Raw genomic sequence first — 143,856 nt, 5'->3', positions numbered from 1 at the left:
AGGAAGGCCGAAGAAACAAACACAGACAGAGATTTATCAGAGGGCATTCAGCATACTATGACATGCTTTTGCTGTTGTTTGCACACTTCCCCTACAGTCAGCTGACTTCAGTTCATAAACATCTGTAAAGACAACATGCTAACACAAAGCTGGCAGCAAAGTGGCCTGGACTCAGAATGATGTTCAAGCCTTATGTCCTCAGCCCGTCTGTCACATCATGATGAAAAAGCAGTGATGAGTCTGGCTGGCAGCATTGTAACATTGTGTCCTTCACTCCTACTCATACATATTTCTACAGTGGAAACATTTTCCTATTTTACCAACAAGCTGTTACTCTGAAAAACTAAAAGCCTTACCTCTTTGTTGTGATTTGTGTCAGTCTGTGGCCATGTAGGTTCTTTTTTTAATGTCAACTGTAATTCTGTGAAAGTGTATCTCGGGTCATGCTGATGAGTAACACTAAAGTGATGTAACAAGCGCTGCTTCAGTGAGCAGATGAGTGATGTCATGCATAAAGCTTTAATAAAAGAAATAAAGTGTCATACAGAAAGTTTTCGGGTAATGACAAAACACTGCTGACACAAAACAATCTGGATCTGCTCCCCCTTAACTTCAGGGCGAGGATGATTGTTGCGCTTACACTGTTTCTTTCTTCAAGTTCAGTCTCTGATCCAAGCTGAGGACATATCAACAGCACGTTGTGCTCTCAGCTAACCACAGAAACCACAGCAAACAAACCATGCCCAGGGCATTTAATGGCTTGTTTTCAGTCACTGCCAACACATCATTTCATTTATTTACCACATAAGTCTGAAACAAAAGTTGGCCAAAAACAAAAAACAGATTTTATTCCAAGCACTCGAGCTCAGCCTGTACTAGCAACCGATCAGAAACAGAGAAGCGTCTGTTTGTACCACCAGCTAACTTTCTAATTACTGACCAATTTGGCTCTGGCTAACAAACATGATGTGAAAAACAGTGAGAGAACAGTTTAATTTTGCTTACTTTCCTCAGTTGCTTGTGGAAAGTAAACATCACATCTACAGTGATGCAGAATCTAGACATGGGTAGAAAATCCTGCCTGAGGAAGCAGCTACGTTAGTGGCACCATTGCTGCCACATGTCCCTGAAAAGTTTAACGTCTGTGAAGAATTGAATAAAATTTCTCCACATCTTGTTACATTGACCTCAAAGGTTAGAGACTGTAATCACAATTTCAGTGATCTTTGTTCCGTTTCCAAAAATGTGTACCCTAAGTCTCCCGTCCATTCGTCCTTCTGGATCATTTTTGTATTCAAAGTGTTTGTTCTATAAAAGGTAAGATCTCCCTATATAGCCTTTAAGTTGAATCTACACTGTACTGCTGAAGATACTTCATTCAGACACACAGTCCTTACAGTCTCTGTGCGCACAAGGAGCTGGAGAAAAAGTTTAATATTTGTGCAAGCTTTGTTTTCCAGTTAAAAGATAACATTTTTTCCTTTTGTTCTCCTTAATTCAGAGCGGTGTATGAAATTTCTTATCGTCTGCTTTCAGTCCCTCTCAGTCTCTTCCAGTTATTTCCTTCTGAGCGCGAGGAAAATCCTGACCATGAATCAAACCCAGTGGGACGCCGGGTTCTTTCAACAATACATCTGGCTCATATCCCAATGTCGACTGACTGTATCACAATGAAAACATGATGCATTATTGATATTGGAAGGTGCAAAACCTCCAGAAAATCTCCATTATATTGTAAATAATGTGAGGGAAATGCCTCAAGAGTTTGAAGATCCGAGCTGCGCTCCACTCGCGTTCCACTGATAAAAGCGATTTGAATCCATGATCTAATATGCTGCCTGCGGGACAGATTGAATGTATGCATAAACAAAGTACAATAAACTAAACTGAGTGAGCTTCTCATCGTTTTAAATCATCTCAGTTTGCTTTTCGGTTTTCCTTTTTGTGGCAACAGGACAAAACTTTCTGAAAGCTAAACAAAGTCTCCTATAATTGGTCCTCCATCTGCCTGTCCTAATTTAATCAACCTAGGTTAATAAACACACACACAGGGAACAGAATATGGCTGTTTAATATTGACCAGCCATGTGGGAATCTGTGCTACATGATTATTATTTGTCACACAGCTCCCAGTAGCTGTGCGTGTGAGCATGGGCTGAACATCTCAGTTTAATACCAGTATGCATGAGCTCTTTGATTGAAATTATATTTTCAATGCTGAAATATGATTGTTGTTGTTATCCATTAATTTTCATATTTACAGTTTTAAAAAAACAAGAATAAAATGCAATAAAACACACAATTATTCTTGGATTAAGAAGCCGAATGTAATTACATTTATCAGCCAAAAGAAATGAATAAATTAGTTGAAGTGTTTAAATGTCATGCTGGGTTAATTGCTCACTCAGAGAAGTCTCCGTCCCAAATTTGAGTAAAAAAAAACGTATAATTTGTTTATCTTTAAAAAAGCTTTTGACAGATTTCTGGAATATTTGGACGTTTTCGTGACTGGTGGTCCTATAAACTTGTTGTTACGCTGTACACTGTTTTAGCTTTTGGAATTTTGCATTTAAAGCCCGGCAGCATCCACTTGGACACCCTTGGACACCTGTCATACAGCTGTTATGCAAATATTTGTTTGGAAAATCTTATATAAAATGCTTTATAGGCTGCATGTCACGGCGAGTGAGATGAGCCGTGTGGAAATAATAAAGGAGGATCCAATTGCAGGCAGTAGTGAAGGTGTGAAGGTGGTTTATTGAACACAAAATAAAAATAGACAAACGGCAAACGGAGAATGAACTAAAATATACTGGGAACAACGAACTACTGAACACGAACCTGAACATGAAGGAAGATAGACGATGGTATATGATGGTGACAGCAGAGAGAACACACGAATGGCACATGGTAGATATGCAGACAGACCAGCGACTACTACAGAAGAAGACACGACTTAAATACACTCAGAGAAACACAGGGAGATTACACACAGGTGGGAGTAATTAACGAGACGAGACAAGGGAGGTAAAGTGAACACACCCACATGAGACGCAGACCTTCACAATAAAACAGGAACAAGACATCACCACACAAAGACGCAGACCAGACACAGAACTAAACCCACACAAAACATTAGAACACAAACCCTGTGAACAAAACCCTAAACCAGAACCACAGTAATATAATCTATCGTAAATAATCAAAACACCAGAGAACCCCAAAACACTCCACAATGCAAAAATAAACCCAAAACATAATAAACTTAAAATGCTGGGTCAAACCGACCCAGAACCATGACACTGAGGGAATCTGGGTTTTTGTTTTTTGTTTTTTAAAAAAGAAAATAAAAAACCAAAATAAATAAATAAATAAAAATCGTGAGCACAGCTGTGTCTGTCTACACAGCCTACTGATTTTGATAAAGAGAGTTAAATGAAAATAAAGAGCCAATCTCCTCATGAATGACCAGAATGTAATATACTGGACATCAGTGCGTTTCTGTGAGCTTTGAGATTGGCGCATGTCTCATTATCACACCAGCTCAATCTCTCCTTCAAAGAGCCGTATTCATTTTGATTGCTTTGTATCGCTGGCTGTTGCTGCTCGTGCTGGAACAACATGCAGACTGCATGTTCATCTGCATTTATAGAGCAGTCAGTAGGTATGCCTTCTCTCCGCAAAGACCTGCAGTTTCCTGTCATTTTCTAAAGCCAGAAAACAGAGCCAAGAAGACGTGTGGAAGCCTGGTTTCCTCTCAGACTGCTGTAAGAATAATTTGCTGAAAGATTATTTTGGACATTTTGCCCACTGATGCTAAAACTACATCACTAATGGAGAATCTTTGTAATGAACAAACAGCAAAATAAATGCAGATCTTTTGAAGTATGGGGACACATTAGCATAAAAACTGTTTGGCTGAACTGGCCCAGACATTTTATAAAGTGACAGTGTGTAAAATCTCCAGTAGCGTTCTCACAGAACCTCAGTTCTGTTAGCAAAATGCTAAACTGTGCTGAGGGTGATGGCAGACTTCTGTTGTCACAAAGCAGCATCAGACAGATTGCTCTGCTCTCCAGCCATCTAATCTAACCTCCACACAGCTGATAGCATGAGTGTGTTTCTGGGGTTATCTGGTGGTCCCCATCACTAATGCTCACTTGATATGTCAAAAACACTTGACAGTTATCTTATCGAATGAGACTCTGCTCTCTTTGCCAAATATGTGAAGCTCACCACAGATAGAGGCTGAGCGGATAGCTTACATGAGAACCGGGGGTTAGAGTTCCTGCTGAGTGTTGACCAGAATCTAAATCCTGTATTTGTGAAACAGCAGATGTTTCATCTCCACGGCAGACGAAATGTCTCATTTGTAAAATTAACTTCATGAGTGTCTGCGACCTCCTAATGTGTACAGATAGTAACAAATGCTAAAATGGCTACATGTTACAAACGACCTTAAACTAAAGCATTAATCCTTATTTGATACAGGAGTTTTTGAGACCTCTCCATCATCAGCGTCATTTTAATATTTCCAAAAAACCTGATGCATGCAGTCAGGCACACGCAGTGCTACTGTGAGCAATAAATTGCGCAAAAATGCTGGACATGGAAAAATTGATGCAAATTAAAACTTATATATGCACATTTATACTCAATTTCTTAGTTTTTAAAGTCCGCTTTCAAAAAAATGTGAATTTTCCAGCACTTATTTCATGGTTCAGCCTTTTACAGTGTTAAAGCTAAAGGAGCGTGAGCTATGTTAGGATTTTCAGACAGTGTCCCAGGAGAAAAGGCTCTGAGAATGTTCGATTTTTTTAAGTATCTCGAATAGCCAACAAATGTAGTGGGTTTAGTGTATAAAGCTCCCGAACCTGAGCAGCTATTAAACTTCAGCTTAAACTCTGATAGAGCAGCAAAGCACCTAAAGACAACGCCTCGTGCCAAGACCGAGCACGACTGATCATCCTCCACATTGTGCCTAATGTTCTGGCCTATAAAATGCTCAAGTTTGTGTTTTTGCCTTTGAATAATCCTGTTGTTTTATCGCTCTTGTTTTTTATTGTTGAAAGGTACGTGTGAACTCTTCCATCTCTCTCTATAGTTCTATCTTCCACAAACATTGGTGCTAAAAAACACCCTCAACTTACACATTTGTCTGTTGTTTAACCTTAACACGAGACATTTTCAGCAAAAAATGTGTTTAGTCTATTGACTTAACCCCTTAAAGCCTGAAATATGATTTTTTATTTTTAATGGAAAGTTTGTTGAACCTTCTGACAAATGTGTTTAAAAAAATTGTTTCATTTTAATTTACATATATGAGTTTTAACTTGTATCGTATATGCTACATCTCTTTTTTTAACTGCCCAAAAATGTATTGTTCAATTTATTTGCAGGGAGAAAAAAATTGTAGAAGTTTATAAAAACTCGTAAAAACCTGCATGTGTCAAATATGATACACAGGGGTTAAAGGGTTCAACTCTGTGGGGGGATTTCACTGTAACATTAAAAATGATACAGTATAAATTATAATTATACTGCTATGGTATTGTGATGAGTTGAATACCACTGTTGTTGATGTTTCAGTAAAATGACTTGAATTTGTGGCGCTGTTTTTCTTGCTCTTATTTTTAAAACACTTGTTTTTTTGGTGTGTCTTGCTGCTGGGAAGCCAACTAAACCATCACCCTCTGTTCTCCTTGTATATTCAGCATCGCTCTAATAGGCCTGCTACTCGCTGTGTTCACACGCCTGCAACAATCAATGGCTGGCAGAGTGATTTGATCAATCAAATGCATCACCGATTATGGCTAATTTTAGTCCCGTATCTCCCAAGTCTCTGTGTCCCATTAACGTGATTATGGTGCTTATTAACAGAGTTAATAAGCTCATAAAAATCTCTACAGTACATTTGTAGCTACACTGAGGCATCCTACTATTACTGATAAGACCACTTCACTGTAGCACGCGTTAGTGCCAGGACTGTTGGCAGCGACAGCTCGAAAATAGCACAACACAAACACAAACACACACAATCCCTCTCACCCACTGCATGCTGGGATTGTGTCCAGCTTCCTCTGACCCTGAGCAGGATACGCAGATGTAGAAAATGTAAGTTTAGATGAAGAGAATGTACACACAGCACCTGCTCTGACATAGCGCAGTGCGGTTTTAGTGCACAATCACAAATGTCTTACATTTATTCCTCCAGCTGCTGAAATGACAGTCTTTCTGCATTCATTTGATCCTTTCTGTGCACATTTCATGTCCTGTGGGTGTCTTCAGTTCTTTATCTTCCTCCACACAAGTGCTTCATATGTGCCAACATTTCTAAGGAAGCTTTTTTAAATGTTTTGGGAACTGTGCAAGCTTAGAATAAAGATAATTAACTGCAATGATTGAAGAAGTATATACATATAAAAATATGTTATGAATTTCAACGCAGTGGGAAGCTGAGGGGATTCAATAATAATTCTCACCCACAAAAGAAGAGCTAGTCCCTTGATATGTTCCTTCTTGTGTATCCAGATGGAGGTTATTCTTAATAGATGCTATGAGTGCCATTGCACAGCATATTGTAATTGTGTGGTGCTTACATTATTATGTGTATCCACCATAAAGTTTAGCATGCTTTAATCTAAAGTAAACACAAGCAGGGGTTAAAGGGGGCAGAACGATTTGTAACAGGTTTCTGGCACCTTCATGTAATAAGTGCTTAAATCTGATTGGCTGGTTAGTGCATGTTACTGTTGACAGAGTTCATTTTTTGTGTGCTGCTGTCTGGCATTGCTGCCAGTATTGACATGGAGATATTTCACATCCTCAGGTCTGTTTACACCTTCAGTACATGCCTTTTTTCTTCTTATCCCCGTGATGGGTTCATGTTGTAGATGCAAAAAAGGTTGTGGCCTCCATCCTCAGTGTGTAGCGAGCCCTACAGAAGAGAAGTGAGCATAAATGGAACGAACATTATAGAGTGAAGCATGTTCTTACATCTTGTTTAATTCAGCTGGCTAAAGCAAAGCACAGTGAATATCACAGTGGCAGCAAAGGGCAGCTGATCACAGTTTGTACACAAATAAAAATCTACTGGAACTCGGATTATTCTGACTTATTTCTAATTAGAAAGTAAGTGATTGTTTTGCAGCACAGCTGTAATCCATAGTAGTTTTGCTCTTATAATAATCCCGTGCCTCCTGTGTTTCCTTTGTATCCTTGTTCTGCACACAGGTGACTGCTTTATGTTGAACATTAGATCCTCGTGTGGTTTTATGTCCCTTGCTGCCCTCATGGTTGTCTTGACTGAGTTGCCTTGTACGTTATTATCCCACTCTGTGGTTTGTTTTTTATGTGCTCTTTTTCACTCTTTGTTTCTTTGTTGGTTTCTCCGGATTTCTCTCTGGGGGTTTTTTTGTTTTTGTTTTTGTTTTTTGCAGTAACCTGTCAAACTTATAAACTTTATTGCCAGCATGACAAATTCTGCAAAAGCTTTTCTTACATTGCCTTGGTTACCATGGTTATGTATCCTTGGTTACCACAGTTAGCTGTGGTCATATTCCTTCTTTTCTGAAAACTTTAGAGACTCCTGTTGAACTCCATTAGACAATAAAAATGTGCTAACAGGTTACCCAGTGTGTTATAGTGTGATGCCTGACAAAACATCAGTACAGCGAACATCAAACATACTGCAGCATGCGAGAACACGAATGTCGGACACAGTCTGAGCAGATACAACCCGGCAGTTTTTAACCTACCTGTTTCCTTGTACAAAAATCTGTGTGATGTGATTTTACCCGAGCAGAACTTAAATCAAATGCATCTCCTGAAGTGAGAATGCATCTGAATCAGACTGTCACCTGTGGTGTACCTCGTTGGAGAAAGGGCAACTTCTGACAATCTCCCTACTTAATTCAGCTGACATTTCTCCGAGTTCATGTGGCAAAGCAGATTACGTGATGACGTGGAAGAGAACAGGCTGTGAAATACTGAGTAAAGGACACTGGAAGCAGGAGGCCAAGAGGCCACTCACTCCCCTTCTTTGAGCCCCTGTTCCACAATTGCAGTGAGATATCTTTATCTTGGACATATGTAGCCGGGTGGAAGTTCGATATTATGGGACATGCCACTGGATGGCACTGTTTTTCTTTTGGGGTACCTCTGAGAGCGGAAGGGATCATGGGGATCTACGGAGACATGCACGAGTGCTAGCTTGCATTGGTGTTATGTGGGTGTGCAATGCCTTTTTTCGCTGCGTGATCTGTTTTGAACGCAAAGTGTGCAACAGTTAAGGCACCAGGAGTAGCTGCCACCAACTTCGCCGTTCGTCTCAGAGGGATCCATATTCCGTTTTCTGCTGGATTAATGCACTGTATGTATTTGAGTTCACACTTGTATTATACTATCTCTGTGGGTAAGAGGGAAATGTACCGTGTTAACTGTTTAATCTTGGCTCTGTATCTATGCAGGAGAAGCCACTACAGTTATTTTTGCACTGCTAAGTTTTGTTTTATTTATGTTTGGGTTTATATCAGACACGAAATGACGCTAGATGTCCTTGAGTTCCAGATGCTGATAAAGTTGGGGAAATAACCTGCAGTAGCAGTGGGTTACCAGAGCACAAAGCTGTTACTGGATAGGAGCTGTCTGTAACAATTTTATTTCTTTATTTTTACAACCTTGTTATTTTCTTCTGAGCACTTACTTTATCATTCAGATTAAAAGAACCCCAAAGATAATCTGTGTTCTGGGCTGGTTAATTTAGCCAGGCTACACATAGAATGTATTTTCCAAGTTAAATACGACCTTATATCTCATTGGCTTTTTACTGAAATATCGCCAATCATAAGATGGTTTTGTAGTTTCTGTGATAAAAATAATTTGACAAATAAATAATCTTCACCCAAATCACTGTTTCCAAAAGCCTAAGAACTTTAAACTCAAGTGATACCCAAATTGTTCGGACTGGGCATTGCCACACCATACAACAGGAAGACTAACCTGCACCTTTGAAAATAGCATGCTCTACATCTCTCAGGCTCTCAGGCTCTTTCTCCGTCTGTCAGTATTTCTCATCCTGGAGACATTATAAAAGATCGCCTGCAGAACTTTTCAGTGAGCCCGAGAAACTTTTAGCTTGAAAAACTACAACTTCCACCACTTTTCTATTCAGGGGAGAATACATGCTCCGTGCAGACTAAGGAGAGCGTTAAACCAAACACTCCCAAATAATCTTTCGGCCCTGCTTCCCAGTATGAGCTCCCCTTTGAAGTGACTTTGAGTATACCTTGTTGCTTTGAGAAGTTCCCATTAGCAATTGAGAACAAAACCAATTTCCAACTGGTAATCACCTCTGAGGTTTTCACTCTGGTAGCACTCGCCTGCACACACACACACCCAGGTCTCATTACTCACACACAACACATAACACACCCCTGAGTTCTCATTCAGACCAACAGAATTAAAGGCTTCATAGATCACTGCCACCTGGATAATGAAGGGTAAAGACAAAGCATTTGAAAATCACAGCAATAAGAAACCAAATATTGGAGGAGGAAGGCAGTAGACATGGTGAAACTCACAAAAGTTTGCAAGATTCTGTAGCAAAGCCAGAGCTGCTCAGCTCGCTCAAGCCACAAAATTCACTTCCTTAGATAGATGAGAAGAAGATAGCATACATACAAATTATGTATTATGTTTTTATTTTAATAGAAGTAAACGTATAATTGTGTTTTCTGCTCTGAGAATCAATCAAAAAGATTCTTCCTCATTTAAAGGTCCATTGATGCTCCTCGTGGCTTCGTTCAGTCACTGACTCGTTTTTAAAGACGTCACTGGAACATTTAGCAAAAGTAAAACTGCAAAGCAAAGTGAACGAGGTACAACTCAATATACATGAAAGCTGTGTGCCTCCTTCAGCTACAGGTGTGTGTCTTTTGTGCTCTTTGGTGTTTATTGACCAGTGCTGGGGCTGAAATACAAGAGTCTGGTGTCCAGTCTAGTGTGCAGGAAAAGGTCAGTTTAAAATAAGGCTTCATATTATTTGGTGTGACAGAGACTGAAGCAAGTGTCTCACACAAAAAGCCTGTGGAGTTAGTAAGCCACTTTTTTCCATCATGACATTTTCAGAAACAATCTTTTACTGAGCTGAGCAACTCACGACGATACAGATCAGGTCTTATGTAATGTTTTATGTCCATTAGTGCAGTGGTCCCCAACCTTTTTTGCGCCACGGACCAGTTTATGCCCGACAATATTTTCATGGACCGGCATTTAAGGTGTCGCGGATAAATACAACAAAATAAAACTAGTACTGAAAAAAATAAAATTTATTCATAACACACGTGAAAAGACCCAGTAAAACCGAGTAAACGCTAAAAATAATAATAAAATAACGTTGAAAACCGATAAAAACCCTGAAAACTATACATTTCACACCTGAGCCTCAACTCTCGCGGCCCGGTACCAAACAACTCACGGACCGGTACCGGTCCGAGGCCCGGGGGTTGGGGACCGCTGCATTAGTCCATGAACTCATGTGTATATGCTCCTAGGTCTCTATAAGAAAATAGTTGTGACTGTAACAGATGTACGACACTCATTCAGTGCTCAGGTCGCGTCACATTAACCAAAAGGATTTCATGTGTGAGAGGCGCTTTTTTTATTACTGTATAAGTGCTTTTACATTTTCTGTGTTCAGGATATTCTTTCAGAAACATAGGTTGCCTTTGCTGAACCAAAAGCTTATTGCCTTACAAGTCACAATGTATATTACGTCTGATAAATGATTTAAAACTGTGGATTAATCCACGTTGCCTGGTGGGTGCAATGGACGGCTCAGTCATGACGTTTTGGAAAAATGAGTGCCAAGAATTGACCTTTGGAGGCTTCCTCTGGTCTAAAATATGTTGCGTGTTTAGTTATTTCCATGCACTCTGTGCTTCCATCTCTGTGTGAAAAACATGAAGTGAAGGCTCAAGGGGCCGGAGCATTAAGCCAAGGGAAGTCTGCTGCTAACGTGTGTCCACGCTGATCGCTTGCTGTCATTTCAGTAACTACTCATTTTCCTTTTCTTTGTCCTCTTCCTACGCCACCTCATCAGTCTGCCAGCAGCACATTTAGAAGTGACACTCATTAGAAATCACAGTCAGAGAAGTGGCATTGCTTCAAATGTTTTGAAAGAATAAAGATGCCTTAGTAGAAAAGAGCAATTTGGATGTACAGTTACTGTCACGAACTGCCGGGGCAGACCATGTGTAGTGAGGAGAGGACCCAAGAGCAGACAGAGGCAGGGAGACAAAACTGGACCTAACAAAAGGCGAGCCTGTATTTAGGGCTGAAAACTCACGGAAAAAAAACAAGTAACTGAGGGAAAACTATGACTTATTAGGACTTGACTGGGAAACCGTGACAAGGGGTAGGGGAGATAACAAAGACAACACAACACTGAACACAGCAAGACTGAGGACTAAATACACACATGAGGTGATCAGGGAAAGTGGAGACACATGAGGACACGGCTGACTAGAATGAAACATAATGACGTCTTGATGCATTCTCAATCATCCAGGAAAGTAAATCTCCAAAAGTTGATTCTGTTCATCTGGACGTAGCTTTTTGTGGGAGAAATGTTTCTGTAAATGTACTGTTTATAAGATTTGGGAAACCTGCAGTCAGCTGAGACTGAAGAAGTCACTCGGATGAGTGACGAAACGTTTCTCCCACAAAATGCTTCGTCCAGATGAACAGAATCAACCTTTGGAGAAACATAATGACAACATAGGGGAGAGTAAAACTAAATTGGGGCGACCGTGGCTCAGGGGGTTGGGAATTGCATCTGTAACCGGAAGGTCGCCGGTTCGATCCCTGGGCTCTCTGTCCTAGTCGTTGTGTCCTTGGGCAAGACACTTTACCCTACTTGCCTACTGGTGTTGGCCAGAGGGGCCGATGGCGCGATATGGCAGCCTCGCTTCTGTCAGTCTGCCCCAGGGCAGCTGTGGCTACAAACGGTAGCTTGCTTCCACCAGTGTGTGAATGTGAGAGTGAATGAATAGTGGTATTGTAAAGCGCTTTGGGTGCCTTGAAAAGCGCTATATAAATCCAATCCATTATTATTATTATTATTAAATGCAGTGAACAAAGAACACCAGACTCTTTCAAAATAAAACAGGAAACACAGAGACATATACATGAAACGAACTTGACAACAAGAGCCACACAGACATGACACATGACAGGTAGGCGCACGAACCAGGGAGACTGAGTACAGGGGGAGATGACAAAAGGAATTTAAGAAACAAAGGACTAAACAGCAACCTGGAAATTAACTAGATGAGCCAAACTGAAACTAGAGCACCAATGAATACAAAATGATCCATTAAAAACCCACATACTGGGTCACACGACCCAGTACCATGACAGTTTTAGCACATTTGAAGGCTTAAAGATTGTAAAAGGATTTTTTAAATGAAAATACTACAAAAAAATCTAAAACAATGAAATGCACATGCATAAACCCATTAAAAGAGTTAAAGGTCAGGGAATGACGGGGGAGGGGAGATGATTTGGGAGCTCTGAGGACGATCGATGGCAGTGCATTGTTTTCCTCTGTTTCAGTCAGCGTCAGGCAGGATGCAGGCGAGTGGTCAACCCAAACAGCATTATCTGTGTGTATACACAACAAATCTGTGCAGGACCTTTAGCCCAAACACTAGATAAATCCAAACATCCTTCCCAAGAACTTCAATGCAGTTGAAAGAGCGAGAGGAGGGGAGTATAGTGTAAGTGCTACTGCAGACTAATTTTTTTATCAGGACATTTGAAATGTGGCTGTGCACACAGCAGTTAATCACAGGCATAAGGTAAGGGTGTGCAATTGCACTGAAGAGGTGGACTTGGAGAAGATGGAAATTAAAGACCAGTGAGGTCACTTGAGATTTCACACATCTGAAGTAAAGAAGGCAAGATGTCCTAGCCTCCTATAAGCACCCTTCATTTCAGTCTGCAGGAGCAGAGAATGAGTATCCAAGCAGAAGATATTTTACAGAAATATACAGTTATATTTAATATTCATTGGTCTCAGTGTTTTCGAACGTATACAGATGAGTTTTCATCCATTATCCTCCTCATATCCCAGCTCCCATAAGGCGAAGGGCGCCAAGTCACCAATCTATCGCAGAGCAAAGTGTGAGACACACAACCACTTATGCAAACATTCATACTTTTGCATTTTAGAACACCAATTAACCTAACCCCATTTTCATTATTCCGGACCGTAAAAGGAAGCTAGAGCACCCAGAGAGACTCAAGGAGAACAGGCAAACACCACACACACTGGGTTTGAACCCAGGACCTTCTGTGGGGCGACAGTGGGACCAACTGACCACTGTACCACCACACAGATGATAGGCTTGGCTTCTGTCTTGTTTTTGAAGCTCCTCCAGCAGTATGCACTCCAACTACTCAGACAACCGCTTCCTGGCAATCGTGTTGTATTTTATTGAGCGTTAAGACTACAAGCTGAAAAAGGCTGATTCATAAAATCATGTGGAAATAGAAAAGCATCTCTTCTGTTCTGCTCATCTGTACGTTAAGCACATTCACATTCCAAAAAACGCACAAAAAATGGCCAAGAGTACAACACTGACCATGCTACTTTAAGATGCATTTAAGGCCTTTATCTTTAAGTAGAATCACGCATTATTTGAAAGAGCAAACATGTTTCCCTTAGAACAAAATAACCCAGACACCACATTCAAAGATGCTCTCCATGTCATTTCTAAAAGTGACTTATCCAGCTACATGGTTTAGCAGACGTCCAAGACATCAGCAGCTCTTTCATTTATCTCTCCGCACACACGAATGTAATGAAGCAGTCATAACACTCTTGCAGGCTTTTTGAATTTAAGAGTCGATATTCTCTTAAACTTTTAATGTGGTTTGTGAGACTCAGAGAAAAGCATCAACGGTAAACCATCACTGTTAGCAAGATTTAAGCAACTGACAGTAGCTTTTTATGGATTTAAATGATGTATGCTGTAGACCAGCGGTCCCCAATCCCCGGGCCACAGACCAGTGCCGGTCCATGATTCGTTTGGTAACGGGCCACGAGAGTTGAGGCTCGAGTCTGAAATTTATGGTTTTTATCAGTTTTAAAAATGTTTTTAACATTTTTATCATCAACTCGGTTTCCCTGGGTCTTTTCCCATGTGTTATAAATAATACTTCTTTTTGGTGCTACCGGTGCTGGTTTTATTTTGTTGGACATAAACCAGTCCGTGGCGCTAAAAAGGTTGGGGACCGCTGCTGTAGACAGTTATAAGCAGAAGAGGTTAAAAATAGAGAGGTATTTTAACTGATAGGCACTATTCTCCAACAAGTTAATTATAGTTAGGATTTCATCAACAACCCTGTTGGTTAAGATGAGATAAGATAAGATACCTTTATTAGTCCCACAAGGGGAAATTTCATGGATAGCTACTCTCTAATAGAGCTTCTAAAAGTGAAAAGGAAGACACATTTGTTTTAGATAAATGACTTACAAAGCAACAGGCTGGGTAGCAGAAAAAGACAGCTTTGCATCAAATGCCAAAGTTTCAAGTAAAGCATTTTATGAACCAGAATATTTCCAGGTTCAACTCAGAGGAAAGGACATTTAAAGATGGCGCCAGCACGAGTGAGAAGACGGTCCAAGCTTGTTGAGCGTTAAAATTTAAAAAGAACATTAAAATGAAGATAAAAGATAAACACGTGTGTCGCCAGCATGAGGTCGTCGACATTCGACCCTGAGACTGGAGAATCTGCGTCATGCCTCCAGACACCATCGCTCGTTTGGCAGGAGAGCAACACTCAGCCTCACAAACAGAAACTTGTTTATCTTGTCGTTTACTGTTGGCCATCAGCTGTATGTTTCCACTCCTGCTTCCTGTTCCCAACAACTAGATAAAAGGGATTTAAGGCTGAACCGTGTCCAAAAACAGCCTGCAGCTACTGAAATCTTTTATGATGTGAAGGCAACACCAGGGCAAGAAATGTCTCTTCATCTGTTTTCATGATGCTTTGTCAGAGCTGTGAGTTGAAACTGTGGTGACTTTTTTAAAATGAACGTTTTAGCATAGTGCAGCTGCTTTTGTTAGCTCACATAAACCAATCTGACTTAGTAAAAGCACATTTTTGATCATGCTGGGTGACGGGTTTGCACTCACCTAAATGTTGAAGTTTCAGTGTGTGTGGTCTCGTGAAGGCTCGCGGGCTGTGTTTCACTGTGTATTGTTTATCTTCACATTAAAATCTGAAGAGCTTTGAGAAGAGCTAAAAACTGCTGCACAACAGGAAACCAGACTCTTCTGAAGGCCTAATAAATCGTTCAGTTGGCATCGGAAAGTGGATTCTCCAAAGCGTGCAGTTCCTAAATCCCAGGACTGTCAGAATCGCAGCTGTTTAGAAGCAGCAGGATGATGAAACCATAAAAATGCGCTAACAAAATCACAGCGACGCTGCAGAAAAAATCTACCTTATTATAAGACAAGAGGATGGCGTTATATGCTTTTGTGACACATCTGTATTTGTCGCAGCCACAAAAAATGCATCAGATGCTGAGACTGCTAAACTGTTACCAGCAGAAATATACAGAAATCCATAATGTATAAAACTTACTTCTTATCCCATTGTTTACAGAAAAGTAACTCAAAATCAGCATAAACTGATTTGATTCCTTTAGCCTGACTTTGATGCCTGTGATCGAAGTCGATTAAAAGAACATTTCTGTTTATGAGCCATGAAAAACAAAAGCTGAAAATATAAGCCCCAATGTGGAAGTTCTCTCACCCCGATAAAATGAAAACAAGTGTTATCACTGAAACATTAGACAACTTTTTCTCACTGAAACCAACTTTTTGTCCGCTTAAAATAAAAAAGATAAGATGAGCTGGTAACACCAGAACTCTCTCAGTTTGAAACCTTTGAGTCTGCATCAGGTCTCTGTGTTAAAAAGAGCTGCAAGAGGAACTGACTTCACAAAGCTGGAAAAGGATGCAGGAACACTGGTGACCATCTAAATATAGGCTGAACATAGGAGGTATAGAGTGAGCCAACAATCAGGTGTAGCAGTGTCTGTCCTTCAGTGCACAAACTAGCTGTGAAAACAGGCAGACAGGAGCTCGGCACAAGAGTTAAGACGATAATGAAGGACATCCATGGATGGCGTCCAAGCAGATAACCTTTGACACTACGTGGTTCAGTTTTCCTAAAGAAAACAAAAAGAAGGCTGCAAACGATGGTGGAGGAAACTTTTTTTTCCACCAGAGGAGATCAGGATACATTCGTGTGCTTCGTGTTGCTGTGGACCAGAGAATGATCCATCTGGAACAAAGGCTCTATGTACTCCAACAGACCAAGATATTATTGACTAAATTAAACATTTGTTGTTTAATTTGAATTTTTTTCTTTATACTAACAGACTTATTAAATGTGACTCTTGAATCACCACCATCGTAATCCTCACATACTTACACATCTAAACACTCATACAGTTCTGACAAAGGAGGAAAAATGGGAAAAGTCTTGTCTTATCTTTGCTTCAGTGTTATTTCTTATCTGTTTTCACCCTATCACAGCCCTGAATTGGATGGATGGATAGATGCTCATCTATGTCTGTTGTTTCATAATTTAAAAAAGAAACAAAAATGAAAAAGTTGTGCTGAATAAGATAGAGACTGTGAGAGCGGATCACCACATATTGAAGGTGCCCTCATCACACTGGGAGAGCTTATGTTTTATCACAGGCATCCAGGAACAACAGCTGCTTCCAGGTCACTAAAGGGCGTAGGGTCGCCATCTATATAGAAGTACTTTGGTTGGTGTCCACATATTGCTATGAAGAGACCCATCCACCCACACATACGCACATATATAATAAGTCGATATTTATAAAAATGACAGCTGCAGATGTGGCTGAGAAGAAATGTCCATGTCACTACTGTGTCTTTGTTACCAGCACCAGACCTAAGCGAATCTGGACCGGCAGCAAGCGGCTCACAGGCTAGAGAGCACTGCGTAGCCAAGTATGAACACACTGTGGATTAATAGAGAGGAAACCGAAGCCCACACAGGGACTAATCCTCTTTGAAGGTCCCGTTTTAGTGAAATATTAAAAACATTTAATTATTAATCCTGCAACCTGTCATCCTCTCTTTAGTTCAAAAGACATTCAAATAAATCCCGTTCCTAATAGACAATGCCAGATATGAAACTGACACATAGCTTTTGTAGCTTCCTTTGCACTGTAAATCATCAGTGACAGGTTAATGAATGCCCCAGTGTCTCTCCACGTGCAGTCACACTGATTGAACTTCAACACGTACACAAAAGTTGTAGAAATGCCCTGAATTTTCTTTGCTGCAGTTTCATTTGAGATAGCTTGGAGGGACAGATTCACCTTCCACTGCTTCGCCCTGCGTGACACCCGATTGTATTTCGTCTTTCTGGTGCTGATGGCGGAGACACGGCAGAGACTTGGCAGCTATGCAGACTGATTCCCTGATGGGTGAAGGAGGGACATATGGCCAGTCAGTATTCCTGAAGGTCTTTTCTTTCATTCCCGACAGGCTGAACGTGCCTACCTGATCTCCTGTTGTTGTCATCACCTGTGTGTGTGTGTGTGTGTGTGTGTGTGTGTGTGTGTGTGTGTGTGTGTGTGTGTGTGTGTGTGTGTGTGTGTGTGTGTGTGTGTGTGTGTGTACTAATGTGAGCATCCCAAACTGTTTTGTGTGTTTAACACATAGCATGCATAGCTGACTGTCAAGGCATGCAGCCCTTACAACCTTTATAAGGGTACTAAATGATAAACTCACAGGAAGCTGCTGCTGCTGTCATGTTGATAATAACTGACAGTGACACCGATACACACACACAAAGAATTTTAAAGGGCTGTGAGCACTGGTGCATTTCTGAGAAGCAATGCCAAACCTACAACATCAATCAGCAAGGCTCAATGTGCTGTTTTATTTAAAACCAGCACCACTGTCTACTGCTACAAATTAGCCTTTTGTATTTATACCCATTGTTTTATTATGAATCCAGACCTAATCCCTGACTTCCATGGATGAAGACAGCATGGTGCGCTCTTACTCTATACGCACCTGAGAGATAAAAGCTTTCCAGTACAGGGAGATGGTTTTACTTTTGCAGCTGAGACTGCTTTATGCTGTAAAATGTGCAAAATGTAAAAGATGAACTGATGCTGCGTTCGGTTTGCCATTATTTCTAACAGGCTACTACACAAATGCTCTCCAACCCCACCCACTGTTTCAGTGAAGCGTTGTTAGGGCACTTTCACGCACTCAAAAAGGGATTAAGCATCATAAAAGGACCGTTTCACTTTATAATAGCTTCGGTTGCCTGGTAACACCTGTCTTTATTAGGCTTTTATTGGTGGATAATAGGCAGCACATGAAATAGCAGTTTGGTGTGTATTTTCTCCTCCACCGTATACAGAGGGTGGCCCGAAGCAACAACTCGGTCCAAGGTTTTTGACTCTGTGCAAGACCACTTGGTTCATGCAAAGCAGCTGAAGTCTGTTCATGAAACAGGAACCAGACTCTCAACTGTGTTTAACTGGGAGGACATATACCCTGATTCCAAAATACAAAAACATGTGAATCACTGAAGCAGCGTGTACACTTTCGTTAATTGCAAAAACACACATTCAGTGAACCCATTTATTACCCATATCTCCTTTAGAAAATCCTTAAATAGTCTGCACGTATTTTAGTCTTTAAACACATTCTTGATGACTTTAAACTTTATGACTGGTACTTTAGTTAACTTGAGTATAATGAATGAATTTTGTCAAAACAGCATTAAACTCCCTCATTTCTTCATGTTTTCCTGGAAAAATGGGAAAGAGTTGCTGTAATTTATTAAAACATGCAAAATACATGGAAACAGAAGGCAAAAACAGTTTGAACGTCAGCTTTATGGGAATAAAAAAATCTCATTTTGTTTAATCACAGCATGAAAACGGATTATAAATCCAGTTCTTGTGTAATCTGGCAAACCTCTGCCTTTTCTCCCTGTTTCCCCGACCTTAAGATTAAGATCTTTTTTTTATCTAATGTCTAATTTTTGATATTGTTCATAGATTGAACTAAAGAAATGGGAACAAATTATTTGTTTCTGTTACAGGGTGAAGAAAGAAAGTGCCCAAAAACCTGATGCTTTGCCAAGTTGTCTATTATGTGTAGACACAACTGGTTCATCCCACGATTCAATTCTGCTATGATGGGTCATCTGAGTTTAATCACCAGACAGCTTCATTAAATTCTGAATGAACTGGTTTGTATTTACTGTGCTTTCCATTAAACTCTATTTCTTGGACTTTGATTTGCTTAACACATCTGAACCACTGGCTTGGTGTTATTTCCTTGCCACAGCTCAGTGCTCTGTATTCCACTCCCTCCACATAGAGACTGGTCACATATGGATTATTGGTCCCTTTTTGCAGAGGTGTGGACTCGAGTCACATGACTTGGACTCGAGTCAGACTTGAGTCATTAATTTTATGACTTTAGACTTGACTTGAAAAAATCTTCTAAGACTTGTGACTTGACTTGGACTTTTACACCAATGACCTGGGACTTGAATTGGACTTGAACCGGTTTACTTGAAAAGACTTGATATTTCACCCCAAATATAAAATTTAACATACATATTATATAGAAAGTGTGCACCATTAATTCAATTCATTGATTCATTTATTCAAACCACACTCCGTACGTATGTGTGTGTGAGCTGTAGCACAGCCAATCAAATTAACCAGATTTTAAAAAAAAAAAAAACGCTCAAAAATGCTGCAAGGAGTTATTTTTTTCAGGTACATAAACTATGAAGTAGTCAACAAAAAACCGAAATGCAATATGCAAAACATGCAAGAAGAGAATCACAGACAGAGATGGAACAACTTCCAACTTTCTCCGACAGTTGAAGTTGCATAAAGAACGGTCGGTGGTGCTTCTCTTTTGCAACGATGAGATCATGACTTCATCTAACAAGCAAATGTTGTCCAGGCTACGTTGATGATGCCGTTTTTTTTAATGTGTATGATATTTTTGTCATGCGATTTTAAAGCCGGTCCTACAAGCGCATCCAAGAATAACATGCAGCTTATCTCAGAATTGTCGGTGAAAATTATCCTTGGAGCTAGGTTTAATTGAGCTGCATTTTATAGAGGTGCAATTTCACAATTTGTGTATATTTTCTAAGTTCACTATTTTGTCATGTGTTGAGAAAAACAGATTTAAAAATTACATGGTCTAATATTTACATTTAGCATAACTGCAACATTATTTTTTCGTTTTTTTGTTTTTTTTTAAAGACTCGAAAGGACTTGAAATTCAAAGTTTCAGACTTGTGACTTTACTCGGACTTTTACACCAATGACTTGAGACTCGACTCTGACTTGCCTGACATTACTTGAGACTTGACTTGAGACTTGCAAAACAATGACTTGGTCCCACCTCTGCCTTTTGATGGTATAGCTGGTAATAAAATGGTCAGGCGTATTTACAATGATGAGTCATGACTCGATCATGATTCATCGAGTCATGATGAGTATGAGTGTACATCCCTGTACCTCTGGTGGCAGGCTGCTGATGTAATTGTCTCTGCTTAGAGATGTCTTTTCCTTCATAGTAAAGTTTAAAGGTGATACATTTGCACTAGAGAGTGCTGCTAAGCCTGATTCTTGGGGTCATCTGTTTCTGCTTTTGTTGTTCCTAATATCACATATATCCCTAACTGCTCAATTATTATAGGATAGTAACATTGCATGTCACAATTACACTAGCACATGTAATTATCTCACATCATGTAGACTGGTTATCAGATAAAATAAGACCTCTCGCAACACCTCTGTGTCTTTGAGCGTACTCTTGTGGCAATACAATAAAAAAAACCAAGACACCATTCATGTGGTAAAAAGAAAGTCACCAGTGAACGCTGTTAAAAGTATCCATCAGGGTTTTTTCATCCTTTGGCTCTTTCTGCTTTTTATCCCACCTGCTCAGATGTTACATAACAAAGACCAAGGCAATAGCGCTGAGTTCTCTCCTCACGAAAACAACTCCTTTCAGCTTGAGGCAACAGCTTTATGTGGTGTGATGGGATTATTTTCTTAGGTTCAGCGTGACTCATCGCAATCTTTGTCCACACTTTTTTCAGTCACAGTTTCTTCTAGTCCAGTCTTCACAATGTCGTGATAAAAGTAATTCAAATTTCTTAGTGACAAGCTAATAGTACTACCACAGTAAGCTTGCCATTATTCTTTGCTTAGATTTGAACATATATGTGGTTAAAAGAACAAACAAAAACACTCCAGGAGATATATAAGCTGATGATGTAACAGGAAATCCTGCTGGGAGACAGTTCAGCAGGTTGCCTGGCACACTATGGGAGGACAACAAAAGCTGTGATATGAATATGAAACATGAAATACTTGTAAAATAAAATGCTGTGTGTGCATGTGAGGGTTATACATGCGTGAGTGCGTGATATGTATTTCAGTCATAGAGAGACTGTGTGTATTGCTTCACATGAGTAACTGTGTGTGCGTGTGTGTAAGTGCGAGAATGGGTGTAAACAGGAAGACAAAACTGGAGGGATCTCTGCTTTCAGAAAAAAGCTCCTTTGAATCCACTTTTGTACTCACAGCAGCAGGATGCAACACCCATAATACAACAAGGCACAAACGCGTCACCGGAAAAGTGAAACTCACTTCTGAGGCTACAAATACCTCAGAGATGCACTTAAACCGCTCTATAAATACATAAAACACTTCCTACTAACCAATTTCATGTCATACATAATTCTCTTAGTGGTCTCTTAGTTTCTTAGTTTCTAGGCCTCTGCACATGTGACAGGATTTCTATGAGGGAGGGAGGATGAACTGATTTTTTTTTCTTTTTTTTTGTGGTCAAAGGTCACATTAAACTAAACTTGTTCCTGCCTATAACTCAGTAACTGATACACACGATAAAACTGAGTTATGTTGACACAGACACAAAAATTCACTGTGACATCATGATGCTTTCTTAAAACATAAAAAACGACTTTTTGAAGATTATTCAACATCATAATTCTGGGGTCAAAAGGAAATATTGTGAAATGTAAACAAAGGCCATGTTTAAAATGTGGTGACTGTAAAGTCTCAAACCAGATCTGAACACCAAAGATGAAAGTTTAATAGGTTTATTGGGGATTTTGCAGATAATGGTCAATAGTTCAGGTGTAGTGAATTTTCTTTGGTATTTTTCAGAGTCGGGTGAACGATGTGGAGCAGGAGGGTCATTCCAAATTTTCAGTAAGCAGTCTACAAGAGAGGAGAGGAGGATAAATTATTTTCAAAAAAGAAAAGAAAGGGAGTAACAAAAACAAGAGCAGTAATCAGGAACACGTACAAATATCTGGTGCTGACTGAGTGGGACCTCCAGCTTTAAAATGACAGTATGTGAAATCTCACCACTAGTTGTCAGTAAATTTCATTTAGCTGAGTTCTGTTTTCTTAAAGTCAATGTATGACAAACAACTCTGGCCGCCATGAGTGGCTGTTAATATGCTGTTTCCTCGGCTGTTGTCCATGTCAGTTTATTCAGGAAGAGTCTGTGAAACTTTGTGAAAGGAGTCCGATATGAGTTGATGAGTCAGGAAAGTTCTCTTCTGTCCGATGACAACAATGCAGAGGGGAGTTGTTGACAATATCTTGAACTTTTTTCTTAATGCTAGCCTCCGTTAGCCTGCGTTAGTGAAAAAGGGATCAAACATAGCTGGACTCAGACATTTAGTGAATAGACTCTCATACAATGTGAGAATGTAATCAAATGTTTATCAGAGAGAAAGTGTGATTTTCATAGACTCTCACTACCTGATATAACATTATGTCTAATCTGCTGAAAATAAGTAATTGCAAAAATATCGGAAATAAAAAAGCACATTTATGCATGTTTGTGTAAAAGAGCCAAGACTTCAGTTTAGGAGATGAGGCTTAAGGTGAGGAGGAAGACTTTGATATTTTATTAAAATGCCAGACATGAAGACATGAAATGCAATTAGGCTGAATGGCTATGATCAATATGGCGGCTTCCACATACTGGAATCCACCTCTTTTGTATTTTAATAGATTAATTCTGTTCATGAGAATGCAGTTTTTGATCAGTTTTTTTAAAAGAAAAGCAAAATTAAAAAACTGATGAGAATAAAGCTCGCTGAATCAAACCAAATGGTTGCTCAAAAGTAAAAATATTCAACTTGGAAACTAATTTATTGTTTGACTGCTTCAACTACTGTGATACAAACAGTTGCAAATAGTGTGTAGTCAGTTGGTAAAAAGCCTAGCAAGGACATCCTGATGATTATATTCAAGAAGTACATCCAGCCAATGGTGAACTTATGTCAGCACAACTTTCATATTAGAAGCATTTTGCAAAAATAGACTTTAAGAAAAGATGGTTAGCCGTCAAAGATTAACATTCAATCTTTGCTACGTAACCATTAATGCAAGTGTCCGTCAGCAGTCTCTGCTGTGTTGTAATCATGACCCACTGTACATACGTGATGCTGGAGCTACAATTTGCATCAGCATTCAAACAGATATGCCACATCATTAGCTGCAAATGTTCCATCATCCCTTTTTTCACTGTATAAATACTCTTCAATCATACGTGTAAGCTATATAGTTTTTCTTCAGCCTTCAGAAATGTGTTCATCTTAAAGTCTTCCTGTAGCCTGCACTAAGAGGTTGTGGCTAATAATCCTAATTTCTCTTAAGTGACTTTCAAAGTGAAAATAATTTCCTTCAAGTAGATCAGAAATCCACATCTTCACTCAAGTGCTGAAGACAACAGGTGTTATATACAGTGTCTAGATTTAAATGATCCCTGGGCTTAGCTGCTGTACTTGCACCTGAATGAGTCTGCTTATGTTAAACTCATCCCAACCCTCTTCTATAGTTCAGCAGGATAACTGCAAAGTGATACCATTCTCAAGTCCAAATTACCAGTATGACCCACCACACAAACTGAGACTTTCAAATTAAAATGGATTGTTAAGAAGCATTGAATGCATCTTAAGGCAGATCTCTCCGGGTTTAATGAGTATGCCAAGCAGCTCATTTAAACATATATCAGCGTTGTGTCTATGGCCAAAAATGCAAAAGCTCCTCTTAATGAATGGACTTTATGTGATTCATATTGAATTTCTATGTCATCTGTGTCTGAGCCCTTAAAGTGGCATTTCTCTGAAGTCCTCCTGCTCACAATCTTTACCACTGTGGTCATGGCAAGTGGTCTGCAGACTGGACCTTTTATTCCATATGTATCTTCTTCTTTCTGTTGTACATTTTCCTCCCATGGCTCATTATTCCTTTTTCACTCCAGAAAAGCACTCCCCACTCTTTCAAAGTAATTTTTTTGTAACATTGGTCTAAAAATCCAGCTTAAAGGATAAAAAATATTATTGTCGTTCAGTCTAATGTCAAAAGTTAGGCTGTTTAGGGTGGTTAGGTTGTTTTCCACCAATCCACAGCCATACAGACCAGTTTAAATTTACTTAGGTTCCAAAGTTCAAGATCTCCTCTTTAAATAAGAATTTAAGCCTGTTTTGTCAATCTTGGACATACTGAGTTTCAAGTTAGAGGATTATTTATGATATTCTGTGCTGTATGACTGATGATCAGTAATGAGCAAACATGAACCCAAAAAATACAAAATCATACAAATACCATCAAAGAATTAAGAAACAAGCTTTTTTGCACTGTGTGGAAGATTGTGATGAATGAAATCAATGTAATGATGTTATTTCACACTCTAAATAAGTGGCCAGGTTCTATATCGTTGATTCATTTGTTTCATTTTGATTTTATGTTTTTTCTTATAGGACTTTTGTGAAAATCAGGCGATGTTTCAGGTTAGATTTCTTCAGAAGTATAGAAAGTTTGAGAGGGTTCATAACACGGTTTTCTGTACGGTATGGTGTATATGGTATAAATGAAGTGAATGTAAAAACTTACAAGCTGCCAATGGAGGGATACCAAACTGTGTTTCATTGTTCTGGTAACGGTGACAATAAAGAGCTATCTTAAATTTGGGTTTAGCTAAAAACCTAAATTTAGATTAGATCTGTTTCCCATCAGACATGATATACTGCAGGTTCTGATCAACCTTTGCATCCAATTCCTTACATTTGCATTAGTGTAGTTTTCTCACCAGTTAATTGATAAATCAGAACCAGAGAAGTAAAGTGTATTAAAACGAGTTTCTTACATGTCAGTGGGCTGAATCCCTGCACGAAGATTTGACACAAAGATGCTTGTCTGCCAGTAAATCCAATAGTGACTGGTTATGATGCATGCTGGTGCCCCTGCTATGTAAATACAGAGTCATGTGATGAGCCACTCATGCATATTTGCACTCAGAGGATACTGAAGGACTGCCCTGCAGCATGAATAAAAGCTTCCACCAGCAGGAAATGTATATGTGTCAGCTTAATGTTTGCTGTGAAGAAGTAAGGAGATGGATGCTTTTAAATCTGTCAGGGGAGAACTCAAGAAGATTTCTCTAAACTGGCAGGCAGTCAGCATAAGCCTGGATCCGTATCCCTTTTTGTTCAGTCTTATGTTTCTCATATTCTTAAAGAATCGATGCCCCAGTTTTTTTGTGCATTTTTGTACCAGGAATCATTCAAATTTCATCTCGCCTCTTTTCTCACCTGATCGTCTGCAGTCCTATAGATTTAGCTCCCCGCATCTAGTTTTGCTTCTAGTCCTAACAGGATGTTGGTTTTGCTCATGTGTATTGTAAAACATGGTAAAGAGCAGACATTCAAACCAAATCTTTTCCATCTGCACACGAGATCTGATCTGAAACAGAATAAATCCATTTTCTCCGGGTTACTGCAGAGCAGAGAGAGTCACAATATCAAAATGACTATTATGACTGCTTCTGCAGCATCTCGTCAGAGACAATATTGAAAAAATAACAGTGGAGCGGCAGGGAAATTAACAATAAAAGCTGTCATGCACACAGAAGCAGTTGAAGCCTCACAGGCTGGAGAGAAATGTTGCAAAGAGAGAGAAAAAAACTCAGAAACAAGTAGAAATAAAACTTTGGAATGAGTCCCTAGACTGTCTTAATGGTGTTTTTGGAGAGATGATGCAAGATGTTGCAAAGGTTTCACTATGTTCCAAGAGTCGCCCCAGCCTGCGCATCTGGACACGCACACTGTTGCAGAAAGGGCTTATCGCACAAGGCACCAGTTTATTTAGTAATACCATTTCAGATTGAGCCGTCTGTTCTAGCTAAGTATGTGCGTGTGTGTGTGTGTGTGTGTGTGTGTGTGTGTGTGTGTGTGTGTGTGTGTGTGTGTGTGTGTGTGTGTGTGTGTGAGAGAGAGAGAGAGAGAGAGAGAGAGAGAGACAGAATCCAGCTGCGTGAAGATCTAGCGAGCAATAGGGGAGTCAAACAGAGAAAGGCAAAGGGTCACTGTGGAATAGGAGAGGGGAGGAGGAAAAATATAAGAAAGGTGAAAGCAGGAAACAGGTTAATAAAGGGGTAGGAAAATGGGATGAAGAATGAGCACAGATGGTGAAATAAGAAGAAAAAAAAGGAACAGCAACAAAGAGGTTACGGGGAGACTCCAGCTGTCCTTTCCTTAATGCCTGGTGTCAGATCACGTTGTTCACAGTCAGGGGTTTGAGATGTTGTAAACATGACAAAGCAAAAGGGGAATGATGTTGTGGATGTAGCTGTGTGGGACTGTTAAAAGAGCAAGACAGGTTAAGTTTGTGAAAAAGTGGTGCAATTAGTTTTGAGTACATGGCCACAGATTGTCTCCCTTTTTCAGACTGTTGACCTGATGGAAACCATTTGGTAACACCAAGCATGATTTTTAACCGAGCATTTTTGTTTCTCCACCGCATTTTATTCATGTTTTAGTCTGAACTCTCTTACAACTGTAGCCCTAACAACCATTTGACAAGATTTTACCCTTGTTTTAATTTCTAAAGCCTGGTCTCCTATAGCCTATCAATGTGCTTATAACAAGATATATTCACTCTTTCTGCATTTAAGATGCCAGCTACAGATATAACTAGAGTTGAACTACTGTCCAGATAAGTTGTTTGAACTTAATGTTTAGCACATTTTACAACAAATGACTGCTAGAGGTCTGCGTTGCTTTCTGTTTATTCCTCGTTACAGTGGATAATGACTGCTTACTCAGCATGGGATTGATTACAGCTGATAACAGTCATTCAATGGGCTGATCGTTTCCTAAACAAGTGGCTAAGGCAGGGATTGTAGTCTGCTGCAGACATGGATGCAGTGACACAAAGTGTGCAGACATCCACAGAGAGCCTCGTGCTCACCATTCAATTATGAAATTCATGTCATTCGTGTCCACGTGTCCAGTAAACCTGCCATACCTGCAGATGCAGAAACAATAACACATATTTCTGAACATAATGAAGCTTTAATACTGAAGGCAACAAAATGTACAGGGCTTCTCATAGGAAGCAGGAATACATTTGAGTTAAATGAACAAATGATACTGCATCGACTCCTGACAAATCCTTCAGAAAAAATTTTGGTTTGAATTCAGCAAATAATCTTATCTTTTCCTTAAAGCATTACATAATCAAGTCACCACGTTCTTTGTTTTGAAACGTGACTTCTTATCTGTCAGTTGTAGGCTGCTGTCAAGGAAGGACAGAGAGGTCAACATGTATATGAAAACCTCAGTATTCAGGGCTGTCAGGTGTGTAGCTAGTTATCACATCTACATTACAAAATGCCAGAAAAGGCTCAAGTACGCTTTTTAATAGCTAGTGTAACAGGTTAAAATAACTCACATAAAGAAAAACTGAGTAGAAATGTGTTGGCATGGTAGTGGAGTAATGGAGGGGAGAGTGGGAAAAGACTGGAAGGATGTCCTGTTTAGGTCATGTGCCTCCGAGCTTTTTACTGTGGGAAAGTGTGTTTGCTGTGTGTGTGTGTGTGCGTGTGTGTGTGTGTGTGTGTGTGTATATATATTTATGTGTGTGGCCTGGTTTGGCTGTGAGAACTTACTTCTGATGGCCCACAGCTCTTTCAAGGATATTTTGGATGTCATGTTGCTAAGGAAGGGTTTATTTAACACAGAGTAGCTGTGTTAAATAAATATGAGACTATGCAGTGCCTTTGTAGATGCACAGCAGCACGTTTTCTGCATGTGTGCACAGTATCTGTGTTTTGTGAGGGTGAAGCAGAACCTCCCTCATGGGCCCCACACAGACATGCACAAGACCTTTATCATTAATTATAAAACCAAAACATATCACATGACCTCTGCAGTGATCAGTCACACTGTCTATGTTAGATGAAAAATAGAACTATTTTGTAAACATGACATGTGCGCTCTGGGACAGGACAACAGACAACAGAGAAAAAAACAGGAAAACAGTGGGAGCTGCTAAACACATGGAAATTTGTTTTCTCCATGCAGTATATTTCACACTTCTGGAACTGTGCACAAAAGCACAGTTATATAGTGATAGTGATTATTAAAAGCCAACATAAAATTCATAAATAACAAATAGGGAAAAAAAATACACATTGTTGTTTATAGTCACCCGATTCTTTCATGCAAATACTCTGAGTTAGGATATCAAGAGTTGTGCAAAATCATAAAAGAAGGGCAACACGGGTTAGTTCATTTAAAGAAAGCGAGAGAAAGAACCTCAAACGAATAAAAATGATGACAAAACCAATAAGTTAACATGGTATTTACAGTTCGAGACGCCTCATCTCACCACACTTTACAAACTTTTTAGCATTATCTCAGCTATTCAGTGAAGCTGCAGAGATTACTGTGAGTGTGTAATGAAGTTTCATCAGCTCCTTTCTGAAAAGTCCTACAATTATATGGCACCTCTTGATAATCCATAGAAATCAGCATTGTAAACCTGGGTAATCAAAATCTCAAACATCTCATAGGTTCATAAACTGCGGTTCTCTCCCTTGGGTCGAGAAAAAGTTTGACTTTGCCACTAACATTTTTTGTAATGAATTGGAAATGTGCACATTGGTTTAAACATCTCCAGGTTGACATTTAATGTCATTGATGTGATGATATTTGGACGAATCAGTTATTCTAGAGCATTATAGGCAAACTCTTACACTCTTATTTTCATGTATTCAGCTAACTAGCAACAAATTTTCTCAAGATACCATTTATATTTGGGATTTTGCTTCCCTGGTTCATCACTTTAGTTAGGTGCCTTTTTGTGCTTCAGTCATTCAAGCATAAAAAAGGTGGCTTAACAAACAAAAAGCACGTTTCTCTGAAATTGGTCAGGTTCAATGACAGAAATGAAAATGAGTGAAAAAGCAGCTGATGTCCAAAGGAAAGCTTTAAAAGACTTCAGAAACTTCCTATCCTAACTTCCTAAACAAGTTAGGAATTGATGCTTTTGTTAAACCTCTGAGTTTAAAGCTGAAAGTCTGCACTTCAGTCAATTGTTTATTCACTGTGGTGGTGTACAGACGCAAAACTGTGTCACTGTCTAACCTACAGTAAATCTTTTCCTTCTTTGGTAACCCCCAATGCAATGGACACCTGGCGAATGTCCATAGGTGGGAATGACAAAGTCACACCTGACTCATTCCTGCAGTTTGTAATATTGTTGCTGAAGTAAAGTCATCAGGTCAAAACAACCCTCAGGCCACCAGGACCAGGACATGTAGATCCATGATGACGCTTTAATGATGTGTTGCACATTCACCCTAGAAAGACGCAGCGTTGGTTGTGTGGTTGGTTGCCAACTCATATACTTGTGACGTGAGCAACACACTGACATAATAATTAGCCACTAACTGAGCGATATCTCCTCTGTTAAACACGTTTTTATGGATATCATTTGCAGTGTTGTCAATTTCTTTGGTAACATCAGCCAGAAACACACTCAATAGCACTTCTTTGGGGGTTATTTTTAGTCAAGAGTAGTTGATAGAAAAAAAAAATTGCCATAACACAATGCTAGAAATTGACATCAACCTTGAAAAGCCACAGTTGCTTTGTGCAATGCCAGCATTTCACCCATCACAACAGCGCACGTCTGCTTGGAAGCACGGCCCTCTCACACTTCCTACATTGCTTTTGGTCAAAATCACAGGGTCAACCCACTTCCCAGTATTCTTCTGTCAACTCTGGGAAAAAGCTTTAATATCCTTCCTGCCTCCAAGACGTTGGCTGTCGAGGCCCTGTGAAAAGGCAGTCTTAAGGGCAACAGCACCGCGTCGCATCCCTTCACCGCGGAGTGAACCATTGTCTCCTCTGTCTGTAAACTCTGATGTTTTCAGAGAACAAGAAACAAGAAATTGTTGCTTCATTTCCTGGACAGTTTCAGATGGAGTAAATATTGACAGATATATTGGAATTTGCTTGCCTCGGGTGGAGTCAACAACGATACCATGAGTGTTTTGTGGCCATTCTGTTAGTCGCAGCTAGTTTTCTGCATCACAGCCCTGCAAATAAAAGATTAGACTGAGTGTCGACAGCAATGTCAACATCACTGACCATTGCCCGGTGACAGCGATGACTGCATTGTTTGACTCTGAATTTATTTACATGATGCAGTGATAAGATTTGAAACCGCACGCCGGCTTTTCTTTGTATTGTTTCAGACGTTCGCTCATAGCAGACTGTCATGGATTCAGCTGTCTGGCTTTCTTCAATCAGTTGAGATAATATTGTTGTCTTAATAAAAGAATAATGGGTCATTTTTGATGCACGTACACTCTGCTTCAGTAAAATTTCTTTGGGAACAAAATCAATGCCATGGATGGAAGAAGAAAATCTCTCTGGAAAAATAACACAATTGTTTTTCTGCTCTAAATTTGTGGCATTACGCTGTAGATGCTCTGAAGGCCCCACTTGTACACTGAATACAAGAAAATTATTGTAAAGAGTAAGACATCCATGTTTATACTGCTTAAGGCTTGTTGGTGTCATGATTACTCACAGGGATGGTTAGAGGACAGCTAGCTTCTACCCTGCTACAAGGAGGCCACTTATAGTAACGTGAAAATGAAATTTCTCACAGGCCTCTATCCAGTCCCGAGAAAATCGAAGTACACCTTTATTGCTTCCACTGAAATTAAGTGCTGAACTTACACCTGAATGCTCGTAGAGGTGCTCACACTTGCTGATCATCAAACAGTGTGTTAACACTTCTTCCCAGGAGTGGACAACCACAACATTTCTGGAGAGTAAAGTGGAAATATTTGACCACTTTAGCAAAAACCAAACACATTATGTCAACACAAGCACCTACCACATGCCAACTCACGGCCAAGCACAGTGGTGTAGGGATGATGATTTGGGCACTTTGCAGTCATTGTGTCAACCATGAACTCTACAGTATACCAAAGTATTCTAGAGTCAAATATAAGGCTGTCTGTCTGGCAACTAAAGCTTGGCTCATGCAACAGGATAATGATCCCAACAGTGGCGGTCCTAGCCTGTTTGGCGCCCCGGGCGAACACTCCCTCTGGTGGAGTTTAGTCTGTTACTGTTACTGTTTTTACCATTTCTCTTTGGAGCAACTGTAACCCACATTATTTCCTTAGGGATTAATGAAGTATTCTGATTCTGATTCTGATTGTTTCAGGATGACCTGCCATTATCCAATGACACATCTGCTTACCTGTATCTTTTGCTCGTTTCTCCTCCTCTTCTTTTCTCTTTTTTCTAAACTGAGGACCTGATGGCTTTGAACTTTTCTTGTCCATCTTCCATTGGTTTTAATTTTGCACTGCAGTATGAACACAAATCCCCCAACTCGAGGATCACCACAACATAACCTAATAGACCTACACCTTAGTTCACAGATTCACTTTGTCTAAGGTTTATTTCTGGGATTTCACACAACCCAGGATTCAGATCATGAATACATAATGGACTTGGATTTACAATATTATGAATGAAATGTGCTCTATCATCAGAGACCCCAGTCACCCATCACATGGACTCTTCACCCTCCTGCCCTCTGGGAGGCGCTACAGGAGCCTCCGGACTAAGACCACCAGGTACCGGAACAGCTTCTTCCCCACAGCTGTCAGACTCCTGAACTCTGCCTCCTGACATCTGACCCACGTTAAACTCATGGACTGAACATACACACACACACAATGGACAACTGTACCCTCAAACACACAATAATAACATGGAGTGAACCACCACTCACAACCACTAGCACTTTATATAGCCTCTGTAGAAATTATCCACACCCTCACTTACCTTAACTGCACTACTGTATAGCTCTGTGTAAACAATCATTCTGTACATACGATAATTTTTAACCCTACAACTGTTTACAACTTGCATAGTTCCCATTTCTGTATAGCTGTATATCTCAGATTCCTGTAAAGTTATTTATTTCATATTCTGTATAGTTTTTCATATTTATATCCTGTTCATAGCCTGTACATAGCTTGTACTCACTACAGCCTGTACATACTTATAGTTATAGAATATTCACAACCTACTTCATACCGTGTACATTATAACATAATAGACCCATTTCTGTAATATACTCACATATCTATATTATTGCTAATATATATTGTAATATACCTATATCACTAAAGCACTTCTGGATGGATGCAAACTGCATTTCGTTGCCCTGTACCTGTGCATGTGCAATGACAATAAAGTTGAATTCTATTCTATTCTATTCTATTCTATCTGGAAGCAGCAGGTCTCTCCTCCCCTTTCGACGGGTTGTGTGTGAGATCATCAAACTGTAAATTATAAATTTTAAATTGTTATTGATCCCTTTACTCCTGGTCCTAAAGTGTATGTTTATTTTCTTACTCTTCTTATATATATTGTTTGTTTACTTGCACTGCTGTAACTGGAGCCTCGTCGTCTCGTCTCTCTACATACTGGACTGTATATAGCAGAGATGACAATAAAGTTTACTTTGACTTCAGCAGCGAGCAGGCGCACCAAGGGCTCTCGCGCTCACTTTTCGCATATAGAATTTCAAAAAAACATCGGTGCAAATTATAAGTCTGTATCATAATGTCTCGTGTTTTCGTGTTTGTTGTTTTGTTTTGTTTTTATTGTTTTATTTTGCGAGTTGGTTATTAGATGCTGCTCCAGCCAGCCAGAGAATCCCCCGCCGCCCCGCCCTCTCCTCCCTGTGCCGCAAGCAGCAGGCGCACCTCGCAAACGGAGGGCGTCCTTACTCCCAGCAAATGAGCGATAGCAAACCGATCGGTGCCTATGACATTCCCAATATGCGCTGGCTGATGTCGGGGCAGCATGAGTATGAGAATTTTTTTTTTTTTTTGCAGATGCCCATGAATCCGGCCCCCACCACGATGCCGCCCCGGGCAAATGCCCGTGTCGCCCGTATCAAAAACCGCTACTGGATCCCAAGCACAACGGCTGCAAAAGGATAAGAAGGTGTGACCGAGTCAAAGTTAAGTCAAGCTGACTGAAATGCTGTGGCGAGACCTTGAGAGAGCTGTGCATAAAAGAATGCACAGAAACCTCAATGAAGTGAAGCACAGTTGCAAAGAAGAGTGGGCCAAAATCCCTCTGCAACAATGTGTGAGACTGATAAAGTCAGAGAGAAAGTGATTACGTCATGTTATTGCTGTTAAAGATGGTTCTACAAAACACTGAATCACCGGGCAAACTTAGTTTTTAACAGGGCTGCATGAATTCAGAAATGCATGTTAAATTATCACCTTAATGGTAAGAAAATTTTAGTGTCATCTGGCTCTTCTGGTATGTGCATTACTTGCTGTGCGCAGTATGAAACAATATACATAATACGGTGCACTAATGGAAAGACGAGACGCATCATTGATGTATCATACAAACCAACAGTAGTGGAAAAATTAAGTCAATGCAGAAAACTTACATTCTATCTGAAGGCCATCAGATAGCAATAATTGTGGCTACTGAAATATTTACATTTCTATAGAAGTGTGTTGAAGAGCCAATGAGCATGAAGCAGAGCTTATCACGTTTTTTGTTTTGTTTTTTGCAACCAAAATGGTGACATAGGAAACGCTCATCTCAAGGCTTCAAAACAGATCTTCATTAACCAGTGGGTGGCCTCACAGCAGCTACACCCATACCCACCCTAAAAGACAGATGGATGGATCGTGTGGTTCATGTGTTTCGTCCATATGTTGTCATTTCAATCAGACAAAATTATATCACTTTTATTTTAAAAGTGTATTTGTTTTGCCAGTTGTAAATCTAAAATGTTTACAGTGGTAAAGCCGCTGCACACTGAAGTTAAGTGTGCGGCTTAATAAACTTGGCAAAAAACTTAATTTCATGCCTCTATGGTTTAGTGCACTTTGGATAGATCAGAGATTGGATGTGTCAGCAGCTTAGGGAATTCATGTCAGTTTTTCTGTGGTCTGTACTCCAGCTCGCTGCATACTAAAACACCAGTGTGTTCAAAATTAGGAACATCAAACTGGGACAGCATCCAAAGTTCCTACTTTTACTGGAGTTTGTATTTTTGACCTTGAAGTGTTCCTTTTATCCTAATTTCCAGCTCAATAATTTGATTCTTGGACTCTAATGAAATTGCATGATTCGCAGTTCAAAATTCTCCTTATTTTTCTTATGGCGTGCCTTGGTGCAGCCTCTCAGTTCATCCTCCAGTCATTTAAAGTCAATTTTCTTCTGATTGGCTGCTTCTCAGAGAGCGTAGATATAATCAGCAGGCAGTTGTCTTCTTATAGCTACACTATTTTTTCACTTAGATTATTTGTCTCTGTCACCCTACAGAGCAGAGAGTAGAAAGAATTGCCAGAAGCTGTGTCAGAAAGTCTGAAACCTGAGCTTTGGACTCACAGCCATTACTTGTACATATGCTGAGCTCATTATTTGAAACTGCATACACACATTCAGACACCTTTCAGATCATAGATGACACAAATATATATTTAAAAAAGACGCATTAAATAACGAAGGCAGGTTTTATTTGGAATCTGGCGCCACACAGACGAGCGGAGCAGCCTCTGCTCAGACTGATGCAACTAAAGATGGATTTATTTCACAGGAGAAAATGTATGTGGACCATGGGATCATTGACAGTGAGAGCGTGTGAAGGTAAAGGGATAAAGATTGTTAAAACAGTCAATTAAAAGAAACATTTAGAGGCAAACTAAAGAGGGAAGATTTAGTCGTGAGGCTGAGGCTTCTTAGAAATCGACCTAAATGTTTGCACTGGGTTTTGTTGTGTTAAAATCATTAATTATGCCTACACTTTGCACATCATATATTTAGGAAATAAAGACTTCAAAGACGGGCTTTTTTAGCAGTCAATAAACCGAAAGCAACATAAGTTCACCTGTTCCATCACAAATGTTTTTTAAAAAGATCACACAATAAATGATGAACCAGTTTTTTCAAGAGAAATTTGAAATTTAATGAAGGGAAGTTCTTGTTTCCACAGACAACAGCTTCAGTGAGACACAGTGTGTAGGTGCTGGCAAAGAGATGCCGCTTTAAAGACAAATAAAACAAGCAGCGTTTTGCTCGGTTTGACTCGAGGCTGGTGAGGACTGTCCAAAAATAGGCAGATGAAGCAGGTACATTAAATTAAACCCCTATCGAAAAGAATTCAGTTCGACGCATCGGGGTGTATGTTCACCAGAGTTGAGCAACGATGGAGAGGAGATGCACATACAGTAGAGAGCACAGGCAGAGAGCATGACTATACAATAAGAGGTCTCAGCGTCAGTCCATAGCTTGAGAACCCCTGTTTGTGAATAACAGCTGTATTTTAGTCAACAGTATCTGATAAGTTACACTGTTTTAAAACAGTCTTTTGGGGCTCAGCTACACACACAAGAAATTCAAGTCCCACAGTGTCACCTTCTCTTTGGGCAGTGTATCCTTTCCAGTGGTTAAAGTCCATTCAGATAGTCATCAACAAGCATAAACTTTGTATCTCTTGAAATGACAGTCTGGCCTTTTTCCTTTTTACCTCTTCCAACAAATCACACAGTATCATGTTAATATATTTAACAGCAATGTCCTTGGGGAGTCGTACATCCCACCAGTTCAGAGGTCAATCACTGACTTTGATGCTTGTTGAGTGCTTTGGCCTTCAAAAGTGATACAGTGCTGTAACAAGATCAAAAGTCTGTATCCATGAGGTTTAAGAATGCATCCAAGATTTGGTCATTTTTCCGCTGGTCAAATTACCCCATGACAAATAAACAAACAAAATCCTCTGCATCTCAGAGGAACAGTTCAACCTTTTTGGGAAATGCTTATTTACGTTCTTGTCAAGAATCAGATGTGTTGTCTTAGAATAAAAAAGTTACAGCCATCTACTGGTTAGCTTAGCATAAATACAGGAAACACTCCACACGGATCCGCACAAGAACTCTACGTACAAGGCCATGCATCACTCACTACCTCACACACTTCCTTAATCCAGGCAAACTCCAGTGTCAAAGTTGTGGTTTTATTAGGTTTAACTGAATGATATGGTGTTATGTATTAATCACTGGATTTTGTTTTCATCCATGTTTGAGCTACACTAAGGTAACCAGCATCCACCTGTACTCACCACGCAGACATGAGAGCGGTATTATCGTTCTCTGGAAGAAAGCAATAAAACGCATCCCCTTCAGCTTCTACTCGATATGGACACATTCAACATTGAACAGTTGAATAATAGACGAGCCAAAATGTGGGAAAAGTACATATAATATACAAAAATATTAAAGAAAACACTACTTTGCTCTACCATTGGTTCCTTCATTTCTACAACAAGTTGAGGTGGTTTGCAGTGCCACTTACAGGATAATTTGGCCAACAGAAACAGTCCTCTGTGCGCTCCTGCGTTGTGTACAGTATTTACTTAGTGAAGAGACTGGGACGTTAAATTCAGTCCATTACTCCCATCTCTTCCATAGTCGTGACCTAAGCCAGGATGTCACTCCGCTTGCTGCACCAGACCACCAGGCCAATCATGGCCAAGGTGAGGAAAACGGGGATGAGGATGAGGATGGTGAGGGTGTCGTCCGGGGGATCCAACCACACCGGCTGGTCTATGGTGCAGTTGGAAAAAAAGTGCTTGTGTATGTGGATGATGTAGCGCTCCACCAGCGGATTGGGCCAGTAGCAGTCGACGATCTGGGACTTTGTCTCTGTGCAGAGGGTGAAGAGGTGGTACTCACTGAGGAGAAAGACAGGAGAAGGAAATGTAAAAGAGGAGGAGAAAGTCATGACTCTTAGTTATAAGCATGAAAATATTAAAATACATAACACAGATGGCCTCCCTCCTTCCTATCATAGCTCAGAAGTACATTACTTATTCTACTGCTGTTACTCTTAGGAGCGCACCGGCATTTAAACCCTTCTGTGGTTTAGCTAGTAATAACCTTAGCATCAGCAATTTGGTATGTAATCCATCATAGTGATTGGGTACACGCTGCTCTTTCTGGCCCACTACCTTCTCTATTTCACCAGGAGCTTTTTAAAAACTCAGAGCTCTGCTTTGACGAATACATTGAGCCATTTCTAATCCCTCGTTCTCCGTCCTGCATTCTCTATCAAAGAGGTCCAGCTTCTTTTCTCATGACACACTGAGAGCTGCTCCTATCCTCAGCAGGTGAACATTAAACCGAGCGACAGTATTCCCACGCTCCCTGCTGATCCGAAACTGATTTGTCATGTTTCGATGATGTGGATCTGACACTCTATGTTATTAAAACTTACAGACTGGCTGGTAAAAAAGACTGTGCAATGGTTCATGAACCAAGCACTATTGTTGCAGTCGCTTCTCAAAATACTATACTAGCAACTGTGAGCTGTCATGTCATTAGCTACAGCAGTACTGCGAACAGTTTCATATTTTTGCTTCCTAATTGATGTCACTTTTATAATTATTTTCCAAAAAACTTTGTTCTGTCGTTTTGGCACCACTTCTGCTTTGTTCAGATTTATTTTTAAACTGTATAATGCATTAATTATGGCATCTTATGCAATATTAGCGTGGGACTTATATAGCCTGGGGAATCATTTGAAATAACTGCACAGGTCATCAGCGATCCTAATGACGAAACTGCACTGCCAGTTACCCACTATATTAAGCTCGTGCTTAATTGTGGTTTTAATATAGAATCAGAATCTTGATGATTTGAGGACAAGTTTTTGTTTTTCATCTGATTTTCTGAGGCCACCAAAGTGAATATATACTCTACACTGCATGTATGTTTAAAGTTGCGAGGCAGCTGAGCTTTCTTTTTCTTGATGTGCAGTCTTGTGAAAAACTCATCGCAGCCATGACAAAGTAGTTTGTAGAGCCACCTTTAGCAGAAAGAAAATGAAGTAAGAGTTCTCCACCGTGCTGACAGTCGGTATGAGGTGTTTGTGCTAATGTGTCTTCAGCTTGGTGTTCACCGACTGTGATGTTGGGCATTATAGTCAAACATCTCCACTTTGGTTTTGTCTGTCCAAAGAACATTCTTCCAGAAGTCTTGTAGTTTGTTCAAATACAGCTTTGCAAACCTAAGCTGTGCTGCCATGGTCTCTTTAGAGGGACTCCTGGCACCCTTTACAAATAAGCCATACTTTGTTCAGTCTTTTTCTGGTTGTGCTGTCATGAACTTTAACATTTAATATGCAGAGGACTGCAGTCTGAATTGTAGCTCTTGGGTTTTTTGCAATATCTCTGAACATTGCACAGTCTGACCTTTGGGTGAATTTGTTGAAACACTCAGTCCTGGGAAGATTGCACCATTGCCAAAACATCTGCTCTCATAGAGGTGCTCACACTTGCTAATGATCACCGAATCAAGTGTATTTGATTAGCACCGACTGGCTGCTGCTTACCCTCATAGTTCCTGTGGAATCATGTAGTCACGTAGTGTCCAATGAATGCTTAGTAGTGCATGTGCGTGTGTGAGTGCGAGTGCATGTGATTTGAGAACATTGAAAGTCCACTGACAAAAACCGAAACACATGAACATTAGTGCTGACAGTAAATCTCTGAAATACAAGGTAACATCAGCAACATTATGTCAAACTGCTACACAGATTTACCAGCCTGCCACAGGACAACAGCCAAGAGCAGGAACAAGGGCTCATTAATGTGCTATCTAACATTTAGACCGCTTCACCCTGCTGCCCTGTTTATAGCACATATAAGTTCGGTTCTGACGTCAAGCTGCAGCCATTGTTTTCTGAATGCCCTTTGCTTAAGTGCCACAAATCAAATAAGCCCTGCTGCCTGTGTGTTTACACTGTGTATAGATGCATATAGTGCGCTGCAAGCAGGGCAAGAAGGCACCACATGTCAGATAAGACGAGTGCCCTGTCAAATCTGAACTCAGCAGCAGTATATTATTGGAGGGCCATAAGCTCATATGTTATGTTTGAAAGTTACTAACTCTTTAGAAATATCTGCAGATGCAGTTATTGTGATTAGATTGATTGTGGTAAGATACTGGGAGTCATTAAGGCTTACGAAACTGATGCTTTTAAAATAAAATGTGTTTTACGCCACTGGCAGAAGAACCTGAGAACGTGATGGCAGAGAAAAGGCTTTGATGATTGGAGAAAACACAAAGGCAGAGAGTACAAGAGCTATTAGACAGAAGTGATCAAAATGCAGACTGAAACCGTAGGGAACAGCAGACTTTTGAAACTGTTCCCAGATGTAACGCACAGCAACATGTTTTTAAACTCTCATCCACATGGGATCATCGGTTACGAGGGTAGAAAAAAATAGTTTGATCTGATTCACAGCTGATGTCCCAATGATTGCATAACCATGGAGATGACTACACATAAATGTGAATACACAATATAACCAAACACACTCACGTGTGACGATACAGATAGTTGTATACCCACATGACAGTTTTGAGACTGCAGACAGATACTGAAAATTGCTGGTAGTTGGTACCAGTTGGAGTATTTTAATGCCGAGACATAAAGCTTCACTAACTGTGTTATTCTAATTCTTTCCCTGAGATATTGTTAAGCCCCGAGAAAAATCCAGGCCCATAAATCAATTTGAACGTTTAGCTCTGAAAGGCAATAGCTTGTAATTTGTTAAATAGTAAGGAGACTCCACATATTCACATTTCTAAATGTTGTTACAGGGTTTTTTAATATATTTAATAGTGTGTATTATTACACTCAAGACAAGGAAAGTGGGGGAAAATAGCTTCCAGTAAGTTTTAAACCATTGTAAGTTTTAAGATTTCCTGCTAACTACTTCCTCTTACTTTTTAAAACATCAGGTAGTCTCCCCAAAGCTACACAGGCTGCCAGTTGTTTGACAAAATAAAAGGTATCTCTTACATAATAATGCAATAATTATTGTAGCTTCTAAATGTCCAAAGTGAGCAAGAAGTGCAGCAGAGTACCTGCAAACTCTTCAATAAACATAGTTTGAGTCACACAGCTTTCCAGTTACTGGGCTTATACAGTTGCTTAGATTTCTGTCACACTTACATGTTTCAGATCATCAAATACATTTTAATATTAGTCAAAGAAAACCTGAGTAAATAGAAAAAAGCAATCCAAAAGCACCTGTCCCTGTGTGATCAACGGTGTGTGATTTTTTTGGGAAAGGTGAGTTCAACTGTCACGCAGGCCTGATTACTGTCAGACCTGCTGAATCAAGAAATCACTTGAAAATAACCTGTGTGACAAACTGAAGCAGGCTAAAAGCTCTTCAAAACTAAAAAAAAATCTCACAAGACATCCAAAGAAACAGCTGGGAAACAAAGTCTATCAGTCTGGAAAAGGTTACAAAGCCAATTTTAAGGTTTTGGGACTTTAGTGAGCCACAGTGAGAGAAATTATCCACCAATGGAGAATACCCGGAACGATGGTGAACCTACTAACCTAATAAAATTACTTCAACTCATCCAGGAGGGCACAAAAAACCCAGAACAACATCGAAAGAACTGCAAGCCTCACTTTCCTCAGAGTCAGAATTATACAACAGTAAGGAAGAGACTGGGCACAAATGGCATCAAGGAGAAAAAACACTGCTCACCAAAAAGAACCCAAACGCTCGTCTCACATTTGAAAAAAACATCTTGATGATTCCTCAAGATGTTGGGGGAAATATTGTGTGGACTGATGAGACTTAAGTTCAACTTTTTGGAAGTTTTGACTCCAGTTAAATCTGGAGTAAAACTAAAAGCATTTCAGAAAAGGAACATCATAATAACAGTCGAACACGGTGGCAGTAGCGTGATGGTCTGAGGCTTCTGTGCTGCTTCAGGACCTGGTTGACTTACTGTAATTGATGGAACCGTGAATTCTGCTCTCTGCCTGAAGGAGAATGTCCGACTATTAGTTTGTGCCATGAAGCTCAAGCACACTTGGCTTATGCAGCAGGATAATGATAAAAAACACACCAGCAAGTTATCAAAGGACTCTAATTAACAGATTTCAATCAACTATAAAATAATAAAGTCCACCTCAGAGTGATTAAAAAAAACCAAATCAACCAGGCTTTAGAGTGGTCCAGTGAAAGTCTGTACCGGTACTTAAATCAAACTGAGATACTTTGACATCACCTTAAAGAGGCTGTTCAGTGTGGCTAAATTAAAATAAATCTCCAGTGAAGATTTGGCCAAAATTCCTCCACAGTGATGTGAAAGATTCAGGTGTTTTGACACAGCATCATGTAGGTTTGGGTAGTTTTTTGTTGTGTTTTTTCCTTAAATGAAATCATCATTTAAAAACAGCGCCTTGCATTTACTCAGGTTATCTATGACGGACAGTAAAAGTTATTTGATTATCTGAAACATTTAAATGTGACAAACATGAACAAAAGTAAGAAATTGTTTTTTTGTACTTTTTACCTCGCTGCACTTCACACACATATTTGGAGCATAAGAAAACTCTTAAAATATTGCCGTTAACTATTTGTGTAATAACTTTTTTTTCTTCCAAAGACTGGGATTTTATAATGAGGCATTTCCTTTTTCCAAAGAAAACCCCTAATATGAATTCTTTATTCCTCTGGCTCCATGAAGGATGACTCCTCTGATTAACAATAGCTCACCAGACAAAGAAAGTTGACCTTCACCATTTATATGGTCAAATACATGTAATATATGGAAAGGACATCTTTAGGAAATTAATGTTTGATTTTTTTTTCCAGAGCCATTTTGATAATATGAAAGGTCTTATTATAACCTTCTGGCCAATGTCTTGAAGAATACTTTTCTATCAAACCAAGAGGTAGTTGAAGCATTTACTTTCAATAGAGTTAATAATACACAGCTACAACGACCGCAATTAAAACTTAATCAAGAACCTATTTTGTTATTTATGCACTGCGAAGGATCCAAAGACTGTTATTAAAGACAGGTGACTGATCCATACTTGGACATTGTGTTGTGCAAACATCTAATGCAATGCTGTTTCAACATTTGTAAAAAAAAAAAAATTAAATTTTTACTGCTGAGTGGTGAATAGTTGTAGTTCTTTGGTGATTTCACAAGAGTGACAAGGTAGCTATTAAATTAAGCAAGAACTTAAAGTCTCAGTGAAACGACAGGCTTGTTCATTTTCTTCATTCAGATGTTTTTAAATCAGGAGAAAAGAGGGAAAGGCAAATCATAGAAATATGACAGTTACATTATTCATGTTTGAACGAAAAGAAGTGTACTCCACCACCTACACATAAAAACACCCTTTTCAGCTTAACAAGGTGCAGGAAAGGCTGTTGCTCTTTGTCCACGCTGCCTTACCACAGAGAGGTGGAGATGAGCTACTACTACCTCCACCCCCACCAAAACCTTAATAAAGAGTCAACAAAGAGCTGCCTTTGAAGTGCACAGCTGACACTTTTCCACCTGTCAAATTCATGGCAGATGTTAGAAAATGTGTTTTGTTTCTGTCTTAACACAACTTGACATTTGACTTAGACTTACATTTTGCAACTTGAGAGCTTCTTTGGTCAAAGGGGAGAAACGATGTAACAATATTTAAACAGCTTCACCTTTTCATGGACTTCAAATGAGTTTAACCGTTCCCAGTCCTCTCTCTTCACTCTCCAGAAGGCTCACAGCTGTTGGTATCAGTGGTGTGTTATGACAATATAACCCACTTAGAATAAGGTTTCCTCATCTAAACGGTCTATCGCTTATCATTAGTAGCAGCCCGGAAAAAAAGAAAACCTCTGATGACTTTAGAGCAGCATCTGTTCCACACAAAGACCAAACACAACGGTGAATTCATTATTAGAGGTCCAGACCATCACCGCTGTTCCTGTGTGCACAACATTAAGTCTTACAGTACGGATTCTCCCGGAGCCGTAAACTGCTCGGGGCAGAAAATTAATATGTTATTAGAAGTAAATGATTGAAGTGCATAAATGCACGCACAGTACACACAGCCTCTCAGTGGTCTATCCAAACAATAACAGTTGTGCTGGCTGAGTGAGTGGCCAGCAGCAATCACTGCAGAGAGGCACGGCTCATTTGTCAAATGGAGGAAGCTCTGCAGGGGTCACCGCTTGTTTAAACATGAGGCCGCTCGCTCTCCGAGCTCGATCCCTCTCACCACTTTCTGGCTCCGCTCGTGTCGTCCCTCTCTCCCTCTCTCGCTTTCTCTCTCATTCTTATCGCCTACTTCCAGGCTCCAAAGTACACTGCTGCTGAGAAAGTCATTTTATCCTTCACTGTCATGTAAATGAACTGCCGTACACAAATGAATCGTCTCGTAAAATATGGACTCACACAGGAAAAGATTATGGAAAGGCAAAATAAGGCAAAGTGGTTTCATCTCTCTATCACTCTTATATGTCAGACATCACTGGCAGATCAGATTTAGGATTAAAGTGACTTCGACTCTTAAAAAAATCAATTTCTACATCCTTCAGTTTAAGTGAGCACGACTGGAACAGCAACGGGTGAGCAAAATAAGAAGAAACCAGACATTACGCCACCCATCCTGCACTTCAGATTTAAAATAGCACTTGAAAGGATCTGCTAAAAAAACACTATTTAAGCTTTTTTTATTCAGAGACAACTTACCTGATCAAAACACACAAGCTAATTATAGCCTTTAAATAATGAATTTGGCTCGTTTCCAGCCCGTGTCGTATTGTGTCTGGTTTACAGTCAGGAGTTTTCATTGTGAAACCGGTCAGAGGGTTTTGACACTGAGCCAGGGGAGCTGTTAGCTTGACTCACCATTATAACTTTAATTTAATGGATTTAGATGCAAATGATTATTTTGATTCATCCATTTCCTGCCATTTATGTGGGTTCGGGGTCGGGGGTCGGCAGCCTAAGCAGAGACCCCTAGACTCCCTATTCCCAGCCACTTTCTCCAGCTCATCCAGGGAGACACCAAATCAAGCAGCTTTGTTGTCCTGGGTATGCACTAGGACTCCTGCCAGTACGACATGGTAGAAACATCTTATCTAGGAGCCATCCTGGACAGATGCCCGAAGCACCTCAGCTGGCTCTTCATTGTGTGGAGGAGTAGCAGCATGAATGATCAAGCTCCTCCCCATGTCTCTAAGGACGAGCCCATCACAGGAATCTAATTTCAGCTGCTTGCATCCACAGTCTCCTTCTTTTGGTCACCACCCACAGCTTGTGACTGTGAGTGAGGGTAGGGTGTAGATCAACCTTCTCTTCACAACAACAGACACAACATGCACATTACTGCAGAGGCTTTACTATTCCTATTATCTCCCTTATTCACTCACTTGTAAACAAAACCTCGAGATACTTAAACTCCTCTACCTGGTGCAGCAACTCATTCCCAACACCAAGTGAGCAACAAACCACCTCATTGTAAAAAAGAAGAGAACAGATCCTCAACGCCTCAGCTGCACCTAGAAATTCTGTCCATAAAAGTTGAACAAAATGACAAAGGGCAGCCTGATAGAGTCCAACACCCATCAAAAAATAGTGACTGAGAGTTATAGCTGGGATTTCAAACCAAGTTCTTGCTACAGTTTAAAAAGAACTAGATCATCTGCAACACACAAAACAGAACTGGTCCAGTGTTTGGGTCTCCCTGAAGTTACAACACACTCTACATATTATCTTCTAGAACCACCACCCAAGTCTACCAGTCCAGAGGCACCACCCACAACTTCTGTAAGATGGTGCGACCAAGTCAGCCCCACGACATCCAGAGCCTTAAGAAACTCAGGAAGAGTCTCATAAACCCCCGGGGTTCGTTCAGGAGTTGTTTAACTGGGCCTAGACTCTGTTTTCTCTACAGAGGCTGTATCAGTGGGAATGAGGAGATCATTGAAGTCACCGCCTGGCTATGTCCTCAGGTTATGTCAGCAGCACTCTATCCCCACTGTGAGCAAATTATTAATTTAAAATGTTTCTCTTGTTAAACCAGTAAATCCACAGTTTCTAAGTTCTAAATAAAATGAAATTAAATACAGCGTTGGTTTGTTGGTTTTGGTTCTTTAGCTACTAATGACCACATTTGTATTAAGAACATCAGCAGTAATGTTTTGTCAGTCTGTTAACTGGTGCTGAGCAGTTCATGAGAGCCGCAGTAGTGAAGCTGAACAATAATGTGAAGGAAATCCAAAAGAAAAAGCCAAAACTGTCTGACTGAGGGACTGAAGAATCCAGTTATAAGTCTTTGTGGGAGGCTTCTTTCACAACTGTCTACAAGCTACTTGTACAGCCAATTTGAATTTAAGTTAAGTTGCTTTTTAAATTAATTTCTATGTCCAATCTTCAACATGAAAAAAGAAAAAGTCTTCAACGGAGCACAATTTGACAAAGCCATCCTGATTTGTTAATCAGGACTCTGCAGCCAACAACACAAATATATTTTGCTTCAGGAAAATCACCATGAAGCTCTGACAAGTCTTCCAAGAAAAACAGAGAGAAAACGATTTAAAATGGAAAACACAGGATATGACCAGTTGGTGAAGGTGGTGGCCCTTATTCCCAGAAATCTTGCCTCATATCAGTGACTCAGACCATTATTTAGACTCCGGTGTGTGTGTGTTATTATGCAAGATACCGGTCTTATAGCTGACTCCTGCGCCTTCAGCCTCTGCAGTTGTTGTAAAGGGAGGGGGGCAAAGACTGCAAGAGGTCAAAGGTCAGAGAAAGGAATGAGATGGAAAAGCTGGATAAAGACAGATGCAGACGGGTGGTCAGGACTTTTTCTTTTTTTTAAAAAAAACACCAAAAAAAACCCAGCTCCAGCTTTGGAGGCATGCCTCCAACGGCTCTCCAACCCACAGACATTCAACCAGCTGCAGAAGGCCGAGATGGATTACAGTCTATCTGTCTGAGTGTTTTGGGGTTTTTTTTGGAAATTGGCATCAATGCACAGCTAACAGCTCACCAACTGAAATTACAAGTATACAGCACTCTGACAGGAAGAGAACAATAGTGGAGAAAAAGAGGAATGATAAAGATAAAAGCTTTAAAATGTGGGTGGCTTTTTGGTGTCCAGATGTATTTTATCATTAGCAGCTGCTTTGTGCAAAATGACAAATATCCTCTGGCATACCTTGTAAAAGCAGCTTCCAGTGCGCTTTCCGGAGAGCACATGTGCTATTTTGTCATTGTCAAATTAAGGTTGCGCTAATGTAAGGCGACACTTTCATTTACTCCAAAGATGTGCGTCCGTAGCAGAGAGTGTCCACTATTCTCAAGATCACCACTTCGTTTTAGGCGAGCGGGAAGAATTTATGACCTCAGTCTTTAAAAAGAGGAAATCTTTCCTCTGTTAAGAGAAATGATAATTAACAAACAAATCTATAATAAAAAGCACAAATTTATAGAGAGGCAATCAATTATATAAGAGGCAGGCAAACAGGTGCAGGGCTGAATCTCCTTGGGAACATATGGGAGGAGAACAAGTGCTTAGGATGAGCCATTTGGGGATTCTACAAAAACAGATCCAGCTGCGATAAATTCCTTAACCTGCGATTAAAACTGAACTTGTGTGTGTCAAACACACACAAATACTGTGTGTGTCAAAATTAATGCCTGAGATACTTGATGCACATAAGTGCACGACTATGCAGAATGCTGAAGAAATACTGGCAGACATTAAACGTGCACAGATACCCAGCATTACCACCATCAACTCACTGATTACAGGTTGATTGATATAGTTTGACACAAATATTGCAGCTCCCTCTCACTTGCTTGCAGGTCTTCAAGCAAAAGGGTCCATAATTCCTTCTTTTATATCCTCCAGTCTTTGCAGGCTCTGATCGTTTTTTTCCTGTAACCACACTAAACTGTAGGTCATTACTAGCTGGACGGATGCGGCACAGACGTTTCTTTACCTCAGCGATGACGGCTGCGGCCCGTCTAATTTATGTTACATAAATAAAACAACAGTAGAGCTTTTTAGATCCCTTGCAGATGGTTTTTGATGTACTTTATACACTTGTGACCCTTTACTTTTTTCTTTGCTTGTTTCTACAATTTAATGGCAGTTTTGTATTAAATCAGCTTAACATCATCCAATGCTCCTCGCACAGCATATACACAACTTTGTTTTCGTTGCCAGCCTCAGATTTTATTCCCGCTAGGCTTATCAGTAGTTTCCCTTTTTCGACAGGAGTCCTTCATTGTGTCACAGCATAGGCATGTTTTTAGTAGCCAGCAGGGGGCGACTTGTGCTACTGGAAAAATAAAAGAAGTCGAGCTGTAAAGAAATCTACGAGAAAATAATGCTTCTGCTCACTTGATTTATGACTTCAGTAAACATTTTCCTGATGAGTTTGGGTTTTGTGATTAAATAAAACATTATGATCTTTTTTATAAATTCTGACCCCTTACTGTGTGGTCCAACTGTAAGTATAAAGTTTCTATATTTGAAGACTTTAAATGTGTTAAAGTTAATTTATTTAGTCTTAATCTACTTTTATAAAGAATAAAATTGGGGCTACAGATATCTCTGTTCCATTTGTTTGTTGCTCTCACTGTGAACTGACTTCGCCTGCAACCTGCTAACAGCCTATCAGCGTCAGTCTTCAAATGCGGTGGTACCTGATGAAGTGTGTGAGGTTACACCAGTTCTGTGGATCTATGTGAGTCATGTCCTCCTTGAATCCCTCTCCACAGACCTCCACCTCCCACTGCAGACGGGACTCGTTGCAGACTTTCCTCACCCGCGGGGGAGTGGGCTCTGTGCTGAAACTGTCGGAAGCTGAGAGGAAAGACAGCAGAAGACAAAAGTCCTGTTTTGTGTGCGTGACTTTGGAAAAACTGAACAATAACTGAGATGAAGCATGGTAAAGATGGACGCTCATGCTTGTTTGGTTTGTGTTCATGTATCGTTTATGAGCTGTCTCATGTTCTGTCATCAGCTGAACCATCACATTCAATATGTCTCATTTGAACTGTTTTTGCTGACCCAACTGTTACTGTCCTTCTTACTGATGCATGAATAGATGCTCGGATAAATGGATGGATATTCTCACCTGACAGTCCTCTCATCATCCCGACATTGACTGTAAAGAAAACCAAACAAGAACACGATTAGAATAAATTCATTTCTACACTCTCCCTGTTGTTTCTTAACTATGACCTTTGACCTTCCCCGCTTGTTGTTCCATCTTCCGCGTATGGTCACATATGTCATTGTTTTTGCTACAGAGCATGTGACCCATGTCTGGACTCTATAAGGTCATCATAGCGCTTGTTAATATTCAGCGAAAGTGAACTGTGGCGCTTTTTAAGTACACAAAGGTGAATTACATTTTTACCGTTGAGCACTCTTTTTTCTTTTTCTTTTTTACTTTATTTCTTGAACGTTTTTGAGCACTTTTGAACCAGTGTCTTAACAGTTATCAGTCTCACCTTTTCAAAGTTTTGAAGGAAACATATTGAATGTCAGGACCAACTTATTTGAAGACGTTGTTGTACGAAGGTCTTGACTTTAACATCACACTCCTATAAGTGGCTATGTCCAAGGCAGAGGTCAGAGGTCAGCAGCTTTTACTATGAATAGAATTATTTTTAACCAAAGTTCTGTATTCATATATGAGGTATATCGCACCATCGGCCCCTCTGGCCATCACCAGTAGGCGGTAGGTGAAGTGTCTTGCCCAAGGAGCTGGGGATCAAACCGGCAACCTTTCGGTTACGAGATGAGCTTCCCAACCCTTGGACCAAGGTCGCCCGTTACAATAACAGTAACAGTAACATTACAATAACACAATGTTTTCTTGCATTTATGGTAAAAAGTAAGAAAACTTCTCTTAGTTGCTTAGGCGATCGATTTCACACAAGAAATCCGCCGGATTTCACACAAGACTGATGTAAGTCTCTCAGTTCATGTTTCCTCACAGTCTTGGGAGTCTTTTGTGTGTTGCACAAATATTTTAATCACTATGCTACGGAGGTGCTAGGATGACAGGCAGAGAAACAGGGGAATTAAATCTAATATGATGTGTAAGCCCGCTCTGAAACATGGTGGCTGTAAAGCTGTGCAGGTCGTTGTGAGTAGCTGTACTTGTGCAAATGACTCATATTAAACTGAGCACATTTTAGTATTACATAGAAGTTCAGGCCTGTAAACACAGAGATAGCTCGCTGTTCTTGGAACATCTTTCCACATTTACTGCACATCAAGCATAACAGTAAGCCAGCAGTGTCGGCAGTGAAAGCAAACAAATCTTCACACGTGCTCTTATTTTCTTAATTCTCCTCCACAATTTATTGTTTTCATATTTGTGCTTCAATGACTTTTCCTTAATTAAAGAAACCTATTATCATTTTCTAATATTTACCTAATGATCTTATACTCAACACACGTGGATATTATTTCGCTTTATTAGCAATGTTCCCTCTATCTTGGCATTTCCTTTAAAATCTATTTCATGTTTCACTTTGGTTTTCTTTTTGGTGTTCTTCATATTTATTGTTTCTCAGTCTTTCAGTGAATTTCCAGAAGTCTGAAAGACAAAAGACAAAAGACAAAAATAAGCAGAGACAAATGCAAACTAACATCTGAAGCCAGGTATCTCAGTGACACCCTGCAGTACAATAGTGCACAAGGGATAAACTTCTATTTCCCTTCCTTCTTTTTTTCATCCTGTGACTTTCCGATTCAGAATCCTGCACAGGGCTGCCCATTTTTACTCCAGCAGCATGAGGAATGACCAAAGCTAAACATGCTGCTGTGCAGGAAGGCACAGCTCCCTTTGAAGTCTCCTGCTTACAAAGCAGTGGATCAGTTTAAGAGACACCCCGGAGGGAAAAGATTGTTACCAAGTTAGCATGCTAAATATAGAAACTGCTATGTTTGAGCATGTAAGGATATTCAGATTTGTGGGATTGTCAGGGTTTTTTTTCCTAGTGTGTGTGTTCTTTTTAAATACTGTGGTTAGTACCTGTAAATGGATACAGCTGCAGGGTCCAGTTAGCAGAATATTTAATGAAAATGTTTCTGCAGGTAGTTCTGAGCACACAGCAGTGTTTTATGGCAAATTCTCACGTTACCGACACCTACAGGTTAAAGTTGAGCTGCACTGTGATGACACTTTTATGGCCGTATGAGGTGCACCCAACAGCAAGACTGGATTTTTTTTAAACTGACTTATCAGTGCAGATTCGTTAGAGTAATACTTTTTTCTTTTCTTTTTTTATAATCCATCAAAAATTGTTTAACATGTATGACCTTCACTGCCAGGGTAATATTTTTCTTAACATTCTTCTCTGCTCCACTCCAGAGATTTCCCCAAAAACCTTGAAAAGGTTTCAACACAAATGTTCAAAAAACAAAACTCTGCCTCCTTTGGTGATGTTTCATTAACATAATAAGAGTAAAAGATGCAATAAAGACATTCAAGTCAAGATTTGTGTGTGTGTGTGTGTGTGTGTGTGTGTGTGTGTGTGTGTGTGTGTGTGTGTGTGTGTGTGTGTGTGTGTGTGTGTGTGTTGGGGGGGAGCTCTATATCGTAACAGCTCACTGGACTGTCACTCCCAGATTTCTCAGACTGGATCCAAAGACAGTCACAGACTCTGGCCAACAATCCCCCAGCTAATGCCGGTCAAGTCCATCACTGTTATAAGAAAATCAGAGAAGTGTGAAGTTGCAAATAGAGACAGAAAATCATTTTTCATCATCCTCCAAGCCATCAGCTCACCAAGCAACTCCTTTATGTCTACAGATCAATACATCAAATCAAATAATATGTACAGAGCACAATAAAAAACTCTTTGAAACTTCCCCTCTCTGATTTCAAAGCTTGGCATTCAGCCCTCATGTTCCCACAGGTCTCCTCTTGCATTTCATTATTCCCACCATGCCGGCATATCCTAAAAATAACATTCTCTGTATAACACTCAACATAAATACATAGAGTACATAATCTGCTGTGCAGCAAACTCAATCCCTCGTAACACATATGAGCTCTGTGTTCGATTCACACTTAAAACCACTCGGAAAGTTACATTTTCCAAAATGCACAATAACATACACGTTATTGTGAAGCCTCAACCCGCTGAACTCAAACTTAATCAAGTTGCTTGGTGAATAAATCCAACCAGCGAGAGACAATGAAAGTGAAAACCAAGCAAAAACAGAACAAATAAGCGAAGACACAGAGCTCCAAGACGGGGAGCGGAACTGCAAACAAGCTGACTTACTCCTCCACTAACCCTCCGATCCCCATATCCAATATTGACAATTACCCCATATTGTCACGGCTGCTGCTTCGAAGCCTGCCGTGCCTGCAGTGTGACAGAAGGGTAGTATTTGATTCTCTGGGGTGAGAACACTTTGGAAACCAGTGCACTTCTGCATTAATCAATCTGCTTCAAATCCTCATACCTGAAGTGGATGGAAATTACTGGCAGAAGCCATGTAAATGGAAACAATGAGTATGTTTTGGTATACCACTGCTAATTTTACTCGCTTATTAATTGAGTAATAATCTGTAATATTGTAAATCTGTGCAGTTTTACTCATTTGACTAGTCTGGTTTTTAATATAATGCCTCAAGCCACCTAAAGGAACTTTACTGTGCTGTAAGATAAAGACCCCACAATATAAAAGTGAAAATGAGACAGAAACCTGGCTCAGGGAGGGGCAGCCATGTGAGCTGCTGGGGATGAGGTGAAAGAGAAGGAAAAAAAGGAGACAGGACCAAATACACACTACAGGAGGCATCTGCTTCATTTAAGACTGCTTCAGTAGCTGGTATCAGTTTACACACATGCAGGTGTTCTTCTCATTTCCATAATATCATTTGTACATGCCGCTGTCAAATAAGCCAAAGGGAAGTCCAGAATAACTTCTGAGTTATTAAGGAATTCAAGCTGGATGGAGGATCTGACGAACCTGCAGCCAACATGCTAACAGCAGGTCTCCCTCCAGTAAGCGCTCAGGGTAACAGCAGGAGAAGGTCTGAGAGTAAATCCCCTGTATCAGCTTTATGAACTGGAAACACAAGAGAATTGGCATCATGACTACATGTGTGCATGAGAGATTTGGATGTTATGTAATGATTCGTGATTATGAATTATAGCAGCTTAGTGAATTTCTCGTCCTGGCATTTGACAGATAAACAAACTCAGTATTAGATTTAAAAGGCAGATGAAATACTGCCAGAGTGGCTTTGAACAACCCCCCCCCCCCCCCCCCCCCCCCCCCAAGATTTTTATTACTTGTTTGGGAACAACTTATTTGCAGCAAAACAGACCACAGAGCAACATTAGCTGCATTTGGAGCCAGCTCATGAGTTTTAAAAAGTTCCTATCACATTTTGGGAAATAGGAATCAAGACTGCTGTCAGCTTTTTAGTTTAAGTAGAGCATAAACTAATAAGCTTCTTCTCATCTAAACCTAATATTTCTTCTTTTAGCAGCTTAATGCCCCATTTTATTCACCTGCTTGATGCGGGGCAGGCAGGTTGATGAGAGCGTTTTTAGTGAACACAATTAGCTAACAGATGCTAAACTGAGCTGTAAAGCAGTGACTCATTTTACCGCTAATTATCTAAGCCAACAACAGTGAATTTTTAAAGTTTGAATCCAGATGACTCTGTGGAGCAGTTGGGCACATGTGTAGAAAAGTGCAGACTTTGAAAAACAAATTGGAAGTGAAGCATACCAACGGGTTCTTCTCCACTTCTGCAAAGGGGATGAATAGAAGCAATGCAAAATACAAAATACTGTACTGGCTGTGAGATGTAGAGCGTGTGAAGTGTACACATGCCGAGATGAATTTCTTTTATGTGCAGACTTACTAAAGATTACTCTGACTCTGTAACTGTGTGAAACTGAAGGAGCTGAGCTGTGAACCTCGTATGTCTGACAGCCTGTGTTCATCATACATGCAAATGGAACATTTGAGCAGAAATCTATTTATCATTAATTCTTTTATTCACAGCCTCTCATTACAGACAATCGAATCGTTAAATGTCTCATCAGTCACACATGCAATGATAGTAATGCATTCATTCACTCAACCAGCCGCTTGCCTGTTTTCACCCCATTCATCAACCCTTCAGGTTGCACTTCACAGAGGTTCACCGGGGCTACGACTGCTGCTGATGAGAGCCAGCTTGTCAGGACAAGTGGCACACACACACTTGTATGCTAATGAGGCCTTTCCTGGTTGCTGTGGATGGAGCTGGTCAAACATCAGACACAGATCATCACAATATAATCAAATCAATGCGGTTATGAACAAAGTCAAAGAATCACAGAGTATAAAGCATTTGTCACAGTTGCAACTAAAATAGGCAGTTACATCCTTAAAGGTACAGTAAGTCATTTTAAAGTTTCACTTCTACATCTTCCTACAAACTGATGCATTCTCATAAACTTCGAATGCGTGCATTAAAAATACATAGGAGCAGGCGCCAGCTTGTGGATGCTGTATTCCCAAAGCCGCCATCTTGAATACAGAGCCCGAGGTGGACATCGCTGTTCTGTCTAATTGTGTTTTATCTATGTATCTAGTGTACGGCCACACGTGTAGTGTCTTTATAAATCATGTTTTCATTTAAAGATCAAAGTATGACCATTTAACATTTATTCACGTATATTTTCATCATCTCTTTCTTATTATGGCTTTCTCCTCCTCCTCTTCATCTGCCCCTTCCTTCAACACTGCTGTTGTTCCTCCCTGATTTCCACCTCATCCTCTTCCTCCTCTTCTATCTCAAGCTTCATCTCCTGAACTGAAATCACAGCTTCACTGACTGGCAAGCTCGTATCGAACCCCTTTCACAAAGTTTTACAGCCTCCTCCAGAGTAAATAGATGTGCACACACATTGAGAGAGATGTAAACAACAGTGGACCAGAAGTCTACATTCACCACCGAACGGCAGCCACAGTTGTTTGTCCTATAGCGGCCACCATAGATAAGATTATTCAGAAAACAGAATTCATTTGATTGCAACCTATTGACATCTACTGCTAAGATTTTACACACTGTGCCTTTAAAATCAATGAACACGTGAAGTGATAGATTATTTTTTTTCACCTATTAACTTGGGGAAGCAAAGCAGACGTACATTAGTGGTATTCTTCCAGGATAAACTGTTTACTAAGTGCAATACAGCTACAGAGCCATCTGACAGCATTGTCTGCAGAGCACCTCGGATAAACTGCTAAATGCTATCAAGCTAACAGTAAACCATGTGGAAAGCAACAAATTCATTCAACATTCAAGTAGTATACCTTCGTAGTATACCATCTTTGAGTGTTTCAACAGATTCAGCAACTCACACAATTCACTTCACCTGAATATTTTTTACATTTGCTCCTCACCTCATTTGCTTCATGTTTCTATTACCGTGACATGAATATGCTTTAAGCAATTAGCTTCATATCAGCAATTAATATCGGTCATGCATTTCTGTTGTTCACTACTTGAAAATAAATCTCTCCCCTCACTCATTACAGTGAGTCACTTCTTCACCTCTGGCATGTCTCTTCAAAGTCTTGGCCACGGTAGGCCTCAGACCCAGTTAGCTTCCAGCCAATCCACCCCAGCAGGTCACTGCATGCTTTATTCTTACTGGCTACAGTCAAGAGATGCTTTTAAGTCACAAGTGGACTAACAAACTAATGTGAAAATAAAGGAGTGGACACAGTTTCATTTACTGCCCCTTTAATTTGGAAATGCAGCAAAGCTGTTATTTATAGCTAATAATAACCAACTAGCTGAAAAGACACAGGCACCAAACATAAATGTAATAAAACTGGGATAATTAAGTCTGAGCATGTTCCAAAGGAATTAGCCATAAGGCAGAATATTCATTAAATTCTCCGCATGTGGGGGTTTAAATTAGCAAAATGCTAACAGGGTGCAATTATTAGCTTTCCTTTCTTTAACTTAATGTTATAAGCAATGATCATTAAATACTTGTTTTGCCATCACAGTTTCAACTGCTTTTTATCCCTTTTTTACCTCCTGCTCTCAAACCAAAAGGCAACTACATAAAAACAGCATTAAGAGAGTAAATTATGCAGGCAAAGCTGAGTTATTTTGAAGTGTGAGAGTAATAAATGGAAGTGTTAGCAGGTGGTGGTTGACAGCTGAGCATTGGTTGGCTCTGTCTGTGCTGTCATCTACTATCTGTTAGATTAGATAAATATAGGTGAGAAGAAATAGAAGATGAAATAAAGTAGATGAGCTGCCAAAACTGTCCAGAAAGATTTAAACCATAGCCGGAAGTGATAGGGATTAAATAAAAATCAGTCTTATTTTAGTTCCTCCTCATCATTATCACTGGGACAGAAAGGTAATGAGTTTTTTTTAAGAGATAATTAGGTTAATTTCACGACATGACAAAAAACCTTCTGTTAGTTTGAACACAGGGAAAGATTATATAATGCATCCTAAACAGGAAATTAGGGAAACCTTGTCTGACTCTGTATCTATGCCTGCAGCTATATTGTGTCCTGTTTTTTGTTTTGTTTTTTTTGTTTTTTTTATCTCATCAGAGAAATTTAAAAGGGAAACAAATCAAGTGTCCTCTTTGTCATGCTCTCTATCTACTGCAAGATGCCTCGCCTTTCTTTCCATGCAGCAGATAAATGGTTCGAGATGCTGAGGTTTGTAAAGATAGATGTAGAGGAAGAGGGAAAAGACAGGACAAAGGGTGACTAAGAGCGATGAAAAGACAAGTGAAATGCGCCCTGGCCAACCAACGATGGAGATTTGTGCACAATTAACTTGGGGTAAACAAGATTGGACAGGAGTGTGCCGGTTTAGGTCAGTGGGATGAGCAGACAACTATATGCCGAATGACTGAGAGCAACCGGCCCGGGTTGGAGTTTGACTCCCAGTCCTTTGCTGCATGTCTTCCTTCACTTTTCTGTCAGTTTTCACTGTACCTGTCCAAAAGAGAAGAAGCCCCAAAATCTTTTTTTAAAATAAGATTGGACAGAAGCACACAGCTGGAAGCATACTTGAAAGATTATATATGTATATGCTAATTATAATGGGCCTACAATAGAACCCTGAGGTACACCCTTGAACAATAAACTAGATGTATTGATTTGCTGGCTAATCAATTCCCAACCTCCCTGCTTTAAACCAACCCAGCAAAAGATTTCAGACAAATTCACACCCGAACTCGTACAGTATTAAGTTGTTCAATTTAAAAGCTGCTTCTGGTGCTGAGTGCTGTAAAAACACAGTGAAAACCCGTTCAGTGTTTCTGTGGAAAAAAAACACTAAAGGCAGATGAGGTGAACCAAGTAAAATTTGCGTGTCTGAATAATTTTGAGTCTTATTCTTATCTACAAACACAATTTAGTATGCATGACTGAATGATGTTTGCACCCTCTCTACTCTTTGAAGAGACTTTGAAGATCTCTCACTTTTTGGCTTTTCAAGGCATGCCGCCCCCCTGTGTTCACCAGCTGCAGGAAAAACAACTAATGCAAGCTAGATCAATGAGCACATAACACTCAGAAGGAAAATGTCTGTTTAGTTTGCTGTGACTTCTAAGGAAGAAGCAAGAGGTTAGTGGATTTTTTTTTTTTTTAATTTTAAGATCAGAGATCTGTGAAAACAGTTATTTTCTGATTTTTCTTTAAATTATAATCAGTGTAGAAACAAATTTGGCAAAATCAAAAGTTAGTTGGGGTTGGGGGAGGGGGTAAAGCAGTAGTCCAACAGATGGTCCAAAATTAAAGCCACCTGTTTTTGGGAAATACTTCTTCCCTGTTTGGTCTTCCTTCTGTGCTAAGATCCAGGAGAGCAGCTCCTCAAACAGTGAGGTTATCGTGCCAAGGTCACCAAGACAGCTGTGGAGGTGATAGCTTTTCCTTCACTTAAATAGAAAGCTTTTTAACTACAGCAGAAGCAATCTTAAAGTGAAGGCCAGAAATGGAGCTGAGATTTGAGCAAACACTGAGGAAATGGATGGAACGGGGATTTCTGTCAAATGCTTTAAGTAACATTTGCTCCCATTATTGTTGAATGAATTCTGAGACCTTTGGATCCTTCCTATAGTCAAACAAAACTTGGGGAACAAACAGATTGAGATGATTAGTAGCCTCAAATGCAGTGCTAGCACAAGTGTTTGTGCCAAGAGGATGTTGCTACTTATCTCCAACCCTCTTTCCTGATTTAGTTTATTTTCTCTTTGACTCAGAAGGTTACCCACACATTGGTTGTTTCCCTTTGGTTTCCAGAAAGCTTCCCCCAACTACTGGCAGCGCTTTTTGACTGTGATAAAAAAAATTTAAGATACTAAAGCCAATGTGCCAGAAGTACTTCTCCTTCTTCCTGAAATTAATGCTGACCTGTTCTCAGAGCAGAAACCAGAATTTGTAATCCATTAACACTGATTTCCCTAGCCCTTTCCAGCAGTAATAACTGTGACACACAGACAGACACGCTGTCAATCATTCTTATTATCGCTGGAGCTGTGTGACCTTCTAACAGGCAGCTGGAGTGCAGTGGCAATTGTGGGGTACTGATCCAACAAAAAGGCAATGGGAGGATGTTGTTGTAATAGAAAGGCTGACCTGTTTGGGTCATGTGAAGTCACACCACAAAAAACTCCAAAAGAAAAGCTGTCCTGGTGAGTTTCTTTTGGCGCTCCATTGTGTGATCCCTGGGATAAACTGTGAGACAGTAAATCCTGTATCGATTTTGCTCAGTGCGTGCTGTGTCTGAGAAACTGGCCTTTTATAGCAGACACAGAGAGTTTATGCTCCCTACACTGTTTTTTTCATATTTCATTAATAAGTTCAGAGTACATATTTACTTGAAGTGAAAGTGCGGATTCAATTCTGTGCCAAGGTCCTTTTTTATTTGTCACTCACTCATTATACACTGCAGATTTTTCAATATTTCATTGTTAGCCTCCAAAATGCATTTTACTCTCGCCGCTGGAAATTTCACAGACGGCGTTCTGCACCGGTGGTGACCTTCGCACTAAAAGTTGACCTCGACTGGCTGATATTTTAAGTATTTCCACATTCATTTTCTGTTTAAAATTGTCCCATATGAAAACAGGGGACTGTTTTCAAACAGGTTTATTCAAGGATTTCTAATTAATTGCCTCAAGGCAACGGTCGTAGTGATTTGGTGTTATATAAATAATAAAATTGATAAAACTGAAAAAGCTGAAGCTGCTGGCCAAACATCCATAGAGTTGACAGTGATAATTGTCTGTTGGTCTGTTAATATGACATTATACACAGTTTGAGCCACATGACCTGTTTGAGCTCTAAACGTTGTAATTACATGTTCTCTTAAAGGGAACTCAGAGGTTGCCAGTATAAACTCCTAACTCAAAAAATCAGCAGATGAGACTACCTGCCATATGTCTCTTACCTTTTTCCGCTTTATGCTTCCGCTCTTCCTCGTTAATTAATAACTTGAGCAATAACTTTGTTGCAGCTAGTTTGAAAATTCTTGTTTGCAATTATGAACTCATATCCATCAAATATTGGTCGCCATATTTGGAGACATCGCTCAAAGCACAACGTGGCATCTGTCAATGACAGGAGGGTTCCTGCTAAAGTAAAATAAATCTGGATTTCTCAGCAGTCAACCATTGAAGCCAGCTGCTGCTGCTGCTGCTGTTGCAGAAGGCTCAGAATTGATGAAAAGCTTCAGATGTTTATTGCAGATCTGAAAATGCCCTGGCAGACACACATGTGACTTTTTTATGGATTCAGCTTTCTTTGGAAAGCCTTTTCTTTCCCAGTCAAAGGAAATCATTTTACACCGAGAAGTGAAATTGCAAAAAATGGTGATCAGTTTCTATTCTCACTCGGCCCCCATTGGAACAAGCCTTAGGGATTTATAGTGAGGCACAGCCAGAATGACAGACTGCTGAGTGATTATTATGCACCTACCAGCTGAAGTGCCAGGTGAGGCAAACAGAAATTAATTCAGTGACTCTGTCAAGGAGACTAAACAATAGAGATGTTGGCAGAAAAAACCACTGGGGAGTTTGAAAAGGAACAAATGAGGTAAATTTGAAGGGAGGTGATTGTTCAAATGTTGGCACCATTTCTTTCTGGATCCCAAACTGGTTTTTCATGGCTAAAATTAAACAAGAGCAAAGATTAGAAAGTAATACTGTTAGAGCCCGACCCATTTGGCTGATTTTATCGGCCAATAGCAGCTTTGCTGGTTCGGCATTTATAACAGACGTTAAATGAAAATTTAAAAATCAAAGAAGAGAATGACTGTAAAAACAAAAATATGTAAAAACACCTTTTACCACCAGAGTGCACTGAGCAACCTGTTGGAAACACATATTTGGCACAAACAGGATAACCAGCTGATCCGAGCAGATTCTGGCGAAGCGCAAACCAGTGAATAAAAACATTATAAATGTTGAGAAAATCTGTTTATGTTTATTGTATATGACAAAAACGAAAATATTGGTCAATATCTTGTAATATTAGATTTTTAAATCAACAAATATGGATATCAGTCTTAAAAATCACCTCTCTATAACTGCTTCTTCACTTCAGTACAGATTAAACCCAGGGGGGGTTTCCACTCTCCTAACGGGTCTGAACTGTTTCCCCTAACTGATGGAAACTGATGGAGTTATGGAAACTCCCATCCAAATATCCATCCATCATTTTTTTAACTTTCCGAAACTGACCCGTGATTCCCACCCACTTCAAGCCATGCCTGGACAGCACTACATGGGTGAGAAAACAAGCTAAAATGCTTCCACTCCTGGTGAGACTGTTTACAGAAGGTATAAATAATTGGTCTGACAACACAAGCTGTTTCTCTGCTCCCACCATAACCCCGTCTAGGCTTGAGAAGGAGTGTCCAGGCTGTTTCTATCAAGAGTGGAGTCTTCCCTCTGAGGGGATCTGAGGGTCAAGCAGGAGGGAGAGGAAGACGAGACTGGAGAATGAGACAGATGTGCAAGACACAGAGGAACTCTGGGTACTTGGCAAACAAAAGCAGGAAGATGAGGAGGAGAAGAGGGGGACTACTGGATGGCCAGGACGGAGACAGACAGAAATAAAATACCAGTGATGGAGAAGGGAGAAACCATGACAAGGGATTTTCCGCAGATAAATGCTCTTCTTACCCTTCCCATTATACTGTTTGTATAAATGTAGGGCACCAGCAGTTGAGGTGGTGGAGCAGCATGTTGTGGGTGAATGTGAGACACTGCAATGGGCTTCTGGGGTAACGGCTCTATATAAATGCAGTCCATTTACCATGTGGAGAGGAAAATTACAGCCAGGCTTCAACAGAAAACGGGCCCCTATGGGGGCAATCTGTCGATGAGCTATCACGGCTTGTTTGTGGGAGCGCCGAGCATTCGACATTTCTGTCTGTCGGGGAATATCTAAATGAAGCGCTTTCATTTAAAGTGGACCCACTGTGCTTTTCCTCATTTTCTGCCATATATACAGTGTGACAATTGTGGATGCTTACATTAAACAAAGTTTCAAATAGTGAGGTCAGTGAATGTACGATAAATCCACTGAGCCGAACACTGAAGCTTCAGATGGATCCAAACACGCCACCGATCGACAGGTTATCCTCCTCTTTGATATCTGTGATGTCATTTATGATGAAGATATTCTTAATAGCTTGGACAGTCTCGGTCGTTGTGTCCTTGGGCAAGACACTTCACCCGTTGCCTACTGGTGGTGGTCAGAGGGCCCGGTGGCGCCAGTGTCCGGCAGCCTCGCCTCTGTCAGTGCGCCCCAGGGTGGCTGTGGCTACAATGTAGCTGCCATCACCAGTGTGTGAATGTGTGTGTGAATGGGTGGATGACTGGATATGTAAAGCGCTTTGGGGTCCTTAGGGACTAGTAAAGCGCTATATAAATACAGGCCATTTACCATTTACCATTAATATGGTTGTCACACAGATCTGGAGTTTTTCCTTCACTCTGTCACTAAGTGCTTGCTCAGAGAGTGTCATTTGAATGTCGGAGGATTTCTCTGTATTATTAAAACTGAACTCAATGAACTGTAAATCATACAAAGTTACTGTAACAGAGTCCAAGACTAAAATAAAAGTTATGCCCAAAGTGCTGAGTTTAGCTGTTTGATTACATAAAACGTGTCCATTTAATTTTCGTACATAAGTAAAATGTTACATTTTATGGAATCTAGTCAAATGAAATGTAATCGGTTAGTAATAAACTGAGTTTATATCAAGTGCGTTTTCCTTAATGATTTTATTTTTGAGTTTATATAGTTCAGCTGCATTTTACTCAGAAGTATTGCTCCACGTGTGTTGAGGGTGAAGGATATTTTTGAGTGCAGATCTACTTCAAATGCTTTATTTTCAGCTTACATGAGCATTAAGAGTTGTGCCCTTACACAGATCATCAGTGCAAGCTGCTGGTTATGGATGGATGCTGACGGGAAGATGGATGTGATGATTAAAAAAATCTGGGAACACGCAGAAACAGCACAACTGCTCTTCTTCAATTGTAAAACCCACACTAGAATTCAGACTTCCATCTGTTTTTCCTCACTCTACAACCTCAGACAAGCATTTAATTTCAAAACTACAAAGATTCAAACAGCCTGAAGCCACTTTGTGTCTTCTTATTTGAAGAAAGACAAAACCAGCGTCACACCATCGGGACACATCAGCCACTTTCTGTCGGGTTTGAAACAAACATCAAATGGCATGGAGACGGAAAACAGTTGCATAGATACAAAGAACAAGACAAAGCTGTAAATCCAGAGGTCTGCTGAAAAAAAACCCACCTCTACTTCCCAAATAAAAGTCCAAAATTGGCTCAGTGACAAATCTGAGATCTCTGGCCCCATGATGAGATTCAAACAGGTACTCATGCTCGAGCTAACTGAGTGTTTTAAATTCAATTTTCTCTCCCCTTCAGTCAGAATGGGAAAAAAAGTTGCACTTTTTCTCAAATGTCCAAAGTTGTTGAAGGACTGCAGCAGTAAACACACACACACACAGCAGAGATCTGTGGTAAACATGTCAACTTGTCCTGGCCATTAATTAGAGCCCTTTGGCACCGTCTTTGCAGTAAGAAGCCAGCACACATGAAAGTTTGTCATGTGAAACCCAGAGTCACTCTATCACAACTTTAAATTGAGAGGCTTAGTCAGAGGCTCGGCACAGACCGGAGTGCTCTGAGGGTATTAATGAATCCAAGACCTTTAATGATCATCTTTCTTAGTGCCCGGTACCTCAGAGAGCGATGGCACGAGTGCAGGAGTCCTTCTGCAAAAGTGTTCAATTAAAAGTTAGCCGAATCAAATTCTGAATGCAAATACGGCTGGCCACTTAGCTTATAATAACCAATTATGTATTATGAATGAATATTAATGCAGTGGACTGCTGGGTGCTGAAAACACAGGAACGTTAAGCTGACTGCTGTGAAAAATTATTCATTATATTTCCCATTTAATGTTACTTTACAAAAGAAAGCCTGACTGTTGCATGTGCTAAAGCCCCAGTGCCCACACATTACACCTGTATATGTTAGCTTTAGAAACACAACATTTAGACACATTTAGGCTCCAGCCATGCCATCTTTTCAGTGAAGCCTACCAGTGTGTGGGTTAGTGAGCAGACTATTCAGGAGTCCTCTTGTTAGCTAAAAAACAAATATTTATTAATATGTAGGAAATAGAAGGAAATTCTAGAATTTAAAATTTACTAATGCCAACTGATGCCTGAAAAGATGAATCCCATCATTGTAGAGCATGACTAAAGCAAACTGACATGAGGAGCTGAACAAGGACAGTGCAGAACTTCTACTTGAACTTTGCAATTAGATCAGTGAAATAATCTGCGTACTTCAATACCTCAGTTAAGAAACTTTAAAAAGTCTTTAGATATACTGGGAGCACACGTAAGTTTTACTGGGGATGTACAGGTCAGTGGGAAATCTGCACTGTAACTTTGTCATATCCGCAAACCCATCTGAAACCCTTAACCATAACCTACAGCCTGGCCTTGACATGCACCTCTCAAGAAATGTGACTACACATTAATTACACATAATCTCGCGTGAAAATGCCGACATTAAACGTCCTCGCTGAACTTGTGGGTTCAGAATGGGATTCAACAAATCATTACAGTGGTTACTTCTATCATTTATATACAGTCTACGACACAAATTTGTATCAAATAATTAAGGCAAATTAAACATAAAGCATGAGCTTTTCCTTCATTTTGTGTGCCAGGTTTCTATTGGCCAATCGCATCCTCATCACCGCCCGAGCGGCACAAACCATCGGGAATAACTTCAGAGGTCGTTGTCACATCCTGTCTGAAAGCCCTTTAAGGGACCGGACAGACATTAAGCAGGTCTGAACATTAAAAGCAAAGCCCTCCCCAGCATTATTAATATTAATAAACTCCTCTTTACTACAAGAAAAACTCAGCTGTGGACTCCAGTAACTCTACAAGACTCCAAATGGAAAGGTCAGAATAGGGTTTTAAAATATGTCGAACAGAATCAGAGAAATCATCATTTTCATTTCACAATCTTCTTCCTTGTCAGAAGCTGACAGATAACCCCCCCCCCCACACACACACACACACACACACACCGCTGCAAATAAGCCACGGAGGGCTCTGTTGCAGACTTGTGTTACGCAAGCCGGGGATAATTTATTCTCCAGGTTTTGCTTCAAGTAGAAATGAAATGAGGAGGGAGATGAAGAGTTCTTGTGAGGTTTCTTGGCTCTGCGTCCACGACCACAGATTTCTTCTCCTTTTTTTGGCCATTTTGAAACTCATTCTGATTCAAGTGGCAGCACTCGAGGGGTTTCATCAGACTTCTTTCACGTGTCCAGTTCTCACTGCACAACTGAAGCTGACTTTGATTACTTTGACTGAAATCTTTCCCTGTACATAGTTTAATGGCAGTAGCCAAAATCATCACAAATACAACAAAACTACTATAAGACAAAGTTTGATTGACCATAAAACTTTACCCAATCCCTGTTCAAGGCCCTCTTCCTCTATAACATTTCTAAACTGTCTCTTCCCTTTCTAATGTCTTAGATCTGCACGATACAACAGTTTGTGATATCATCAGCATCGCAGATCTTGCAGGCCTTGTGAATGATCCCTTCTCACAGCTGCTGCAAACCCCTTTCTGTGCTGAAGAAACCTAAACAAACAGCTTCGACACAAGCAAACAGCCATGCTTCCTTTCAGGCTCTGGTGAACTGTCCTAAAGATGTACAGTTATGGTTGGAGATAAGCTTCCTCAATCTGAACAAAACCAACAGAGAAATTATTTACTTCCAGCAATCCAGCCTGTTAGATGGGTATGACAGCTAAGACAGGCCTCTCAACGTGTTACTGCCACATGTCACTGGTGTGATTTTTCACTGTGCTTTAAAATCCGATGAACAGATTAGATCTGTTGTTAAGACAAGTGTATTTCAAAGGCTCTTCTGTAAGGTGAGGTACGCCTCCAAGCAACATGACTTTGAGAGAGTAATTCATGCTTTTATTACCTCTTGATTAGACTATTGTAATCCTTTAGATGTTGGCTCAGTTGTGACTTTGTCAACTGCATTATATAAAGAGCACTAAGGTCTACAACTAGCTGGTCTAAAATATTCCTAGATCCAAGTTTAAAAGCAGAAGCGACAGAGGCTTTTCTTGTGTCACATAAGAGCTGCTCAGTCTCTCAATCACTTTAAAACACTGTTAAAAACCAGTTTACCGGTTCTAGTTCAGCAGTCTTGTTTTATTTGATTTTTACTCTATATTTCTTGTCGGTTTAGTGACTGTAATGCGTAGTGAAAGTTTTGTACAACTTGTACAGAACAATGTGCTATAGAAATAAACTGTATGTATTTTTACTAAGTGACTGGGCGACTGAAAATATTTTGTCCTCTGTGGATAAAATGGCACATTGTCATTAAGCCTGGCTTCAGTAACTGGTGTCGGTCTATCATTACACATTCAGCTTACTTCCCATTTCCAGTCGAGCTCATTAGAGCCGGATCTGCAGGCGAGAAACCTTCCCTCTGTCCGGTCTCCAGGTAACTCTGCCCTCTTGCTGTGTAGCTGTGAAACAAGCAGCAATGATGGCTGCTGTAAATATTAGCTAATGAGCTGCTGGTTTGCAGTCCTCATATTATTTGACCTGCAGGAGCTTTTGTGCCTCAAAGAGCACATCGAGCTTTTCTTCATCTCCATTAAGCTTCAGTCCTCAATCGTGCAGTTTTTCCTGTGGGGCTGCATCATTTAGATCGGTGAGAAGGAAAACATTTCAGCATTTTTACTACATGATAACCTTTATGTTTACTTGTTTCATCTATGAATCACTAATGCACATGTAAATAGGTTTTTTGAGTGAAAAACCTTAAAGAGACAGACATGACTAATGGGTCCATCACCAACACTGCACAGTAGCCCGGACTCAGGAAGACCTCGGCATTAGACTTTGATATGAGCAGGATGAGCGGGGAGACAAAGTTCAAGCCCCTCATGGTGCATGAAACTTTAACAGGCATCTGAAAGATTAACAACACTCTGAACACGCTGTCACCGCTGTTACAGCTGAGCAGTAACAGCGACTCGTTCACGAGCAAAACTGAAAGCTTTCTCACACCATCGGTTTTCACTCAAACGTGCCCTTTCCTGAGTATAATGACGCCAGATTAACCCGGCAGAGGACTGCAGCGTCGGACAGTCTTATGACACTTCACCTGTGGGAACAGCTGGTGTGTCTCACCATTGTAACCGATATTTTTCTTAACAAATCTCATAAAAAGATGAAAACTAGCAGCATGTTACTGTCAAGCTTGAGGCCATTCATCTCTGCTAAGGACACGGGATTATTTTTAAATTGGCTGGATCTTGTGAAAAGCATATATTTCAAAACATGTTTGTTTTTTTTTTCACAACCTTGTTTTAAGGCAATACCATGATATCAAATAAGCCAGTGAGCTTTTAATAGCCACACTTAGCTTCAGAAATAAGAGGTTGGGGTTTTTTTGGTAAACGGACTGGTTCTTATATAGTGCTTTTCTACTCTGTATGTAACATGGCTCATTCATGAAAGCACATAGAGTACTTTTCTAAGTGTAAGAGCTCTCTGCCTTAAAGCCATGCACATCAAATGTTTCAGTATCTTCCCCATGTAGACTACAGAGCCAGGGATCTAACTACCAAATTTCCAACTTGCTTACCCCATTCATACTTTCTCACTGCGAAGGAAAACACCTCAGAGCTCTCCTTCTCCTGAACCACCCACAGTCTTGCAGCACCTGGTATCCCCAGGCTGTCTCCCATCCTAGTACTAACCAGGCGCAACACTGCTTAGCTTCTGGGACCAGCTTCACCATGGGGAAGCGGCTTTAATCAGAGCACATCATTTTCAAAATCAGTCAAGTCAACTCAAATCCAACAGCTGGCTTTGGCTTTTTGTGGAATATGTTGACAAGAAAACAAAAACAAGCTTAATTTTTTTTTATTCACCCCAGGGATGAAACAAATATTTCAGCCTAAGCCTGGTCTAAGCTGAGTTTGGCTTTGCTGACTGCTCCCACCCTTGATGACACTGACCAGTGGCAGTGGCATTTATTTGTTCTGTCACGTCAGTTTTGCACTAGTAAAATGTTCGAAGATAGTGTGAGCTAGAGCTGAGGGAGCCTGTAAAAACATGGTTATTGTTGGTTCCCTGTCAGTGAATGGTGAGAAAATACTGTAATGAAAATATGCTTCCTCTTTTTTTGCCTTAAGTTGCATTTTCCTTTATTCCTTATTTGCTTCAGCAGTCAGCATTAATAAAAATGACTTCTCTTGATTCCTAAACAGCAGTGAATGTCTGCCTCGTCTAGATGATAAGACAGCAGCCGCATGCATTAAAAAAAGAGCTCCATGCTATAATCTCCCAGCAGGTCTATGAATAGCATTTTAAAAGAGCTTTAAAACACATCTTCACAGCATTTTTTTCTTCGTTTCTTCTTCTTCACATGGTGCTGAAACAGAGGGGCCCCGGGGCTTTTTCCCCTCACTGTCAGAAAGTATGAATAACTGTTTACTGGGCTTAGCAGATGCCTCACAGTCAGGGGGAATCACTCTCTTTCTGCAGCACAGATGGGGACCCTCTCCTCTACTTTCGGCTGCACCCAATACGCCAGACCTCCACTAAAAGAAAACAATTGGTGGCAACTCAGTGCAGTGTGTTCGGGTTTTCTTTGAACGCACGGCATCTGCTTTCTCTCCCTAATAGGGAGCTTGATGGGAAAATCTTTTGGTGCAGACAAGAGCTGTCACAGGAAACCGCTGCTGTGCGTCCTTACATCATGGGAATATAACTTGTTGTAGCAGCATCTGCGGCTATTCCGCCATCTCTCCAGTCTGAGTGCATGCATAATAATATTTATTTTTCTTTGGCTTTTTATTGCAGCAGATCTTGTCAGAAAATGTCCATCTAAGTTTTTCTTGGCCTTACAGCCCTGACAGCTGTTACATGGCAGAGGTCCAGGGGACTGTGGGCTGAAGGTCCTGGCAAGACACTGACCACATCCTTCAGCATACAGCAAGCTTAACTGGCATTAAAATGTCATTAAAAAGAACTTTCTGCAGTGTGTTAGACACAGCTTTTTTCTTTTATCCACCTCAGGTGTACAGAGGTAGCTACTAGAAAAGAAGTCCTTAAAAATCAAAACCTGGGTATTTTCAGTGAGTGTCAAGATGGTGCCAAAACAATATAACAGCTCAATAGATCGTGGAAAGAGTCTCTGCAACTGAACTCCTCTTCATCACCGAGTCATTATGTGGATTATACCTCCCTGATTTTGATTGTTATAGGTTATAGGCTGTCAAAAGGGCTCCGTCACAACAGCAGGTTATTGAGGTTCACATTATAACTGATGGCAGCCACCACTGAGCACTCTGTCAGTACAGAGCAAAACGCAACCCATCCATCAGAACATCTACATTTGGCACCCCACGGAAACCTGATTTCATACATGATTTTATTGTACCAGAAAAAGAAATAAAAAAAACACTGGCCCTGATATATAGGTCAGGTCTGTCCACTGGGGCATGATGCCGTGATGCAACACTGCTTATCCTCCCTTCAGTGCATGAGTTATGAGATATGATAGATGTTCCTGACACTTCCTAGAGAAGAGACTGTGTACGCTCTGCAGCTGGGCAGTGCAGAGGAGCGCATTAATATAACAGACCAACGCAGGGGTATTTGCATTTGCAGGTGTAAATGTGCAGCACGGAATCAGAGAATAGCATCCTGCTCCAGTGCGCATATATGAAGATACATGGAAAACAACTCTGGCTGCAAAGAGCTGTTTTTATGTGAAGCAATTTCTGTTACAGCTCAGACAGGATGAGGAGGAGATTTCAATGATAGTTAAATAAAAACAGTCAATCAAATACTCACTTAAAACCCCAACAACAAAAAGTTTCAGCACCGCGAACTCATTTATATCCATCACGCTGCGAGAATCCAGTCAGCCTTGAACGAAAGCTCAGCTGCAGCTCCGCGGAAATGTACATTTGAAGCGATCCATACTTGAAATTATCCCAAAAGAGCGAGTTCCTTCATGCTGTCAGAGAAGAAGGGTGTTTTTTAAGGGGGGAAGAAAAGGCGCAAGAAAAAAAAAAGAAGAAAAAGAAAGAAATTAAAAGAAAGAAATCAGATGCCAGAGCGCGATTATGGACTGTCCTCGTGATGATCGCGGAGCTTCTCTGTGCCGTCAGGAGTCAGAACTCAGGACCGTAAACCCGTCCTGCATCCTCGGGAGGGAGGGGAGGGGCGCAGTCACACCGGATCACACAGTGGTTACCAATTAATTCTCAGCAGGCGACTGGAGACATTTAAAAGTGAGACGCGGAATTGTAGTTGATATGTAAATGACATAAGGATTCATCAGGAGCAAATAAAAGCAGGTCACCTCCCCACCACCATCTCTCCAATAATAGGCCTATTCTGTATTTGAACGCATGCTCACATAATGCGGCTTAAAAGAGCTTTCATAGTCTTTTCAAATGAAATGAAATAGTCATATTTGTACGTTTTAATTATCGTGTAGCTCCGATGGTCTAAATGTTGCTCCACTTTAGGTCACAACGACCCAAACTTTCTTTCGATGAAGCAATACTGACCTCGTATGGTTTCTTTTCACACTGCACTATCAATCAGTCTGCCTGGATTAAAAACAGAAAATGATTAAAGCCTTGTGTAACATTAAGATTACGCAACAGCCGAGCGCACTCAAATTCAAATTAAACATGTCCTGATTGTGTTTGGATTTAAAGGATTTTGACGGAAAGCCCTTTTGCCTCCCCCCATTTAGTCTATTTAACAAAGTGGATCAGCCAGTTTAATTAGAATAGAGTATTGGCATTGCTCTGTAGTTAACTGTTAAGGTCTAACAGTAGCTCTGTTTTGCAAGCTTAAGGTGCAGTAAATTATTTTTTAGACTATAAAAAATAGTTATTGCACTCATAAATATAACCTGATTACTGTCTTCTAAAAAACTGATGGATTGTCTCTAAATCTATCTCTAAAATTAGAAATATCCTGTCTCAGAGTGACGACTCACGGACCGGTACCGGTCCGAGGCCCGGGGGTTGAGGACCGCTGTATTAATAGACCTCTCTGCATTGAATCATATCTGTTATTAACCTCTGTCTCTCTTCCACAGCATGTATTTGTCCTGTTTTTCTTCTCTCGCCCCAACCGGTCGCAGCAGATGGCCGCCCCTCCCTGAGCCTGGTTCTGCCGGAGGTTTCTTCCTGTTAAAAGGGAGTTTTTCCTTCCCACTGTCGCCAAAGTGCTTGCTCATAGCGGGTCATATGATTGTTGGGTTTTTCTCTGTACCTATGAAGCGCCTTGAGGCGACTTTTGTTGTGATTTGGCGCTATATAAATTGAATTGAATTGAATTGTCATAAGCTTATTATTAATCCATTGAAAATACATAGGAGTAGGCACGGTTTGTAGATGCCATGTTAAATATAGTGGTCAAAATGGATATCTGCTTACTTATGTTTTATGTATTCGGCTAGAGATTGGCGACCAATATCCTCGTTATTGTGTCATTTATAAATACACATATGTTTATCCATCTATTACTGTTACACCGTGAGCAGCTATCACTGCTGCTACGTCACTGAGAGCAACAATCATAGTCAGAATTTTGGTATTTATGAAGGAAGATTAATGCTATAACAATGATGAATTAAGTACTTGTTAATGCCTTATTAATACCCTAGTAAAGCTGAATAGTGTGACATTATTATAAACGCCTACCCAGTTTGATTTAATTCTCACATCAAATGAGAGTTTATTTGCTACGTGCCCAACAACGGTAGCTCTATTTCAAATAAAATTTGTGCTGGATAAAAGCATCTAGCAGAGGCTAACAGCTGCAAAAATATCAGTTTTGACCTACAGGAAAATGTAGGATATCCTCAACAGCTCACCTCACCGCTGCTGTCATTGGATAGAAGTGAGCTTCACTGACTCATCAACTGGGACTCCTTTCACAAAGGTTTACAGCCTCCTCCAGAGTAAATAGACGTGGGCAAATACTGCGAGCTGAGGTAAACAGCAGACTGACAACCGAACTCACTACAGATGAATGGCAGCCAGTTATTTGTCCTACAGCAACTACTGTAGATAGGATTATGCACTTGGCAGGGGTAAGAAAAAAGAACTTAGCTGACAGTGAACTACTAACATCTAATGGTGAGATTTTTCACATTGCACCTTTAATTTATAGTGAAACTGGTTCTACTCTGTTGAGGTTTTAGCCCACTAACCAGACCTTTTGCAGCTTATTTTCATATTTTGCTTTTGGTTTTACGTTGATTGACACCAGTAAATTTACATTTTCACTTTGATCCTTGTACAAACAACAACCTCCTGCATTCCTTCTCACATGGGCAACAAAATGTTGCAACAATAGTGTGGCAGAGCAGGAAGATGGTGCTGTTATCCATGCAGAAACTGTTTCTGGCAGTTGGTGTGAAAGCTGTGAGCCTGAAAGGACGAACAATGAATCAACAAAAAACCAGAAAAGCCACATGTGAAATGATTTTGCAAAGAAATAGAAAGAGAAAACTGTTGAGTGAGAGAACAAATAACCCAGAACACCTCTTTGGAAAAACCCAAGGACTGACTGCAACAGGAAAATGACTGCAATACTATTTTTCAAAGAAATTGAAAGAATAAACCTAAGTGTGTGTTTTTGTATCATAAATAACCTCAAATGGAGAGTTAGGCATTGTTTGGCACTGATCCGATATCAAGTGAATACAAGGCCAGAATTCTCAGAGATACCAAATCCTTTACCCTATAAAGCCTGCTCATATAGGGGAGAGCAATGTGTCAGGATTTGTGAGATGAATCATCATCAGTTTGCAAATTTCTGAACACATTTTACCGACCACAAAATCACTGTTGCTTTTACTTCTCACAACAATTAGTTAACCACACCTTTTAGCTTTTCATGCATTTTGAAACTTGTTAATTAAATGTGCTATAGGCTATAAATACAATAGACGTGACATCACACAATAGTGTCTGTTTGAAGTATATTTTCTTCATTTCCAAAAAAAACCTATTTAATGTAACACAGTTCAGTGGGCTACATACTGGGTTTAGAAACAATGAATCAATCCTATCTGATACCAATACCAGGTTAGTAACAATGCTGTCATATCTGGATCAATCTGCTCCACCTCTACCACATAGCACAAGGTCTGCAGAATGCAGTTTGGGCATGGGGGGCTCCACCTTAGATTAGTTTGAAGACATTTTTATGGACATTTGTAATGTTAGGCCAATTAAGCAGGATTATGACTTTCAAGTAAAAATTAAATTTTGCCAACTGTACTGTAATCCAATTTTTCTACTGTACACTCTTTTTCTGATCAGCTATTCAGATTTCTCTTTCTTCTTTGTACTGTCACCCCATTACAAAATAATCCTGCAAACGCTCCTGACAGAGGGCCTTGTAAAAGTACTTTCCTTCTTTGTTCAAAGGTGTGCCTCCAGGGCATGCTGCCAGGAAGCATTAATGGCAGTTTTTTCCTCAAAGTGACCAGAGAAGGAAATGATCCAAGTGGGTGACGTTTCTAGATAAGAGCCTCAGCAGCAGGTCTGTTTGCCCGGGCTCATTTGCCCGCCGCTCACCTGTTCGTCACGGGAAGAGTTGACCTTTAACCAGCAGTGAGTGGTTCTCCCGGTCACGGGTACCTGGGCTGTTCTCATGGGAAATTTGGACTAAATTCCGCACCAAATTTTTAAGATGTTCTCTAAATCCAGTCTGAATGCTGAAGGCTTACTTAACCGGTTAAAATAGGATGTCAACAAGTGACGCAGGAGAGCTCAGAGTTGTAGGAGGAGAGACAGCTACGCCTCTGTACGGGACACCAGCAGCAGCAGCAGCAACAAGGACACGGGCTACAACTGCAAGGTAGGTGGAAAGCTCCCGAAAGTCAACTTTACCAACCACCCTGTGTTTATCTAGTATTTATGAGGCTTTTAAAACGACATGTTAGCCGCTCCTGTATGCCGTGTTAGCCTCGTTTTGCCTTTTTAACTGCGAAGCGAGAGGAAAGAGAAGCCTCCGTGCCAAACCGCGTTTAAAAAACATCAATTTTTACAGAAGCAGCGGTGTGCTTGAAACGCACAAACACCTCACAGCCGAGAGAAACGTTGTGAACATTTATCACATTATTGCATCGTATTCGGCACTGAGATATTTCACTCGTTTCGCCATTTATACGTGGTTTACAGCTGCTTCGCGCCCACCTGCTGCTTTAAACAGAGTAAAGAGGCGGGTGGAACTTTTTGAAGAGAAGTAATATCAGTGATTATTGTGTGTTATGTGCTGTTCTGTATAAATGACGACTTCATATTGATGTAACGACCGTGTAAAGCTCCGTTGGGGTGGTTGGATGCAGGGCGTTAGAGTTTTGAACAGGATTTGGTTGGTGACACGCTCTTTTTCTTACTCATGAAACGTGACACGACTGGGCTCAAGCATATTTCTAAAGACTGAGTGCAGAATGTAATGAAAGGAGCTTTTGAGCATAGGATTTATGCTTCTTCCTTTTTTACTGAATGCACTTATGAATTCACTGCGCTATCAAGCTGAGCTGCCTTTTATATCGTGTGTGGGTGCATGCCTTTGTCATTGACTAAACTAAACCACACACTGTGGCATCATCAGCGTTGTACTTCTGTGCAGCTCAGCTTCTCAGTCTTAACAGGCGAGCTCATACATGCACACCCAGGCCCAGAGTTCACTCTGAGGCACACACACTCCTGCTGCCTGTGCATGTCCACGGCTCTGCCTCTGTTTATCTCCACATCCTCCTGCTAATTCCTCCTAAGTCTATCCACTCTGTTCCTACCTATGGGCTGAAAAATAAACAACACCACTGGAAATCTGACAGGGACTCGAGGCGTGGCAGCAAAAGAACAAGTCTCACTTTGTCTCGGCCAACTTTGCATGCAGGCAAAGTGATTAAGTTGTCTTTAGGTGAACCTGAAATAGAAGTTTGAGGTGTAAATCATTTGCCGGAGTTGGAGCATCACATGTGATTGTCAGTGCTGAGTTCACACCCACACTTGGATCCTTGCGGTTATGTAAGTGTTAGTTGGCAGATATGGACACACACCCACAGCAAAGCTGACCTAAAGTGAAGGGAACACACCAACATAATTTTACGAGCGTCTCTGTGCACAACACTGTGGCTCAAAGAGTCTCTCACGGATTACAATTGCATTACTCATCAGCTCGCAAAGCCATCAAAACAAACAGAGTCCCAATTCACAGCACGGGGTAGCACAAGCATTGTGCATCTGCAGACAGGGGATCAGAGGTCGCTGATGCCTACACATGAGGTTATAGATTTATTATTTCATGCATTTACACGGTCATCCTGGACAGTTTATAACAACTCAGCTAAACTGAAAAAGAAATTGCTAATTTGTCTTCTTGTTAGCAAAAAAAAAATACACCATCTGTAAGTTGAATAAGCAATTTGAATAACTGCAATTGAAAATAACTTCAGTTATTCAACATGGATTCAAATCCATCTGGTTTTTAACCAGAGCATGCTACCAAGATTTAGTTCAGTAAAGACGTTTTCAAGTCATATTTTCAAAAGTACCAATACTAAGCATTTGGCATTTCTTCCATCTTGAGTTGTTCACATTTGGAGCGTTTCGTGGCTGAACAAAACTACCCAGTGACAGCTGGGGATGTGTGAAGACTTGCCACAGTTTTTTTTAATTATTCAAAGACAATAACGTAGGAATGCACAAATTGTGAAATTCTGAGGCAGTACGTGTTTTTTGTAGGACAGCCAATATCTGACGCCAATAGCAATAATTTTTCCAGTCATTTAATTTTGTGAAAAACGAAGAAATAAATTGTAAAAAAATAAAATAAAATTCACAGCTGAAATACAAGTCGAGATGATTGGGATTTCTGAATAGGACGCCTCAGGGATGCCTCGTAGGTGAGGTATTTCAGCATGTCTTAACACATATTCTTGTATCAATCAGCAGCCGGACCGATTTTAGCCAGAACTGATATCCAGGACGCGCTCAATTAACAGAGGAAATAACTACCTTAGTATTGAGCTATTACATGTCAGCAATTCCATCTACTGAAAGGGAACAGTGAAAATTTAGCCCGTGACAACGCCATGTCTAACCCTACTGTATCCCTGGCTAATCAAATTATGCAGTTTATGTTTTTGTTGAATTTATTGAATTGTTCTCCTAAGTCAGGGGTGTCAAACACAAGGCCCAGGGACCAAGCAATGACTCCAATTTGTCCCACAGAAAAGCTTTAAAAACATTTCTGTTATTTATTTATTTACATTGGGTTAAAAAAAACATTTTCAGTGATTCACAAACATTTTCTTTAATAATTATATATATTTTATTATAATTATAATTGCAATTTTATACATTTGTTTACGATTTAAGCACCAAAGAATCATGCTGACAGATTTCTTTCATTTATTGCATCACCATTTCTCAAAATTGTATTTATTTTTCCTATATTATCTTGTGTTTTCTATTTTAATATAAAGGACCTTGGTGTAACTGTTGCTGTGAATAATTTGTGAATAAGTCCGACCCATTTAAGATCAATGTAGGGTGTATGTGATGATGAGTTTGATGTCCTTGTCCTAACTCTTGGCCATCAGGGAACAAACAAAATATCCATTCAAAGTGGCACCAAAGTCCACGTACATCATTTTTAAGTTTGTTTCAGTTAATGGAGCTACGTGGTGGTAGCGGTCTGGAGGCACCGCAGTGCTCAATCGATTTCATGATTACTTCAGCAGTTTGTGTGACTGCAGCCGTCAGGCTGTACCTTCGTCCTCAGGTGGACAAATCAGCACATGTTTATGTAACCACGGAGCTAGTGATGCAGATAATGATTAAAAGAAAAGCCATATACCTTTCACTAGTCACATAAATTAAAAATATACTTTCTAAATTGGGTCTTGTGCTTGTGATCACTAATCACAGACCTGTCACTTATCAACCAGGGCTCTTACAGGTTGATAAGCACTGACAGAGCCGTGATGTGGGAAGAGTTCTGCAGCTGGTTGGGGTTCACTGAAGGTGTGTTATCTTTGGCTCTGAAATGCTGTAGAAGAGCGCGAAGATCTCCTTCCCTGCCTTCCTCTTTTCTCTCCGCTCCTCTCTCATGTCATGTCGTGGCAGGCTTTTATAATCGCCTCCCAGCACTCTAATGAGGCCAATGAGTGGCCCCTGAAGGCAAGGTGGATAGTGAGAGCTACAGCTTTCTATGATGTGCCATGTTATTACAAAAAAAAAATCAAAGGGCTTCATTTTGTGATCACAAAAAGCACCACAGGTTAGATAAAGACTCCTAAGCAACAATTTCCATCCACTTCCAAACTGCTGAATGCAATAAAAATAGAGAAAGTGATCCCAGAATGTCCTGTAAGAGATAATTGTTGCCATTTCGTTTGTTCTGTTTACCGAACAAAGGTTGCAGCGACACGTACATTTCTGTTTCAGTAACCGCCTCATCTTTGTTCTGGTGTCATCATCGTGATCGGTAGTTGGCACGCCAGCGTGGGTTCAGCGTTGGGTTGCGGCAGTAAATGTGCATATGCATGTTTGAGTGAGTGGGTGTGTTAGCTCTGTACCCTGGTTGTAACAGAAAGTGTGGAACGAGATGCCGAATAGTTATATAACCACTGCTTATCGGTCCAGCACTGCCGGAATGATGAGATGAGAGAAGCACGGCTGCTTGAATTTCCTTCAGTTCTCAGTTTGATTTCATGCTGCGGAAACTAGATTACAGCGGACCAAACAATAATAATAATACGGCTCTTTTTCAGTTTTAGACTTTTGAGTGGACAGGAAAAGATGTTGTAGATGGAACTACACACCGACAGTGACGATCTCTTTTTGCGTAAAAAAAATAAAGGACATAATTTGCATTTGGAAATAGGTGATAAATCATCATTGGAATGCTAAGCAAATCGCAAATTGTTAAAAAAATTGCAATAATATCATAAAGTTGGTAAAAATATTGCAGTATTACTGTGTCTGGTGATGCTGCTTTTAGTCATCATCATACTAAAGGGGGGAATCACATCGCTTCTTTATTTTTGAGTATGTACGTAGTTTTAGGGTTTTGTGTGAAATCCAGTTTAGGATAAATTCTTCTTAACTTCCTGTGACTGCTGGTGGGTAGATATGAAACCACTGATGGAGCTATTGAAAAAAAGTACGTAGTTATCTTTATCTTTTTTTGAAGGAGAACAAGGAAGGCTGTGTTTCTGCAGAGCCCGTTCTCGGTGTGACAGAGATGAACAGACATTATTACTAAAAAATGTTTCAAAGTGTTGAGTTTGCGCAGAGAGAAAATGCGCAACGCAAAAATTGAATAATCGAGTTCAAGTTTAGTTATTTTGCATCAAGTTTTTATTTGTTCATTTACTTATTTATTTATTTTTAGAGAACAACAAGATGAAACATTTGGTGAAACATTCAAGCAGGAGGAACGCCATGGTGACAAACGCCCAGCTGAGCAGTTCTCTCACCAATCAGCAATCACACAGAAGGAAACACACAAAGGTGAAACGTGCATCTGACATTTAAGCTATAGCTCTTAAAAAGTTGAGTCAAGAATCTCTTCTGTTTTGGGTTTCAGCTGTAAACACCTCATAATCACTGAATTCTGAATGTGTTGCAGCACTAAGAAAGGACCAAACTTCTTCCTGTGGTGATGCAGATATCCAGTTCCAGCAGTCCAGCTTCACCTCCTGCCACGTCCTCAGACTCTCCACTAATCCAGGCATAAAACACAGCAAGAGTTTATACAGGTAAGCAAGGGAAGGGATACATTTACTGACTGGCCTTGATTACTGATTCATTTAGACACTTTGTTTCTGGAGCACACGTCAGTGAACAGTCTGTTCTGCTCTGGCATTCAGGACAGCATCCCATAATCATGTTACTCCCCATCTGTCTGTATGATAGGGCTGCAACAATTTGTCACTATAATTGATGACGTCGGTTATAAAAATTAATCTGGACAAAATCTTATTGTCGACACATCATACACAAATACCTTCTAAATGTGTTTTTGTAACGAGCTCCCTGGAGCTATGACATCAACTATGAATGGTTCAGCTTTAGAGAGCTAATTTAGTGTGTCGCATTTATACCTTGTTTATGTAAATGATTGTACAGTAGTGTTTATGTTAGCCTACCTGTCAGAAACTTCCCATGGATGATGCTTGCCATGTGAACACAGTTTTTCAGTTTTGTTAGCTAATGAGTGAAATGTGATAGTAAAGCATTAAACAGGATTAGCTACTCTGCCTCCTAGTTTGTTTGTTTGTTTTCTCAAATTAAAATGAGCATTTATTCTGGATAGTAAACCTTTTCCATCTAACGTTAGGTTGCTAATCTGTGGGTTGGACCGTATCAGTAATTAATTATACATATAATCAGTAAAGAGTATAAATGGCTTCGAATACTACACAATCTGAGACACTATGCTATCTAACCAAATTATTAGTTATTATTAATTAGTGATTTCTAATTCTGTATTGTTCTGTTTTACTAGTATTAAGCAAAGGTGTATAGATGAGTTTGTCCTGTAAAGAGGCTCACTGCACCTCTGGCTGAAGTCTTGACAGAGAGCATCTTTAGCATGATTAGCATGGGACGAGACAACAGGGTGACCTCACAGGTGGACAGACTTGAGCAGGTGAGGTACTAGAACCTAGAACAGGTTTGTCAACATGAAGGGGAGAAAAGAGTTATTGAAATAATCACTGACTAATCAAAGAAAAATTAGCAGATTAGTTGACTACCAAAATAATCTTTAGTTGCAGCCCCTACTGTATGACATTAACAAGTGTGGAAAACTAGTGTAGAAACCACAATCTTCAAGCTCATACACAGCCCTGCATCCTATTGTAGATTTATTATGTGAAAAGTGCAGCTGCACAAGAATTTAAACAGTATTGTGATGGATAGTTGCTTTGCAACGTGGAAACATTTTTTTTACTTAAGTAAAAGCTATATAACTTGATCTATAATGCAATATTACACAAATTACACAAATATAGATTTCCTGTAAATACTTAAATGAAGCAAAAGTTTTTAAGGGAGGGACGAGTGCCACCCTATTTCAGACACACCCATGGGCGGAGCCTTCGAGTTTGAAATGACTGAGACATATCAGAGAACCCTGGGATTTGATTCCTTGTGTGTTTTGAGGTGTATCGCTGCTGAACTGATCTTCCCTACATTTTTTTCCAAGTGTGTCTCCTAATAAGCGGTAAATCTACATCTCACAAACTGTTTCTGAGGTCTGCAAAGAGGAACGCCGGCCACTGATCACATTTTAATCACTCGATTTACAACATCCTGTCAATCAGTAAACGAGCTGTGTCTGCATTCTTTAGTCTGAGACAAAGGACCTGGAAGAGTCAAGTGTTTGCATAAACGCGGACGTACGCTTAATAAAGTGTGTTAGCTGTGTACTAGTTACCTGCGTTCATGTCAGTCCAACATGGCCTTATATAGACAACTTGTGTGTGAACTGTACTTGTACAACGTGTTCCACATCAATTTAAAAAAGTAAGTAAGTGTTTGCATGATTGCTTAGTAGGTGTGACTTTAGTTTACATCTGCCGGTGAGAAAGTTGTGTTTAGAGACGGTGATTGATGTGAGGAATGCGAACGTTCCCGTCGATCGGCATTGCTGTGGCAAATTCTAGATTTAATCCCTCTAATGTTTCATTCAAAACAGTTGGACCGTCTGACATTCAGAAATGAGACTTGTAGCAGAAATTAAGAAAAATTAAGTTTACACTGCACATTCACCACTAACAAAATCAAAGATTGCCCCAGTTGTGTGTGTCTTTGTATGCAACAAAATTTGCACTGCAACACTAAAAAAGTGCATTATTTTAGAAAGTTGTGACAATGTCTCAGTTTCCTTTTTCACAGAACTGTCGCAGCTGCAGCATGCACCCAGAAATCTAATACACTGTGTCTTCTCTTTGTATCAACAGATTGATTGAACCACAGCGATTTGTGATCAAGGACAGCAGTTTTCAGGTAAAGACTACAGTCTAATAGAATCAAGCACATTACACACACGCACAGTGTAAACCTGATATAGACCAAATGTGAAATTGCAAACTTTGCTCCCACTGATCCAGAATCCAGAATCTAATCAAAAGTACAGATCAGAAGTTTAAAGTGTTTAAAAATCTTTGAAAAGTCACATAAAGCAATGGTGACACCATGTTAAAAATATGGTTTTAGATTCATTGTTATTTTAACAGTTATAAGTGACAGGGTGTGTTTGTGTTCCTTGTGAGTGTGTTTCCCTGCTAATCTTTCATGTCTTTCAAGATAACCTGTTTGTCAAGGATCTCTTAAATAACTACTGCATGGGAACAGACACTCAAGAAAAGCTTGGGCCTCAGTGCAGGCAATTTAAAATTCTGAAAAGCCGCTACCATTGATCACTAGCTGTCAAAGTTAGAAAGCTTTTTACATTCCTGTGCACAGAATTTGCATTGGTATAATATGATAAGCCCAAATTTAATGTGAATATGAAAATCATTGGACTTTAATGATACAGCTAGGCAAATGCAAATATATGTTATTGAATATTCTAGTATGGGTCATAGGAATTGTTTTGTAGAACTTTTTTTATTTATATTATAAATATTATAAAGTTTAAAGTATTAAGATTTTAATTGTTGGTGATGGCAGGTGTTCAGAAAATTGTAATTTAGTATGCAAAAAGTGGGTCCTGTCAGTAAAAGTTTTTATTTTAACAGATTAATGGAAGAACGTCTGCATCACAAACCTCTATAGAGGCACCCAGCATCTATCGATTGTCAGAGGTAATACCATTTCCAGCCAAGGAGAAAGACAAGGTCATCACTGCTGATTGCAATGAACTGGAGATTACCAGGGACTTGAGCAGAACTCAGGCTTGTTCAAATAGTGACTTTGGGACACATAAGCTTAATGCCTTGCACAGACTTCCATTTGGATCACAACCAAGGACTTACACTGGATCTCTAACTCGAGCTGAGTCAGAGGGAAATATACAGGACCGTACAAAAGGCCTTGCAGACCGTCTTCAGGAATTATCTGACCCGCCCAGAACTATGTTGTCTTCCTCCATGGTCACGGTTCTCGCTCCTCACTGGAGTGTTCGACTGCGACGTTCCAAAAGATTTGATGGAACCGGCAGCTCTGAAGCCCAGGGAAATACGCAAGATGTGACAGGTGCTGCAGCAAACCGTGGTTTTCAGCAGACTCGAAGCCAACATGGTGTGGAGAGGGGGTTTACAGGTGGACTGGGAACCCAACTGAGGCCCCCATTTTCAGATCTCAGGAGGAACACAGTGGACTGGTCAACTAAAAGTGATCCTTTGAGCTTGGAATCTAAAAGGGAAATGATTAAAACTGTTTCTTTGGACGTGAACTCTGGAAGGATGGACAATAGAAAAATAGACAGAGGTTCTTTAAGCGCTTTAGCTACCAGTGCCTCTGTATCGCAGAGCCAAAATGAACAAAGGCAAAATCCACAAACTGTCCATCAAGGCGGACACTCATCTTCAAGCTCCAAACCAACAACCAGCAACGTACTTCTTTCTTTAAGGAGAGGCAACATCGGTGGCAAGAATCTCTCACAGAGCTTTCTCAATAATAATGAACAAGAGAGGCCAAAGCCGCTCCTCTCTCCATCATCTATTTCTTACAGGACAACTGAAACTAGCCCTGTCCTTTCCCCATCACCCTCCAGCCTGAGAGAGCAGAGCACCTCTGACAGGTTCATCTTTGCATCTTTACCAGTGGACAAAAATGCAGACGGCAAACCCTTTGTCCAACAGTCTCAGACAATAAATAGGATTCAGTCCAGTCTCACATCCTCACAGACATTTTTAGGTAAAGGACCATCAGAAAGTCAACAGAACTACAGGGACAGAAGTAAAACTCTATTTTCAGAGACCCCAGTCTCCTTGTCCAGACAGCCCCCATTTGACTCTTCTGCCCAAGTGAAAACCCAGTCCTTTCCTAAAAGGACCACGCTGAAACAAACTTCCTGGTGGAAGCAAGTTACCCAGGAAAGCAGTTTCCCTTTCACCCCAAAAGACACAACCAACAACAAAGACAAGCCAAACACAACCTTAATTCCACCCTCCAATAATAATAGTGACATGACATCTCCAAGTCAGCCTGATAACAAAAGCAGGGGTAGTCCGGTCAACAACAACAGAGACAACAATAACACAGCAGAGTCAGTTTGCACAGGTAATATGAACCTTTTTATGAGGGCACAGGGAGGAACTCACCATCTCGGACAAAGAAATGCTGGGAATTCACCTGACTGTGATTTGCACAGGTCTGTCAAGGACCAGTATAGCTCAAATGTAAACAACAGAGAATACCCAAAGCCGCACAGTGTGCCAGATGTTTTGTCTAGTTCTAAAATTAGCAGAGCTACAGCACAAACAACACTGTGTCAACCTAAAGATCCAGGCAAATATGATTTAACCGATAGTTCATATACAGGAAATATGTCTGAGTTACCATCTGCTTTGCAAAATCCCAGGAGCTCAGATACACCCACAGAGAGCAGCAGCAAGTACAAAAATAATTATTTCCCACCAAAACCCAACAACACCCCCATGCCTCCTCACAGCATAGACTCACACAGGTTTATCAGCACACCGCTCTCTCTTGATATCACCAGTACTGTCAATGGTAAAGTTCATACATGTCAAAATGCCTCTGGTCCCCAAACCTCAAAAATGAAAAGTAGTCCTTCCTACCATTCTCAGTCTGTTCCTTCTCAGACCAATATTCATACCTCGGCATATGCAACCTCCACTGGCTCTTTGTCCCAGAAAACAAAATTTACCAACATTTCCTCTGCCACACCTCTTGGATTTGAAAGAAGTTATGCTTCCATTCCTAAACCTTTCCACCCTAAAAGTATGTCCAGTCTGATTTCCACAGTCGGTTCTGTCTCCAAAAAAGACTATAGCGCCACTGCTTCCAACTCTTCTTCCTCTGCCACTGGCAGCCACCCTGTAGCCACCACTGCCTCAAGTTCTTCCCTTCTCAGTCCTGCTGTCACCTCTGCCGTTACCTCTCCTACCTCTGCCACTGTCTCCACTCTCCTAACGCCTCCTGCAACCCCAGTTATTACCAACTCCACTTCAGAAACTTCAAGCCCTAAAAAAGAGGGGAAATATTCCAGCAGCTTAGAGAAAGAGCCAAAGAAACTTGAGAAAAAGAAAGTGAGAAGAGTGACATGGGATGACTCAGTGGATCTGCAACAGTCAGAGTCCATCGCTGTGGAGAAGCCAGAGTCGTCAGAAGTCCAAGCGACCCCTCAAGCTACATCTAAGCACATGCGAAATGCTCCATCCATCTTCTCCTTTCTGAGATTGAGCAGTTCAACAAGTTCTTCTGTTTGTCCCCCTAAACCCAAGACCTCCAGCATTGAGGTGGAAAAACCAGGAAAGTATAGATCCTTATCATCTGACTCGGCTGATTTAGCATTCAGGGAGTTTGAGCGAAGCAAGCAAAGAGCTGGTGATACTATGATTTTTTACCAGGGAAGACAGGACTTGCCCACACCAAGGCATGAAAGGACACTATCAGTGGAATCTGGCACAGTTCAGTGCCGTACTTCAGCTCCTCTCTCCCTCCCTCCTGACTTTTCAAGTGGCTATAAGGTTCGTTATAGCTCTTCTCCTTACTCCACGCTCATGTCCGCAAGGATGACACAAGGGGAGACAAAGACAAGAACGACCAGACCAACCCTCTTCTCACAACCCTCCCAGTCAAATTACACCCCACATCTCTCTGTAAATACTGACCCAGTTTCAGTCATGACCTTATCCACATCCAAACCTCCTATGTCACCTCCTAGACCCTCCCTTTCCTTGTCCTTACCCTTCCAAAAGAAACCTCCCAAACAAGAAAGTCCAAATGTTGAGGTTTCAGAAGCTGATCGAGCAAGCAACAATAACAGCGGAGATAAAGGCCAAGAGCGAAAGCTATTACTTGTAGACAACAGAATTCACATCAGACCTCCTTCCCTGCAAGGTGATAAGGCAGACGGCTCCACATATGTAACTGAGACACTGGTTTACAGCCTTAAATCCAAAGTAGATGCATCAACAGCCACAAAAAACACCACACCTAATGCTTTACAGCATACCAATAACACGCCGGTTTCCATGGAGACCAAATTTAGTCAACAGTCCCTGACAGGGCAGAGTATAGGAGCAGCAGGTGAACCATGTCGTCATTCAGGTCAGAGCTCCAACAGCAGCAGCTCAACAGAGAGTCAGTCCCGGGAGACAGAAGACTCCAGCAAAAGCATGAAGGAGACTATAATGGGGAAAAGCAGGTTTTTCTCAGTGGACGTTAATAATGAACAAAACACAAAGAGAAGCCGATTTGCACTGAAGAAGAGCGTCAGTACACCAAACTCCAGTTTGACAAGGTCAGAGTCAGACAGGGCCAAGAGTAACAACAAAGTAGACCAAGTCTTTAGCAAACTAAAGCAAAAATTAAGCACAAGATGGTCAACCTCACAAGCACCTTCTGTTAGCGGATCGAGCGATGTGAGTGTTGAGAGTAGCAAAATTCCAGAGGAAACAGTGCCAGAGAAAGTAATGGTGCTGAACGACAATCAGGAAACAGAGGCTTCGAACAGGTGGACGCAAGATAGATACATTCTGATACCGTCCTCGGCTGCTGGAAACACAAAAGTTGGAAATCAGCATTCCAGCTGGACCGAAAAATCATCTCTAGAAACAGACCGTGACATGCAAAATGCTTGTGCAGAACAAATTTCTGAAAAGAAAGGCCCAGTTTATCTGACGGTCCACGGTCCAACAGTTGACCAGTTAGACCTTGAACAAGACCAAGTAGATTATAAAGCAACAAGCCTCTCTTCCAGAGATCCAAGTCCCAGTAGAAGTCCAGCTTTTCCAGCTTCATTCAGGAGATCCACACCTAGTCCCAGGAGTCCATTCTCTCCCTTCTCCTCTCTTTCACCAATGTCCCCATTTTCCTCGTCTGATGTAACAGACGACAGCGTCTTCTACAGCCCAAAGCTGCATCGCCGCAGAGAATGCTCCTCTCCGTGCGAGCACGGAGAAGGGATCAGCTTGGGAGTTCCGAGAAAAAGCCGGGCATCCATAGGTCCTCCATGTGTGAGCCCAGGACATGACAAGGAAAACTTGGCATCCTCTTATGCAGACTTAAAGTATGGCATTGAGCCTGGGAAGTCCTTTTCTGTGAGTTCTGTTCTCTCCAGTCGACCCTCTGGACCGGGACGTATTTCCACAGGATCCAGATTCATGAGTGTGGGTGACCTCTCTCAGTCTGCCTTTTCTTGTGGAGGTAATAGTGGAGATTTGGATCAGTGGTCTGTCAAATCCGATTGGAGCACAGTGTATGACTTTCAGGCTTCTGAAGATGGTCGAAAATCATATTTCCCAAGTGATCCTGGTAAAATGCGATCAAGATCTTTGCCTCGATCGCTGACCAGGTGCTTGGCAAACTGGAGCTCTGGAGACTCTCCTCAACATGTAAATGCTACAGCTTCCAAGCCTGCTCACCTCCGGAGTCCAAACATGAACATTTGCCAGTTTGTGTGGGATGCAGAGGCCCCACCCACTCCTCCTCCAACACCTCCTCTGTCACCAGTGTCCAGGCGCATGTCCAAAGCACCCAGCCTTTCCTCTCCGACCTTTCCTAGCTCGCCAGGAGTACTACATCCAGGGGACAGCCAGTCCAGGGGGCATTTGCCCTCCAGAGGTTATGTATCCAGCCTCAGCACCTTTGATGAGTCATCAGACAGCAGCTCGGACACAACAACTGATGACGAATACTACTTAGAAACAGATGATGAGGGAGAAAAAGAGACAGAACTGTAAAAGCAGAACAAGTGCTTTAAAAATGCAAGTTTCTGAAACATCCATGAGGGAGGGGATAAAGGAGGTGCTGTAATCTTTTGGTGTGTAATGACATCTGCATCTCTCCTGCTTTTGTTTTTTTGTTTTGTGTTTTTTCACTCTGTTGAGACCTGAGCTCAGTCGGGACACCAGGTATCCTGCATGATTTGGTTTTCGGAAGTGGTTGTTGTGGTCAGGGTAAAAATATACACAATACAAGTAAGCATGGATTATCAGCATAAGTTTAAATACGTTTTAAGTATGTACCATATGTTGTATTTGAATGCAGACCTGTAATTCCTGGATAACAAATAGACATTTATAGTTTGAGTGTCGCATGGCATTAGTGAGGTATATGCTGTATCTTTGTAGTTGTTTCAAAGAACAAACTACTCTGTAAGCTTAGGCTTTTTGCACAAGTCTTTAGGTTTGCATTTCATCCTAGTAGGTAGCAATAAGTACTGAGGTAACGTGGATAAATGTGCTGTCATATGATATTCCATCATCTCTGTTCTGCTATGTTTAAGAAATGAAATTAGTTTTTGGTAAATGTTCTAATCGTAAAGCTGATATTTTCTTAGCACTTGTTTTGTTTTGTTTTTCAAAACAGGAAGAGTTTTGATTTTTTTTGTACTTAGGGATGAAATATAATCTTGATATGATTAACATTTGTTTTCACCCTTATAAAGTGCTCTATACGGTGCCTGCTCTTATTTGCACAGTGATAAATTCTTAATATATCTATTTTATAAATAAATGTAATATTTCTAACAAGACCTGATGTTTTGGGGATTTCTCATCACCTTGGTTACACTTTTGTTGTTATGTCAGATTATATAACCATCATCGGCATGATTTGTCCTTGAGTCATTAGTTTTGTCCATTGCAGTGCTCGCATGCTTTAAGTGAAAAGGTATGTTGATAATTGGTATGACAAAAGATTTGGTTGTGAATTCCAGTCTGTAGGGAACGTCAGTGATCAAATCAATCACAGCGCTTTGGTGGATGCTAATTTCTTAAAATAATGTGTGCTCTAGGTGGGGCTGTTCAACGGTCGCACATTGTTCAAGCGGGTGTTTCCTTTTGTTGTCAACACACTGTGTGTTGATCATTAGATAAAACATCCATTAGAGTTCTTGCTGGCAGTGTACTTGTATCCCAGACTTCCTCTCCCATGCATGTCGAATTTTTCCCGGAGAGACTCTCACTAAGATGCCACAATCTGCTTTGTGTTATTAGCCATGACATCACCAGGGAAGGGCATGGCTGCTTCACGTCGTGTGTCATACTCTTCAGAGCAGTTGAATGTGGTTTTCCATCTTATGTCTTAAAAGGGGAAAGTGTAAAAAGGAGGTGAAACAACAGCCTCGCCCAGAGCAAAGTCAGGCCTAGAACTCTCTGATAAAGACACAGATAAGAGTCTAACTGATAAAGTTTAAATTAGTATTAAAGTGCTGAATCAGGCTGTTGCACATGGGAGTGTACCGGAGGAAGTGTAATTGTACACCAAAGGTGTAAAGGGTCAGTATCTACAGCAATCAATGTTTTCGTTTTTTTAGATGTTCAGTACAGGGGGCTGTATTTATATTGGACTTCCTTAGCCTCACAGACCACACAAAGACTTTTAGACTGACTATGGAAAGAGAGCACCCCAAGGAAGCCCACACAGAGCTCACCACTGCACCACCATTATGAAGTTTACGCCCCCAATGTAGGCCCGCATGAAAGTCTGGGATCTGCAATGGAAAAATGGAGATCTGAGTCACTGTAGGCATCTCGACACTCAGAGTGCCTGCCGGCTGTTTGGTATGAGAGCTGCAGATCACACGTGAGAGCAGTATTAGGTTGCACCTGACAATAAACAAACATGTTTTGGTCTCTTTAATATGAAGCTCCAGCATGGACGCAGCCATGTTGGCATCAAACAGGAGAATGTTTTGTTACTGCAGGTGCAGCTATTCAGCAGAGGTTAACAAACGAGAAGGACTGCTTTGGAAACGGTTTCAGTTACAATAATGTTTTTTCTTCTATTGTTTTCTTTATGAGATTATGTTGTAAGGTAGGTAACCTTTATATCATGTAATTAATACATTTACTTTGACCCTATTATATCATCAATATTGTAACCCTCATGACAAGCAGTCTGTTTTTGAAGTATTTCCACTCATTGTTTTTTCTGTTTTACTTGGATTCAGGTAGAATTTAAGATTTATTCACAAATTCACCCTAAACTTTGTAGTTTAGAAAATTTAGAGAGGAAAAAAAATGTTTTACTTCATTTCCTCCTTCAGTATCATGGAGAAATGAGTCCATGTTATTTGGCTATCCAGTGGTGATTATGTGCTCTTCATTTCATGCACTGCTTTATGTGCGAGACTGCAGCGCCCTCTGGGGGAGTCATCTGTTACTGTTAGAAAGAAATGCCATGAAGTCGTAAGATAAGCATGGCCGTTATCGTGCTATAGTTGGATCACAGGTGAGCAAAGACACGCTTTAGTTTATGAGCAGAATAAACTTGAGGTTCAAAGTTCAAGTTCATCCAGAGACTTAATATTTAAATCTTCACTGCCGATGCATAACTAAAAAGAAGTTTATTCGATTTCTTTTTATTGGTCGTGTCTGACTAGCTGTGCTGTTTTTACAAGTCTGCACTCTTATTTTCTTATATTTCAGAAACATCCAAAGGTTTGTGGAGGCTCGAAGACTAACTCAGTTGTCGTTTCACGGTTGTGTTACTGTGGTGGAGGTTTTGCATGCTTTTAACTGTATTATACAAATACACAGCAGAGAATAGTGGTGCATTCAGAACTCGTTTATTCTTTATTGCACTCAGGCTACATGGACAATAAGAGCTACAGCACTACATTTTAACTGCAGCCATGAAAACCCGGTGAGTGGTGGGTTTACTCTTCTCCTTTCTGTAAAGACAGAAACGATGATCACATTTTAAAGTGTTTTCTGTTTGTTTTCAAAAGAATTACAGCTTTTTAAATAAAATGTTGGACCTATTTTGCATGACTGACCTTAGCTCCGGAGTCACGGCTCTTCGCTCTCAGCTTGTTGACCTGAGACTCTGCTATGTCGGCCCGCTCCCCTGCTTCCTCCAGCTCGTGCTGCAACTTGCGCAGCTTGCTAAGGTTTGCATTGGACTGCTCCTCCTGAAAATGAAGACAGGAGTATGTAACTCCAGTGGAGGCTCATCCATGAATATTCCATAAATAAAGCTTCTATAATTTTGCTTACAGCCTCCTCTGCAGCCCTCTTGTAGGATTTCACTTTCAGCTGCAGTTTATCCACCAGGTCCTGCAGGCGGTTCAGATTCTTCTTGTCCTCCTCAGTCTGTTAAATCATTACACAGGACGTGCTGCTCATTATACCAGAACCTTTATTTATTTTTTGCATCACAGAGGAACAGAGCCTGGAGTTTACCTGGTAGGTCAACTCTTTGATGCGCCGCTCATACTTCCGGATGCCCTTCACAGAGTCGCTGCTTTTCCTTTGCTCAATTTCCAACTCATTTTCCAGCTCTCTCACCTGGAAAAGAAGCCATCAATTTATCCTTTGTAAGACTGTTAAAGTCACCAACTCCTCTATTTTACAGCACTCCAAGTTCTGAAACATTTACCCTGGACTCCAGCTTCTGGACCTGCTTCTTTCCACCTTTCATAGCTATCTGCTCGGCCTCATCCAGGCGGTGCTGCAGATCTTTGATGGTTTGCTCCATGTTTTTCTTCATACGCTCCAGGTGGGCACTGGTGTCTTGCTCCTTCTTCAGCTCCTCCGCCATCATGGCAGCATCAGTAACGGCCTTCTTTGCCTTCTCCTCAGCATTTCTGCATTCCTGCACAGCCTCCTCCACCTCATTCTGAAGCTGAGCTGTGTCACTCTCCAGCTTCTTCTTTTGGTTCAAGAGGCTGGTGTTCTGCCGGGAGAATCAGGCAGCTTTAGCACGCAATATTATCTTGCAGGATAGCGTTTGCAGTGTTGCAGACATACCTGCGAGTGCAGCAGCTGAACTCGCTCGCTGACATCCAGCAGCTCCTGCTCGGCCAGCTTCCGACCCCGTTCGGTCTGCTCCACCAAAGCCCTCAGCTCATCGAGCTCAGCCTGCATCAGGTTGTTACGTCTCTCCACGATGGCAATGTTCTCCTTCAGGTCATCATTGGCACGGAGAGCTTCATCCAGCTGCAGCTGTGAGTCCTGTCGTGATAGAATTTAAAATGATAACATTTTCCAAAAATGTATCTCAGGCTTTATCTTGTTTCTCGGTTTAAAAATGCAAGTAAGTAACTGAAGCATCACCTTCAGGTGAGCGTGGACTCCCTTGAGCTGCTTCTGAGCCTCTGCTGCCTGCCTGTTAGCCTGGCTCAGTTGGATCTCCATCTCATTTAGATCCCCCTCCATCTTCTTCTTTAGTCTAAGAGCCTCGTTTCTGCTGCGAATCTCAGCCTCCAGCGAGCTCTGCAGAGTGTCCGTCACCCTCTGATGGTTTCGCTTGGCCTGCTCCATCTCCTCGTCCTTCTCCGTCAGCTTGCGCTCCATGTCAGCTTTCATTTGATTGAACTCCAGCTGAGCTCGAAGGATCTTACCCTCTTCATGCTCAAGGGTACCCTGTCGGAAATAGTAGATGATGGTCTCTCTCTCATAGCATTCGGAGTGAGAAAATTTAAGAAAGGCAATAAAGCTCATCCATAAAGTCATATTTAAAAAAGAAAAAATCACCTCAGCTTCCTCCAGAGCAGTGTGTATCTCTGCCTTCTCTTGCTCCAGCTGTTTGCGGATCTTCTCCAGCTCATGGATGTTTTTTCCTCCCTCACCAAGTTGCTCAGTCAGGTCAGAAATTTCCTCTGTAGAGCAAAGATTCATTTAGTGGTACCATTTACTCTGTCCACTGCCACGTGAAAGGATAAATCGTGTTCAAATGATATCTTCCAACCTTGGAGATTCTTGTTTTCTCGTTTCATGGTCTCCAGATGTTCCAGAGCCTCTTCATAGGAGTTCTTCAATTTGAAGAGTTCAGTGCTGAGAGAACGAGCATCCTTCTGGGCACCTTCCAGCTCAGCTTGAGACTCCTCATACTTCTGCTTCCACTCAGCAAGGACCTGAGTGAATACCACAAAAAGTAGTTCATTTTATATGTTCAATTTTTAGTGGCATGCTAGTTTTTCTTTCTCGTGTGATGTTACCTTGTCAAAGTTTCTTTGCTTCTTGTCCAGAGCAGCAGCAGCAGCATTAGATCTCTCCACATCCACCATCAGATCCTCGATTTCACCCTGAAGCCTGTGTTTGGTTTTCTCCAGGGAGGAGCATTTTGCATTAGCAGCTTCCACAGCTTCCTCAGCATCCTGTAACCGTTGAGCTAGCTTTTTCCTAATAACAAACATACAACAGAAGTTTCAGATCATCACAGATAAGATGGATAAGATACTAATAAGATATCACAGGGAATTCATACTGAGTCCTTACTTTGCTTCTTCCAGCTCCTCTGTCCTTTGGATGGCATCAGTTTCATACTTGGTTCTCCACTGAGCCACCTCAGAGTTGGCCTTGGACATGCTGCGTTGGAGCTCAGCTTTGGCTTCCTGCTCTTCCTCAAACTGCTCCCTCAGCAAATCACAGTCATGGCGAGCAGACTGCACTGCATGGGCAAGTGCATTCTTGGCCTAGGATCAAGCAGTAGTAAGTCAAGTCATTTTGCCAGTAGATATTTAGTTTTGTATTTAAAAAGAAACAGTTCTTGAATACCTTGACTTCCTCCTCCAGCTGCCTCTTGAGGTCTTCAATCTGCTGGGTATATGAGAGCTTCGCTCTGGTCAGCTGGGACACCAAAGAGTTCTTCTCCTCCAGCTGCCTGGTGAGCTCACCTGCAAAATGAGGGTTTATTTTAGTTTTTTTCTCTCACTCCTATCCCCATTGTTCCGAATGTAATGGTGCTCTAGCAACTTGGACCTCTTTAGGATCACGTTACCATTTTCAGTTTGAAACTTTGCTTTTTGCATTGTGAAGTCATTGATGGAACGTTGGGCCTCCTCTGATTTTGTCTTGTATTCGCTCACTTGATCCTCCAGAGTGCGACACATTTTCTCCAGGTTGCTCTGAGTGAAAGGATTTCCATATTAGAATGTAAGCTGTTATATCAACATGTACCATTATACCACGAATCACATTAGGAAAGCTATTGTTTCCTTATTTACACCAGTAAGATTGTCAGCAAGTTAGAGCTAAACCCAAGACAGTTAGCCTAGCTTAGCATTAAAACTGTAAGCTGGTAAACTTAGCATAACAATGTGCTGAATTACACACTGATCACAGAAGGCTAATGGGCCTGTAATGACAATGTAAGCATGCTAACTTGTTAAGAAAAAAGTTTTACTATATAAGTTTGGTTTGTCACCGCAATAATCACAACTGAAGAAAAAATACAGAGGCTAAGGGAACTGGTGTCAGTTTTGGAGGGAGACTGTTTAAACACCATCTTAAACAGCCATCATAAACCAAAGTACTGAACATGTCAATATGGGTTGACCTGCTTATGCTTATGCAATCAGTGTATAAACACTCTTATGTAACTTAAGTCACTAATATTAAAATTGAAAATGCTCATCACACTGATATAAGAGTGATTTTGATCTTTAGGGGTTACATTTAGTAAGACAAATTAAATTTTTACAAAAAAAGACAGCAAAAAATGTAAAACATTGTCAAAAAACCATTTGTTTGCTTTGGACATCTTACTTTAGCTTTGGCAAGCTGCTCCATGTTGGAGACGACGTCATCCAGCTCCAGTTTGAGCTCGCTCTTCTCTTTCTCCAGCTTCTGCTTGACTCTTTGCAAGTTGTCGATCTGCTCACCCAGATCAGCCACGCTGTCGGCATTCTTCTTTCTCAGTGCGGCAGCAGTGGCTTCATGGTGCAGAGTGGCCTCCTCAAGGTCCCTGCGCATCTTCTGGAACTCGGCCTCCCTCTTCTTGTTCACCTCGATCTGGGCAGCGGTGGCTCCTCCAGCCTCCTCCAGCCTTTCGCTGATCTCCTCCAGCTCCCTGGCCAAGTCAGCCCTCTGTTTCTCCACCTTGGCCCGGGCAGCTCGCTCTGCCTCCAGTTCTTCCTCTAGCTCCTCAATGCGGGCCTTGATTGAATTTACCAGATTCATTAAAAAAATTAATATAGGACTCACAAAATAAAGACAAAATAAGACATAAATAAAAACCCGCTGTTACCTGTAACTCCTTCAGTTTCTTCTGGAGCTGAGCACTCATTGCCTGCTCATCCTCAATTTTACTGAGATGCTGACTAATTTCAAAATCCTTCCTACATTCAATGACAGTGTTTTAGAATTAGTAAGCAGCTTTTTTTTGTCAAACAGTGGGTTATTTCTGTGATTTTTAAAGTGTAGTGTTACTTTTTGAGTTTTTCCTCTAGCTGCTGCTTGTCATTCTCCAGATCCATTATGTTTTCTTGGGTTAGCTTCAGGTCCCCTTCCAGTTTTCTCTTGGCTCTTTCTAAATCCATCCTCACCTTCTTCTCTTGTTCCAATGATCCTTCAAGCTGAAGGGCAAAAGAGTTACTCCATAATCTCATTGCAAGAATTTGACAGCTTATCTCAGTGAAATATCTGCGTTTAATAGGCTTACGTCATCGACTTGCTGCTCCAGCTTGACTTTGGCCTTGGTCAGAGAGTTGACTTTGTCTTCCTCACTCTGCAAGTCATCCAGCGTTTGCTGGTGGGCCTCCTGAAGAGCTTTCTTCTCTTTGGTCAGCTTAGCAATGATTTCATCCAAAGCTGCCATTTCTTCAGTCAGATTTTTCACCTTAGAATAAGATCACAGAAAGAGTATTTACTCTGGTACATGGAGACGTTTTTCACCACATAAAAACTCTTTTAAACGCCAATGAATGATTTGTAGTCCATCCATGATAACAATAATCTGTGGACATTGACGTGACAATTCCACCTCATAGCTGAAGACAATCAGTATCAGCATTCATTCAAATATGTGTTTATGGCAACCGGATCAAAGTCCAGTGATACTCGCTATCAAATCCAAACTATTTTAGTTTTAGAATAAAGAACAGTTAGTCTGAGACTCTATAACACTGAGCTAAAGGGTGGTAAAATACTCATCATTATAAGTCGTTTTATATTTTGTGAACATGATTGGATGTGTTTCATACCTTGTTCTCAGTGGCATGCTTTTCCTTTTCCACTTTAGCCAGAGTCAGCTCTAAATCATCAATGTCCTTCTTAAGCTCTGAACACTCATCCTCCAGCTTCCTTTTCTTAGCAGTTAGCTCTGCATTCATCTCCTCTTCATCCTCGAGTCTCTCTGTCAGCTCTTTGACTTTAGCCTCAAGCTGAATCTTGCTCTTAATCAGACCCTCACAGCGCTCCTCAGCATCTGAAAGATTGTCTTGCTCCTAAATGCAAGAAATTAAACAGTATTGTTATTTATTACAGTTATGTATCACGTCCACGTACGTTTTAGATGACTAATGTATCTTACAGATTGGACTTGGAGCTGTAAGTCATTCTTCTCTTGGAAAAGGGTGACCATTTTTTCCTCCAGCTCCTTCTTGCGGGCTTCAGATTTGGCATATGCCTCTTTGAGCTTTGTAAACTCCTCTTTCATGTTTGCCATCTCCTTCTCAGTCTCAGCTGATTTCAGCAGAGGTTTAATCTTAAAGAACATCTTCATCCAGGGCCAATTTTTGACGCCCATGAAGGCACGAATGTTCCACTGGATCACGAGTAAGGCATCCCTGTGGGATGTATCAGACAGTTCAAGTTCATTTTTATCTTAATGTAATGTTATCTTCATGTTAAATATGAAGACTTTGGCACCAACCTGCGCTCAACAATTTTCTGGAACTCAATCCTGGCGAGCAGTCCTCTGGATCTTGCTTGAATTCCAGTAATGATGAGAGCGAGGCGATCATCTCTCATCTCTTCAAGAACACCAAGCAGACCAGCTTTGAAGAACACCTGATAGTGACAGAGTGGTTTTCATTGTTTTTTTACTGCACAGAAAAAAAGTTCAGCCTTTTCTTTGTTAATATAGCTGGCGAAACAAACCTTCGTGTGCCCCAGCTTGTACTGCTCGTGATCAATATCCAATGACCCCAGAAGTTTTTCTGAGGCTTTTTTGTTGTCAATGAACTGCCCTTCAGGAATAGCACTGGGGTTCAAGATGCGATATCTGAAACGATACAGCCATAGCATTATTACAATAACTGAATGAAGTGGAAAAAAAATAAAGAAGAATAACAATAGGAAGGCAAACAACCCAAAGTGTGGGGTTACAATGTGTTTCCCAGCATTTGCCAGCAGCGCCAGAGAACAGGATTTCTGAAAGTTAGTGTTTTTGTCTAAAAGCCCCTTGAGAAGGGAAACTACAATGTTGCAAACAATTGCTAAAAGCAACCAATAGGGAAAACGTGTCAACCTTAAGCTGCCAGGGGAAAAACGTTTAAGGACTAGAAATATATGAAAACCTTCTATCGCTGCTATTGTACGAAAGAACAACAGATGATGTTTTTCTTGCCTTTGTTTGAAGTCTCCATACTGAATCCTGTTGGGAAATCCCTTCCTGCAGATCCTGATCCCTTCCAGCACACCGTTACAGCGTAGCTGGTGCATGACCAGAGGATTCTCCATCGCCCCAGGAGTCTTGGTCTCATTGGGGATGATGCAGCGCACAAAATGAGGGTGAGTTGACCTGAGGTTGGTCATGAGTTTATTCAGATTCTCCTGTAAAAGTAAGAAGGAAATCATCAGTAGGTCCGCACTGTAGGCTAAACCTACAAAACCTTCCCAACTTTAGGCATTTTTTACCCTGTGCAGCGCAGACACAGTCTGGAAGGAAGAACCTTTCTTCTTTCCTCCCTTTCCCTTGCCTCCTCCATCTTGGGCTGCATGGAGTTACAAGTTATATAAATATCACTGTGATTTTCTTAAATAATGGAAAATTTACAGAGCAAAAAACCCAAAAGTGCTTACTGGACTCTGCACCCGCATACCCCATGAACAGCATTGAGAGTAACTTCAGAGTGGACTTCTGATAGAGTCCAACCACGGTCTCATTGAGCGGGTCCTTGTTCTTCTCCAGCCAGTTAGTGATGTTGTAGTCAACAGTACCAGCATAGTGGATGAGAGAGAAATGAGCCTCTGCTTTTCCTTTAATAACTCTGGGCTTCTGGAAGTTGGGACTTTTACCCAGATGGTTGTCATACAACTTGGCTTTGAATGTCGAATCTGAAGCTTTGGGGAACATGCACTCCTCTTCAAGGATGGACATGATGCCCATGGGCTTTAATAAAGGATGGATAAGATGTTAGACTATTATACACAAAAGCTGTCAAAATGACCAAGTTTGAACACACCAACCTTTTCAATGAGTTCAATGCAGGCTGCCAAGTCCATGCCAAAGTCAATGAACTCCCAAACGATGCCCTCTTTCTTGTACTCTTCTTGCTCCAGTACAAACATGTGATGGTTGAAGAACTGCTGCAGCTTCTCATTGGTGTAGTTGATGCAAAGCTGCTCGAAGGTGTTGAACTAAAAAAGTGAGAGTCAGATTTCATATACATTATACAGGAAGGACATTTTTCCATAAATATTGTGTAAGATGTCCTTAAACCCTTTAACACTCACATCAAAGATCTCAAATCCAGCAATATCAAGCACACCAATGAAGTACTGACGAGGTTGTTTGGTATCCAGAGATTGATTGATTCTCACCACCATCCACAAGAACATTTTCTCGTACACTGACTTGGCCAGAGCACCGATAGAGTAGTACACCTTAAAAAAAGAAAACATGAAAGCAATGAAATCAAAGTTTAAATTTGTTGTATTCTTTAAGTACTCACAGAACTGTGAGGTTCCTTTTATTTCATCTCACCTGCTGCACACTTTGACCTTTGGTGACCCACTCGTTGCCTACTTTAACTCTTGGGTGGCACAGCCCCTTGATGAGGTCAGCAGAGTTTAGGCCCATAAGATATGCCGCTTTGTCGACATCTGTAAACGGATGTTGTATTAAAGCATTATTTTCTGTAGTTATACTGTTATATAGTTACACTGCTGAGGTTTTATTTCTGTTCTGACCCTCAGTGCCATCAGGCTCCGCTTGTTCTTCTCGCTGCTTCTGTTTGAATTTCATGTTTCCATAATGCATGATGGCACCGGTCAGCTTGTAAATGCCATTCTTCTCCTCTTGGGTGAAGCCCAGGACATCAAAAGCTTCCTAAAACAAGAAAATTGCATTTCCGTTTGTTATTGCTGAATATGTATATAGATTTGAGGATTTGTATTTTCCACTATGCTCTGTTTCACTCACATCAGTAGCCATCAGCTCTTCAGAATCATTGATAGAAGCTACGGTTGTTTCTCCTTGGGAGATGTAGGCGTAGTCATAGGGGTTGTTGGTGATCAACAGCATTTCTGCCAGAGAAAAGAAAGATTGCAATCTATGTGACTACGTTCTGCTTTATTCTGGTATGGACAGTGGATAAAAAGACAGGAATTACACATAGAATACACGGGTAGTTTGCAGTGGGAAAATACAGCCATGCTATTGGATCTGATCCTGACCACTTGGATTTTGGATCACCCTTCTACCCAGCCTATTATTCAGCACTCACCCAGCAGCTCTGGTTTCTGCTGGGACAGAATCTGGTAGAAGATGTGATAGTCCCGCTCAGCCTTGAGCTGATAGGTGACACGAGACTTCTCCAGCAAATCTATAAAAGAAAAAAAATGTAAAGGTAGAACAGTAATTGAATGCCACTTTGTTGAAACCTACAGGAAATCTCATCAAAATAGGAAACTAGAAAACAAAGTTAATGTAATTAAGTAGAACACATAGTGTGCTCTAAACACAGCACCATGCAAATCTTGAAAAAATTATTTGGATTATGATGATGTCACAGCATACTCACATGTCTCAATGTCAGCAGAAGACAATTTTCCACTGACTCCGAAGTGGATTCGAATAAATTTACCCTGTGAGGATATGTAGGATTGAACCCAGTGAGGACAGTGAAGAATGAAGAGGATATCCAGGATTTTGTAAAGCCTGCCTGAAATGTTCACTTAACTCACTGTTGGTGTTTTGTACTCTGTACTTAAATGTGTTGACATTTGTTAGCATAAAGAATGAAAGTGGAGCTGGCATGAACTGTAGAGCAGTTCCCTCAAAACAAGTGAACTCACAAATCTGGAGGAGTTGTCATTCCTGATGGTCTTGGCATTTCCAAACGCCTCCAGAGCAGGATTGGCCTGGATGATCTGATCCTCCAGGGTGCCCTGCAGATGTAAAGCATAGAAAGTTTTAGTCATCTAAACTGTATTTATAACGCTTTCAAAATATCACATCACACCGACCTTTTTCTCCTGTTTTTCATCCTTCTTGCCAGAAACCGCTGCAATGCTGGCAAAGTACTGGATGACTCTCTTGGTGTTCACAGTCTTTCCTGCACCAGATTCTCCACTGGGGATAAAAACCAGTGAGCTTGTGAGACATCTCTGTAACAGCTTAAACACAGTCTTGATAATAAAAAAAAAAAGATCTGGTTATCGGGACTGACTTACGTGATAAGGATTGACTGGTTTTCTCTGTCTGCAAGATTTATGAGAATAAATGTTAGAAGTTATCTTTTTAAATGTCTCAGAGAGACCGTTACAAAGTCCTGTATACAAGGTGAACATACCAGCAAGCATATACTGGTAGGCATTGTCAGAGATGGAGTAGATGTGAGGAGGAGCTTCACTCCTCTTCTTTCCTCTGTAGGCAGCGACCACCGACTTATCGTACACTGGCAGCCACTTGTAGGGGTTGACAGTTACACAGAACAGTCCTGAGTAGGTCTGTGGAAGAAGATTTACGCAAGTTTTATTTGGTTTCTTTTAGATTAAGCTACAGATTCCATGCTATGCAGATATCTCCGGGCTTGTGGTTACTACTCACGTAGATCATCCACGCTGCGTAACGCTCTTTGAGGTTAAACAGCACAGCAGGTTCATGGAGGAAGGTGAACATCGCCATGTCCTCAATCTTATCGAACTTTGGCGGGTTCTGAGGATGGATATCTGCCTCCTTATGGGTGACGGTCTAAAAGGGTTTAACAAAAAGCTTAAATCAAACTGTAAAACCCGTCAGGGGTGTAAGTTCATAATCTCAACTAATGTTTCAGTTTTTATTCAGCTGGTGTAAATATGACACACTAACCTTTCCAAACTCAGTTTCAACGGTAACTTTGTCACCGTCCCTGCTCATGACTGAGGCTTTGACGTACTCCACCTCGGGGTCGGGTACAAAACAAAACTTTTTCATGTCGAAAGGTCTGGTCTGAGCTTCCAAACGCTCCTTCTCCGACTTTCTCAGGAAGGAAGCTGCCGACCCAAACTCCGCCATGATGGCGTCACTTGACATCCTGAAAGCTGCGAGGCAAGAGTGTGGGTTTAAAAGCGTGTTGGTTACATCTTTCTTGGATGGTATTGGGAGAATTTGTAAGCTGATTTAATTGTAATGTATTTCTGCAAATAGTTTAAAGGTAATAATTAGTAATTATATCATAAAAATGTTGTTAACTAAGAACTACGACCACAAGCTACAGTAGTACAGACATAAATGTCATTCTGAGTCTAGTATAACTTTGTTTTGAAACAGGAAAAGCATGGAGCTGTTTACCTGTTTTCTCTTCCTTTCCCTTGATGAAAGTTTACTGGGTCTCTAGAAAGACAAGACGACAAAAGGAAATGCATTTTCAGTACATGTCCTTATAGTTATGTTATTATAAAATGTGTGTATGCTTACCTGTAGATGGTGTGATTCTGTCCATTCTCCCGTCTCTCTGACCTCCTCTTTTTATACATCCAGGAGGCAGTGCCTCAGCACACAGCCGCCCTAAAAGGCATGATGCCAGAACACAAAGGGATCAAAAAAGAAACACCTGTATTTGGAGATAAAGGTGTGGACAAATATAGCCATTGGCTATTGTAGCCGAAGCTTAATTAGCTTGTCCTCTATCAGCATCTGTTTTAGTTCTGTCCTTCAATTGTGAGAAAAGCAAGAAAATCACTTAAAAAAAACATTAAAAATAGCTCTGACTCTTATATGAATCATTTATGTTATTTTCATTATATTAAACCCATTTCCACACATTTTATTGTCTTAAATGAGAATCATTGACTCATGTTTTTTTGTTATTAAAGTCTAAATTCTGTTATTAGTTTCTTACGTGCCTCGTCACTGCTACTGTAAGCACTGTCTGCGTGTCTTGTGACTGTGGTATTGTCTTCTATTGTCCTGGAGGACAAAGATAAACCCTGTGAATTTTTGACTTGGATTCCTTCTGGTAGTCCTTTGCCTCCCAGTGGGCCTCAGATGACCCTCCTCCATCTATAGTAAAAGGTCGGGAGTGACAGCTGCTTGCTTTCAACGGTCTAAGTGGCCATGCTGTAAGGAAATACATTTAGCACACAAAGGACACTTACTACCTCCCCCATATAGGCGTTACTAATGACACCGCAGCCAGTGCTGTAAATAAGTGTCACATTAGCAAGAGAAGATCCTTAAATCACACGTTTATTGAATGGACCACCTGAAGCCCTCCTCAAGAAGCACAAAACCTTTCGACATTAACAACTTCACACTTTGAGGTTCACCGTGACCTTGTGGGTCTTGACAGTTGGCTGTCTGCACCCAGCGCACCACTCCTCGGCACATCGCAGGCGGTGCTGAGTTTCATTCCTAGCTGTCTTGTGTCCTTCTGCAGTCAACACTTATGAGGAAGCTTGACAGGCCTTCCTATACGCAGCAGCCGCCCTGGTGGGTTGTTCGAGCTGCTGCTTGAACATACAATGAGCAGCCGAAACATCAAAGCCTGACAGGTGACGTGAATAGCGTCAGTGTTAAAGTGCATTGTTGTGGATGTTACTTGATTACCCAACTAAGCATTGTTGCAAACCAAACATACACACACAAACCTGAAGGACATTGTACCAAAAAGGAAAAACAGAAGAAATTTTCATGAAAATTCAAGGAACACAACAAAGAGCTGTAGGCCCACACTCCCCAGATCCCAGTCCAATCAGGCATAGAGATGCACTCTGCAGCCCACAGCACCCAGCAGGCTCGATGCCAACAAACTGGTGCTAGACACCACATGACAGGTACATTGTTCATCAGTCAGAATAATATTACACATGTTCTTGCTCCTCTTGTTCTGCAGATTAAAGGCCTCTAATCAGAATTTCAGGTGTCTATGAAGCATGCATTTTTTAAGATAGTGAAAGTGCTGGTAAGCATTTTACATAAATTCATCATGAATGTCATGATAACTTTGGTAACTTTATACAAACACTCACTTAAATCTTTTAATTAAGGGTGCTGAACGTTGCACATTGCCTGTTAACTTTATCTTAGTGATCATGATCGACTACAACTCGTAGTGTTTCTTTAAAAAAAAGGATTGGTTGGCAGCACTCATTGGATTGACCAACACTCAGAAACATGCAAAAGTCCAATGAAACCAGTGAAGATCTAAGAGGGAGAATTGTAGATGCACAAAAGTTTGGATGGTCTCTATGTGCCATTTCTTCTTCACTGAAGAAGAAGCTCCTGCTTCAAGCTCGACTGAAATTTGCGACTGCCCACATGGACGAGGCAAATGGCTCGTGGAGAAAAGATTTATGGTCAGACCAGACAAAGGTTAAGCTATTTGGCCATAATGGCAAGAGGTATGTTTGGAGAAGTAAAGGTGATGTTTTCAGTCCTAAATACACTGTACCAACTGTCAAGCATGGTGGTGGTCCTGTTTTGCTGCCACTGGTACATTGCACATTGCAAGTGGATGGAATAATAAAAACAGGAATACCACCAAATTCTTGAGCTTCAACACCTCAAATCAAACGCTAAATAGTTTAACCACAACTAATGTTGGGTATTCCAAGAGGACAACGATCTCAAACTCAAACCAAAACTGTTTTAGGATGGATAAAACAGGCTAACATTAAGCTTCTCTAATGGCCTTCCCAAAGCCCCGACCTCAACCCCTTTGAAAATGTGTCAACTGCAATCATTCCACCCTATGACATTCCTGCCCACGACACTTCTCCAGTCCATCTTTAATAACCTGAAAAGTTGGTTGATTCCCACCTGACTCCAGTCTTTAAACTCTGTTATTTTTATTTTGCTTTACTGTCAAGGAATATACAGTGCCAGCATACTACAAGTGGAATACAATAAATATACATCAGGTTTACTATTAGTTGCTGCTTCCCCAGCACAATAATCTTGAAAACAAAGTGGGCAAGTGTTTATAGCCTGTTGTTTTCTTCCTTTTGTCCTTGAGCTCTGAGATGGCAGCATGACGTTCATAAAGCCTCTACAAATGTCACTGGCACCGAAACTGACAGCCAAGGCATAGTGGCACACGATGTCAGACTTACTTAGATCCTCACACTCACTGGCTTTGTGCCATTTCTCTCCACTTTGCATAACAATCTAGCTAAAAGAGGAGTCGATGAGATACAAAAAAGAATCTGTTTTATATTCAAGTCGAGCTTTTGTTCATTTTTCTGCATGTTCACACTCTAAATCCAATCCAAATTTGAGTGTGAGCATTATCGTGTTTGCAGCTGTTGTTCGGCAAGGCCAGGTCACCACCCTATATACTGGTACCGTAACTGCTACTTCGTTCTGTCACCCCCACGCTTCATCTTGTTGGCCTGACATTGTTTCCTTCCATTTACCCTTGAGGACAAAGATAAACCTGTGAAATTGTTTTGGGATTCCTTCTGCCGAGCTTAAGTCAAAGCAGGCACTCCATACGGCCACAGCCCCTCTCAACAGTGACGCAAACCATCGTGTGTGTGAGCGCGTGAGTCCTTTTCAGTAATCATCACAGCCTCTTGAGTAAAAGATCAGTTTCTGTCATTGTAAAGATAAATACCTGATATGATCATGGTGGAGAAATCGTTTGAATTCACAAGTGTCTGCTGCTGTCACCGGGATCACAAGAAGTATTTCTTCACCGTGCAAAGTGTGAGACTGTCTACACAGTGATAATTTCTCTTAGACTTAGAGAAGGAATCTTCTCTTCCAAGACCCCTGCACTGTATAACAAGACTCTTTCAACACTTGAATGCTCCACATTCAAGGGCCTCACCTCAAGTAGTCTTATTAGCCCTTACATAATGTTCCCTGTCAGTTCCACACTCAGCTCTCAGCTGTCCTGTACTGTTTGAAGGGTCAGCTAACATGCTCTGATGTTCTCCTTACATCAGCTACCTTGGCTGTCTGCTTTATGTACAGCAGCTTCAACTTCACCTTGTAATGCACCTGAGTGATGATACAGTGGGGCAAAAAAGTATTTAGTCAGCCACCGATTGTACAAGTTCCCCGACTTAAAATGATGACAGAGGTCAGTAATTTGCACCAGAGGTACACTTCAACTGTGAGAGACAGAATGTGAAAAAAAAATCCATGAATCCACATGGTAGGATTTGTAAAGAATTTATTCGTAAATTAGGGTGGAAAATAAGTATTTGGTCACCTCAAACAGGGAAAATCTCTGGCTCTCACAGACCTGTAACGTCTTCTGTAAGAAGCTTTTCTGTCCCCCACTCGTTACCTGTATGAATGGCACCTGTTTGAACTCATCATCTGTATAAAAGACACCTGTCCACAGCCTCAAACAGTCAGACTCCAAACTCCGCCATGGCCAAGACCAAAGAGCTTTCGAAGGACACCAGGAAAAGTATTGTAGACCTGCACCAGACTGGGAAGAGTGAATCTACAATAGGCAAGCAGCTTGGTGTGAAGAAATCAACTGTGGGAGCAATCATCAGAAAATGGAAGACATACAAGACCACTGATAATCTCCCTTGATCTGGGGCTCCACGCAAGATCTCATCCCGTGGGGTCAAAATGATCATGAGAACGGTGAGCAAAGATCCCAGAACCACACGGGGGAACCTGGTGAATGACCTGCAGAGAGCTGGGACCAAAGTAACAAAGGTCACCATCAGTAACACACTACAACGGCAGGGAATCAAATCCCGCAGTGCCAGACGTGTTCCGCTGCTGAAGCCAGTGCATGTCCAGGCCCGTCTGAAGTTTGCCAGAGAGCACATGGATGATACAGCAGAGGATTGGGAGAATGTCATGTGGTCAGATGAAACCAAAGTAGAACTTTTTGGTATAAACTCAACTCGTCGTGTTTGGAGGAAGAAGAATACTGAGTTGCATCCCAAGAACACCATACCTACTGTGAAGCATGGGGGTGGAAACATCATGCTATGGGGCTGTTTTTCTGCCAAGGGGACAGGACGACTGATCCGTGTTAAGGACAGAATGAATGGGGCCATGTATCGTGAGATTTTGAGCCAAAACCTCCTTCCATCAGTGAGAACTTTGAAGATGAAACGAGGCTGGGTCTTCCAACATGACAATGATCCAAAACACACCGCCCGGGCAACAAAGGAGTGGCTCCGTAAGAAGCATTTGAAAGTCCTGGAGTGGCCTAGCCAGTCTCCAGACCTCAACCCCATAGAAAATCTGTGGCGGGAGTTGAAAGTCCGTGTTGCTCGGCGACAGCCCCAAAACATCACTGCTCTCGAGAAGATCTGCATGGAGGAATGGGCCAAAATACCAGCTACTGTGTGTGCAAACCTGGTAAAGACCTATAGTAAACGTTTGACCTCTGTTATTGCCAACAAAGGTTATGTTACAAAGTATTGAGTTGTATTTTTGTTATTGACCAAATACTTATTTTCCACCCTGATTTACGAATAAATTCTTTACAAATCCTACCATGTGGATTCATGGATTTTTTTTTTTCACATTCTGTCTCTCACAGTTGAAGTGTACCTCTGGTGCAAATGACTGACCTCTGTCATCATTTTAGGTGGGGGGACTTGCACAATCGGTGGCTGACTAAATACTTTTTTGCCCCACTGTATACAGTTGTTTGGAGATAATACAGGATGTCAGAACAGGGACTAGGAGTGAAGGTTGTCAGGTCTCCAGTTTTCCAGTGGAATTTAGCTGCTTTAGGCATATTAAATATTTCCTTTTTGGGATGTATTTCATTTACATATCTATTATTTTCTTAAACACCAATGACATTAGATACTTTATGTAACCTTTTGTTGTCTAAGTCTTCAAGAATGAAAACCCCAACTGGAACACTAGGTGATCAGAATATATTATTTTTGTTTATCAATATTCTTACCAAGTCTTAGCAATTAGGGAACTAAGAGCACATCAAAAACTTGCTGTTTTTTGAAAGTCCTTATTTTGCCATCCTCCAGATTACAGGGTTATGATCTATGATGAAGTTTGGAGGCTTAAACCCCAACAAACTTTGCACAAACACAAACACCTGCATGACATTTATACTGGCAATATCTAACTCACAATACCAACTCTGAGTATCCATTCAGTTATTTTTCTTTAACTGTTATTGATTAAGAACAGCAGGTGCATGAGATCCCAGCTTTACTGGGTGAAAGGCAAAATCTGGATGGATCACCAGTCCACCACAACGCTAACACAAAGTAGTCCAACTGCAAGTGGTGTTATCAATCTGATCCCAAGTAAATACAGGGCGAGTGTTGCCAATAACAATACAGATAGCATTATTATTGACTACTAAAGGCAGCTTGTGTAGGGCAGAGCCATGTGAAGGACTTATGAGAAGAATTATCAATTTGTATGCCACTGTCATTTTTACTTTTCACAATATTTGCCAAATATTCAACAAATAAACTTTTTCATCTTTTGCCAGATAAAAAATCTGCTATAGTACATCCTACAGAAATGCACTGCAATTGTTTGTCCATTTGGAAGAACTAAGTAGTGAAAAGAAGTGAGCAGTGGGAATGTGCAGTCACTTTATGAGGTGATAACGTGGTCCTGCGCAGGTGGAGAGAGGATGACAACCCGTGTTCCCCATCTTGCCCTGAGTTCTTCATAAGACAGCGTTAACAGTGTATGTTTAGAGCAGCACTCTAACCTTGAGGGCATTGTTGCACTACAAGGGTGGAACATACCAATCTTTGTTAAGATCCTCAACCTCAGCTGTCATCATAGGCCTCTGGTGCCGGAGCTGTCTGTCTGCAGAGACAGACTGAGCCAGGTGACGTGCTCAGAGACGACTGCCTTTCTGCGGCTGCACTGAGATGCATGTGAACTGAGGTTGGGTATGACAGAGTATTAGGGCCACATTAGTTAGAAAACTATATTGCTGATCATTTCGAGACTAAAGTCGAAAATGTATTTTGAGAAAAAAGTTGAAATGTGGAGATTACCTTTGTTGATTCAAGAAAAAATGTCATGGTCCTGGGCCATGTGGGCCCAGTATTCTTAGTTCTTTGTATTTTTGTATTTCGTTCCTTATTTTAGGCCACGTTTTCTGAGTTGCCCTCTTGTGTTGTTCCCTTAGTGTTTTCCATTCGTGGCTTTTGCCCCCTGTGTGCCCCTCTGTGTATCTGTGAGCCCTCGTCTCTCCTTATGTTTTATTCCATGTTTCCCCAGCCCACTATGCCCGTGCTCTCTCTCTCCTCCTGTTTGCACCTCTGTGTACTTCCTGTTTTACTTTGACAGTCTCCCGTCAGTGTTGTTTACTCCTGCCATGTCTTGTTATGTTTATCTGTGTCAGCTGTGTTCCCATGTGTGGCCACTTCCCCTGATCATCCCTCTTGTGTATTTAGTCTCTGTGTTTCATGTAGTCTGTGTCGCGTCGTCTGTGTTATCTCCCCTACCCCTTGTCATAGTTCCCCAGCCTCAACTAGTCCTAGTTTGTACCTTGTTTAGCCATAGTTTTCCCAGTCTATGTTCAGGTTTTCCCTCAGTTCCTTTGCTGCCTTGTTCCTTATGTTTTCGGCCCTAAATAAAGGCTCGCCTTCTGTTAAGTCCGGTTTTGTGTCCTCACCTCTGTTTGCTCTTGGGTCCTCCACTCACTCCACACGGTCTGCCCCGGCGGTCCGTGACAAAAAATTGCACACTTGCTGTACACTCTACAAAATGCCTTGTTTAGGTGATTTAGTGAAACAAATCGATCCTCTTTATTGGGTGTAACCATCGACAACCTTTCATCTGTCCATTATAATCCATTTCCAGCTTTTATGGTTTTAAAAGCAGGTCTGTTCACAAACCAGAACCTGATCAACAGCACTGCATCCCATCATATTCACACAGTTTCTAAAGTTGTATTTTGCCATTTTGATACTATAATGAAACCCATAAAGGCTGATGCTCCACACACTCAATAAACTACATTTATTGCTCTTTTTTTAAATTCAGCATGACAGCTGTTGTAGCTGTGCTAAAGTGATTGGAAAGATATTTTTCTACTGATCAAGTCAGATTAGGAAGCAGTGTTTCTTTTAAAACCCAAGTGTTTTTGTTCTGAGAAATGAAGCCTGTTCCACTCAGCAAGCTGCTCTGCTGCACAGCTCAGCCAGATGACAAATGCATTTAAGACCGCAGTCAAGCCGACAAGGGCTGAGGCTCCATCCAGCCAAATGCATTGCTTTTTTAATCAGCACAGGTATCAATTAGCCGTGATGAACTTTGAGAGGCAACACAAACACTGTCTCTGTCTCTTTGGTCGACATTCCACAAAAAAATCATTCACGTGTCATTTGAAACATTTATGATCAGTTTCAGAATTAAAATGTGTTTTTCTGTTAGTACACAAGACCGTTTCTAATGGGTCATAACAAAAATCTTTTGATTTGATTTTCCTGTCACTAACATTAAATACTTCAATGTAAAATGTGTTTGTGCTTTCAGAATAAATTATGATTTTAAAAAATGCTGTAACTGATAAGAGTGGCTCACTCTTGGAACATCTCCATCTTGTGGTCACAGATTGCATTTGTGCTGATCTGAGGAGGAGCTTTCTGACAGATTTGTTGATGAAATAAGTGGAATATTTGGTCCCATGCACATCATAGGTCTACAATAACAAACAGTTCAAATTAAAATAGCCAGTTTGCAGCTTTAAAAATCAGTGTTTTATAGTAAAAATGAGAGTTTAAAAAGACTTAAACTGATCCATCACCCTGTCCAGACACCTTAAAGGACCCAGAGGATTAACAAGTTGTTGAGAGGCTAGATGACGATAGCTGTCACTGTCCAAGGAAACAACTTACAATGTGCTAATTGTGAATAATGTAAAGGGATTTCTTAGCAGGATCATGTTGTATCACTTGAGAAAGTCTTTCAATGCCACAAATTCACACCTCGGGTTTAGCTTTGACCTGGCCTCCCAACAATGTCTCAGCTGTCTGCATGCTTCTTTGTAGCCTTATACATGAAAACACTGCATTGTGGTATACTGAAGAGAGGGCTGTGTTTGACTTGGGATTTTAACAGATGTTGAGGGTTTTTTTTATTTATATATATTTTTTCATTTTATATGTTTAAATTTTCATCAGGCTAAACACACTAATAGGAAGAATATCATATCCCCAGGCAAAACGAAGCCCTGAACCTGCATTCTCGCTTTAAGCCACCAGATGGCGATAGCCGTGGTTGCAAAAAGACTTGGTCCTGTAGACGTCTAAAGGGGAGAATAGCTTTTCTCTCTTGACCTCTGTAAACATTTTCCTGCTGAGCTGACCATTCTTCCAGAAGCACATGTGTGAGCTCAGACTCTGACACTTGATGAGAAGGCCTGGCTCGCACTCTCCGCTCTAATTCATCCTAAAGGTGTTCTGTCAGGTTGAGGTCAGGACTCTGTGCAGGCCAGTCAAGTTCTTCCACATCAAACTTGCCTTAATGGACCTTGCTTTGTGCACTGGTGTGCAGTCGTGTTGGAACAGGAAGGGGCCGTCCTCAAACTGTTCCCACGAAGTTGGGAGTATAAATTGTCTAAAATGTCTTGGTATGATGAAGTAGCAAGAGTTCTTTTCACTGGAGCTGAGGGATGAGTCCAGCTCCTGAAAAATATTATTATTATTGATGCAGGAATAAATAACAAGTTACCGTTTCAACGAATTTTAGGGTGTCTTCCTCTCTCTTACATGCACATTTATTAAAATTATTACAAACATAGAACAGTCTTGCCAAGAGGGGTCACCGGGGGGAGCAGCACATTTTTTTGGGGGGGTGGGCATATTTAGAAGTGAGGAAGTTGCACCTGGACAGGTTTGGATGGGTGAGTGAGAGCTGCTGCTACCAGATGTGTCTTAGGGCTGCAGGAGCAAAAACTGCTATTCAGAAGAGAAAGAATGTGTCATTTCACTGAAAATTACATTTTACACTAATAATTTAATTTCTCTGTATTACATTTTAAATGCAAGTACTTCCAGTTGAGTTTGCACTCTTTGCAGTGTCAGATGGTTTACAGAAAGACATGACAGTAAGTGACCCAGCCCAACTTCTGTAAAGAAGAGCAAAGCTAAGACCTTAAACATTAAAAAAGCCTTTTGATAAATTCTTTAATGGTTCATCGCTGAGGAAATGCCTCTTACGTTTTTGTAATTCTCTTTCACACCTTCACACGTAAAATAATAAAAACAAACCTGAGAGATTTTTATTATCAACTTAGAATGTTAGTTGTGTCCGATGCTTTATGAGCTTTTGGACCGTAGTTCTGACACGTCTGACTTTCAGCAGCTCTTATTCACTGAATGAGCTGTTGCCATTCTTCCTTTCACTGAAGCGTAACTCGAGCTGGCTTTTTGACGATCTCCTTGCTATTGTCCTCGATGACAGATAACTCACAGAGTCTCAGTGATGCCTGTCAGAGATGCCCATCTAGCAGTTATGAATAAAACTTAAAGTCTATTCACAGCTTTTATCTAAAAATTGTACCATGTATACCAGTGCGTACATTTTAAAGTTTTTTTCATAGTAGAAGTGAATGAATAAATACAGAAAATGTAGATGATAAAATCGACATTGAATAGCTTCTGATTCCATTTTATTTGCTTTTCTTTTCAGATTTTTGTAGGAATTTTGGCTTCTTCTAATATTCTGTTATCATTTTTAGTTTGCATGTCCTGCCTCTAACTAAAGAAGACCAACTATATACTGCATAGACTCATAAAGACCAAACCCTTACACTATAAAGTATATTGTGTCTCATGCTATCATCTTATGTGCCCTTGCTACTCGTTCTTTCTCATCATAGATGGGTGGTCAGCCTCCTGGAGAGCGTCGCTTCTAAGCCAGCTGGCAGATCAGATTTTCAGAGACGGCGAGAGGTCTTTCCAAAACAGATCAGAGAGATTAAACAGCAATTCACACTGAGATATGATCAGGCCACCTCTTTATGTGCCGTCACCCTTCGCAAAATATAGACCCAGCAGAAATAGTCATGTAGACTGATGAGTTTACATTAATGGAAAAATGTTTTATACCTATAATCACATCATTCAGTTAAACATCAAATTTAAGACTGTGTGTGTATTTCATTGTTTTTCTATGTACCGAGAATGAAAATCGCACCAAATGTCAGAACAGTAAGGCTGAAATAATCACTCAGTTTTCACTAAAGACCATCGCTTTATTTTCACGACTTGATTACTCAGCCACTTATTTAATTTGCTTAGTCAAGCAGCACAAAGAGACAACATCTGTTATACAACCCTGCGTATAATGGGGATTACAACGATTCATTCATATTTTAATCAAACTTTGTTTGCTTAGGTTAGCTGATAATCCTTTCTATCCGCATTTCAAGAAAATCAGTTTTCCACACATCCATTTTACAAATATGCCTCCAAAATGTGTACAGAATAGGAAACGTGGATCATTGGGGTATTGATTTGGATATAGATAAACCCAAAAAGCCTTGTTAGCAACTGTGACGGGGAATATGTGAATAATATGACTTTAAAATCACCAAGAAACCTCTAGGCCAACTAAACCCAGAGTTACATGACCTCTAAAACATCATGGAGCACAGGACGAGGACAACATGCATGAAAAAGGAGATGCTGAAATTCCTGCAGAACAAAGAAGAACGGACAGGAAGAAACTTTCAAAGTGATTCTTCAAATGAAGTGTATACATCAAGGTTGCCCGAGTCAAAACTGCTCACATCATACGTTTTTTAATCAGTTTTATTTGACATGAAATCAGGCTATAGTTAATTGCATCACACTCATCATTGAACACATCATCAATGTTGTCAGACATAACATTATTCGACCCAAGTTAATCATAGTGATAATAATTATCAGTGTATAAGTGTTAGGATTTGAGTGCAACATACACAGGAAAAGAAAAAAGATGTACCAAAGGCTGACGGGGAAAGAGACCATCAGCTGAGGTGTGCGTCCTTCATAATTAGTGCTCAGTGCTCAGAGTCCAAATTAACCAAAACCTCCATCCTGTTTAAAATCACACACACACACAGATTCACACAGGTGTGAACTTGAGGGGGGAAAATACACTCATACACACACGGTTGAATTTGTGCCATACGTGATACGGCTTCAGCCAGCATACTAGAGACTGAAAACCTCGCAGGAGCGTGCTTGAGGAGGAGGAGTCAGGGGTTAATTTGGAGCTCCGGGGCCCTCTGCAACTCCCATTCAAATCCAATGGAGTGTAATCATCAGGTCCTTTCTCCAGCATGAATAAACATTCATTTAAAAATAACAGACGACCTCCATCATAACTCCACGTTCAGCTTCAGAAAAAATAAAGTAAGTGTGCCGTTTAAAAACTTCTACTAGAGTTTGTGGTACCCGTCTGTTCTCTTACAGCTGAGACTGGTCATCTAGAGACGTATTGACTATTAGCTTCTGAGGACATACATAAAAAAAGCCCTTCAGTGATTTCAGACATGCAGATAGGAATGTTGTGACGGTCAACAGCTTGACTGTTATTGAATAATGACACCAGAGAATGGAAGGTTCATTCCATGTCAACCCAGTTTAGCTTAATGCTTCTGGATAATTTACTAATTAAGCTTAAGAACAACATAAATATAAACAGACATATAAACACCGCTGGCTCCAGGCCAGAGTCAGTGAGTGGATTTCCACCATTTGTTCTCTGCTCAGAGAAGTTTTAGCCTTTGTTCCAAATATTTATAATAGCTGACTTGTTATTCCCTTGATTTTGAAGACTTCAATCAAATGATTCAACATTATTTAAAAAAAAAAAAAAAAAAAAAGGAAGAGAGAAAAAAGATTCAAAGTGCTTTTCCTCACTGCATAGCATACTGTACTGTAAGGATCCAGCCACAGGGTCTGCTTTAACACAACTCAGATGCCCCAGGAAGTTAAAGAAACTAACTCTAGAGTATTTACAAGGCGTTTAACCCCAACAATCCTGTCAAGTGTTACATCACACGTCTGAGAACTGTGGTTCCTCCTCCGCTCGGAGAGCTAGACGGTTTTACGACAAAGGTCACAGAAAATGGTACAAAACTGACTTTTGTACAGCTCTGAGGACATGTTGTGTCGTCATACGCAGCAAACACACGCAAAAAAAAGAAAACAAACACATGATTCCAGGTTAAAACAAATGCTAGGAATAACCGACGACCACTCTTCAAGTCAAATATGCTAAGCAGCTAGCATCTCTGTGATGGACACACTCAGGATGGAGGATGGCGTGCAGCAGTGGGTGCTGGTGTGTTTCACGCGGCGGGGGCGGGAGCCGCCGTCCGGCCAGAAAGAGATGGAGATGCGTGTGAAGATTGTGTGTCTTCACAAGGACATTAACACACATCTGAACGGCGGGAAAAAGAGAAACACGAAGATGACGGCAGCTCCACCCAATCGCTAACGTCTGTAGCGATGATATGTTAAAAAGCTGAAAGTCTGATCGCTGTCATCAGTGTCGTGGATGCTGATCGGTGATGATCTGTTGCAGCCCTTTTCTCTCCGTCGCTCTGGGTTACCTATTAGGTTTTTATATTGCTTTGTCTGTCCTCTACATGAACATGATTGATGAAAAATGTCCTGGCTGTAAAAGTGAGTGGTGTTAACAGAGTCCGTCCCTCTGTGTATTTTAGGTCTCTGGGTTGGGGGTCGCCAGCAGCGGCACATTGTCCCGTCTCCTCCTGCCCAGCGGGGGGCGTCTGTACTGCTCACCGTCGGCCAGCGTCTGGGGCAGTGGCTTCCTCTTGCTCTCGGGCAGCAGCAGGATGGACAGCACGGCCAGCAGAGCCAGAGAGGAGTAGACGACGTGGTGCAGGAAGTAGCCGTAGTGGTTTCGCAGGTCCATGAGAGGGGAGCTGAGACGGCCCACGCAGCCCAGAGCGAGCACGGCTCCTACACCGCTCCCTCTGCACACACACACACACACACACACACACACACACACACACACACACACACACACAGTTAACTGACAAGATTTACTTACACTTAATACAATTTCTGCTTATCTTTTCATCAATTATCATTTTTAATAATAATAATAATAATAATAATGGATTGCATTTATATAGCGCTTTTCTAGGCACCCAAAGCGCTTTACAATTCCACTATTCATTCACACACTGGTGCAGGCAAACCACAGTTGTAGCCACAGCTGCCCTGGAGCAGACTGACAGAAGCGAGGCTGCCATATCGCGCTATCGGCCCCTCTGAGGAACACCAGTAGGCGGTAGGTGAAGTGTCTTGCCCAAGGACACAACGACCAGGACAGAGAGAGCTGGGGGATCAAACCGGCAACCTTCCGGTTACAGATGAGCTTCCCAAAACCCCTGAACCACAGTCGTCCCATTTTTCCAGTTTTCTTTAATGGTAGTTTCTTTAATGGTAAACATGGTGACTCAGTTAAGCCTTTTGTTGACGACTCTATAACTAGGTTCAGCTGTTGTGTTAGCCCAAGCTTATTGTAGTTAATTACAACTAAACTAAATGTGAAAAAAACATTTTAAGTCAAAAATAAAATAAAAAAATTTGAAAAAGAATCTAAAATTAAAATTTTGTGAACTTAAAAACTTCTTAGTTTTAGTATCTGTTAGTTTGGCCAAATTTATTATCCCACCTTGCCTCATGAGGCTGCCACGCTCGCGATTATTGAGATTTTCAAACAGTGTGTTTTTTGTTATGCCTGTACTGATGTTCCTAAATCTTGCCTCTGGTATGACACATTAATACTTGATAAATAAATAAACAAATAAATAAGCAAAAAATAAATAAAACTAAAGGCTAAACTGAAATGACTAAAGCTGCTCTGGAAACCAATTAAATTTAAGTGAATTAAAACAAAAAGTCAAAAACGAAAGAAAAAATATTTACAAAATGCAAAACGCACAGCTATAATAACTATAAAGATTTGATGAACCCAAACTCATTAAAAGTCTCAGCTTATTACATCTGTTACAAATAATGATTTTTTTTAAGGGGGGACCGATGCGTCCTTTTCAGGCCTCGGGGAGGTTTTCGGAGCAGGTCGTCCTTCCCGTCGTCTGTTGGGCGCTGATTGTTTTGCCCTCACACAGAGTTAGAAACGATGCTTGTTTGTAGATCTCACTGTACTTCAAAGTATTCTCATCTCTCTTCTCCACAAAGTCAATTATTTTCTTAGATAACAGATCGATTTTTTTAATACTAAATCTGGAAAAATACTTCCATTGTTTTTGAAACTCCTCCTACTTAGAAAGACAGCTGTTGTTGTGGTATCAAATTGTTTAATTTCCTCTCTTTAATATTTGCTGCATTTCACATGTTGTGATTCATTCTGGCAGCCCACACACGCTCTTACTGACAGAAAAACATCAACGCCTTCTACGCTGGCATTTCTTTTTCACCTACACTACAAGAAGGACAACATCGTAGTAAAAGAGCTGCAGAGTGACTGTAGAGTGCTGCTGTGTTACCTGATGATGGTAGGCATGACCTCTGCAGTGAAGAGGATGCAGAGGGAGGCGGTGGCTTGGGAAGAGAAGAGACCCAGCACTGAGAAAATCGTGATGGCCGTCTCACTGAGATCTAACAGGGGGGAGGAGAGCAGGGATAACCTTTGAGGTGTAGCATTTCTACCATGCATCTATTATGACATTAGTTTTTCTAATTTATGAATCAAACTGCAACATCTTGCTTCCATGAGCCTTTGCAGATCATAGGGACCAATAAACATCCACTGAGAGGATCCACAACACTCACCACTGTCCTCTCAGGCTTTGATGCATGATTAAAGCTCAGGGCCGGACACAGCTTTGACTTTGCTGTCACTGCAGTGTCCTACATAAACTGAAAGCCATACTCGGTTTCAGCCACAAGGGGGAGACCAAGATTTGGGCAACAGCAGATTTTCCATAGACAATGTTGTCGAGGGGGAGCAAAAATTAAAAAACACAGGTCGGGTTTTTCCATTAACAGGGCTGAGTGGTTTGCTCCTAATACACTTCATAATGCCTGAAGTGAGAGCAGTAGGATGTGTGAGAGGGATGGATCCAACATGGCCCCAGAATCAGCATCAACTTAAATTCCAGTCAGGATTTGAACAAACAAAGATTTTAATCCGAACATAATGGCTCTCTAACAGCAGGGTACTGAAGTGAAACTGTGCCCACCTTGACTTTTATTAATAGCCTTCCTTACTTGACTCTAGATTTACTTGGAGAAAACTATTCTGCTACCAAGTAAAGCCGGCTTACACTCCATGAGTCCCAGGAGGATCAAAGAGGCCAGCCCCGTCATCGTCATGGAAAGAAGCAGGATGCCGCGGCGACCGCACCTGTCTACGGTCATCCAAAGCAACAGCCAGGCCCCACCGCCTGCACACACAGAGAGCAGGTACGTCCAATAGAAGCTGGGGGCGGTGCCCCTGACGTCACCTCGGAAAGAGCTGTAACAGTGACTAATGCCGTGAGAGATGAATCTGAGGGAGGAAGGGCAGAGAAACAAAAGAGTAAGCACTCGTGTTTCCAAACAGGTTTTAAATAGAAAAGATGAGCGAGCAAAGGTGAGTCTCGCAGCACTTTAAGCATGAAATATGAGGCAGCGGCAGCCAGAGCTGTAAATGAGACACTGCGCAAACACAAAGGAGTGACTCCAAACTGCTGCGTTGCTGAAATAATGTCAGGAGTGTGAGATGACTTACGAGGTGAAGCCGAGCACGCACATGTTCTTCCAGATGTTCCTGCTGTGGAAGAGCTCAGGGAAGGACAGGTGGGGCTTTGAGGAGGGGGCTGGCTCTGAATCCAGCTCTGCAGAGGAGAAAAGAAAAATGACAGTCGGGTAACACAGACGAGGACGGCCTGACCTGGTTGCTCGCTGATCAATCGCTCGCTGTCAGCTTATTACTAGGGGGAAAAGAGACGTGCAGGAGGACACGCGTGGAGTCTCAATCTGGCCATAAGGAGGCCATTTAATAAACCGTACAATTACAGTAGGAACCACAGTGATGTGTTCATTACATTAGCATTTGTAAGCTGTGCAGAAATGTTTAATAAAGGATCCAGAACATGAGACAATTTAACTGTAAGTCAACAGCCAGCTGTGAGGTTTAAGAGGAAAGTCTAAGAGAAAATGTCTCGTTGATGTCAGAGATCAGAGGAGTTCAGCCAGACTGCTCTGAGTTGATATGAAGGAAACTGAAGCTCAAATAACCGCTCATTACAACCAAGGTACGCAGAAGAGCATCTGAATACAGCTAAGAGCAGCAAACTGAGATTACAATTGACAAAGCTCAGCAAAACTGCCTGCTCTCATGGGACGGGATTTCTGCCGTCACATACAGAGGGACGTGTCCGAATTTGATGTAAACATATACACATCGATCCGTCCTGCCTTGTGGTGATGATGTAATGGTGTAAAGGATATTTTCTTGGCACACTTTGGACCCCTTAGTAGCAAGTGAGCATGCCTGAGTATTGCTGCTGACCCCGTCTATTCCAGAGTGTCTGACGGCTACTGATGGCTGCTTATCGCAGGACCACGTCACAAAGCTGAGAACATCTGAGAACGTCTCAGACTGGCTTCCTGAACATGAAACATGAGTTCACTGTCGTTAAATGGCCTGCACAGTCACTGCAGTCTAACAGACAAACATGCACGTTTGGCTTGTGGTAGAACTGGAAATTCGCATCATGGTTGTGCAGCCGACAAATATGCAGTTATCAGCCAATCAGGAACACTGAGTGTGTAAAAGCATAGGACTAAGTGGAGAGAGAAATTCAAGGCCTTTAATGGATCATATGAAACAAATGAAACATGATGTTCTTCATCACCTCATACTGCTACACTTTTTCCGACTGCAGCGAGACCTCACTACAGAACTGTGTCCTTGATCTGTGTCTGCCGCTCACAGACGTCAGCTATAAAAACATACAGGGAGTGCAGAATTATTAGGCAAATGAGTATTTTGTCCACATCATCCTCTTCATGCATGTTGTCTTACTCCAAGCTGTATAGGCTCGAAAGCCTACTACCAATTAAGCATATTAGGTGATGTGCATCTCTGTAATGAGAAGGGGTGTGGTCTAATGACATCAACACCGATGTGCATAATTATTAGGCAACTTCCTTTCCTTTGGCAAAATGGGTCAAAAGAAGGACTTGACAGGCTCAGAAAAGTCAAAAATAGTGAGATATCTTGCAGAGGGATGCAGCAGTCTCAAAATTGCAAAGCTTCTGAAGCGTGATCATCGAACAATCAAGCGTTTCATTCAAAATAGTCAACAGGGTCGCAAGAAGCGTGTGGAAAAACCAAGGCGCAAAATAACTGCCCATGAACTGAGAAAAGTCAAGCGTGCAGCTGCCAAGATGCCACTTGCCACCAGTTTGGCCATATTTCAGAGCTGCAACATCACTGGAGTGCCCAAAAGCACAAGGAGTGCAATACTCAGAGACATGGCCAAGGTAAGAAAGGCTGAAAGACGACCACCACTGAACAAGACACACAAGCTGAAACGTCAAGACTGGGCCAAGAAATATCTCAAGACTGGTTTTTCTAAGGTTTTATGGACTGATGAAATGAGAGTGAGTCTTGATGGGCCCGTGGCTGGATTGGTAAAGGGCAGAGAGCTCCAGTCCGACTCAGATGCCAGCAAGGTGGAGGTGGAGTACTGGTTTGGGCTGGTATCATCAAAGATGAGCTTGTGGGGCCTTTTCGGATGGAGGATGGAGTCAAGCTCAACTCCCAGTCCTACTGCCAGTTTCTGGAAGACACCTTCCTTCAAGCAGTGGTACAGGAAGAAGTCTGCATCCTTCAAGAAAAACATGATTTTCATGCAGGACAATGCTCCATCACACGCGTCCAAGTACTCCACAGCGTGGCTGGCAAGAAAGGGTATAAAAGAAGAAAAACTAATGACATGGCCACCTTGTTCACCTGATCTGAACCCCATTGAGAACCTGTGGTCCATCATCAAATGTGAGATTTACAAGGAGGGAAAACAGTACACCTCTCTGAACAGTGTCTGGGAGGCTGTGGTTGCTGCTGCACGCAGTGTTGATGGTGAACAGATCAAAACACCGACAGAATCCATGGATGGCAGGCTTTTGAGTGTCCTTGCAAAGAAAGGTGGCTATATTGGTCGCTGATTTGTTTTTGTTTTGTTTTTGAATGTCAGAAATGTATATTTGTGAATGTGGAGATGTTATATTGGTTTCACTGGTAAAAATAAATAATTGAAATGGGTATACATTTGTTTTTTGTTAAGTTGCCTAATAATTCTGCACAGTAATAGTCACCTGCACACACAGATATCCCCCTAAAATGGCTAAAACTAAAAACAAACTAAAAACTACTTCCAAAAACATTCAGCTTTGATATTAATGAGTTTTTTGGGTTCATTGAGAACATGGTTGTTGTTCAATAATAAAATTATTCCTCAAAAATACAATTTGCCTAATAATTCTGCACTCCCTGTAGTTCAGTCTTATTGTTAACTTTGATATGCCAATCATGTGTAGGTGGTGCCGTGAAGGATTATTTTATAGCATGTCCTTACAGCACATCTTTATCATCTTGTTGTGATAAATATAGGTCAGAGTTATGTAAGCCTCATCTAGCCTCAGGTGCTGAGATACTTCTCCAGGAGAGAAACACGGCCAGCAAATACATTCACACCATTTCTCTTTAAGACTTGTTGCTACATGAAACATTTCCGCACGTCATCAGTATTCCTGAGTGTCCTTCCTGCTAGCGTGACAGCATTACAGTAACCACCCAAATAAATCCCCATTTTAATTTGATCTGAACTGTAATCACAACAAAAGGGGATGTTCTTTGATCACTTTATCTGTGAATGAGAGCTCGACATAAAAGAATATGGACAAATTTAGGTTAAAAGCTTTGTGGGGGGGTTTAATACACTCAGAATGGAAACATAAAATGTAGATTTTGCAACTATTAACAACTATCAACCTCAGTACAGCTAATGCTAGCAGAACACAGAGGTCACTGAACAGTGCAAAGTTGACACTACGTAGCTGGAAACATTTGACATGTAAACAGTGGCAGAGCTCAGTGGTCGCCTGGCCTTAGGCCATCTTTTAACAGCAAGTCATTACGTCCCATTATGTTTCCATTTTAATGCAGGAACCATCCGCTCTTAATAAATCATGAATAGTAATTGAGCATCATTACCGCTCTTGGAAGTGGTGCGTGAGAGGGTCATATACATTGAAACACACGGCCACAGTTATTCCATGAATAATGCAGGCTTCGTAAGCCGAGCGCCTGGCGCTGAACCCTGCAGTGAGGTAAAGTGGGAATTTGTTCTTTGTTTACAGAACGAGGATCTAACGTCAGTGCTGCAAACACACCTGTGAAGCTCTCGTCGTCCCTCACGTCTCTGTTGGAGTTTCTTCTCTCGCTGAATGCATTCATGTCTGAAGATCGCTCCGACAGAAGGAGCCAGCGAGGAGATTCTGGAAACACCCCAGGAACTCTGCAGGAGGAGGAGGAATATACTTTAACTCTTTGATCTCAGGTGACCTTTACTCAGCACTAAAACTATTTAGAAGCTTTAAGGTTTTGTTGCTTTCACCTGAATTTGCTGCTTCAGTATAAAAACTAACCAGCACGGGTCACAAAGAAGCAAAGTTCTATAATCCTCTCTTATTAAAACCTGCAATTCGCTGCCAGTAATCTTTTTATAATCTCTGATAATGCGGTATGTTACCCAGATCTGAGAGGGACTGCGGACCTTAAACAAAGGAGCTCTAATATGTTCTGACACCAGCTCAGTGTGAAAAGGGGATTGGAATCAATACCATCTAACAAAGCTTTTAATAAGTCAGCTGGCATCAAGGCACTACGCAAAACCACTCCCAGGTTCCTTCATGATTCAGAAAGTAAAAGCCTGAGTAAAAATAACAAGAGACACATTCCTACCCGTAGCTGAGAAAGAGTGTTAGTGGGGCGGACCCAGCTCCCAGCAGGCCCCTCCAAGATTGGCACCCGAGGGCCACGGCCAGCAGCAGCAGCTCCCCGGCTACAGTCGTCAGGCCAGCCAGCGTGGTGGCCATCAGCCTGAGAGACGGCTCACACAGCTCCAGACCTGAACAAACAACACAATGTCAAAGCTAACTAATCTTTTATTTACACTTTTCAGATTCTGAAAGGTTAAACATTTAAAAAAAACAAGAGAATATAAATATCATGTGCCCCAAAACTTGGTTCCATTGAAATATAATGCAAGCTAGAAGAAGTAGATTTGATCACTAGGCCTCATTAGCGGCACAAGGAAAAGGAGAGAGGAATTACTGAATTGAGACTCTCTGAGATTTCAGGTGAAGTTCAGGTAGGTGACTGTACTGTGGAGGAAACCATCTGTGCATGACTGTTTGCATATTACAGTGTTTGTTCCTGTGTGATGATCCGTGGGTTCTGATGAAACAAATGACGCCCATCCTTCAAGGCTGAAACACTCACGGGTGATATACAGAGTAAGATAGACTCCCGCGCTGGCCGCCGCCAGACAGAAACGCATGACGATGAAGACAGAAGGATACGGGGAGACACACACGAGCACCCCGAACACCACCGAGAGGGTCAGAGAGGTCAGAAGGGTCTTGGACCTGCCCAGCCTGCAGGGAAGCACAGAGATACAGACACACGATTAAAACTCAGCAAAGTAAGCAAACACAGATTCAAATTAACAGGGATAAATTAAAACACATGTACAGGAGCAGATGCACAACAACAAATCACACTGTACATGCTGATAATGCAGCAGCTGCTCGTGTGCTTAAATATTAACACGGAGAGGGAATAGAACAGAAAATAGGACAGGAGTCTACTGACAGAGTTTAGACACAACAGGGAGCCACCCTTTGAAGTCTACACTTTTACAGCATCATTAAGCATTAATGCTGCCATTATACTTCCAGTTTCATGTAGTTTACCAGACAAACAAATTAATCAGAACAATTTAGAGCTCGCGAAGAGTTTAGAATAAAAAAATTAATAAAAGAAAGAGCCTAAGAAATGCTGCAATCACAGAGGCTTAGGGAAGCTGCGTTTCCAAAAACAGCTCAAGTGGAAAGCACGACTGTTCACTAATGAATGATTAGCCAGTTTTTGTTTGCTTGTTTAGTTTCTAACATGCAGCTTAGCAATGCTCCCTTTTCTTCTTCATGTGCCCCCAAGGAGGCACCATTAATTCACCGGTCTAAACAAACAAATGCTATGCTCAATTGGTCAGCAAATTAATGAGAGCTGTTAGCTGTGGCATCATCTCCCTCGCAGTTGCCCCCAAAAACTAGAGCTTCCCCTTCAAACGACACACACTGGTTCACTTGTGTGACTCATCCGAGGCCACTGAGCAAAATAAAGCATGCAAATTTAGCATAAATGTATTTGCCATTAATTGCTTGTGGGAGGTAAATTGTTTGTAATACAGCCATGAGATTTTCTTGAGTAAACAGCAGTATTTTTCCTCCATCACAAATTATATCTTACTGTGATAAATAAAAAGAGTTTATGAAATGGCATTTGGACTGTTTGATAATAAATTTCTCTTTTGGCCTGAGGCCACAACTTGCTGTTGGATAGAGGAAGCACTGGCAGGCCACAGTAAATCTATAGAAAATTTCATTCTGCAAACCGTGCTACTTTTTCTGAGTGTGTCTCTGTGTGCTGCATGACGACTGTGAGGTAATGAAACTGCAAAGTAAGAAGAGGACAGAGAATAATGAGGAACAAAATGATCTGACAGCACAGATGTCTGCACACAGACGGGCTGGCTTTTATTGGAACATGTTCCCAGGAAGCATGCCCATGTGGGCCCACGGAGGGTAACTGTGGGTGAACTGTGGGGCTGTGCACAGAGCACGCTCACATTTATTGTGCACAGATGCCACAGCGGTGTTGTCCTTCAGGCTAGTTCATGGAGGTCACGGTTCAGTTTTGTCCTTTTGGGTCCCCACTATGGACACCCCACAGAAATGGGCCCCTTGTAGGTTAGCCCATAGCAGTTTGGGGTCCCTGTAAAGGGTTTTCTGTGAGAAACCCATAGTGGGCCTACAATGGGCCCCATTGGATGCTCCTCTCTGCTAAATGTGAGCAGCCCACAGTCAGCCCGCACTATGGGCTGCTTCACGGTGTCCAGATGTGCCCTACTAATCACCCCAGTACTCAGCCCACAATGGGCTGCCATTGTGTGCCATGTGGGTCTGTCCACAGTGACCAAACAAGAAAGGCACAAACAGTCTCTCCAAACTGCCTCAGTAACTTATTAACTCACTTTTTGGCTGTATGTGTTGTCCTTCCGGCTGCTGAGTGTTCATTCCTGATGTTTGCTTGCCATGAAAAACAGACCTGCAGGAAACCCTGATGGGGGTGTGTGTGAGCATACATTACCTGTCAGCGGCGTAGCCCAAGCAGAGACAGCCAGTCAGGACGCCCAGGATGAAACACACCTCCTCCACTGGGACCAGCCAGTACTGACCACACACCAGATCCCACTGTGAAGGGAGAGAGGTCTTTCAGTTAATATCCAATCAAGTTAGCAACAAGCAGTTTCATTTTCTTTGTAGATGGTTGGTCTTCCATCATTTCCAACAAAATCTGCAAAGCTTGTGACTGTTTGGTAACTTGTAACATTTCCTAATGGGCGTGACAGTAGACAGCCTAGCCTCCACTGAACTGCAATAAGCCTTCTCTGCTTTCTTCACATGCATTGGGTAAAAGGCCAACTTTAAACAACATCCTGCAGAACTACTCAAAATGTGGGACAGGGAGACAAGAAATAAAAATGGTGACATCTGGTCAGCCTGGGCAGAGGTGCAGAATCGCCATGTAAAATTACTGAAATAAACTGTTAGAAACAATGATCCCATTATTGTCCATTTTGAACCCAACTCCGAAGCAATATATTTATACACCTCACAAGTTCAGGGGACTGGTTGAATGCATCAGTTGTCAAAGATTGCTTCACTGCTGATATTTTGGGGGCATTTAGCAACAAGACACCTTGTTAATTATACTTTGCCCACTTAGTGCTTTGTCGCTTTTACAGTTTCATTTGGTAAATAATTGGCGTATTCAGCAAAACTGCTGAATGGCAGCACAAGACAGTACCTCCTTTTTTTCCTCCTGTCCAGTTGAACTAAAGATGAATTAGGTTTGATTAATGGTTAGTACTGTACAACATGGCACCAGTGTGGAAGTCTCCATTCCTGTGTCGGACAAATTTATAAGCTGAAAAGCAAAAAAGATTTTTGCTTGTATAAAAGTCTGTTTCTGTGTAGTTTAGAGAAATCAGCCTTTGGCTCCTTCAACTCTAACATCACTAAACACTTTCGTAATTATTTGATGGGCTCACTCACTAGTTTCAGGTCATTAGAGGGAAAATGCTCAGCTCAGGGATTAATAATTAACCTCACTAACCAATGGATGACATCGAGGTGACTGCCTCCATCTTGTTTGTGATCTGTGTTTTTCTTTAACCCCCTGATCATTTAACAGCATGTTATCCCCACATTTGTTCATTTAGAGGCTGCATAGTGTCTGCCATCTACTGCAGTGTAAGTATAAAAATAAATAACATCAGCCAAAGTAATTAAATCTAAATTGTTCACATCCCTCGGTAATAACCACCACACAGCAGTGGAGTTAAAAGTGGCTACACCACCCTCAAAAGACAGCTCAGTAGCACAGTCTAATAAATGTATAAAGGGAGCCAGTACGCTTGACTTACTAATTAATAAATGTGTTATTTGACTAATTAAATTAACAAAGTCAGAGATTTTAGTTTACAAAAAAAACAAAGTTTTTTCTCTGACATTAGTTCTGGCCCATTTATGCATTTATGCAAAAATGATATATACACTCCCTGGTGTAAACACAGCTGTCTTACAATAGGGATGAAAAGCCCATTAGACAAATACTAGAAACACAGGAAGATGTAACGACATTACACACATGCATGTGTGTGGTCACGATACATATAGTGGGTGTATTGCTATAATCACTCGTTAGCACCGCAACAATAAAATGGTACGAGGTTCACTGAGTGGATTAGAAAACAAATGCCCGTGTGACTGCATGAGTTAGCCACACAGAAAGTCAGCACATCTGTTAAAAAGGAAATAAAAAAATAAAGATCTCTGCTCTCAGATCCGAGTTTAATCACATTAAGCCGACCCACTGATTTGCATTTACAGCTGAGTCCTGCTAACGTCGCTTCCTGTTGGCTGCTGAAAGCAAAATGGTTTTAATGATCTAGAGGGAGACTGAGCAGAGGGCCGTGATTTTTTTTGTTATTTAAGCGGCCTTACATAATTGGAACCCGTGCACAGAAACATTAAAGCCCGTCACATAACATCAGCTGTCCCGTTGCTGAGACACGCAGTCACAACAGTGAACACCATGCAACTCGTACGCGTGGAAAGCTGTGGAAGACGAGGATGAGGCGAAAATGCACACAAACAAGTCCTGAAAGCTACCAGGCTGGTTTAGAGAGAGAGAGAGAGAGAGAGAGAACCAGAAAGCAGCAGGTTTGTGCCTCCAGTAATAAACAAAACCTGCAAGCATGTCCTCATAATATCAACATGAACAACCGCTCTAACAAACTCGCAGCTCACACGTCACAAATTCATAGTTTTACATTAAACCAAAGACAAAGGATGTTAAATATCACTGTTTTATATTTCAACAGGCATGGCAGTTTGTGTGCATTAGTTTACAGATCTACAGCATAGAGGTGGTAAGTAAAGTTTGCCTGTATTAAAGTGATGGTCTTTATTGACCCGTGGAAGCGATGAGGCTGATCAGAGGCGGTCCTGCTTCCTGCTTGCCAGACTGCCAGCAAAGCAAAGCAGCTCTGGAGGAACGCTCAATCACCCTCCAGCTAGCCTGATGAAATATGTTAGCCTGACTCTAAAAGCTCAGGGACAGAGAAGACTACAGGCAAACACTTCTGCTAAAGTCTTCCAGTGTCTTCAGCTTGCTGCAGTGGTATGGGGTGGGTTACAAGCAAGCTGCCCTTACACCATAAATTAGAGCTGGGTGTGGTTCCCCACATGTGGGCACAAAAAAAGAAACAGGCCAAATAGTGATCAGCCTGGTGAGAAAGGTTAGCTGCCATCAAGGACTGGGCTGACAGTCTTTGAAACAGAGGTCTGGGTGAAAACGCACATCAGCGTATGTCAGAACATCACACACAGAGTGCCTGATATCAACAAAAACAACCGAGACAGGTAGAAAACAGCAGTGGTGCCGATGACTGGCTTCATTGTTGTGAACAAAACGAGCGACATCAGTGAGAAACAAACCTCCACTAGCATAATGAGCCACAGTTCTTTTTAAAGGACAAATATTATCATATTCCACTGAAGATAATCTTTCAGCCTGCCTGCTGGCTGTGTACACACAGATTACATGAGACACAAACTGCAGTGTAAAGACTGGAAGTTGTTCTCACAGCAGTGAAACAAATGATCAAGGCTACTCAGTTTTAACATCATAAACACTTAGAAAATGCACTCCTGTGCTTGTGCACGGCTTGTTCCGTCAACTTAACACTGGATTATAATGTTACAGCATACAATACGCTGTAATAGCCTTAGTTTCCAATCATTTTCTTCTCCTTCTGTGGCAGAGTTAATGTGATTGTAAGCAGGGTCTGTTCTCCTTTAGCGAGGTGTTGATCTCTGACATTCTAGGCATGGTTCTCTGAAGAAACATGTCTTACAACATGCCAATATGACGTGGGTTAACACACATTTCTGAATGAGTCACCGGATTGTCGAAACTCACTTTGCAACCATCATGTCAAGCAAATTGTAAAAACCAAAAACATCAAGGTGCTCTTCTCCTCATGGCCAAACTGGTCAAATGAAAGAGGAATAAGCACTGGGTGCTTAAAGATCCACAAAATGGGCTTTGATGTGTGAAATTAGCACCTTTGAGGTCTGACCTCTGACAATTCAGACAACACATCCCTGAAAGCCCTCTCTCTCTCTCTCTCTACCTTGATGGCATCGATTGAACTCACATTTGTCAAAGACTCTGTGTCTATTACCCATCTTGGCTCAACAATCCTCCACACGGCCAGAGCTGAATGAAAGTCTGATGATGCTGTGACATCATAGCAGTGGCCAAAACTCATCCCTAGCAGAGCTGCGAGGGCTTCGAAATGATACCAAACTACTCAGCTTTACCAGTGATTCAACCAGAGAAGGATAAAGACCCAGAGAGTGAAAGTGCTGTACTTGAACACAAAAGAATCGGTTAAGCAGTATTGCATAAGGAGCAAGAGCAGACTGGGATATGCTGTACACAGGTTATGGTTACAGTTATGACCAATCAACAAGCTCTGATTTCTTCACACACATGCATGAAGAAAACCTGTGGTGAGAATAAAGCAGATCTCTGAAGGGTCAAAGTTTCTGCTCCGGGCTCTACAACCTTCTGTTTGGCATTTTTTCAGAACTAAGCTGGTTCAAAGGGAGCGGTGCTAAAAGTGTTTGTTCTAGATAGAAGATAAACTGCACTGAGGCCAAGTATAAGATACGGAAGGCTTCTTTTTTAACATAAACCATGCAAAGCTACTTGAGGAGGCCCGGTAAAAAAAATCCTCCGAGCATAACCGATCCATTTAAGTGTGCAATGCTGTCAACATCATGCTTTGAAAAACGGTGAAGGTAAGAAAACACAGGTGCCATTTAAAGTTAACAAGACGACACATTTTTAAAAAAAGTGATCCTTCAGAGGAGCTGGCAGGAGACTTTTTGTCCAAGTCGTTAGTATATGTGCAGCTGTATCATAGTTCTGCAGGGCATTGCAAAACAGTGAGCATTCATGATCTGTAAGGCTATGGTGAAACAATATAGTATAAAAAAGTTTTTTTATGATTTTAAGGCTCTTAAGCTACACCTGAAAAGAAGTTCATCTTCCCTTCACCAAGCTAAAACAATCATCCAGGCCAAGACCATAATTAGAGAGCTTCAAAGGATCCCACAGTAAAACTTTACCTCAGTGACGATGTTGTTCTTCAGCCCCTCTGTGACATTGTAGTCCCATCCATTCTCGCAGTCCACCACAGCAGACTGGCTACTATTGGTATACTGCTTACACTGGGACGGGCCCCCGCTGTCCCCGGGCCGTCGCCCTTTCTCCCAAGGTACTGAGGCGTTCAGCACTTCAGGCGATGGCACGGGGCCCGGCAGGTGGCAGTGGTGGTGAGGGGGGAGGGTGATGAGAGGGTCCGAAGAGAGCAGGAAGGCCAGGAAGAGGTTGGGCAGGATGGAAAGCGCAATCAGCACTCTCTGCTTCTTCCGGCCCAGAGCCAGCACCATCACTTCACCGGTGGGGGGCAGCGAGGGCGGCGCGGGGATCGAGGAGGAGGATGGCGCTGGGGAAGAGGGCACAGGGGAGGAGGGGAGGGATGGAGGGGGAGCTGGGCAAGGAGATGGGGAAACTATCGGCGGGGAGTCCGGGGATGTCATTGCCGCTGGAGTACTGAAGGCAGAGGACCAGGATGGAGGACGGTGAGCAAGCTGGTCCCCGGGCAGAAGAGTAGAGCTTCGGTAAAACTGTGTGAGCAGAAGGTTACTCGTCATTATTACAGATCAAGCACCAATATGGGACACAGATATGACGCTCTGACATGTCAACACCACACAGTCCACTTAGCTGCTTCAGTTTCAAAGCTAAGCCCATCTTAATAGAACAAACGCATCCACTGTTTATAGATAATAGATAGAGATAATGTTATCTGCCAGTGCTGCTGTGATATCGGAAGAGACTTCCTTTCCTGTGTTACAGATCCTCTCAGAGCTCTCTGCATCACGCAGCAGAGTAGCCACCACTTTGATATCATTAATATGTAATATTCACCCAATTTTTCAATATCCTGCCCTAAACATTAGCATCAGCTCAAGAAATCCAGCACTACTCAGGCTCTACCAGGAATTCTTCATCAATTCAATTTCCAACAACACGAAAGAGATCCTACATTTCCCATGATGCAACTCGTAGCTGCTCTCATCGCACCTCCAACTTTCTGTTTCTGTCTTTGAACACAGGCCCAATTCATGACAACCCCTGAAGGTATCACTGCATGCTAGTTTTGAAGTGATCACAATGTGTCTGAGTGAAACAGCAGCTCTGGTGGACTGCACGCTGCATAAGCTTTGCAAAGTTTTACGATGACAGGTCAGTGAGGCAGTGCACTTACTCCAGCCACTGCATTCGTATTTATGTGACATCGTCAAACAAAACCTAAACGCTCCGTTTAACCTGATACAATCAGAGCTGTGTGTGTGTGTGTGTGTGTGTGTGTGTGTGTGTGTGTGTGTGTGTGTGTGTGTGTGTGTGTGTGTGTGTGTGTGTGTGTGCAAACACCTGTACAGGAAAAGAACGAGATTCTTTCAAAACAAAGCCTGATTATCACGAAGCCAAGTATGTCTCAGTGTGGGATTTTTAGACAAAACCACCAATTTTAATAGCATCACATTGAGCTTTAGGGAAGTATAATATATATACTCATTACTATTATAATCCATAGCATAAGAACTGTCAACATAAGCCCCTAATTAGTGTGTAGAAACTGTCAGCTACTGGCTATAACACATTTCACAGGCTTTGTGATGCCAGTCACAGCCTGACATGTTGTTGTTTACCCTGAGCTAAATGGAAAAGCGTTGGGTGTTCTCAGGGACCCCACTAGCAGCCCTGAGTGCTCCCCCTCAGCAGCAGTCTCCTCTGCAGGTGCACATGGTGCCCCTCCGTGGGTCAACGTCATCGTGTTTTCCTCGCACAGGGCCAGGAAGTGTTGCTAAGAAAAAAAGGAATCCCACAGGGTTATATAAGAGCTTTCGCGCGAGGAGGGGAAAGGACACGGGGGGGAGGGGGGTGAACAAAGAGGGAGGGGGCTGGCTGGGCTGTACGCCGGACAGAAGAGCAACGAAGCAACGAGGGAGAGAACAGCAGCGTGATGTAGGGGCGTTAGAGCAGCTGGGCCGGGCGGACTGAGCAGACACCTGCCCCGGCACTCTGGACCAGCACACACAGCCAGTGTTACACACCCCTGTGCGGCCTCAAAACAAAGCGCACACTGTTACTCACCCTTTAAAGCGACGCTAACTGTGAGCCAAAATCCTGCCACCCGTCGTCTCTCTGAAACATCCCAAACATCGCGGGCTTAAGAGAGGAGGACAGCGGATGAGTTTCACCGCGTTCACACCGTCTCCTCCGCTCTGTCTGCCACACAAACAGACATGTCTGTCCCGGAGAAGTACCGCAAGGCTCGGATGAACACAATCGTTTGCCTTTGACACAGGCAAGGACACCGGACTCTCCGTTAGTCCCTAAACACAGCCAACGTCCCTCCGCCGCGTGAGCATATGATGATGCCGCCGGAGGAGGGGTTGATGCTCCGCTTGCTCCTTCACTCCCACCGTCGGTTGCTGTGTAACGGTGTTGTTTAGTCCAAGTTTATCCCTGCCGACATGACACAGAATAATTCAACAATAACGCACAACTGTGCCCGGCATCACCTTAAAGGGGCAGGCGTCGGCAGGAAGTGGAGCGAAGGACAAAGACCGGGTGGAAAACTGCGGAGAGCCGTGTCTGTTTAAAGGGCAGTAGCTCCGCCAGCGGCGAGTCTCACTTCGAGAAGAATCGGCAAACATCGCCAGAGCGACAGCCCCCCTCCCTCCGCCCGCGCCACTCAATCAAAGATCGTGTACAAGAAATGAGGCGATGACTCAGCAACAGATTTAGCCACATTGGAGAAGGATTAGTTTTATTAACAAATGATTTTTTTAAGCAAAAGCATGAAATTATTAGAATCAGTAGTTGTTTTAAACACTTCTGTTAGGAATTCATTTATTACAGGGTTAATTAATGAATCACTCGGATAAAAGTCTTACCGGGAGGAAACTTGTTGCTCAGTAAAAGTAGCATACAAAATCAGCAGCGGAGTGAGATATCTGTTTATGAGTGCTCTCTCTCTGTCTCCTGCAGAATGCCTGCATGGAGCTGCCTGCCGCATGGTGGAGCCATAAATCATAGAGAAGAGGCAGGTGTGAGACAGCGGCACGGCTACAGAGCTGCTTTCAGGTGAAAAAAAAAACGAGAGACAGTCCATCATAACTTATTTATGATATAATTTAAATGTGCACTCACTCTAATGGTTGATAGTCCAGAAGAAATCAGTGATCCACCATATTATCTTATCCTATTATCTTATCACAACAGATTTCATTAGTGCATCCACATGTTTCATCATGACTCCTGATAGTTTTAATCTGCAATAGAGGACAAAATATCCATTGGCACACAGAGATAACAGCACTTTGTGCTGTGTCAGCCGGTAATGACTGAAAGGCTACACATGATGGCACCATCACGGTTTGTTCCTCTGGTGATGCAGCAGCAGCAGCAGCCCGCCATTAGTGCAAGAAGTGTGACTTCAGTAAATGTCACTTGATGCTACTGTAAATGTAAAGAAGTCTGTGGCGATGCTTTAAACAGCAGGGGTTCCGCTTTATTCCAAGTCACTTATTCATGCCATGCATTTGAGCTGCGAGTCCTCATTAGGTTGTGTTTGTTTTAACCAAAAATGGCGACAGCTTCCACTTTCCCTTGAAGTGTTGCATGTGAGCTTTTCAACAGTTAGAGGGCCTCTGTTGGAAGCTGTGAATGATATCAAATAAAAACAAATGGTATAAAGTAGAAAAATTAGCCTTCGCGTCATAAAAGCACCTTCTCTTATTGATTGTCTTAGTGAGACCAGTAAAACAATAGATCTCAGCCCTTAGAGTCTTTCTAAAGCTAAGAAACAGCATCTCTGACTGCAGCGCTTCGCAGCGAGCGGAAGTACTGCAACAAGTGGTGAAACACTCATCCTGGCCATATTTGGACTACAGATCATACTGCTTTGTGTGTGCGTGCGTGTTGTTGATCTCTGGAGACAAAAGTCCAGCCAAGCCATCCAGAAAGCACACACACACCTTTGATCAGCAGCAGCTTTGAGATTGGAGCTACTTCAGTGGGGCTGTGCGGTTCGTATGGTCTGCAGCTGTTGAGTAACGCGATAGGGATTAGGTGAAATACGGTCTTTCTTCACTCTGTGGAGATGTTGCAGTCCTGGGACCACAGATTGCCCCACACAACGCTGTGGGACATTTCAACAGACATGGTCACACAAGAAATCTTCATATGCCTCTGAGGACGCAGCAGGCTTCATGAAGCCCCCATCACACTTTCACTGTCCTTTCTGATTAAAATCCAAATACATGAAGATAGTTCTACACATCCCCCCCCCCCCCTCCCAGGGGGCATATATTTACACAACTGCTCTTTTGAAATCGTTTTAGTGGGAAACAAGCAAAATCAGGGTACCAAAGTTGGGTTACTTGTATAATCTGTGTCCACGAGATACGATCTTAAAATGATGCCGATATAATTTTTCTGATGCCCTTATGTGTCTAATAAAGCCTTCAAGTGCTGAACTGAGGTCAGCCTCTACGAGGAGGTTATTGACACATGTCCTATTGTGTAAAAATCTTTTCCCATACCACTTCATTCGGTCCCACTTATCAGTCGTGTTTTGCAAGTTTTGAATATGTGTAAAACATAAAAATACATCTGAATTTCTTCAGGGGGAAAAAGCAAATGGTTTGTTTTTACTATTGAAATGTTATACAGGACCATGAAAAAAATTAATACATTTTTTTAAGGGTCTGGCTCGTCACCCCACCCCCTCCTCCTCCTCCTCTCTGGCTCCTATCTCTGTGTCCCTTCACTACCATCACAGCCACAGGAAGGCCCTGGCAGCCCAAAACACTGATACTATCTCTGCGCTCCTCATCTCCGTCCTCCGCTGTGTCGAAATCTTTGCCCATCCCACAAAGGGAAACCGCTGGTGCACAACGGTCCATGGCAATGACGTCCGTTTCTGTGGGTAGACAACTTATGGTAAATAATGTGACAGGCGTACGCCGTGTCCCCGGGTGAAGGATGCCCCGGAGGACCAATGAGACGCATCATTTACACAACTCGGTGTTAGATAAGGCAGAAGAGGGTGAGGAGTGGCTCTGCAACTATTGCACAGAGTATCTGAGGAACCCCTCAACCTACAACCCGTGTGTGTGTGTGTGTGTGTGTGTGTGTGTGTGTGTGTGTGTGTGTGTGTGTGTGTGTGTGTGTGTGTGTGTGTGTGTATTCAGATAACATGACACATAGAGGACAATGACTTCATATAGGCACAAGCAATCATTTATTTATTTAAAAAAAAACATTTGGCAGCACTGCAACTTTTCACTTTAACAGTGTATTACTCGCTACACATTTGAAAACATTTCAAGTAGTCACACATGTATTTAGTCACAGCTATTCTATTTACTGGTGATTGATGCTGTATTTTAGAAGAGAGAGGCTCTTTTCTCTGTTTCATCGAATCCTCTTCAAACCACAGGTTGTTGTGCAACTCCGTTGGGCAACAACACTTACAATCAGCTCTGACGAAGACGGTAAAAGTCAGGTAGATGATTAGGCAATGTTTATTAAATCAAATCATATCCTTCCGGTCCAACGCACATAGCGGGACTCTTCCCCCCCCCCGTTGTTTAAAGGGGTCCACGAGTTATACCCATATGTGAACAGGAACCACCATTTCCAATCTGGAGATAAACAAATGACCAGGTTGTGTCCTTCAGCGCACTGTTTTACCTTTTATTATATCTACGCCTGCATTTTAGTTTAAACTCAAGTCCTCCATCACATGACTAAAATTCGCTATTGACTCTGTCTCTTTTTTTTTCTTTTTTTGCTGTGTGCCTCAAGTTCCTGCATTAGAAAATAAATAGCCTCTACATTCAGACCAAAGAGTAACAGTACCTAAAAACGCTGCTGTGCAGCATCATAGCTACTGAGGCTATTTACTAGCCAAACTTTTATTATTCCAATTGATTTCATTTTTCTACTGATCTAATTTCCAACAAAACATGCTGTTTTCCTACACTAAACTACACTCACTGACTTTGATTGTCCAATCACAGGAGGTGTATCAGTAGCCAGTGTATCTACATGTTCTATATTCAATAAAAATGGAGGATGGTATAATATTATTTCTGTGAAGGTTCTCAGTCATCCAGGTCATCGTAGTCAAAGGAGCTTGGAAAGAAAAGCGTCTGGACTTCTTTAAGTTGCTTGAAGACGTTTCACCTCTCATCCGAGAGGTGAAACTGAAGAAGCTTCTCGGATGAGAGGTGAAACGTCTTCAAGCAACTTAAAGAAGTCCAGACGCTTTTCTTTCCAAGCTCCTTTGACTATAATATTATTGTTGTTATTATTATCATTATTAGCCTTTACAACCCCATAAACTCTCATTTTAAAGCAAAGGTTTGGTAAGGTTTAGCTAACTAACGCTTAGCTTAGCTACCAAAAGTACAACAGGATGCACTTTAACAGTAGCATCAGGTTAGCAGGTTAGCATTAGTTACATACAGATCATAAAGCCCACCTCCTGCAGCAGTCATTATAATTCACTTCAGTTCATTTTATTTATATATCACAAAACGAGTTGTCTGAAGGCGTTAGTCTACTTCAGCAGATAATCTTGGGTGCTTGTCATGAGAAGCTACATTTAGTGCTCCTTTTGTGTGACCCTGAATGTGTCAGAGTGTATCAAAGCTCTCAGCAGATTGGAAGTGTTCATTTTGCCATTTTGAATCTTTTACGCTCAACATGTGAGGTGCAGAAATGTAAAGTTTGGGGGTAAGAGAACAATTAAAAATGTGGACATCAGTGTACTAAATAGTAGCTACAACACTGCCAGTAAGCTATGGTTTCCTTTACAATATAAAACTACAGTTAACCACTTTTATACCCAGCATTACCTCCTCTAAGTGACTTTGTCATGATCACAAATGTTTGTTGGTGAAAATGCTCGAACAGGTGCTTCACTGTGACTCTCGCAGGCCTTACTGAGGCACACTGTGAAGCCTGTAATCAGACGTTAACATCAGGTACAAACGAGGCTTCGGGCTGTGCTCAGATGCTGGACTGCCCAGCTGCTCCCTCCTCGGCTGCCTGCAGGTGCCGCTGTGACAGGATGTGTTTCAGAGTGTCCAGCTCCTGTGTCAGCTGTGCTATCCTCATCTGCAGCTTCTGGTTTTCCTCCTGCAGCTGGCCGGCCCTTTGCTGGGTCATCAGGATCCTCCTGCGGGCTTTGTCCCTGCTCTTCCTCACCGCGATGTTGTTTCTCTCACGCCTCAGGCGGTACTCTGCGCTATCCTTGCTGATGCTCCTCTTGGTCACCGGGGCCCGCAGAGTGGGCAGGAGGAAGGGGGAGAAGTCCTGGAGTGAGCAGCACACATGCGTTAAAGCCGTGGGAGAGTGGGGTGGGTGAGTGTGGTTTGTATGAAACACTTCGTGACCTGCTGTTAAATGCTTCTCTCACCTGCTGAGTACTGGCGTGGCTCTGGTGGTGGTTTGTGCTCACCGGGCTGGCGGCGCTGCCAAGGCAGGACGGCGGGTACGGCAGGTACGATAGTCCCATCATCTGCTCGGCCCCTCTGTCATCGCCACCCCCCCTTATCATCCCCTGAGACTGGCCGTACGAGATCATGTCCATCTGCGTCATCTGATTGGTGGAAGCAGCCGAGTTGGAAGCAACAGAATTGAGGGTCTGGCTGTGCACCTGACCTGGGAAGGAGCTCACCCACTCCTGGATGACCGAGGACACCCTGGAATCAGACATCTGTAGAAGAAGACAGAGGAAGATTCGGTTTACTTCCAACACTCATTTAATACTTTAAGCATTAAAAAATACATATACTGCTTGAATGTTGCTGTCAATTAACTACAATATATAAAACAAACTTTCAGCAACACAAAACACTGACTTGCTTAATTACGCGGTCACACATTCTGTCCTGATGCTACACGTTGAACATGCTCGTTCGTTCAACCTTACACTGCCTGCTTGCTTTTTTTTGAGTGATGTAAGACGGATAAAGAAGTTATTTAGGTGTGGCATCTTCAGAAAGAAGATTTCAGTGTTTCTTCCACCGCTGATGGTAAATGGGGATGTTTCTGCCACAGTACACACGTTCTTCTATTTTAAAGGTTACTACACTCAGATACACCCTAACACAAAATCAAACAGCATCATAATAAATTAAACTACAAATAAACCGTGGAAACACTCTGACAGCACTGCTGTGAGCCTTAGTTTGTAAGCTGCTATTGCCATCTTCTCTTTACCCTCCCTCTTCTCTTTTAAACGTACAGTCTTTGCATCATAGACTACAAACTATATTGAAAGAGTAAATTATTTCATGCCACTGTCGAGCTCTTCTTCCTCATGATTTCAAAGAAACGTCGAATCTCTTGCGCGCTTCGTCTTCCCTGACGCTTCGGTAAGGTTGCATTTCTCACCGATTTGCTCAAATTTCTCCACAAATTCACAAAGTTACAGTTTCACTTACCATGACCGATTGCTCCACAAACTCTCAGGATACTCTTTAGGTCCTCCTCAGGCTGTGTGGCTGACAGTGCTCTGAAAGACAGGAGATAGACAGGTGGCCCTCAATTATCACAATCACTTCCCCTCTCTCTCTCTCTCTCTCCCTGCCTCTCTCTCTCTCTCCCCCCCTCTGTCACACACACACACACACACACACACACACACACACACACACACACACACACACACACTTAAATTAACAAAAAGAAACAAAGAAGTGTTCCCATTTCTTTTACATTTACACCATCTCCTCTGCACAGATACTTAAGTGATCCCATAAGGTTAAATTATTGTGTTACAGCAGCTGGATAAAGAATAAAATACTAGTGCAAAGATTTCACACATATATACACATACATAGTACATAGTATGACTGTGATTGTGCAAGAGAGTAGTGCAAATTGGATTAAGAAATAATGTAAACACTCTAAATCTAAGAAACAGCTGAATGAAGCTGTAATGCAGAAGTTTGTGTGTGGATTCTTGTGCCGGACAGGTGAGTTCATCCGTCACAGAAACAAGAGTTATTGCAGAGTTTTATGGAGAACAGCAGGAATAATTTTCTGAAGCCTTCTTCACAGCAATAGACAAGCTTCTCTGAAGTAACTTCATCAAAACCATCAACATTTAAGGCTTTGAGGCTGGTGTTGTTTAACTCCTTCTTATAAGCCTGTTTTTGTTTTAAAGTGCTTTATAAATAAAGGCGATGATGATGATGATGATGATGATGACGATGAAGCCTTGATGCAGTTGCAGATCATATCTGATGGGTTTCCATCAGGAATTCTAGGTCACCATAACACGGACACAGCACACTGGACCTCAGCACAATGTCAAACCACTGGTCACAACACAATGAGAGCACAGAGAGTGGAACGTCACTGGGATTAAAGAAAATGTGTGGCACTTGTTTGAATAGATTCTAAATTGTTTATAAAGACGATGAGCCTTCTTTACACCTTAAAGTTACTCATGGTGGTTCTCAGGGTCCTGTGCTGGGCCCGGTGCTTTTCATGGTATACATACAACCCTTAGCCACTCCAACACTGCATACTAGGGATGGGTACCGGTGGCCGGTGCCATGATGGCACCGGTTCTGACATAAACGGTAGTAACCAGACCGAAAAGCAGCGCACATTTCGGTGCTTTATTTCGGTGCTTTTTTTTTCCTGAGCTGTGATACACTTCTAGCCAATCATTTTACGTTTCCCAGGATAGTAGGCGGGGCCAGGTACGTACGTTCAGTTAGAGCAGAGCTACAGATTAAAAATGTCCAAGGCGAAGCGGTCAAAAGTCTGGCTGTACTTCACAGCAAAATATGCAAACTCAGCAGCAACAAGTGCTTTAAGCTGATACTGTGATACTGTCAAAGGAGGTAACACCTCGAATCCGATGAAACACCTGGCGACGCATAGCGTTTTTTTTAAAAGCCGAGAAATGCGCCGTATTTGATAGCTTGCTGCGAGACCTCACACTGTGCACGTTGGGTGGGTTGCCAGTTATCGGACCCGGAGCAACATCCCCCAAAAACCCGAAGAATAGAGTCCTGGCCCCTAGCCCTGCCAGTGTAGCAGAAATGATGAGGATATTGATGCAGCAGCAGCCGTTCTTCTCTGCGTGAGTCGCTTAATGTTGTTCGAGTGTAATTTACATTGAGTAGGCTAACCACGTTATTACATTAATGCATGTAAGGTGAACTAGCAAACATCATCATAGCTACATGCGGCTGTCTTCTTGTTTGATGGCAGATACTCCCTTCACCCTGGACAAAAAGGCTAAAATGACCAAAGAAAAAGTGGAAAACAGTTAAACATGAGAGGTTTTTGGACAAAGTTTGTGTTTTTTTTCCATTGTTTAAGCACTGCTTCCAGCCAAGAGTCATACCATATATGCCCCATAGCTGCAGAAAAGGCTAACATTGTTATCTTTTTACAAAAAAAAAAAACAAAAAACAGCTGAACATGAGAGGTTTTTGGACAAAGTTTGTGTTCTCCATTCTTTAAGCACCGGTTCGAGCACCGTTTAAGCACCGGCACCGTTTCAAAAGTACCGATTTGGCACCGGTATCGGATAAAACCTAAACGATACCCATCCCTACTGCATACAGATGACACCCAGTTATATTTATCTCCACGGCCGGAGAGAAACCCAAATCACTAACATCCAGTTAAAACCATGAAATCCTGGATGACTGCTGGATTGCTTTTATTCCATATTATGTTGTTCTAATGGCTCTCTGAAAAGCCTTCAGCGGATCTGAAATGCCACAGGGAGAGTATTAACTGGGACTAGAGCGATAGATCATACTGGTCCCCTATCTTTATTCAGTTCTGTGAAAATCCTCACATATGCTCGTAAATAACCAATCTCCATCATATCACGATTACCTAATCATATCCTATTTTCAGTCAGAGCATTTTATTTGAACTTAGCGGGCTTCCTTGTGATGCCATTTTGGAATCAGCTCTCGTGTGGGGTTGAGGAGACAGACACTTTCTCCACTTTTAAGATTTGATTCAATTTTCTGATTGTGATCAAACTTGTGATTGGGCTGAATCAGAGAACCCTGAACTATTGCTTGGTTATGCTTCCCCCAAGGATGCTCTGCAGACTCACAGGGCACAGCAAATCTAACAAGTTCAAATTTCAGCAGCTGTTTATGTACAGACACCAAACTTTGCACCTTTACCCGATCTCCTCAAAACAAATACAATCAGGTGTGCTTTAAAAATGATTACATCAATTTGCCACTGCTGACGGGCCCTGTTGAACACCCAGGCCCGTTCAGTATGTAAAACACTACACGATGGATAGATGTAATATAGAAGTGATTTAAGCTACTGGTGTCCCATTCTTTTGCCTCACTCAGTAGTAACATCTGTAACCGTTTTAGAGCTATCACTGCTGTCCCGCTGCGGCTTCCGTAGGGTACAGTGGCGTTAAAATGGCTGCTCCTGTTGACAACGTGAGTGAAATTGAGTTACCTCCTTGTTATATATTAAGCCGTTATATCGTGTTTACATACAGAACATTATACTTTAGTATGTACAAATATACGAAAACGCTTCTCGGTGCTTTAAAGAGGACCACAGCGGTTTGTTAGCTCGTCAGGCTAGCCCGTCAGGCTAGCCACTAGCTAACAAACCTTTATGTCGAACAGCTGGTATTTCAGTACGGACACTGTTTACAAATTCGGATACTGCATCTCTTACATGTAATTTAACTGCTTTCTAGGATTTGATTGAAAGCGATTTGCCCAAAGCTGTAGAGCTGCTGAATAATCTCACTGAACAGGTAAGAACTTAAAAACAAAAAGAATAATCCCGTAATGTTTAGTTTAACTCAGAAATAATGTGTGTTTGTGGCCGTAATAAAGAGATAAATCTAAGTTTTGTTTTTAGGTGGCCTCGGTGACGGGTCTTGTCCGTGAGCTGCTGACTAAAGTCAAAGATGGGGCATTGGAAACGTCGAAGGTGCGTAACGACTATTTGAAATGCTAGTTCTCCTCAGGTCCAGTCTTTACGGTAATCTGACCAAAGTGCAGTTTGGTTTGAAAGGAGCAGGCAAGACTGATGCATCCTCTTTAATGAGGCTGTGTTAAATAAAAGTATTGACACACTTCCTGCAGGATTTCTCATTTCTCTAGATCAGGGAAAGAAGTGCAGTCTGACCATCTGTCCGCCTTCTCCTCCTGCAGGGTTTGTCTTTTTTGGACCTTCGGTACCACCTGCTGCTCTTCTATCTCCAGGACCTCACTCACCTGATCAGCATCAAGACGGAAGGAGGCAAAATAAAAGACAGTGATGCCTTAGACCGAGTGGTCACAATCAGAACGGTAAGAGGCTGTAAAAGTGACGCTGTTCGATTTCTCTGCAGTCAACATGTGTTATTTTAATCTTGATTTGTTGTTGTTGTTTATTTGAAGATCCTGGAGAAGATGCGACCTCTAGACCACAAACTGAAGTATCAGATTGATAAACTCGTGCGCACGGCTGTTACCGGCAGTTTAGGTAAGACCGAAGTGATCAGATTTTCAGAACTGTGCAGTCTAAGAAAGCTTTGACTGAAAGGATGCGTATCAGATTCAATGCACAGCAAGATTTGCATTTATCCACTTATGGTAGGCGTAACCGTGTCTGATGCTTTTGTTGATTTCAGCTGAAAATGACCCACTGCAGCTGCGTCCCAATCCAGAGAATCTCGTCAGCAAAGTAAGACCAGAGTAACACGACGGCTCCGGTTCCTTCTTTTACTGTCACATTATCAAACTGTAAACACATGCATCCAAACATCAGCTTCCTGTATTAGTAGGAAAGATAAATGCTTGTTTGTTTTTTTGCAGCTCAGTGAATCTGAGTCTGAAGACGAAACAGAGAACGAGGCAGCTTCAGAAAAGAAAGCAGCCCACTCTAGTGGCAAGAAATATATACCACCAAAGATTGCCCCAGTGCATTATGGTAATGTTACCGGTCTGCTTTATAAAGTACTTCAATACTGCTTTGGGGTTTTTTGTTAGGTTCTTTTTTGTTGTTGTTGGGGTTTTTTGGGTGGGGGGTGGGATTGTTATAGCAAGCTTATAATTTATTTTTTTTTCTTTCTCCTGCTTGTTTGTTAACCAAAAAATAAACCCGTTACATCCAGATGGTGACATGACAGAGGCAGACAAGAAGAAGGCCAAGCTGGAGCGTCATCGACAAGCAGCACTCCGGAGTTCTGTGATCCAGGAGCTGAGGCAGCAGTACAGCGACGCCCCAGAGGAGATCAGAGACAAACGGGACTTCCAGAGCGAGCGGGAGAGCCGCGAGGAGCTCCACAGGTTCCTGCTCATTTACTTTACACACAGATGGGTGTTAGGTGGTCATAATGTCTGCTACTTGATTTAGATGGGAAGTGTTGTGAGATAAACTTCTAATTGAATTCAGTTTTATTTATACAGCAGAATATCCCACCAGTCACTTCAGGGTACTTCATATTGTGATTTAAAGACCCTACAATAATCCAGAAAAAAACCCGGTAGTCAGAGAAGGCCTTGTGAACAAGCATTTGGCAACAGTGGGAAGGAAAAAATCCCTTAAAAAGGAAGAACTCTCCAGAAGAACCAGGCTCAGAGTGAAGGGAGAAAGACAAGTCAAAATACATTAGAGATTAATAACAACTAATAATTAAATGCATAGAGGTGGATAATCACATAAAATCTAGACTGGGAGCTGGTTTCACAGAAGAGGAGCCTGAAAGCTGAATGCTCTGCTTCCCATTATACTTTTAAATGTCCTGGGAAGTGCAAGTAAACCAGCAGTCTCAGAGTAAAGAGCTCTACTGGGGTGATACGGTGCTGAGGGGTCTTTCAGCAAGACCTTGCAGCATCATCTTTCTTTTTTCTTTGCTTGGTGGTTTGTGTAAATGGTATGTGTTTACCTCAACACAGGAAGAACTACGAGGAGTCAATGATGGTGCGTCTCAATGTGCCGAAGCATCAGAGGAACACCAAGAAGAGGGGCATGATGGCCATGTCCAACCAGCTGAGCAGTATAACACACTTTGGTGACATCACAGCTCTGACCGGTGGTGAGGCGATGCAGGTGTGTTTGCGTTATTGTATTTTGATTTTGAGCTTCTGCCTTGTTTATTGGTTAATCTCTAAACCGAACTGAGACTTCATCATTTATACTGACTGGGATTAAACCTGAGCTGCTACCAGCACACAATCGGACAGAAGGCTCCAGTTGGATATTTTCAGAGGTTTGGAATGTTTACCTTAAAATGCTGAGTGCTGTGGTGACTCAGTTGTCTGGTGCAGTACTGCTGGCAACAGCTACACTTCGTGCCTACATAGGTTTGGCATGCTGTGGCTCTGTTCTGTTTCCTGTCTTAACTGTCTGCTGTCATAAAAAGCACTAATAAGTCAGAGTAATGGCCGCTCAGCCTCTTGCCGATAGTCTTCTCTCCTGCCTGCAGATGTGGAAAAACCCCTGTGTGTATTTAGGAAGTCTTGGAAAATCAATGTGCTATGTTTAGATTTTGTCCTGGGCACCATGAGTAGCTACAAAGTGTTGCTAACAGGCCCATCTTTGTACAGTATGAATGGTAGCTTTGTGGCTCAGTTTTATTTAGATTACAGTCTTAATGTGGTTTTGATGCATTTTCTGTGTACGTGCAGGATGGGGATAACCCACGACCCAAGAAAAAGAAGAAAATCATGAAGAAGAAAACCAAAAGAAAAGGTAAGGACTTTGAAATACCACGAGACCAAATTAACCTGTGAACTAGTATTAATAAAAATTTCTCTTTATTCAAATAAAATGCAGCAGTCCTTTTTTTTCTCCTCAGCTTTCAAGAAACGCAACTAGACCTGAGGACAGCATGTCAGAGGATGTTACCAGCAGCTAATTGTTATAAAGTCTCTGTAAACATTGTAATAAAGAAACCATTCCTCATGACCTGTATCCTACAGTGAATGCATTGTAAGACCTTTTTTCCTCATGTCAGCAGTAGAGGGCAGTCATGTTGCCCACTCAAAATAAACTGGCCCTTGTAATGTTAATTGGAACAAAAATATGACGTTATTCTTGTGCCACTATTCTGAGCGCACGTAAAAAAAAAAAAAAATTGCAGTTGCGACTGTTGCATTTTGAGGAGAAATTTATTTTGAGCGAAGAAAAGCTAAATTTGAGTGAACAAACTTCATTGCTGCGTGCAAAAAATGTATTTCAGTGTTTGCTATTATCCACACACACACACACGCAGCCCCTCTCGCTCAGTTTTTGCATTTGCGCTCGCTCCAATGTGTTGCTTGCGCTCTCAACATTTCTGCCCGTGCGCGCTCAACCCTCTCTGTACACAGTTATATTTGTGCCACAAAACCAGTCAATCACAGACTTGGATGCAAAAAAAACGTGTTTGGCTGTTTTGGTCTCCAATCAGCTCGACGTGACGAAATGCAATATCCCAGAATCCATTTCGTCCAAAACTCAAACGAGGCAGTGGCGCAGGAGCACAGAGTGGCAGAGTTTGAAATATTACCCTTTCTGGGTCACAAAATAAACTTTTAAGATATTTTCATGCGAGAGTGGTGCTGTGTAAACTTTAAATATCTGCTCGATTCATCAAGACATCACATATTTGCACAAGTGCTCTAAACGTTTTCAAAATAAATTTCTCCTCAAAATGCAATACTTGCAACTGCAAATTTTTTTTATTATTTTTTTTAACGTGCGCTCAGAATAGTGGCACAAAAATAACGCCATACAAAAACAGTGGAACTTTTGTAGTAAACCCCTACTGAGGGACCTGTGATGACATGGAAGTAGTATGCAGTCAACTTGGGTCTAACAGAAAGCCCAGTCAGCCTGGACAAAGCTGCACAACTGCTGGACATTATATATACACAGTATATTATACACCCAAGTAACGTCACACCTCATAACCTCAAGAGCTGTTGGTATTTTAATGACTGACTAGAATGAAATGATTCATTCTGAAAATAAAAGCCACACCTCCCATTACTTCCTGGAAGTACCACCTAAATGATGCATGCTGAATACCTTGAATTGGTGTAAAATTCAAATAAACGCACACATGCACACTTACTTTTTACACAATTTTTTTATTTTTTTTTTCTAATTACAGACTCATGGGTTAAAAATAAAAATAAAAAAGAAGCAAAACATTTGTTCAAACCCCCTTCCCCTTTTCAAAAAGAAAAGGAAAAAAAAAAAGTCTCCACACAAACCCCACCCCTGACTTCCCCCATTCTAAAATAACAACTCCAGCCCACTCCTTTCATTTAATTAATAATCGATGCTGTTAGCTCGTCGGCCTTCCTCAGACAAGCCGTGACTGCACTGCGCGTAGTCAGAGAAAGGGGGCGCCCCAAAAAACACCCTCGTCTCTGGTCCTGCCTTCCTCGCTCTCAAGCAAACCTGCCTGCCACTCAGCTATGTTGGCTTCAGCTCTCTGTATATAAATCATGTGTTGGGTTGGCTGCCTGTTAAGTGCCATCTGTACTGCCGTGTGCTGCGGTGCATGTTGAACAGGT

The 143,856-nt window shown here is 41.4% G+C and overlaps 7 protein-coding genes across 7 annotated transcripts in view; 2 read left to right on the top strand and 5 right to left on the bottom strand.

The window, feature by feature from the left end:
• Nucleotides 1-35,429: 35,429 nt before the first annotated feature.
• Nucleotides 35,430-69,286, bottom strand: LOC308385615 (receptor activity-modifying protein 3). The gene is made up of 4 exons (XM_080864645.1): nt 68,856-69,286; nt 48,494-48,523; nt 48,060-48,219; nt 35,430-37,252 (listed from the first exon to the last, which is right to left on the bottom strand). The coding sequence occupies exons 1-4, from the start codon at nt 68,905-68,907 to the stop codon at nt 36,997-36,999; spliced, it is 498 nt and encodes a 165-aa protein (XP_080720771.1). The 5' UTR covers nt 68,908-69,286; the 3' UTR covers nt 35,430-36,996.
• Nucleotides 69,287-72,619: 3,333 nt separating this feature from the next.
• On the top strand, nt 72,620-86,722 carry LOC308385524 (uncharacterized protein). Its single transcript, XM_080864501.1, has 5 exons — nt 72,620-72,899; nt 77,451-77,569; nt 77,688-77,817; nt 80,026-80,071; nt 80,806-86,722. The coding sequence occupies exons 1-5, from the start codon at nt 72,787-72,789 to the stop codon at nt 85,939-85,941; spliced, it is 5,544 nt and encodes a 1,847-aa protein (XP_080720627.1). The 5' UTR covers nt 72,620-72,786; the 3' UTR covers nt 85,942-86,722.
• A 2,034-nt stretch (nt 86,723-88,756) lies between these two features.
• On the bottom strand, nt 88,757-99,862 carry LOC308386294 (myosin-6-like). Its single transcript, XM_080865736.1, has 39 exons — nt 99,773-99,862; nt 99,647-99,688; nt 99,185-99,396; nt 98,924-99,067; nt 98,667-98,823; nt 98,548-98,575; nt 98,341-98,446; nt 98,170-98,262; nt 97,896-97,959; nt 97,599-97,697; nt 97,295-97,398; nt 97,063-97,201; nt 96,857-96,975; nt 96,607-96,756; nt 96,340-96,510; nt 95,953-96,262; nt 95,788-95,864; nt 95,498-95,703; nt 95,029-95,152; nt 94,802-94,938; nt 94,460-94,715; nt 94,131-94,373; nt 93,590-93,766; nt 93,358-93,503; nt 93,176-93,266; nt 92,695-93,084; nt 91,928-92,054; nt 91,705-91,823; nt 91,426-91,622; nt 91,146-91,329; nt 90,896-91,061; nt 90,682-90,806; nt 90,262-90,570; nt 89,956-90,159; nt 89,585-89,881; nt 89,389-89,493; nt 89,203-89,298; nt 88,983-89,117; nt 88,757-88,877 (listed from the first exon to the last, which is right to left on the bottom strand). Exons 3-39 carry the CDS (start codon nt 99,386-99,388, stop codon nt 88,863-88,865), a joined length of 5,814 nt encoding a protein of 1,937 aa, XP_080721862.1. The 5' UTR covers nt 99,389-99,396; nt 99,647-99,688; nt 99,773-99,862; the 3' UTR covers nt 88,757-88,862.
• A 10,621-nt stretch (nt 99,863-110,483) lies between these two features.
• On the bottom strand, nt 110,484-129,969 carry slc22a17 (solute carrier family 22 member 17). The gene is made up of 10 exons (XM_080865025.1): nt 129,413-129,969; nt 127,318-127,878; nt 122,702-122,805; nt 120,773-120,927; nt 120,233-120,398; nt 119,662-119,786; nt 115,991-116,096; nt 115,545-115,768; nt 114,765-114,876; nt 110,484-113,219 (listed from the first exon to the last, which is right to left on the bottom strand). Exons 2-10 carry the CDS (start codon nt 127,789-127,791, stop codon nt 112,943-112,945), a joined length of 1,743 nt encoding a protein of 580 aa, XP_080721151.1. The 5' UTR covers nt 127,792-127,878; nt 129,413-129,969; the 3' UTR covers nt 110,484-112,942.
• Nucleotides 129,970-133,597: 3,628 nt separating this feature from the next.
• On the bottom strand, nt 133,598-135,881 carry cebp1 (CCAAT/enhancer binding protein (C/EBP) 1). The gene is made up of 3 exons (XM_080865453.1): nt 135,784-135,881; nt 134,754-135,053; nt 133,598-134,650 (listed from the first exon to the last, which is right to left on the bottom strand). Exons 1-3 carry the CDS (start codon nt 135,784-135,786, stop codon nt 134,345-134,347), a joined length of 609 nt encoding a protein of 202 aa, XP_080721579.1. The 5' UTR covers nt 135,787-135,881; the 3' UTR covers nt 133,598-134,344.
• Nucleotides 135,882-138,696: 2,815 nt separating this feature from the next.
• ngdn (neuroguidin, EIF4E binding protein) lies at nt 138,697-142,267 on the top strand. The gene is made up of 11 exons (XM_080864308.1): nt 138,697-138,786; nt 139,056-139,115; nt 139,223-139,294; nt 139,519-139,656; nt 139,747-139,831; nt 139,980-140,032; nt 140,164-140,278; nt 140,463-140,637; nt 141,247-141,400; nt 141,979-142,042; nt 142,149-142,267. Exons 1-11 carry the CDS (start codon nt 138,766-138,768, stop codon nt 142,166-142,168), a joined length of 957 nt encoding a protein of 318 aa, XP_080720434.1. The 5' UTR covers nt 138,697-138,765; the 3' UTR covers nt 142,169-142,267.
• Nucleotides 142,268-143,404: 1,137 nt separating this feature from the next.
• The window catches only part of pabpn1 (poly(A) binding protein, nuclear 1), a 15,201-nt gene continuing 14,749 nt past the window's right edge, over nt 143,405-143,856 (bottom strand). The window contains exon 7 of the mRNA XM_080864309.1: nt 143,405-143,856. This exon is cut by the window's right edge and continues 266 nt beyond it. The gene's annotated coding sequence lies outside the window, so the exon portion shown is untranslated.

The sequence above is a fragment of the Rhamphochromis sp. 'chilingali' genome (genome assembly GCF_963969265.1).
Source record: "Rhamphochromis sp. 'chilingali' genome assembly, chromosome: 18".
NCBI classification, from domain to species: Eukaryota; Metazoa; Chordata; class Actinopteri; order Cichliformes; family Cichlidae; genus Rhamphochromis; species Rhamphochromis sp. 'chilingali'.
The sequence above is the reverse complement of the archived record's forward strand: the minus strand, read 5'-3'. Positions and strand labels throughout refer to the sequence as shown.

What these genes read in the sequence shown, in the direction of transcription:
- slc22a17 (XM_080865025.1), bottom strand. Translation starts at nt 127,791, where the DNA reads ATGACATCCCCGGACTCCCCGCCGATAGTTTCCCCATCTCCTTGCCCA. An exon ending in ACACTCTTTCTCAGCTACGG is followed by an intron (nt 119,787 to 120,232) that starts GTAGGAATGTGT and finishes CTCCTCCTGCAG; the next exon opens with AGTTCCTGGGGTGTTTCCAG. An exon ending in TGCGTGCTCGGCTTCACCTC is followed by an intron (nt 115,769 to 115,990) that starts GTAAGTCATCTC and finishes TTCCTCCCTCAG; the next exon opens with ATTCATCTCTCACGGCATTA.
- LOC308385615 (XM_080864645.1), bottom strand. Translation starts at nt 68,907, where the DNA reads ATGGATATAAATGAGTTCGCGGTGCTGAAACTTTTTGTTGTTGGGGTT. An exon ending in GATGATGAGAGGACTGTCAG is followed by an intron (nt 48,220 to 48,493) that starts GTGAGAATATCC and finishes CTTTCCTCTCAG; the next exon opens with CTTCCGACAGTTTCAGCACA. An exon ending in AACCTCACACACTTCATCAG is followed by an intron (nt 37,253 to 48,059) that starts GTACCACCGCAT and finishes CTTTCTCCTCAG; the next exon opens with TGAGTACCACCTCTTCACCC.
- LOC308386294 (XM_080865736.1), bottom strand. Translation starts at nt 99,388, where the DNA reads ATGTCAAGTGACGCCATCATGGCGGAGTTTGGGTCGGCAGCTTCCTTC. An exon ending in TTCTGCTGACATTGAGACAT is followed by an intron (nt 97,698 to 97,895) that starts GTGAGTATGCTG and finishes TTTCTTTTATAG; the next exon opens with ATTTGCTGGAGAAGTCTCGT. An exon ending in AGCATGCCACTGAGAACAAG is followed by an intron (nt 93,767 to 94,130) that starts GTATGAAACACA and finishes TCTTATTCTAAG; the next exon opens with GTGAAAAATCTGACTGAAGA.
- ngdn (XM_080864308.1), top strand. Translation starts at nt 138,766, where the DNA reads ATGGCTGCTCCTGTTGACAAC. An exon ending in GGGCATTGGAAACGTCGAAG is followed by an intron (nt 139,295 to 139,518) that starts GTGCGTAACGAC and finishes CTCCTCCTGCAG; the next exon opens with GGTTTGTCTTTTTTGGACCT. An exon ending in AGCCGCGAGGAGCTCCACAG is followed by an intron (nt 140,638 to 141,246) that starts GTTCCTGCTCAT and finishes ACCTCAACACAG; the next exon opens with GAAGAACTACGAGGAGTCAA.
- LOC308385524 (XM_080864501.1), top strand. Translation starts at nt 72,787, where the DNA reads ATGTCAACAAGTGACGCAGGAGAGCTCAGAGTTGTAGGAGGAGAGACA. An exon ending in ACACGGGCTACAACTGCAAG is followed by an intron (nt 72,900 to 77,450) that starts GTAGGTGGAAAG and finishes ATTTATTTTTAG; the next exon opens with AGAACAACAAGATGAAACAT. An exon ending in ACAGAAGGAAACACACAAAG is followed by an intron (nt 77,570 to 77,687) that starts GTGAAACGTGCA and finishes AATGTGTTGCAG; the next exon opens with CACTAAGAAAGGACCAAACT.
- cebp1 (XM_080865453.1), bottom strand. An exon ending in GCCACGCCAGTACTCAGCAG is followed by an intron (nt 134,651 to 134,753) that starts GTGAGAGAAGCA and finishes TGCTCACTCCAG; the next exon opens with GACTTCTCCCCCTTCCTCCT.